The following is a 144179-nucleotide window of genomic DNA, read 5'->3' as shown; positions in this document are numbered from 1 at the left end:
GCATTTGTTCATGTCTTTTTTAAAGACTACAGTCCAGCCTTCCAACAGTCTGAGGGACCGTGAACCAGCCCTTGGCTTAATAAGTTTGAGGACCCCTGATCTACACTATAGAATGAATGCAGTTTGACACCACTTTAACTGCCATGGTTTAATGCTATGGAATAATTGGACTTGTGTTTTTCCAAGAACTTTAGCCTTCTCTGTCTTGACAAACTACAAATCCTAGGATTGCCTATGCTTGCCATATAAGTCTGTCAATTATTATTCCAAAATATAGCATATACAAGGCTTTAGTCCTCTTTGGTTTTGTTCATTTCTTCTGACTACTTTAATAAATTTTTATGTCTTCTGGTGTCTCCGTGGTATAAAAGTATGTACTACTAACCTCGTGGCACAGTAAGTTACCTAGTTTGGAATGGCCTCTGAATAGAGTATTAGTTTGGAAACCTAGCTTCCTCCCTCTGTCTTTCATCTCCAGGAGGGAAGAGAAGTTCTGTGGATTGAAAGTAATGATCTGTCCTCTAATTGCAAACTGTTACTGAAGAAGTCCTGCATTAGCTATGATTAAAAGTATTTGCAAATGCACAACTGCAGAATTCTAAAGCTTTGAATAACCAATTTCCCCACTAAATTATTTTCTATGAACCTGCAGTGCTTTAAAGGTGCACATTGAAAAAGGTTATCTTTTGTAATGGTTGACTGTGCAGTGCCAATCACAGACTAAACATCATAGATGCATATCAGTTGGGAACAACAACATCAGCATACTTGTTAGAAGGACATCAAGCAATACAATCACTTTTTAATAATTATTCTTGTCCTTTTCTCCAGCTCATGCTTTTGTCATCAACCAGCTATGGTTCTGAGGGTCTTTCAGGCACCCAGCATATGTCTTCACACCCTTAGCAATCCTTTCTAGTGTCAAGGAACCCATGAATTACTGATGTTCAAGCTACCAACCTAAGTGCCCCACAGATTAGAAATTTTGGCCCAGCAAAATGTTGACTGCATAGATTTGTAGTTCTTGGCCCAAATAGTTCCAATTTGAGGAAACCTGATTTGGTTCAACACAGCAGAAAATTCCATGCTGACCCAGGTTTAAAAAACCCAGGTCAGGGCGGACTGTAGTCCGCACACCAGTCCCAAAATCCTGTGCTTTCTATGTGTGGGGGGATGTCAAGATGCCCTCCTGCTACCTTCTAGGTGAACATCAAGACACCCAAACCACCACCCCCCAAAAGACTTTAAAAAAACAAATAATTTACCCAACCACCATTAAATTGTTGTCAGAGATATCCCAGTGCATAGAAATGTTACACCAGGAGAAAGGGAGGCAGGAGCAATTTTCCTTCTTATCCCCCTTCTCCTGGCATGCCATTTCTACATGACAGGAGAGGGCCAGCAGTAGTTCAATGGCGGATGGGTATGTTATTTTTAAAAGTATTTTCTTGTGGGGGGGAGGAGGCGTTAGAACCCTCTCAGATATTCTGGGCTCATGGAGTCTGGAATATGGGAGAGGGCTGCACCAACTGCCCCCTAGAAGTCCCAGGATTTCTGAACGGGTAGTCCAGACAACCTCCAAAGCTGGAAAGACCCGTGTCTTCTAAAAGACATGGGTCTTTCCAGCTGTCAAATTACTTTGGGACAAAGCAGGGTTTTCCTGCTTTGCCCCAAAGTAATTCATTTTTATGTGAGGCGTTGTTTGGACACCCCACATAAAAATATAGGAGGGCATGCATTTTGGGTGCTGTCTGGATGCACCCCTAGTAAATAAGTGCAGTTTACATAAAACTTTAACTCACATTTAAGTAGGTCTACCATACTTGGAACTACAAATAGGATTTAGATGCTTACAACATATGGCATCACCATAAAGAAACATCAACAGATATGGATTTTGAACTACAGCTGCAACTCTCTAATAACTACAATAAATGTTGCTGTATAAAGAAGTCCCTTGACAGATATTAATGTTAACAAACCCTGCATTAATGATTCACTAGCAAAAGAAAGTTTAATGCATCTGACTTCCTATGGTTCCAAATAAGATGAGCCATTATGGCATAGTGTGCGTCACATACTGAACTCCGACTTAATTCATTAAGTACTGCTACACTTGAAATGTGGACTAATTATCCCAAAAGCATTAATCAATTTGTTAAGAACTCTTGAGCAATAATGTAGATCTCTTTACTCCTGCCCTTGTAAGATTTGGGCAGCATGAATATCATCTGCTTACTGATACAAATACCTCCTCCCCTTTAGTTAATTTAGAGAAAACATTGTCAAAGTACCCTAGGATGAAAGGATTGATAAATAATTTTTAGACTCAATGTTGAAGTGGATTGATTAGGAGCAATTTTTATGTTTTGCACAATAAAATGATGAGTATCCAGCGTTCGCAGAGCCAATTTGCAGAGCAACCTCTTTTCTCTAATTGCTGCTAGACTAATGTAGAAGCACACTCCTAGGAAGTAGAGAAATCCATTTACCCAACCATGTCATTTAAGTAGAGCGCACAAGTAGTGGATTTTTCTATTTACCCTTCCTATTAGCCCTGCTACACTCCACCTGTGACCCTCGTTCTTTGAGGGCAGTGCTCTTTTATACAATTTTGTAAGTATAATAAAGGGCCACTTAAAAAATTTTCAGAGCAGAGCAAGAACATTTTTTAAGGAAAAAAAATAATTAGGGTCCTAGGCAATCTCACTAATTTCTGGTAATGCATTGTCAAGCCAAATTGTTTGATAAAAGGTCTAATAAATCAAGATCTTCAGAGCAGAAAATAGCATTTCCCCTATTAGAAGAGCACAGTGACCACCGACATGTGACTACAGTTTGACATTTGGGTTGTATCTCTCCTTGACCATTTACCTACAGGATGATAGTTGTGTAAGTGAAAGCAGCACAGGCGTGGGCGTTTGTAATTGAAGCCAGGTGCAGTCCTATATGTACTAATTAGAAATGACGTTGGTCCTATTCTGCGTACTGGGACCAGTTTAGAAGAAAACACATTTAGGATTATACTGTTATGATGAACAGTGTGGGTTTTTTTTTTAAAAAAAAAATACTTCCATACAGAAACAGGACACAAGGGCAAAGGCTGCTGTAAGTTTAAACAAACAAAACTAAACTGTGACAATCTCGATTAAATTCTTGAAAACCTGTAAAACAGTCCTACATAAACTAATGATTAACCATCAAGACCCCCTAATTTCTAGTTTAAAGGGGGAGAGAAAGAAGTATTGGGCAATTGCACCTGTGCCAACAATATTTAACACAGTGATTTATTTGGTTTGAAGTATAGAATCTGGTCTTCCAGTTTTACTCCACCATCAAAATGGTTTCTTTGACTTAACAGAGTTATGATTGTTGAATTTGATATAGATCTAATTTAGATGTATACTGTATCTAATTTATGTAACAAGTATATCTGATTTTGGATAGGCTCAAGTTGTAGGAGAACAAGTATGCCTGTGAATGATGGTTGCTACTGTAAAGGTAGATGAGCAGTGGATACGTTTTGTGCACTAGTTTTGTGCACTAGTTTTGATGACCTTATGCACTGAGTAAGGTTTTCTTTGTGATTTTGAAAGGATTTCCATGGTTATTTTAAATGGCGGTGTACAAAATTGTACTGTGCTGGTGCATTTAGATCAGTGGTACCCAACCTTTTTTTTGACCAGGGACCCCTTTGACCAGGGAACACTTGAACAGGAACCCCTTTGACCAAGGACGACTTGACCAGGGACTACTTTGACCAGGGAGCACTTGACCAGGGACCACTTTGACCAGGGATCCCTTTCACCAGGGAACACTTGAACAGGGACCCCTTTCACCAGGGACCACTTGACCAAGGACCACTTCGATCAGGGAATATTTGAACAGGGATCCCTTTCACCAGGGACCACTTGACCAGGGACTACTTGACCAGGAACCACTCTCCAACATTAGTAACAAAAGGGTTTTGGTCAACTTTAGATTCAGTTTGAAGTGCTGATTCAGAAAATTGCTTTGGATACACCACATTAGCTCTAGTTTCTGATACAGAACATATGCCATGATCAGCGACAGGAAAAGAGTGGCAGGCGGCACAAAAGGAGAGGAAATAAAATAAAATAAAGAGGAAGGTTGTTGAATCAAATTGTTTCATTGGAAGATTTGATGATGTGTGTAATCTAATGTAGGCCAGATCAATACTGCCCTATACCCCAGAATCTGATCCCAGATTAACTGCTTTGAACTGGATTATCTGATTCTACACTGTCATATAATCTAGTTCAAAGCAGATAATGTGGATTTTAGATGGCAGTGTAATGGGGTCATAGAGACAAATGAAGAAATCAAGACTGTTCCAAGGCAATGTCTGTACAGTGTGCAAAAAAGTATTCAGAAAAGAGGTAGTGGGAAGAGCATGCTGAATATGCATAGCTTCTAACAAATAATGCACTCTCTATGGAATATAGCATTTTATTCTGAGGGAGGGGGGAAATTACACATAACCACATTTCATTATAGTTTTAAAAATGTACTGTGTAAGAATTGATTTACAAATACAAAATTCCATAAATGTACAGTATCTCTTATTACAACTGTATCCAATACTTAATTTCACCTATTTCTAAATTATTAAAATTATCAATTTCTTATTACTGTCATCATCAAGCGATTATGATCATTTCTGGCATCCAAGGGCAGAACTACTTCTACTGATTAGATTGATACGTTCCTTTTTTTCCACATTGCATAAAATCTGAAATCATTGCTCAAAGTTACAGAAGTGTGCTATATAGTTTATTTTTGTTCCAATTTTCTTATAAAAGTTTATGACCTAAATAACTTGTAAAGCAAATACATCCAAAAGTTCTATTGTGGACCAAAGGGTTCACTCTAAATTTCTTTTTTTAACACCACAAGTTTTACATGTCTTCTTTCTTATTCTTTTCAGGATTTCCCTTAGGTCATGCTGTAGGTTTGCTACCTGAAGCAATGGCTCTTCCAATCTGGGGCTATTTCAGAATACATAGAACTATAATCCCATTTGAACTGCTATTTCCTATAGAAATTCCTAGTTTATTGTAGTTGGTTTGCTGAGGCACTGGAGCCCTCCCTCAACTACAACATATTGTTGGATATCCCTCTGAAGACTCAGGGCCCTTCTACACTGCCATCTATTCTATATTATCAAAGCAGATAACCCAGATCATCTGCTTTGAACTGGATTATATGGGTCTACACTGCCATATAATCGTTCAAAGCAGATATAGCTGGATTTTATATGGCAGTATAAAAAGGGACCTCAGCAAAGCATGATTCAATTCCCTATAAACACATCCACTAACCTAGAAAGCAAACTTTTACTCAGATCTCCACACTTAAAGGGGGCTCTTTTATCTCCACACTTAAAGGGGGCTCTTTTATTTAATAGGATATTTTTGTTCTTTTAAATAATTGGTCATAGTATCTTTTTTGGTTTAAAAATCTTCCTCCAATAGGTTCAAATATTTAGATTCCAACTGTATAATATATAGGGTAGCCAAAAATGGAGCTATGGTGATCATTCAGAAGCTAAGTAAATATATTTATATTGAAGAGTAAATGCTGTGATAATGATTTAGTCAGAGATACAATTCCATCCTAAATAGCAATTTTATGTAAGGTGTTTAAACCATCATCCCTACAGAGCAATGCAATGCTCATATTCTCAAAGCAGAATTGCAAACCTTAAAGTTTCTCTTGTAATTTTGTGACACTTGTCTACTATTGAATTTTTTAATCCTGTTAAGAGTACATACATTTTTAAAATTGCACATCCTCCCCCTATACACATATACATACTTCCATTAATTTTAATATATTAAGAATATATACATTTAGGGGATGCCCTATATACAGTCTTCTAATTCCTAATGTTTAACCTGCATGTTTAAAATCATGTTGCCTGGACTTCCAGGCAATATTTCAATAGTTTATGTTCCCTGAATCCTGTTGCTTTGCCAGCATCAGTCATCCCGCTTGCTCCAGCAATTTACGGTTCACAATTCACAGCTGCTCCAAAGGCCAGGGAACTTCCTTAGAAAGGGGTTGGTTTTGTTTTTAGGGGGGAACATAAAGTGGCAAAGAAAGAAAGTCTCCATTCTGCAGACAATGGTTGTGAAAGTACACCATTGGTTCTTGGCTAATGTGTACTAAAAGAACCATAGACCTCCCTGAAATAATCTGAACAGGTGAGTTTCAGTGCTTCAGCAGTCCTAAAAGAAAATTAATTTTCTCGTCCCATATCTAATGAATGATTGGCAAATAAAGTGTCTGGAAAAAGCCTGAGATGCTTAAGGAGGGAAGTTATAGCTACTATTGTAAATATTTACCAAACTGAGGCGAAGAAAATTAGCCAGAAATCTAAGACACAAGACCAGTAAGCTCTGAAGAAGAATGCTGTCATTTTATCAGTGTTAAAGTAGGAACAGGTTTGGCAGCTTTTGCTTTTGTTATGGGCCAGAAGCCACTTCACATCTGGTGTGAATCCAAAAAAAGCTGACTCTTTTACCAGAAAGGTGCAAGTCATTGGAAACACCTATAACAATTCTCTGAATTGTAACTAGTAATATTAAAATGCCAGCATTCACAATATTGTGTGAAAAGTGCCCCCTAGACTCATAGAAATTTTAACTAGGCCAATAGTAGTTTCCATATTATTAATTTGCTTGGGTTGCTAATTAGAAATATGAAATTTGGTGCACATTACACTTTAAAAAAAAAAAGCAGATTTGAAGTGTATGCATTAATATTATTATTAGTGTTTATTTCTAGAGCTTCACTAGTCACCGGGCATTGTATGTAAGTCATATAAGTACACTTTTCTGACATGAATTACAGAAACTTGCATTATTTCTGTTCCTGGCACTATCGTATCATTCTAATTGTGTGTATTATATTTATTTTGTTTACAGAACCTCTTCTCACACACCCAGGAGGCATTATTTTGTGTTGACCTTGGCATTTATACACGTTGGTAATGTATTCTGAGAACTCATTAAGACCCATGTTTGGCAAAATCTCATTTTAAGTGGTATAGTTATTAAACAACTTTACAATTTAATTAGAACTCTCTACTGCATTTCATTAGAAGGTTATTCAGTAATCACTCAGCAGGTCTTGGGTGTTTACAAATGGAGAAGTGACAATACATAATACTCTTAAATTATAACTGCACAGCAGGAGAAAATGCTTTAAAATGAGGACTGGACAAATGCATTGTTTAAAAAACAGAATGGGAAAATTCAGCATTGTTTGTAATTACTTTTCTCTAGCTGTAATTCCCCAATTTGTTCATTGAAATATTCAGACAGTTTTCCAGTCCTGCTTCAAATGTGTGTCTATGGTTTAGATTGGGTGTCATCACGCTTTTCAGCTCCTGTGCCATTGCAGTCGTATTTAGATCAGGGAACCAATATGAATCATCTATCTGATAATGCTAACTTCCCCAGTAACCCAGTTTCAGACAACTTCAGATAACTTGCTATAGTTATAACTTGCTTTGTCTATAGTCTTACCCTCTGGAACAACAGAGAACATGCTTATTCTATCCTCTGTGAGATAAAAAATCAAATATTTACAGGGAGATGTGTGTCTTCTCTAGACCAAATATACTCAGGTTGTTCAAATTTGTCCTGCCAGGACTTAGTTTTCAGGCCTCTCACCAACATACACCCACATTCCAGTTTTCGGTGCGTCAGAGCAATGAGGAAGGAGGGAGAGGAGGAACCGTCCCCTTCCCCAATCCCCTGTTGCTCTGGCCAATGAGTGACTGTTAGGACCCATGTCATGCCCACTGGCTATCATGATAAGAAGAACAGGAGGGAATGCTATCCTGTGTCCCCTGGCCACCCGAGCCTGATTAATATGGGGTGACTATGTAAACAGTTGCAGCCAGTTCCATCTTGAACCAGTCCAACTTTTTACATGGGCCCAAACTCATGGGCTGCTCCAGATTCTGAAGCAAAACTTGGAGCAACCTTTGATTGGTTAATACAATTCAAGGCCACATGGATCTATTCCATGCGGTGTTCAGCTATCCTTTGTGCTAAGTGGTCAGTGTAAATGTGTCCCTACTCTTCTCCTTCCTCTGAGTCTAACCCATCTTCCTGTATTTGTTCTGCATATACTTTAGATTAAAGTGATAGAATGCCCCATGTACTGTTCTGTGTTTGTGCATCTTCACATCCTTTGCACCTCATTTCATGTCTGGAACTGGTATCTAGGGGAACTTCCAGGCAGTGTCAAAATGTGGGTTTTAAAAGTGGGGCAAAAAATCCTCTTATCATCTTCTTCATCATCATCATCATCATCATCATCATCATCCTCATTTACACCCCTCCCCATCTCCCTAAGGGAGTTGGGCAGCTCACAACATGAATAAATACAACAAAATACATTAAAAGAAAACAAACAATTAATAATAATTAACTACACTTCCAACACGATAAGCTACAACACAAATAAATAAATTATAACATTATAAAACGTTTGATTAAATCAAAACATTCAATTAAAAGTTGTTATGCAGTAAATGCAGTTTCCATAATCATTCAGAAAATCAGTTTCCATTGGTTTATGCACCTCATTTGCCTTTGACCTCTGTAGACATCCCAAGATGTCTTTTATTTTCTTTCTGAGCCCCAAGATAGCACATGATATCTCTCACCCATTTCACCACTATTTTTCTCCTTCAGATTTCTAACGATTTAATCAGTCTTGCTGTTCTTCATAGCAGGTAATCAGAGTATTAATCATGGGTGTAAATTCATCTCATCTCTGAATCTGCTATACAGGTAGGAGTCATATTTTCCTATGGAAACCCTTCTCAACCAAGGCCCTGGCAGCCTGCTTGAGCCCATGTATGTTATTTTGTAGTTTGTGTACATAAATAACATCTTGGAGCTGTAAGATGACAATAGATATGATAGTTTTGTTGGGACCACTGCAGCTTGTTTGATTTTATCAGCTAATCTTTATTGTTCTACACTCAGTAATTTCACCCTTTTATAGTATTTTGCTAATAGTTATATATTTTTAACACTTTATTGGTAACTTTTAATTATGCAGAGCTATTGCTTAATAGCAGACTACTTGCTTTGCACTGTGTAAGAACCAGTAAACAACTGCTTGAAAGGAGCTTTGTTGCCCATCAATATTATACTAATGCTCTCCTTGTGAATTATGAACTCATCATACAAACAAAGAGCCTTGCTGCTGGGTGCAAGAGAAAGGTCTGTTTTACCCAGTCAAAATCATGACAAAAAGGAGGGAAAGCACCAACCGATCTACAAAGACAAGCGGTCAGCCCAGCTCTAAACAAAGAAAATTAAATAACTATTTCACGGCAGTCTCCCTCTGTGTTTAAAATTTCAATCACAAACAAATTTGCATCCTTAACAGAGGAGACCGAGCCTGAATCAGGAGATGTTAAGTGCTTTCCGCAAAGTCAGAGTCTCTGTTCCTGTGGAAAATCACATCTAATGCACCTTATACCGAATTATTATGAAAGCAGAGTTCGTTAACTCCCTGAACACAACAATATATTGGTTCTCAATTAGCAAAGGTGCTGAGCCCTTTAAAAAATTTAGTCTCTGGTAACACATATAATCATCTTTTGCTTTTCTTGAAACATTTGCTGTGCCTTTTGCCCATAACTACAAAAGTTTTTTTTTTTTTGTTTCTCTTCATCTCTCTAATGGTGTCTCACAGTAATGTTCTTCAAACTGTAAATCATTTTATTTAATGTGATCCCCTCTCCCACAACAAATGTATTAACAACTGGGATATAAATTCCTGGAAAACTATGGAAAATGTTTAATGTTACAACTCCACCTATTTTTCTCTTTACATACTTTAATTTTTGATACATATCCATTATTCAATAAAATGAGTTCTGATATTCTCATCTGCCTTAACCTTTCTTATTATCACCTGTTTAATTAATTTTACGAGCTGCCTTAATTAATTTTACGAGCTGCCTGCTCAACTCTGGGAGAAAGGGAACACATAAAATAAATAATATAATAATTAGATACAGTTTACAGCAGTGGTTTCCATCCTTTTTATGACCAGAGACCACTTGACTAGGGACTACTTGACCAGGGACCATTCTCCAACATTAGTACCAAAAGGGTTACAAATCAGTTGTCAACTTTAGATTTGAAAATTGCATTGGACAGACCACCTCAACTCTAGTTTCTGATACAGAACTTATGCCATGGTCAGCGACAGGGAAGGGGACATGAAAGGAGTGGAAATAAAATAAAATAAAGAGGAAGGAGGCTCACGGACCAGATTTTCATCCTCGCAGTCCGCGGCACACAGGTTAAGAACCACTGGTTTACAGGCTATCTTGAATCTGTAAGTTTATTGCAATGCAAGTCATGCATCCCTAGCTGTTTCAGTTCTTCTCAAACACATGGAAACTTGAGCACTTACTGTCTCTGTAATAAGCCCTAAAGACTTTGAAGTTCGTCATCATACTTTCTTTGGGCTTTCCTCCAGTACGTTTCTCCTTCCTGATTACATTCCACAGGCCTTATAATCTCAGCAGTCCCTTTGTTGTGGTCACTCATTCCTCCCAGCTCCATTATCTACTGGAACAAGTCCTGGCAGCTACATCTCTCCCCCCCCCCCCCCCCAAACAACAAAAATTGCCTTACAACACATGTCTTTGGGGACAGAACAGTCATGTTAGTCTGGAATATCAGTTTGCAAAGGGACCTTGTAGCACTTTTGAAACTGAAACACTTAATTTTGGAAGTATACAAGGAAGTAGATTTTAGGGACCTTATCACGTTAGGCTATAGAGAGCGTGTGGCGTTCGGATCCGAGCGAGCCAAACCGAACACGGTTTGTGTCCTTTTTAAGGTCATATGCCGCGGCAATAAGAGCCGCAAAGAAAACTTTCTTTGCGGCCACCATTGCGTCTGCAAAGAACCGTCCGGCTGAACTGTTCCGAGTTGTCAGAGGCCTTTTAAAACCCACCATTCAGGATGGGTGCCCTGATGACACGGCAGCTCGCTGTGAAGCTTTTGCTCGGTTCTTTACAGACAAAGTCGCTTTGATCCGCTCTGGACTGGACACCATATTAACGGCAGTCTCTGAGGATGTAACACGAGCATCTGCTTGTCCGATTTTGATGGATTCATTTCAATTGGTTCAAACCGAGGATGTGGACAAGGTGCTTGGAGGAATGAGAGCTACCACATGCATCCTAGACCCCTGCCCATCCTGGCTTCTAAAGGAGGCCAGAGGGGGATTGGCCGAGTGGGTTAAGGTGGTGGTTAATGCCTCCCTTCGGGAAGGCATTTTTCCAGCCAGCTTAAAGCAAGCTGTGATAAAACCGCTGTTGAAGAAACCATCACTGGACCCCACTCAATTGGTAAACTATCGGCCTGTTTCCAATCTTCCCTTTTTGGGCAAAGTCATGGAACGTGTGGTGGCCTCACAACTCCAGGCATTCTTGGTAGACACGGATTATCTAGACCCGGCACAGTCTGGCTTTAGGCCGGGACATGGTACCGAGACAGCCTTGGTCGCCTTAGTGGATGATCTCCGTCGGGAGCTCGACAGGGGGAGTGTGTCCCTGTTGGTGCTACTCGACCTCTCAGCGGCCTTCGATACCGTCGACCACGGTATCCTTCTGGGACGCCTCGCGGGAATGGGTCTCGGAGGTACTGCTCTGCAGTGGCTCCGGTCATTCCTCGAGGGTCGGTCTCAGAAGGTGTCACTGGGGGACTCCTGTTCTACCCCACAACCTTTGTTTTGTGGGGTTCCTCAGGGTTCAATACTGTCCCCCATGTTGTTTAACATCTACATGAAGCCGCTGGGCGAGATCATCCGGAGTTTCGGGGTGCGGTGTCATCTGTACGCAGATGATGTCCAGCTCTGTCACTCCTTCCCACCCGCTACTAAGGAGGCTGTCGAGGTCCTGAACCGGTGCTTGGCCGCTGTGACGGTCTGGATGGGGGCGAACAAATTGAAATTGAATCCAGACAAGACAGAGGTACTCCTGGTCAGTCGCAGGGCCGAACAGGGTATAGGGTTACAGCCTGTGTTAGACGGGGTCGCACTCCCCCTGAAGACACAGGTTCGCAGTTTGGGTGTGATCCTGGACTCATCGCTGAGCCTGGATCCCCAGGTTTCGGCGGTGACCAGGGGAGCATTCGCACAGTTAAGACTCGTGCGCCAACTGCGACCGTACCTTGGGAAGTCTGACTTGGCCACGGTAGTCCACGCTCTGGTTACATCCCGCCTTGACTACTGCAACGCTCTCTACGTGGGGTTGCCTTTGAAGACGGCCCGGAAGCTCCAATTAGTCCAACGGGCGGCAGCCATGGTATTAACAGGAGCAGGGCGCAGGGAGCATACAACTCCTCTGCTGTACCAGCTCCACTGGCTACCGATTAGCTACCGAGCCCAATTCAAAGTGCTGGCTTTGACCTTTAAAGCCCTAAACGTTTCTGGCCCTACATACCTATCCGAACGTATCTCGGCCTATCAGCCCACCAGGACCCTAAGATCTTCAGGAGAAGCCCTTCTCTCCATCCCGCCTGCTTCACAAGTGCGGCTTGCGGGAACGAGAGATAGGGCCTTTTCTGTGGTGGCCCCCCGGCTTTGGAATGCCCTCCCTACTGAAATAAGATCAGCCACCTCGCTAATGGCATTTCGGAAAAAACTGAAAACTTGGATGTTCGAGCAAGTTTTCAACTAATTCCGATGTGATGATGTTTTGATCATGGACTAGCAATCAAGGATAACGAATTGGATTACGACTTTAACTATGAGATGTTCCGGTCTGTATTGGTGGCCCAATACTATGTATGTATATGTATGTATTTTTATATTTTATTTTATATTTTTAAAGTGAATATTGTATTTTTAAATATGTTGTAAACCGCAATGAGTCGCCGCACAGGCTGAGATATTAGCGGTATACAAGTGTACTAAATAAATAAATAATAAATATACTCCATTTATCTCATTTTGCATTCCATCTTTTAAAGGATTAGATTCATAATGTATTCAGACAGGTTGTATAGTGACCCCCTGACACCCGATTTTTATTATATAAAAACACTGTGCTTTGACTCATCACACCATGGAAGGCTGGCTCCTTCCAATCTGCTCGAATGCCTCCCTACATTACTGTTTTTACCCCCCCCCCCCGCCCCGAATATTGCACAGTGATGTAGCCTGGAAATCTCAGACTACCTTTCTCATGAGATTCTAGCTGACAGTATACATACTGATTTTATGATTACACATAAAAGCAGTGCCTCGGGACCGTATTACATCAAAAAACATGACTAGAATCCTGTGTGTGCAATTATTGCATTTCTGCAACTGATGGAATGGGTCAAAAGGTATGTGACAGAACCCATTTGGAATCGGATTCAAAGTATCTCAGAAATGAGTATATCCCAGTGTGATAAGTTACGTAGCCTACAAAATCTTATGCTACCAAATCCATTCTCTGAGTAGTCTCAAAGGTGCTACAAAATCCCTTTGCATCCTTCTATCTACACTAATTTCCATTGTATACAATAAGAACAATGGTCCAAAATTTGGATAAAAAGTAATAAAAATGGAAGTAAGCTTAATCAATTTGAACAAATAATACAAAATGGAAGGGATAAAGAGGAACACAAAAATTTGAAAGGAGTAACTAGTAAAGTTTATAAGATAATAATTGAAATAAATGAAGGGAAAAAAGAATAACACCCTCAGTGAGATTTGGGAAGAGGTTTTAGGGATGAAAATAAATTAAACTGAGTCACCACAATTATGGGGATAAAGACATTTAAAAACCTATCAATACAGGTTAAAGAAAATTACCATAAGTTAATATGCAAATAGTATCTAACAACAATAAGAATAGCAAATATAAATAAAAGCTATTCAAAAATTGCTGGAAAGAATACCAAAATCAAGAACACATATACATATGTGGTGGCAGTATAAATATGTAAATAATTTTTGGGGGAAAGTATTTAGAGAGATAGAGGATATAATGAACATTAAAATAGAAAGAAGTCCTAGTATAGCTTTATTATCATTATATAACAATAAGCAGCTAAAAAAGAGGATAACAAACTTATTAACAACTGCAAGACTGCTTATAGTAAGGAATTGGAAAAGGGAAATACATATACAAATAGAGGAGTGGTATAAGGAAGTATGAAAATTGGCAATAAATGAAAAGCTGACATTGTAAATTAAAAGTTACAAGAGGAATATGGAAACAAAGTGATTTTGATGATGTTTGGAGAAAATTTATCGAAAAAGGATTCAGAAAGAAAGACAGAAAGTTACTTCCACAAGAGGACATGAAATCTGGACAGATGATATAAAAAAGGCTCGGGGAGAGGGGAACACTTTGGTGAGGGATAGAAAATACGTATAAGCGTAAAAATAACAATAGATGCTGAAAGTTAAAGTCTTGTAGATTGTATTGAATATTATGTGTCTGCTGTAAAACTAATGATGTATAACAAATGTATTGAATTATGATAAAATAAATAAAAATATATTTTCAAAAATACACTAACTTCTCTCTCATTGAACCCTGTTAGAGAGGATGGATCATAGGAGATGATTACTGGAAGGAAAAATCTGCTAGAGTTTTTATGCCATTCAATTAAGGTTTGCTTTTGGAATAAAAATATATTTTTTCAAGATGTGACTGGATGAATCCATGGACACCGAATCTATGGATACAGAGGCCTGATTGTACATCTTTAGGTATAAATAATCTATTTTTAAAAAAACAAATATGCGAGGGAGAAATATTGAAGCATGTCCTCCCTCATCAAAGAGAAAGAAAGAGGCATGCTACTCCAGGCCGTTTTTTCTTTTTTCTTTTACAAGAGGGCAGTCACTTAAGTAACTCTGACTGAACCAAATATTATCTACCCAAAACGTGTTGTTGTTGTTGTTGTTTTTATACTGGTGGCTAACAACAGAGGTAAAAACAAACAGGAAAGGAAGGCAAAAGATCATAATCCTTCTGTCCAAGACACCTCATTCCTAGTTGACAAGAATAGCAAGAACAAATGCAGAAAATGCTCCTTTGCAACTTCTAGAGAGCGGTTTCACCATGTTTCTCCTGACCTGAGCTTTTTTTAGAATGAGAAAATAAAGCTGAATTACCTTTGTAGTTAAAAAGAGGCCTCTCATGGGACTAAAGTAGCCTGTAGACCTTGGAAAGTTGCAGTTTTTTATATTGTTGGGAGTCTCAAAACATGGGCTTCACATGTAGCCTGAAGTTTCTCCTTCCTGGATAAGATCCAGATTTAGGGTGCATCTACACTGGAGAAATAATCCAGTTTGACACCACTTTTAACTACCATGGTTATCCTTTGCAATAATATGATTTAAATTGGTTGTGAATTACTGTCAGTGCCACTGATCTGAACACATGTTTTAGTATTATTCAAGTAGCTCATACAAATTGAAGAAGCCTGGCATTCCTAATATAGTTCACAACTGTGTCTTGTTTTGTCTGCATAAAGCTGCATGATGCAAATACATATGCTTTGTCCCCTGCCTCCCAGCCTTTGTTTTGTTTAGCACTCAGCCTCTTCTAATAATTCCCCTTATTTGGTTCAAATAGTTTTGTTCCACTTTTAATAAAAGGATATAATTGGGTATGTTCATCCACATTTCAGTGTACACCTTTAAGGCCAACTACTCCAACTAGACGTGTTAAAGCACTTCCCCAACTAATCAGCCACTCTAGCACATCATTAACTTGTCACTACAATGATTCATTATATGCATTCAAAATGCTTTCTTTTAATTGCTACAAAATATACTTGCTTTTCTTTTGGTTATATTGTATATATTCCCCCAGGAGTCTTTTAAACCCATTATCTAAGTTTAACCTGTTCAGTGATTGCAAATATGTGGCAATCATAATTTTCAATTAAGCATTTTTTTCAAAACAAAAATCTAAAATACTCCATTTTCAGAAAAATCAAAAATCAAGATACATACCCGCTTCATGTCAAAACTAACTGCAGATCAAGTAGAAACTATTACTTTGTCATACTATCTGTAAAACTTCCTTGCAATTTTTATTTCATACTCTATTATTAAATTAGTATTACAAATTAGCAAGCAATTCCACATTTCTCTCTTAATTTTAAAAGAACTGGTTGCTTAAAGTATATTATTCAACTCTTAATTAGGGACGTGGTATTTCTATCTGAAAGATTTCCACTCAGGATTTTCAGTGAGGGATTTAGGTCCCTGAATGGTGATAGCTGCTTGATTTGGATCCAGGTATCATCATCATCCCACAAAGTATGGAGGTTTGGAATCAGGACCTGCAACGTCTAGATTGAAGGAAGATGGATTCAAAGCCCAATTCTATTAGCTGATTTATGCTGAGGGAATTGCAGGCTCTGACTTTATTGTTGCATTTCAATCAATACAATCACATGAGATGTATATTCCTGAAATCAGAAGTCAAGTCTGCTGTTCCAACTTTATACATTTACACCAGCAGTTCTTCACCAGTGGGCCGCGAGGACGAAAATCTGGTCTGCGAGCCTCCTTCCTCTTTATTTATATTGTTTATTTTATTTCCACTCCTTTCGCACCGCCTGCTGCTCCTTCCCTGTCGTTGACTATGACATATGTTCTGTGTTAGAAACTAGAGCTGATATGGTCTATCCAATGCAATTTTCTGAATCAGAACTCCAAATCGAATCTAGTCAACCAAAAACCGATTCATAACTCTTTTGGTATGAATGTTGGAGAGTGGTTCCTGGTCAAAAAAAGTTTGGGAACCACTGATTTACACATATGGAATTTTAATGTTTTCTATGTGGAGATGAATTAATGTATCCTTACCCACTATATTTAATTTTATAAAGGAGAAAAGTCCTATTCATGCCAAGTCACGAAGCTCACTCCAAGTAAATGGTATAAGACTATAATCTCATCCTTTGGTCTAATTTCTCCATGTGCCCAATGAACTCCATAGGACTTACACATACTTTTAATGTGCATTATTAAATTGATTGCAAACCACAGAAAAATTAAAATGTGGTAAGATTCTGCAAGCATTCATTCTTAATGTGTTGTCAAAGGCTTTTTTTGGTCGGAATCCCTGGGTTGCTTTTTTTTTGTTTTGTTTTATTGGTTTTTCCCACTCCCACCCTCCCATCCTTGTACATGCAATTTATACATCAAACTACAGAAGTTACATTTGAAATATCAGTCTCAGTCTTAATTTTTCTACTCCACATCTTAACACATTCTCTAAATAATTCCTAACTGGTTCCCACATCCTCTTAGTTATTGTAACCTTTTCAATTTTATCTATATTATTCCATTTGCAATTTGTTATTTCCACATTTAACATATTAACTATATAGTTATACCAATTAATCAGTGTCCATTTTGTTTTGTCTTTCCAACCCCTCACTAAAACAATTTGTGCATATGCTATTAATTTGTCAACCAATTTTTCCTTTTGTATATTCTTCACTCCTGTTATCCATGCATGTAGTACATTTCTATTAATTATTACTATTTGTAAATATAACATTCTATTGATTTTCCCTTCAATCATTTTCCAGTATTCTTGCACTTGATCACATTCCCATATCATATGATTAAACACCCCTCTTTGTTCACAGCCAGGCCAACACCTGTCCTTTATCCCTGGCACAAAGCGTGAAAGTTGTGCAGGAGTTCTGTACCATTTTTGTAACATTTTCCTTCTTGCTTCCCTTAATACATTATACTTTTCTTTTGCTGTATTACTTATTTCCCTTTGGATGCCTTTCCTCTCAATTTCAATGTCTAATCTCCATGTTTGGAAAATTTCCTCTATTATTTCTTCTTTTACTGTTATGATTTGGTCATACAGATCTCCTGCCACTTTCTTCTCCCCTCTCAAACATTTCCTAATCACCTTCTCAAATGGACTATCCTGTTCTCTAATTTTTCCCCTCCGTCTAAAAATTTCCTGTCTTATAGTCCAGCTTTGAATCCAGTTCCCTGACCCTATCCAATTCTGAATTTCTTTTTGTTCTACAGGGTTTCCATCCTCTGTATATAGATCCTATACTAAAATTTTCCCTCTACTTTCAATTAATCTCAATGTTCTGCCTATAATTTCATCATTATTATAATTCATTTGCCATACAGTTGCCATCTTATTCTCACTGCGGAATCCCTGGGTTGCTGTTAGTTTTCTGAGCTGTATGGACATGTTTCCAACAAACCTCACAACCTCTGAGGATGTCTGCCATAGATGTGGGCGAAATGTCAGGAGAATGCTTCTGGAACACGGCCATACAGTCCGGAAAACTCAAAGAGACCTATTCATTCTTAAGCTGATTAATGCAAGTTGACATAATACTATCAGAAATTTATGAAAACATCAATCTCTCTGTGAATATTTTTGAAATTTGCCAGTCTGCTTGCTTGTTTTAAAAAAAGGCTTTGCGCGTATAAATACATAGAATAAACACAAATGTATATTATTGTTGTTTTAAACTGTTTATTTTATGATTTTTATACTTATCAATGTATTTGGATAGTTGTTTACATGATTTTAATATGTTGCAAGCCGCTTTGTGTTCCGTGAGGGAGAAAAGTGGGATATAAATAAAAATTTATTATTATTATTACATAAACAATTGAGTAGGTTTGAATAGCCTTTGCAATTCTGAGATAGAGATATCAGTCTACTATGTTTAAAAAAGTTTCATTTATTTTCATAATTTTCAAAATGTGCAATTGCAAATACCATGAGAAAAATACTTCAACTGCAGTATGAGAACATAATACATGTACACTACCTCTAACACGCCTGTTTTAACTGTTTAGGAATAATCTCATTTTCAGTCATTCAAAGTTGTAAAATAATCAGGAATGTAAAATTTCAAGTTATAAACCCATGGCATATGTTTCCCATTTATTTCTGAAACTTGCTTTGCTGATATTTTTAGGAAGTATTAAGAAACAGACACAAAAAAGCCATGTTAAATCATACATTAATCTTAAATACAGGAAAGTGGCAGAAATTATTAAAACATTGCACGAAGATAGCATAACCAAACATATATTTCAATGCAAACTTTTTTTAGGATTACAATCAAAAATATAATTTCAGTGTTACGTCTGTAAGCGCCTTTTTAGATTTTCCACATCATTTGCATTGATATCTTGCAAAATCACTACTCTTGCTTTTGCCTGGGAGGGACTGAATTCAATGGTCATCAGACAGCAAAGGTCTATCAGTTCTCTCTGGCAATTCTGCAAGCCCTCCTTAAGCTTTGAGGAATTGACAGGATCTTTCCGTAACTCTTTCATTTCGGGTACTGAAAACCCAATCAAGCTTGTTAAAATCTCATCAGCAAAAACAACGTCCAAATAAGCTGTGCCATCAGTTATTTTTGCTGCAACACTCCAGAAACCACCACTACTTGTCAGACTTCCAGAAAGAGTGACTATAAATGCTTTAATTTTCACAGCTGTAATATCCTTGGGCTTACTACTTAACAACACTGATAAATATGTAAAGGGAGGAGAATCCAAACCAATTGCAAGGTATTTGTTGTTTATTTTGCAAGTCTGTACACAGTCAGGAGATTGTTCAAATTTTGTATTACTGCTTGTTACTCTGATGTTAGAAATGCTGGATGACATTTCATTGCCTTTACTACTTGTCTCCTGAACAAGCTTGTTTTCAAAGCGATCATCCAAGTCCTGGGTGTGTTTTGCATTATGTTTTGCAGAAAAACCACCACCTGTGATTTCTTCAGATACATCTTCCATCCTTCCTTCTCCGTGTTTCTTTTCTCCTGGTGGCTGGCTCTCCATGCTAGTAGCTCTGTTCAGAACTTGTCTCTCTTCCTGCTGGATTTCCTCTAGTAAAAACAGATCGTCATCTAATGGAAAGTCATCGAAGTCTCCTTCCATGTTTTGTTCTTCAGGCCCTGTAATGTATGCCACAGGGCCTTGCTGCAAGGAGTTTGCCGTGTTAGTAGGGAGAGAATATGAGGTAGAATTTATACTTGTACCTCTGCTGCAATATCCGCTTTCAACAGGTGCCTCACTGAGCATTAATTCATCATTTTCCTCAAGACTTGCCAGAAGCTCTTCATCAGAAGGACCAAGACTTTGGCCAACTTCATCAAGTGGTTGCGGAACCACACATTCCCTAGTATTTGATGCAACAACATTAGGGACATTTTCATCTTCTTTCCCAAGAAGTCTAAGAAGAATTCTTTCTCTACCATTTTCTTCCATGAGACCTTCCACTTCACCTCCCAACAATTTCACATTTTCTGGTTTAAGCAGGAGGACACCTAAACGATACACAACCTTCCCTTGTATCATGATTTTTGTCCCTGGAGGGAGATCGCAATGGAGAACAGGGACAGGATGGTATTCCATAGCTTGAATGTGATGTACACCATCGGTCAGTTGCAACATCAGCATTCGAGAAGGCTTTGCCTCCCAGGGTCTCAAAGTTCCTTGTGTACTGTTAGTAATTTCCTCATTTGTAGTATTCTTCCCTCTCAACTTTTGCAATTGAGAATAAGCAGGCTGGCTGACGTCAACAAGTGAATCGATCTGTATGGAATAAAAGCCATTCAGTTCTCCTTTTGGATCATTTAAAATGCGATCAGGAAGAACAGGATGTTCGAGATCCCTGAGATCTGTTAGAAGCCATTGCTCAAAAACTTGTTTATTAAGAGAAGCCTGGGCCAAATGTAAACCACCATTTTCTTGTTGAATCCAATCAATGCAAGCTTCTATCCAACGTGCTGGGACCTTCACATGCCATGTAGATGATAGCCAGGTTTCCACTCTTATTGCAAGAGATGATGCAGTCATTTTCTTTGGTGGTAATGGGGAAATTTGTGAATACCCTGAAAATAAATAGAATGGTATCTGACTAAGTGTGCATATCTCAATACAGCTTTCTCCAGCAAAAGAAATGTAACACAGCACTATAGTGTTTTCTGATGTTAATGTCAGATATATGTGCTATTTTATTTACATCTATTTATATCCCATCGTTCGCACAAAAATATCCTAGGGTACAGAACAATATTAATATAATACACAGTTTAATAATTTTAAAAGAGTATACTACAACACATTCAATGAAGCCACTTATATTCACTGATCACTTGCATCTCCAGGGGTTACACTGGATCTACACAGCCATATGAGGCAGTTAAACTGCACTATATGGTAGTATAAATACAGCTCCTTTCTGTACCAAAAGGCCATTAAAGTTGGCATCAGGCATACCTCTTTAAGAAGGCACCACTATGGAGAAAGCTGTATCCCATGTCACTGTCTGATGTCTTATCACTTGACATCACAAGCTCCTGAAGATAGATGTTGTCTAATGGCAAGTTCTAACAGCTCTCATCAGTTTTCCTAATGGCAAAGAATGCTGGAATGTGCATTTCCCCAAAATATTGGCAGCAGCAAAATTGCCAGGCCAGTAACCAAGTATTGCATTTCTCTAGAATAGGAAAAGCAATGCAGTGATATGACAGTAATACAGGGATGCCTCATGTTCCTCTGGTACCAGAGGAAGAAATAACATGGGGTGCACCTGTATGTAGAATTCATGCAGCTTGACACTTCAGCTCTCATGGCTCAATGCTATGAGAGCTGTAGTTCAGCGAGGTGCCAGCACTTTGCCAGAGAAGACTAAAGGCCTTGGCAAAACGACAAGTCCCATAATTCCACAGCACTGAATCATCGCAGTTAAAGGGGAGCCAAACTGCATTAATTCTACAGTGTAGATACATCCAAAGATGCATACCCAAGGAGATGGTCATCCTGTAGATCTGAGGTACAAAAGGAAGCCTCATTATTTTTGTGAAATAGCTACATTTATTAATTAATTTGTCGCATTTGCTTGTTACAAGCTGGGGAAAATATATGTGATCCCCCCCCCCCCAGTCTAAATCTCAATTGATTTTGAAATCATTTTATTAATTGTAGTTTTAACAGGGTGTCCCAGGTTACATTTGCCCATGCCTGGACCTCTATTTTAGCATTTGTCTTTATTTTGTGGAACCTGAGGCCCTGTCTACACTAACCATTAAACCGCAGTCTGAAGCTGGCTTCCAGCTGCCACGACCTAAATCAAACTCCCACAAAAGGAAGCCCATAATACATATCAGTGCTCAAGGCCCCATCTACACTGCCATATAAGGCAGTTTCAGAGTGCAGATTAACTGCATTCCAAACAGGCCCTATATTCCAGGATCTGATCCCAAGTTTTCTGTGTATCCCAGATTATCTGGCAGTAGGGACTCATATAATCCAGTTTAAAGCAGAAAACCTGGGATCAGATCCCAGGATATAGGGCAGTGTGGAAGGACTCCAAGAAGCCTTTAAACCAAAGGCTTCTTGCAACATTGGTAGCTGTTAGAGTGCCGCCTTTACTTTCTGAAAGCTTAATATACCAGACATTTAAAATATTGTGTATCAAATTAATTTCAGGCTATGTGTATAAGTCTATATAAAGCATACATTAATTTTGGGTTTAAACGTAGATCATATTTCCAAGAAATCTTATTATGTAGGTATATACAGCCCTGGGTTATACAGAAGTGGGTTGTTGTGAGTTTTCCGAGCTATATGGCCATGTTCCAGAAGCATTCTCTCCTGACGTTTTGTCCACATCTATGGCAGGTATCCTCAGAGGTTGTGAGGTAGTGTTGACTCATATAATCCAGTTCAATTTGCATTAATGAGTCTACACCTGGGATGGACAAACTTCGGAACTTCAGGTGTTTTGGATCTGAACTCCCACAATTCCTAACAGTCTACCAGCTGGGTTATTGTAGGTTTTTTCAGGCTATGTGGCCATGTTCTAGAGCAGGGGTCCTCAAACTAAGTCCCGGGGGCCGGATGCAGCCCTCCAAGGTCATTTACCCGGCCCTCGCTCAGGGTCAACCTAAGTCTGAAACTACTTGAAAGCACACAACAACAACAACAACAACAAGAATCCTATCTCATCAGCCAAAAGCAGGCCCACTCTTCCCATTAAAATACTATTAAGGTTATATTTGTTAAAATTGTTCTTCATTTTAATTATTGTATTGTTTTAAAGTGTTTTTTTTGTACTACAAATAAGATATGTGCAGTATGCATTGGAATTCATTCATTCATTCTTTTCTTTTTTTTCAAATTATAATCCGGCTCTCCAACACTTTGAGAGACTATGACCTGGCCCTCTGTTTAAAAGGTTTGAGGACCCCTGTTCTAGAGGCATTCTCTCCTGACGTTTAGCCTGCATCTATGGCAAGCATCCTCAGAGGTAGTGAGGTCTACCAGCTGTGAGGAATTGTGGGAGTTGAAGTCCACCTGGAGGGCTGAAGTTTGCCCATGCCTGGTCTACACTGTCATTATAATGCAGTTCAAACTGCACTACATAACAGGTAGACAGGGCCTGTGGTTGGATCTACACTGCCATATAATCCAGATTATCTGCTTTGAACTGGATTATATGAGTCTACACTGTCATATAATCCGGTTCAGAGTAGATGTGGATTAAGAAACTGGATAATATGGCAGCGTAGGTGAGGCCTGAGTCATCCCCACCCAGGCCTCATATTGGTTCCTATGTAATCATCTGCACAGCAAGACCACTTTCTCCAATATCGGTTTGAGACTGCGTCCAGTGGTGAGTGTGGACGGGGCCTAGGCCTCTCCCTCGCCACTCCCTGCCTCCCCCCATTGTGAGGCCCAGCCCCAACATACTGTCCTGGAGGAGGCTCGCTTGGCGTCCCTCTGCTTCCTCTCTCTCTCTCTCTCGCCTCCCCTTTTGTTTTAGGCGCCAAAGTGAACTCAAGGCCCGAGCTCCGCCAAGCTCGCGAGAATTGGCTCGCCCCGAGAATTGGAATTTGCCCCGCCGCCATTTTCTCTCTCCCCTTTTCTCTCTCCTCACGCCGAGGCCCTGAGGTCAATTCCCTTCTCCTGCTTCTCAGGTCCCCCAATTGAGAGACTGGACAACCACTTCCATTTTTTGGAAAAACCATTGTTCATCATTATTATCACTATCACAAGTAAGTCTCGCGCGGCATGCGATTTCAATAATCGGGGCGGCGGCGGTTTGCGGAAACGAGGGAGTCGTCGTCTGCAGCGCTCTGTCTTCTCTGAGGGATGAGGCCTAGTCGAGTGGCTGGCGGCCTTCACGGTGGGCGGGATTTCGGGGGGGGGGAATCAAAAGGACAGGGCCAACAACCAATAGGAGCGCGGCGCGGAGGGAAGGGGGCCAATAAGAAGGCGGCCGTAGTTGCTGTGGGTGCGCGCGCGCGTCTTGCTGTAGGAATCCGTTTCGCATTTCCAGAGGCGGATTCAGCGGAGTAAGTAAGGAAGGAAGGAAGAAAAGAAAGCAGGCCTCAGTTGAGCGGGTGCGGGACAAGAATATGACTTTGTGTCTATGCAGATATGTATATAATGTGTCTATTTGGGGCGTGAAGGGGAGAAAGTATGGCGTCTTCAGGGGAAGGGGGTGGTCTTATTTCGTGTCTCGGCCTCCACTTCGGCAGCGCAAGGAAGCGCCGCTTGGTTTGAGGCGGTTGCTGCAGAAATCATGGCGGGTGAGGCCGTCGAGAGGCGTTTCCGCCTCTTCTCTCTTTCCTCTCGCCGCCGGAGCCTTTCTTTCCTCCGCCGCCTTCAGAGGAGAGAAGAGCGGCGGGTCTCTTTTGTGTCTCCTTAGACGGGGCTGGAGGGGGAGAGCGGCCGCCGCGTGGCGGGGCTCCTTCCGCTCGCCAGCGCCATTACAGAGCCAGAGCCGCCGCCGCCATTTTTGGTCCCGCTGCTCGCTCTCTCTCTCCTGAAAGCGGGACCAAGATTATGCAACGCCGAGGCGCCCACGGCTGTGCTCCTTTGGGGTTCAGGGCCCTCATTGGCCTCTGTGGCCCTTTCCACACAGCTATATAAACCATAATATCAAGACATAAAATTCCACAATATCTGCTTTGAACTGGAAGATATGGCAGGGTGCACTCAGCTAACCCAGTTGAAGGCAGATATTGTGGTGTTTCTTGCCTTGATATTCTGGGACATTTATTTGTTTCGTGTATTTCTACACCGCCTTTCTCAACCCCCGAGGGGAGACTCAGGGCGGCTTACAAAAAGGCACAATTCGATGCCTACACAATAATACTGATACAGGGCTACGAGGAAGGGTCCTCGGCACCCTTGCACACTGCTGAATGAAATCCCACATTTTTTGCTTTGAACTGGGATATATGGCAGTGTGGACTCAGATAACCCAGTTCACGCAGCTATATAAACCAGAATATCAAGGCATAAAATCCCACAATATCTACTTTGGACTGCAAGATATGGTAGTGTGCACTCAGCTAACCCAGTTCAAGGCAGATATTGTGGGATTTCTTGCCTTGATATTCTGAGATATAGGGTTACATGGAAGGGCCCTCACCACCCTTCCAAACAGCTGAATGAAATCCCACATTTTCCGCTTTGAACTGGGATATATGGCAGTGTGGACTCGGATAACCCAGTTCACACAGCTATATAAACCAGAATATGAAGGCATACAATCCCACAATATCTACTTTGAACTGGAATATATGACAGTGTACACTCAGTTAACCCAGTTCAAGGCAGATATTGTGGGATTTCTTGCCTTGATATTCTGGGATATAGGGTTACATGGAAGGGCCCTCAGCACCCTTCCACACAGCTGAATGAAATCCCACATTTTCCGCTTTGAACTGGGATATATGGCAGTGTGGACTCAGATAACCCAGTTCAAGGATTTCTGCCTTGATATTCTGGATTATATGGCTGTGTGGAAGGGTCCCGAGCGCCCATCAACGCACTAACCATTTCAAACCAGTGTTGAATGAAGTGCTTTTGCTGTGCAGATGATTACACAGGGAACCAGTTTGAGGCCCGCATGGTGGTTAGACAACCCCATGGTGCTTTCCCATGCTTTGGTGAGCGTTGGTTGTCTGGCCACAGTGCATTAAATGGTAAGAGTAGATGGAGCCTGAGGCTCTTTCTACACTGCCATATAGAATCCAGAAGTAGATTATATAGCAGTCTAGAATATATTCATAATCCAGTTCAAAGCAGATAATGAGGATTATCTGATTCAATAGGCCAGATTTGATAGACCCCTTCTACTGCCAGATTATATGGCAGTAGAAGGGGTCTGAGTTTTCCTGATTCGAACTGTTTGGGACCAGACGTGTGTCTGGTTTCGATTACAGGCAGTCCCCAAATTACAAATGTGGATAAGACAGGAGTGAGAGGAAATCTACCCCTAGGAAAGAAAATCCACTTTTTGCAGGGTATGGCATGGCAAAGAGTCCCACAGAAGGAATGAAGTCTGAGGGCACTTCCACACAGCCATATAACCCAGAATATCAAGGCAGAAAATCCCACAATATCTGCTTTGAGTTGGGTTATCTGAGTTCACACTGCTATATATTCCTGCTCAAAGCAGAAAATGAGATTTTCTTCAACTGTGTGGAAGGGCCTTGATGCACCAAAATCAGGGAAGGGAAGAAGAACAAAAAACTATGTTCTTCTATGGGGGCAAAAAAGTACAAGTAGTCCCCGAGTTACAAACACCAAACTTACAAATGACTCATAGTTAAAAAGGGATTGAGAGAAATATATTCCACAGAACAGGAGTTCACTCCTGCAAGTGTTATTATGGAGAAATTGTGTATCCACAGAAACTGCATCACCTATCCTTGTTTCCACAACAAGCCACGTTTTTGAAAATCCAATTCTTACGGGGATAGAAAGTGCGGGGAAATTTTCTGAACAGGGGTACAGACAGCAAAACAAACACTGTGCTATACAAAGAAAATATTTGGATGGAGTTACGCCTTAAAATGTACCTGTTTCAACCTACATGCAATTTCAACTTAAGAACAAACATGCGGACTGCCTGTATTTGTATATATGTAATGAGATCCCTTGGGACCCATCTTCGATGCAGTTTGAAGCTATTGTTATTTTATACTAGCTTTGTTTATATCCTGCATATTTTTCTCCATAAGGACTTGAGGTATCTAATAACCACACAATCTGATAACAATTTAAAACGAATACAGAGAATTTTTTAAAAAAGCAATTAAAATACTAGTGGGTGGGTATAAAATTAAAATACAATAACTATATTTAAGATTATATTTAAAACTCACAATCTCACCCCTTCCCACCCACAACCTCCCCAGCAGTGCATCCTGTATCTTCTCCCAAATGCCTGATGGCACAGAACTGTCCTTACCTACTTTAGGAAGGCAAGCAGGAATGGAACCATCTTAGTCTTTTTTGGGAAGGAGTCTGAGCAGCCATCAAAAAGGTTGTTCCCTCCAAACACGCTTGCTTACTACATAGGAACCAGTTTAAGGCCTGCATTGTGGTTAGACAAACCAGTGTGCCCACTGCAGTTTCAAACTGCATTAAATGATCAATATAGAAGGGGCATGGATTTTTCCGATTTGAAATGCCTGGGGCCAGAAGTGTGCCTGCTTTTGGATTATTTATGTATATATAATGAGATCCTTTGGACCCCATCTACAATACAGTTCAAAGCTAAAGAACAAACTCCCACAAAAGCTATTGAAGTAAATGTGCACCAGTGTTCTGTGGTTTAAGCCTCAAACTGGTTCAAGGATTTCCTATATAATCTGCACAGCAAAACCACTTTCTTTAATACCAGTTTGAACACTACATTAAATGATCTTTGTAAACGGGGTCTTGTTTTCATTTGCCTCCCCTTGACTTACCCTAATTTGAAATGTTTGGAACCAGAAATGTTTCAAGTTTTTAGATATTTGTGTATATATAATGAGAACTCTTGGAGACTCGAGTCTAAATAAAAATTCATTTATTTTATATACAGCCTGAAAGTGATTTTGTACACAATATTTTTTAAAATGTGCATGAAGTAAAATTTTGTGTACTTTGAAGTATCAGAAAGCAAAGGTGCTACTATCTCAGGCACCCCTGGGGACAGTTTTGGAGCATTACAGATTTTAATATAAGGGATCCTTAGACCAATACGTTTTTGCTGCAAAACCAGGTTAGCCATGAATCGTTGGACTCTTTCATTGGTTACGTTATAGTCCACTTTGCAACAGCTTAAGGGACAGAGGAGAGTTGGCTATCCTTTTTGTTGTAAGAGAGAAAATTGTATCTCATGGCGTCATGCCTGTGACAATACTCTTTCCCTATGATTGAAAAACTATAATTTTGCTTCAGCATTGTCTGTATGATACAGCTGTTGCCTTACTCCTTGCATTGCAAATTAGTAGGGTTCTTTATGATGGATCCTGAACTTGGTTTCAACATGCTGTGATTGGGAGCTTTGAGTAGGTTTGAAGAGGTTACACCAAGTACAAAAAATAGAATGGACATGTGTTTAGGTTAAGCTGGATCTACACTGCCATATCATGCACTTTGGAGCTGCACTATATGGCCAGTGTAGACCCATTTAACACAGTTTGACTGCATTGAACTGCATTATATGGGCCTACACTAACCATATAGTACAGATTCAAATCGCAGATTCCAGCCTCAGTTTTATTTCTAGCACTAGGGTGCATATTGAAAATGGAAATAATCTTCTTCTACCTCTCTCTTGTTGACCATTTACTTCCTTATTTATGATACCTGGCTTTAAAGATTTGTTGTATTCCCTCACTTAGCGGAATACTGTGAAATGCTTCATATTTTCTGAGGTTATTTTCTGTCTTAGTATTGAATTTAATGAATTCTTGTTCTGTTGTGTGATGCAAAAATAGGCATTTATTTTAATAATAGATACAGAAGTTGTTTTGTATGGGGACGGTTAAAATTCGAAGACCTTCAGTGTGAATGTTAAAATGGTTAAATCTACCCAGTGGCATTATTATATTTATAGCTCGCTTTAAGTAACATGTTCAGAATTAAACAGATCTATTTAATTAAGGAGTTAGCTAAAATGCTTTTAATGCTGGCCTTAAATAGTGTATGGCTTGGAATTGCTGGGCACAAAAAAGTTGGCCACTGGAGGGGGATAGCAACATGTATGTTAATAAAGGTTGGCTTGTCTGAACATAATATAATTTTGTAAAAGAACAAGTCCATTACTTAATGTGTGTTGCTTTTCATAGGCTGTCTGATCTTTGATCCCGCCCAGAACATTTAAGCCTTGCTTGGCGAAGCTATATAATATCGGTAAGTGCTGTAAGCAAAACATTCTCCTGCTTCTTGTCTACTGAAGGTGCTTGGGTAGACAAGCACCTTGGGTGCTTATTTAACAAGATGCTCAGAATGTTGTTAAAGCTCTTTCATTATATATTATTTGGCAGGTTTTACCTACAAGTCTTAGAATAATGGAGACTGAACAGCAAGAGGAGACTTTTACTAATACAGAAACTAATGGTAAGTTTTATTATATCAAGTACAAATTATAGTTGTAATGTAAATGGAATTTGTAGCAGGAGTATAACATTCAATAGACTTTAACATTGGATTAATATATACTTGGTTTATTAGCTGTGAATGCTATTATTGCACATTCTGGAATTGGGTATTACTTGGTAGATGTGTATATATTAAATCAAATTGTATTTATTGTGCAAGCAGGTATCCTCTCTTTGCCCTAAATACATTTCAGATGGACTTGCAATTATGTTGAACAGATTTGCAAGATATAGGAGGAGAGGGGAAATTGATTTTAGCAGTATGTTTTAGTAGTAGAAATCAGGAAATGCTTTTCATTTACTAACTTGACAGCAAACTGTCCTCATTTTAAAGTATTTTATTTTTTTTAAATAACATTTGAATCACTCAGGTGTGGAATTCAGAATGTTATTTATGTGTTGTGCTACATCTTGTGACCATAAACATTAAAATTAACAATACATGACATCTTTTGTTAATTACAAAAAAACTGCATAATAAAAGAGGTTTTTTGTGGTTTCTGTGAAATCACAGAAATAGGTTTTGACACCACAGGTTGGATAGCATTTGACATAAATGGCATAGTTGCTATTATACATTTAAAATAATTAGCTTCGCTCGTAAGTAGTGTTTCTGGTTTCCTGTCAAAGAATGGGGGCAATAAGATTTCTAAGATCTACTGAATGTTCATTGAATTTCTTTACTAAAAGTAATGTGTAAATTTTTCTTATGAGTCTTTGCTGTTAGTTTGGCTTAAAGTTCAAATATTAGATTTTCAGTCTTGTAGATAATAGTTGATTTATGTATATGATTTAGTGAAAGTACTGTCCTCTGCTGCTTGAAAAAGCAACACTTCTGTTTTCCTTATTTTGTTTATCCTATAATTCCAGGCAAACGGCCAGCTGAAGATACAGAAGAAGAACAGGCCTTCAAAAGGTCCAGGAACACTGATGAAATGGTAGAACTGCGCATTCTGCTTCAGAGCAAAGTATGTTTCGTGTTTAGTTAATATATTATTCAAATTGTGTATATAATATTTTGTTTAATTTGGCTGTTCGTGTTGAACTTCGGATTAACAATTGAAGAGTGTCCGTGGGTATTAGCCAACATGCAGTGATTTCTATTTGGGAGAAACAGTGGGTGTTTCTGTTAAGGAAACCGCTTCCGAGAATAACAAACACAGAGGTGTGGTATGTTTTTTGGAGGGGAAGAGAATAGAATCTTTTCTAGAAAGTATTTTGGTTACCTTAAATAGAATATGTTCTGATTTCGCCTATTGGTTTGCTTTGTGTCTACTCCACAATCTTCTAAAGTTTCAGCGCTCCATCAGAACTGTTGGGTCTGAATTCAGATCCCCTCATGATACGCAGCGCATTAGGTGATCTTGCCTTGGAAATCTTAACATTGGGAGATTGCCCTGCACCTTAATTGAAGAATCAATATATATACTCTATAGTATATATATTTTTTAACAAATGGGAATTTTTTTCCATAGAAAACAAGCACTGAAAAACCTCTAAAGTTGGGGAAATAACCTTCCCACAACAGTATACAAAATAGGCAAAATTCAGAGTGGTAGTATCTACATTGTTTTCTTCCCCTTAACCCCTTAAAACCCAAAGATCTAGTAATAGGAATCAGGTGAATTTTAAATTTAAGAATTGAGCATAAATTTCTCTTTTGATGCTTTTCCAAATATGGGAAAATATTGTTTACACAGCTGATTCCTGGAGTTAAAAATTGCTTTCTGAGCGATAACATTGAGGGCTATTGAGTGAAATGGCACTAATATAGGCATTATATATTTCTCAAATGTTAGAGAGAAGTCATATTTCTATAGATAGTTTTTGAGAAACTAATCTTAATTTTTTACTTCATTAGAACGCTGGAGCAGTGATAGGCAAAGGTGGCAAAAATATTAAGGCGCTTCGTACAGACGTAAGTATTTATGAGTTAAACACACTATTTTACAGAACACAACATTTAAAGCAGATTATATACACTTCTAGCAACCGTGAAGACTATTTGCAAACCATTGCTAAAATTTTAAGCTCAGTTGTCAGGATATTCCATTGATACGGTAATTTTTTTAAAAAAATGGAATAAGTCACGTGAAAAGATTCCCACTCCCCATTTTTTACAGAAACAAAGCATTGTGCTGCCTTAACTTGCACTACTGGATAATTTAGATTTAATCTTTAATTTATTTCCAAATTGCAGATGATGGTTCTTTACCCAGCTGTGGAATGATCTTGTTTAAAACAGCCTATCTCTTAAGGAGATAAATGTTCCAGCTGGCAAGATAGTTGTATATGGGAGTGGGACATGGTACATGAGTTCTAGCCTGGAAGGAATTCTCAGTGAACATGTGTTTACTTTTTATAGTGGGTTGACTCTTGTGAATAGACACGTTCAATATTAGCCGTGCCTCATAGTTCAGCACTATGCTTCGTAAAAACAATTCTTTTATTGTGTATTTTAAAGTCATAGTAATATTGGTATTTAATGCACTATTTGGCAATATATCATTTCACGTTGTGTTTGATATTTTCATTATATTGTAAAATAAACTCCTGCAGAATGTTGTAATTGTCAACTTTAGATCTGAGGTATAAACAAGAACCTGGGTAGCGATCACTTGTGAAATAACGGACCTTTCTGACGCTAGTGTACTTCAAAGACTCACCTACCTAAATACAGATTTCATACATATAATTCCTGGATTAGTGGCTTTCCCAGTTTTCCCAGGATTTCAGTAATCTGAATCTCTGCAGATCTTGTGTCTACCCTCATGAGCCAGCCTGCTACTAAACTTTTAATGTTAAAAGTAGTTTAGGCCAAGTAACACATTTTTACAGTCCATAACAGTTAAGCCACAGTCATTGTAGCATTCCGTATTGTGTTAGTCTTCAGAACAACTTAAGCTTGTTTCATTGAGAGTAATGAGTATAGTTTGTATTAAATTAAAATTTATTGCTTTTCCCCCTCTTCCCTCTCCTTGTTTTTTTGGCCATATATCTCTCCGTTGCCCATGTACTGGATCGACTTGCCCCTGCGTTGCCCACCATGACGTTGGCCCATCCGCCCCTGAACGCCCATGTGAAAACCCTGGTTGGCTATGCCCAAAAATGTGCTCGTTGCCAAACGGGTGCCTTACTTGACAACTTCTGATTGAATGCCCATGCCCAATGCCAACATCCACGAACGCCAATGACCAATGCAGTACAATGCCAGTGTTTCAGTCCCAGACAGCAGTGGCCCCGAGCGGTATGTCCCAACAGTTTATGCCTCACTGCCTGATTAGAAAGAGAGAAATGTATATTATTACCTGCCTTTATATAATTAAATAGTATCCCCGTAGACGGTGTATTGTTTTTTTTAAGTTTTCTGTCTTATTTTCCCCATTAAGTCTTTTTTGTCACTGAAGTTTTACGTGAGTTGCCCACCCAACAATCCACTAATTTTATTTCAATGGAAGGAGCACAGCTTCGATTGTTGTATATTTGCTGCATTGTAAATCGGATTGTTTCAAAATAGTTTTTTGCTCTGCTCTGTCTTTGTGGCCCACCTTGCTCCCCAAGCATTGCCTGTTCATAATTTTTTTCTGATGAAATGCTAACTCCTGGTTCACTCTCCTTCACTTCTCATTTGTATTGTCTTTTTTTCCGTCTTGCATTTGTATTTGTTTTCTTGCGGAGCCCATTAGTAATCTAATTTCTAACTGGTCTCATAACCCTATTCCAAATACAGTGTTCACTACTTGCATATTCCCATGTCTCCTAGGAGAGGGTGTGCCAGTTTTAATAATGTAATAGCAAGGGTCTCCTCAAATAATGGTGGTGGGGAATATGAATATTCACTCCTACTTGCAGTACTTCATCAGTTTCTTTTCCACTTAATCTGCCTCCTTCCAAGAACTTCGTTCTCTATCTCCAAAATCTTATTTTAAACCTTTACCAGCTATACGATTGGGCATACAAAAGAGGTGCATGCACTGTAACTTCAGTAAGCAGGCTTACTTAAATGGGGAATATTAACTAAGTTCTACTCAAGAGTTGACTTACAGTCGATTGAAGTATGAATACACAACTTATTTCCCCTTTTCCCCATCTTGTTCGTGACTTCGGATAATGTGACACGACAGCATACTGAGTATAAGTGCAGACATTGAAACAATTGGAGAAATTTTAAAGAAAATTATCCCTACTTTGGAGGAGGTAAGTGCGGAACATATTTGAAACTATGCATTGAAACTAAGACTTGTACGGCTAACTTTCAGCAATTTATTTTTCTTCTTTGTTTGTTAGGGGAGGTTTGAGATCCACAGGCGTTGGGAAGCAAATGTTGCTAGTTTTAAGGCAGATTTTGGAGATACTGATAGTTTAAGGATAAAAGATTGCCTCCAAATTAATTAATTTTACAATGTAGGGTTTTTGTGTGATCCTGTAGACTATACTTAACGGTTCTCATGAACCAGGTGCTGCACTTTGTCCACAGGGAGTGTGCTCATTCTTGTATGGCACCCAGACGCAGCACTTGATTCCAGCAACTGATGAAAGGCACTTATCCCATTCCGACTGCCATAGCTCTGGCCTCTTTAGAGAAAGAACAGCAGTAATAAACTGCTGGAATTAATCCTTCCCTTCTGCCATTTTCTTTTTCTTTTGTTTCCTGTTGTCTTGGATTGTAAGGCTGGGGGCACAGAATTATCAAATTAATTATTGGGAGACTTCTTGGATGAATAGCGGGGTAGAAATACTATAAATAAATGTTTTATGCACTGAATCAAACTCTGTATTCACTTTAAATTTAATGTAGGGGTGTAGGAAGCTTCTTGATAAATCGGAATCGTAGTTCTGGGTAGCATGGTATTGCATGGTGTAGCATCAGGATTTCACAAAGTGGGCTAAAGGTTTAGAGCAATGGTTCCCAACCTTTTTTTTTTTTTTTTTTTTTTTTTGGGTAGGGACCACTCTCCCACATTAGTACCAAAAAGTTACTAATGTTGGTTTTGATCAACTTTTCATCAACTTTAGATACAGTTTGGTTATTTGGAGTGATGAATTAAAAAATTGCATTGGATAGAGCACATCAGCTCTAGTTTCTGATACAGAACATATGCCGTCCAATAGTCGCCATCTGCTCGCCCACGGAAAACCATATTTAATAAGCCTGTAAGAGGGTTTCGCGAGACCAGTTGCAATGGTGAGGCCGCGGACCATATTTTAGTTCTTGGGGATTACTGGTTCTCCATGGACCACCAGTTGGGAACTACTGTTTTAGAATAATCTGAAATCGCCTTTTCAGTAAGCGACCTGAAGGCACTGGTGTATGTGTGGGGGACACTTCATAGGATTTTAACTTTAAACATCTGATCCTGCATCTTTCACAGCTATTTAAAACAATTTAGAAACAATTTATTATAAATAGAAAGCTCTTTGGGAAATCCATCCCTTGAATAACCTGCACAGGTTTTTGAATCATGGCATAATATATCTTAAAGGAACTGAGTCTAGGCTTAATGGATGATATTTGTTGATTAAAGATAAGAGCAAAGTTAACATCAGATACTAATACTGCTAATATGGATTAACGAAAGAAACAAATGTATTGCAGTACTAATTTAAATAAATTTTGGATCCATACTCCCTCCCGAAATTTTCCGTAGTACCAGCATTACAAGGGAAGTGACTTCGACTGTGAATTAAGACTGTTGATTCATCAGAGTTTGGCTGGAGGAATCATTGGTGTCAAGGGTGCTAAAATCAAAGAACTGAGAGAGGTAATATATTTTTGTGCTTTTAATATAACCCTAGGTAGATGAGAAAAATATTCTCATTGTCAATTTGATCTGTTACATTAAGATGTTGAAATGTTACTAGTACTTAATCATATATTGAATAATGAGAATAGGGATGAGTTGAGATGAAATACAATTGCAAGCTATTTGGTGCTTTACTTGGAAGTGTATATATTCTTTTCAGGGAAAGAAAAAAGGGAGAGGACTATTCAGTTTATTTCGAACTTTGATCTGTTTCTTTTAGTTCTGGTTACTAAAACAGGCAAGAGATTCAAATGATTTTATAGATGTAAAAGCTATATTTTCTTCCATAGTTGAAGCAGCAATACTTAAATGCACCTGTGGAGCCCAAAGATTAATCTAGGACAGTGAGGATGCCTATTACACAATTTAGTGCAGCTCATCTTTTGCAGATGAGCATTTGGTACTTTGGAAAGTCAGGAAAGTGAACATTGCTCAAGGGAAAGGTACAGAAGTTGTAACTGAAGATGTACTATACATCTTGTAATTCTTGTGGGACACTATATTCAGAACTATTAATAAAACCAGGTCTATTTTAAAATGCTATTTTCAAAAAACGAGTTCTTCTCTTCTCTAAGGAAATAGCCATTTTGAAGCAATAATAAAAATGTTCTGCCATTTGTTGTTGTCCAGAGATTAATTGTATTGAACTTTCCATTTTAGTATAATCTTTTGCTTTAAAATAGTTGTCTCTTCATTTGTCAGTCACTGTTAAAAGAATTTCAAAGAAATCTTGATCAAAAAAGCATTTGTCAGTATTTGTGGACATGTAATGAAATAATTTATTTTTAAAACATTTGCATTTTAAAACTTGGGTATGATTGTTACAGAACTGATTGGAAAAGTTGGCCATTAAAATAAAAAGACAGTGTTGATGGTAACTTTGATAGAGTGAAAAGGTTCTTTCAATTTAGATCACCTTCACAGAAAGGTAGAAAGCAATAATGTGCAAGTCCTTTTAACCTATACGGCAGAGGGATTCAAAACAAACTTGGATTTTGCCATGTTTAATGATACTTAAGTGGTAGACATCCTCTGTTATAGTCCTCTGCCATTTCACAGACACTCTAGCATTCAATTGAGTTCATCATTTCATATTCAGTATTTTATTATTTCATTGTAAATAATGAGACGTGAGCATCTATAGATTTTAGTATCCATTAGGGGCCCTGGAACCAAGGACCCAGTGTAATTCATAGTATTCTTGTCTAACTAGACAATTCATAGTATCATTTGGTAGTGCTGCTTTATAGTAATTCTCCCCACCTCACTGGAAATTCTTCCCCATGACAGCATATAGGGTCCTGTAATGGTCATAGCTCTTTCCCATGGCTTACTATCCATATGAATCTGTTGGGGAGAGGTAATTCAGAGTTTGAGAGAGGGATGCTTGTTGTTCTTTTGTCCTGGAGTTACTCTGCATGGAGTCCTTAAGAAACTAGATGTAGAAAGATAAAAGTAATTGCACATAAAATAGTTGCTCATTATGGGTGGCCCAAGAAGTAATGATAAAGCCTATTTGAGGGTGGGAGTGTGCTACTTCTAGATCAGATTTTCATATTGTATTGGCTTTGGTATTTAATCACTGCAGCTGTATGGTCAGTTGCCTTTTGTTATCACTGATTATATCACTTCCTGAGTTGGAATGAGTGGTTCCTGAAACTTATCACCAAAAGCTACTGGTGTGTGTGTGTATCTCCTTAACATAGCCTCTTGCTCAATATAAAAATATTTAAAAAGATAGTAATTTAAGTAGCTTTAAAATTATGTACTAGTTAATGCTCATTCTGAATCATCTTTTCATGTAACTTTACTTGGCAGAACACTCAAACCACCATTAAGCTCTTCCAAGAGTGCTGTCCTCATTCTTCTGACAGAGTGGTGCTGATTGGTGGAAAGCCTGATAGAGTTGTGGAATGCATCAAAATAATACTGGATCTTATATCAGAGGTAATTTAATCCAGAAAATAGTTAACTTTTTAACTTTTCCAGGTTACCCTTTTTGTGTGCAAACGGTCTTAGCAGCGTTTTCTGGAGTAATAACTCAATTTTTTGGAGATCTGCACTACTTTGAGAAATAAGTGGTGCACATTGCCTGTAGAATTGACACTGCAGAGATCAGCAAATGTGTGTATGTTGACCTGGTCAACACCGCTTAATTTTATTTTAATTGTAGGTTTCACTTAAAATTTTGTGTTTTATCTAATACTTGATATGTATTCACTGTTTTGAAGGAAATGTTGGAATATAAATTTAACAGAAGTTTTGCATGTCAGAGTGGCATGACAGTATTGAACATTCTAATTTTGCTTTCCTTTTTCTTACTAGTCACCAATCAAAGGACGTGCACAGCCCTATGATCCCAATTTTTATGATGAAACATATGACTATGGTGGATTTACAATGATGTTTGATGACAGAAGGGGGCGGCCTGTCGGGTTTCCAATGCGTGGCAGAGGGGGCTTTGATCGAATGCCTCCAGGCCGTGGTCGTCCCATGCCTCCGCGAAGGGATTATGATGACATGAGCCCACGTAGAGGACCTCCTCCCCCTCCTCCAGGCCGTGGTGGCAGAGGTGGCAGCCGGGCTCGCAATCTTCCTCTTCCACCCCCTCCTCCTCCTCGAGGCGGGTGAGTGAAATTTATTCGTATTTTCCTTACTAATATGTTGTTGGAGCAGTATCAAATTATATAGCTGTCAGAAGTGAGGTGTACTTCGCTAGAGGAGGGAGTGCAGAAGTTGTGAATTAGTAACATTCTGTCAAGTGGGATGGAAGTGTGGTGAATGGGATGAATTTTTAAAACATGCATTTCGTCATCAGGATATTTTTCCATTAATACAGATTACTGGTTAACTGTGTGATCCACATTAACAAATCAGTTCGCTTTTTATATCTCACAGTTTGGGGCTAGTTGCATTTACTTTGAAATGTGAATGGGATAACCAGAGTTTTGGGTGGAGTAAATAAAAAATTCAGTGCAATGTAAGTGCATACTCTGATTATATACTTTTCCTTCTTAAGGGACCTTATGTCTTATGATCGAAGGGGCAGACCTGGTGATCGCTATGATGGAATGGTAAGTTTTGTTGAGAAGTTTAATTATACTAAGACACTTCTTTCTCTTAAGGAGACAACCATCCCTCTTTAAATTTGTTAGAAGTACAATTCTTCATTGGATATGAATGCCCTTGTCCTAAATTTCTGGAGACAGTCCTACATATGTGAAAGAGTAGGTAGTGAAATATGCATTTCCTTTTTTAATCCTGTTTTTAGGAGATCGTGTAAAATTTTGCTCTCACGATAAATTCAACTACTTGTAATGGGTAAAATAAGTAAAGTTGTGAGTGGTTAGACCTAGATTAGTTCAAGTACTATGAAGACATGTAATCCCCTTCAAGAATATTAGCTTTCAGTGAAAATTATTCTGATGACTAATTACTAGCGTAATAATTCTGGTCATAGAAACTTCTGTAAACAGCAGCTGCTTTAAAACCTATTACGGGATTTTGGATGGGAGTATCCATGTGTAATACTACTGTCCATTAGAAACATAAGCATTAGCTTTAGTGTGAAATTCCGTGCCCAAACCTCATAATCTTCTTGAGTGTAGGGGATAGAACTTGATGAGATTATGAAAAGGTAGTAATACTTGACAGTGGTGTTCATTTTATATCACTTGGTTGATGAAAAAAATATGTGTTGGGTCAAGAGTTTTGTTCCTCTAATTTTCTAAGCATAGTTAGAATATACACTGATGGAATGGGGGAGGAGTTATTTCCTCCAGTTTTCTTCCATCTTTGACAAAATTGGTTATGTATAGAATGACACCAAATACAGGCTAAAGACACCAGAAAGCGAAGCAGGATCAACTCTGATTAGTGCTTGGATGGGAGGCTGCCAGTGAAAATGAGTTCTGTAGGCAAAATTTTAGAGGAACTGGCAAAACTACATCCACAAGAGTGTTCCTTGCCTAAGAAACCCCCATGAAATGCATGGTGCTGCCCATAAGTCAACAGGTAGCTTGAAGACACGCTACAAGTTTTCTTTGATGGAAAAAAAATTGAATTCAGTAATGACCTTCCATGACTTGGTAAATAATAGTTCAGTTAATTCATATTACTAAGCAAAGAATAATTGTCAGTCTTGGAAAGTAGAAATGTTGACTTACTTTTTGGCAAGAGAGTCAATTGCATGTAGTTTTCTCTCTCTAGTTGGTGAGGGGGTGCCTCGAGCAAATGTGCTTTTCACAGTTATCTGTCAAAAGTACATTGGTGTGAAGAAAGGTTGAAGATTAAATGACTCAATATTATGTACATTCTAAACAGAATTTGTGTAGGCAGTAAAGAGCATTGTTTACTTTGAGACTTTTGGAGATACCTTTACAGAACAGGGTGGAAATTGCTCAGCTCAGGGTGGAAATTTCTGCTCAGCTTAAGGGGCCCATTTGCTCCTGTAAGAAGTATCTGCTTCTTCCAAATTTCCTAAATTGCAATTCTGTCTCCAATTTGCAACTACTGCCTGTGATGTGTTGTGTTTCAGAATATTACTTGAAATAGAAAACTACAGACTTCAGTCTACTGCGCAAAGTCGCAGCTGTGCAAGTCACAGACTTTCAACATGTGCTTAGTTTATAGGAAATGTATCATTTAGACTTCAGAGCAGCAAAGCAGCAATTTGTTTAGCCCCTTCTGCTTACAGAACAGGCTACATTTTGGCTTATTGTGGAATGTGAATTTGATCTATGACGAATCTGCCATTTTTCTTTTATGTGGTTAAATTTGGGGTATGTGAGTGCATTTGTGTTTCTGAGTTATTTACGAATCTGCTACAATATACTGACTTGTTTCAAATGTTCCCCACTCCCTTCTCTTCTTTCTGATGTACCTTGTTTGGCAAGATGATGCAGTGTCACGTTAATGCTTGTGATGACATAGAAACACCAGAAATGGTGAGTACATTTCCCTTTATTGAAGTCATGTTTGAATTGTTAGTGCTTTGAAAAGAGTTTACATGTTATGTTTCTTTTTTAGTTTTGGATTGTTTCTTCTTAAGTTAAGTACATGGGTAACTGTTTTAGTAAAATACTGAATATAACCCATGGAAGACTTCAATCCAATATTTGTGGATTCAGTGATACTTGTATTTTTTCAGACAAAGGGAAAGAGCTCACTAAATACATAATTGCTAAACAAATGGAAGATTTGTGCAGAATCATTCCTTATGTTTTGCCCGTAGCAGAAATGCCAGTGCAATGTATTTTTATATGGTCAGGCTCTATGAAAGGAATTAAACGTGTAAATACAAAATGCACCCCTTGAATTCATTGTTGTAGTGTCTGTTGGATGTACATCCACATTGAGAAGAATAAAAACATTTATTTATCTATTTCCTGCTTTAAAATACGTTTTGCATAGGCTTGTTTCAGTGGTCAGCTTTGTTTATGCACAAATGTGTACACACGTGTTCATGTGTTCATAACTACTTTCTAGGAATTTGCCAGTATTTCTGCTCAGCTTAAGGGGCTGTTATAAGAGTTGTGTAAGAGTTGATAGTATACAATTAGCCCCTGCTGCTTTGGTGAGATAGTCAGAATATTAGAACAAGTTCCACAGTAGTAGCAGGTCAGCTGATATCGCGGGCCGTATAACTGGGTGATAATCATTGATGCTGGAGTTCTGACTTTTATTGTTATGAGTGGTAGCCTTGGCTTCACATGAGTGTATGAAGTGCACCTAGTTAATTCCTTATTTGCCATTTAACCCTGTTGAAAAGTTAAGATGCCTGTATAGTGGTGATTCTTTCAAGCCTCCAGAACTCACAAGAAATTCTACAGTGTTTGGGGGGTTTGTAAAAGATCTTATCCGTAATCTTCCCTGTCTCAGATTTGTCAGGCAGATAGAATCTGAAACATGCCCTCTATTTTGAGATCCTGAAGGTTATGCATACGTAATATAATTTAAAAGCAGAAGTATTTTCCAACTGTCTAGAATATATCTGAGTTAGATTTGTTCACAGTATTGACATAGAAGATAAGCCTCTTTCTTTTTTCTCTTTTTCATAGTTCGAGGGTGGATCAGGCTATGGTAAGTTTTCATATCTTTTTATTGTACAGAATTTATAGTTTACTCACCAAAAGAGCTAGATGCATCCCTTTTAAATCAAGACTATTCTTACGCAGGGGGCCGTGGCTCTTATGGTGATCTTGGTGGGCCCATCATCACGACACAAGTAACAATACCCAAAGATGTAAGTGTATGTATTATCTTTGTTCTTTCTTCATTCCATTTTATTAAAAATTTAGACAATAGTTTTTAGTATTCATGTGGGGTGGATTCTCCCTAGTCCCATATATATTAAGGGTGCATTCTGTTTATTATAAAAGTTAAAATGTGTTTATCCTCCCTTGCAGTCTCTTCATAAATAACTATGATTATTTGCCCCGAGGTAAAACGTTAGGGGATCAGAGCAATGAATTCACGAGCTGCGGCTAAAACCTACTGTTCTTTATAGCTGGCTGGTTCTATTATTGGAAAAGGAGGCCAGAGGATTAAACAGATACGCCATGAATCAGGAGCTTCAATCAAAATTGATGAGCCCTTAGAGGGTTCAGAAGATCGGATAATAACTATTACAGGCACACAGGACCAGATTCAAAATGCACAGTATTTACTGCAAAACAGGCAAGTTATCACCCTATTGTGTATGTTACCTAGATGCAGACTTAATGTTTCTTTGTGTAACCTGTCTCACTAATGAGAATTTTTTCTTTATACTAACTTCTGTACTTGGTAGCATGCTTTTCCCTTCTATTCTTCGTTCTTATTCAATGAAGGCACTCTCAAAACTAATCATGCTGGAAGTGGGCTTAACCAAGCACTCCTTCTTTCTCTGGTGAAAACTGCTGCAAAAAAATCTACTCGTAATCTATTACATAGAGCCTGTAGAAAATGTAGAAGATTTCACTGGATGTTGGCCTAGTTCTGTGTGGAAGACTAGTGATTTTGTTGTTTTTAGATAACTAAATCGACAACAAATCGCAGTCTACCGTATGGCACAGGCCATGACTTCTACAGGACAAGTTGAAAACTATTGTTGCTGTTAATGCAGCATTTCACACCTTACTCGCATTGCTTCCTCTTCTGCTATGTATATAACAGCTGTTAATTTTGACTTGCTTTTTCTTGTTTAACAAATACTGTCTATAAAGCATATTGCAATGTATAACTTTAATTCTGGTTTGTAGCTAGCTACTAATTACTAATTGTTGAATCTCACCAATAATATGTATTGTCTAATTCTTATTAAACTTGTAAATGCATTTTAAAAATTGATTGATTCAAGATGTTTTGTTCAACCATTCTAATATCTGCCTTTTTTTTCTTTTTCCTTATAGTGTGAAGCAGTATGCAGATGTTGAAGGATTCTAATGCAAGATATTTTTTCTTTTTTATAGTGTGAAGCAGTATTCTGGAAAGTTTTTCTAAGACTAGTGAAGAACTGAAGGAGTCCTGCATCTTTTTTTTTTCTTAAATCTGCTTCTGTTTAAAAAGCCAACATTCCTCTGCTTCATAGGTGTTCTGCATTTGAGGTGTAGTGAAATTTTTTGCTGTCACCAGATGTAATGTTTTAGTTCTTTACATTATAGGTGGGTGGGAATGGGGTGGCTTGCGAAACTAACATTGGTATTTTGAAACAGCAGCAGAAAAGGTGGATTTTATTTTTTGTTCTGCGTTGGTTGTAAACTGTAATGTTTTTCTGTCACTTGTGAGCCATCTGCTTTTATACCTTTTTCGTTGTTGTTTTGGAGAGGAGAGAAAGTACCGATAGGCCACTTGTCCCAGCATCCATTCAAAGCAATGTGCGGAATGTAATGCCCTTTTGTAAGATGTTTTATGATTTTAAAAATAAATGTAGTGAACCAATTACTGCAGTCATTTCTTTATGCACATTTCATTAGCTGTAAAATAACACCCTCTGCACAGTTTCCTGAGTTTGGCTTTTTTCCCCCTATACCAGAGAAGCAGAACACCCCATTTCAGTGTTTAGGCAAGTTTTAGGAGTATTGATAGTAACAGGCTGACTCCAAACTTTGATATCTCTGAAGAAAGTATACTGAATGGTTTCCCCCTCCCCTTTGTTTACTCCAAATGTATGCCCCTGATATTGTATTGCAATGTGTTGGTTTGAATAAAATCTTGCAAAAATTTGTTTGTCAATGAATAGCAAGTAACTGTAGAAAAATAACAGAAGTTTAGTCATTTCTATCCTTGGCAATTCTTCCCATATTCAACTGTAACCTGTTAAAAATATGTTTCCATTGTATAAAGACTTGAATGAAATCATTGTATCTCCTTCCTATTTTATTTGCATAGCAACTTGTGTGTGTGTAAAATCAAAAAAACCTTGATCTCATGTAAAATGTCAGATTTGTAACAGTAGTTTATAAGTTTTATTTCCCTTCTTGAATAAACACTGTAATGTCTGACTGGACAGAAGGGGTCCAGTTTTCAACATCGACTCATGTACTAGTACTCTGCAGTTTTTCAGAACTAGTATTCACAAGAAATGCATGAAAACACTTCCTAAGTGAAGCACGTTCCAATGAAGCCTCTCAGAAAACGGGTGCCTTCCAAGTAATTTCTGACCCGAAGAGGAACCTTTATTGGAAAGATTTGTTTAGAGGATTGCAATTGCCTTGATCTGAGGCTGGAAGAGAGTGGCTTCCCACAGTCATCCAGTGAGTTTTCCAGTTTGAACGATGGCCTCCCAGTGGCCTTGTTTAACACTCAGAACCACTGCAACATGGGTATTTCTCAGAAAATCTTATATTTGAATATTTTAATTATATCTATATATCAGAATCCTAAAGATGTGGATATGTAGAAGTTTGTACGTTTGAGTCTGGTTGCAACTCGAATAATGTTGAAGCCCTTTCGATGCATTTCATTTTACATTTCCTGCCATCTCTTTATTGTGAAAGCTAATTGAACATTTTTTAATCCCTTTGGTTGCTTGACCTAGGTATATACAGTGCAAAGAAGCACATTCAGTATGTTGTCTCCAGTGTGGAAACAGATTTTTAATAGTGAATCTGACGCTCAGCTTTTGCTCCTTTGTGCAGTTCAGAATTTTGACGACTGGGAAACTAGAAGAGGAGAAAACACCCTCATTTTATTTGATATGCCAAAACTGCAGAGTAATCAAATCAGCCAGGTTTTTCTTTCAGGGTTCCAGCATTTCTTTGCACCATTAAAACACCTTCAGGTGTGTCTATACTAGAAGTAATGCAGTTTGACGCCACTTTATATACTGCCTTTCTCGCCCTGGGGGACGCAAGGTGGTTTACAACAAAGGCTCAATGCTTTGGAACACTTTAGCAGACAAATGCCTTGCAATACCCCTAGGGCCTCCTCACACTAAAAAAATTAAGTTAAAATCCAGTTTCTGCCTCCTGTAGAATTCTGGGGTTTGTAGTTTAGGAGGGAGCCTTTAACAGCCTCACTAAAACTACAAATCCCAGAATTCTGCAGGAGGCCGTGGATTTTAAAAGTTATTTGAGATATAGTAGACCAGTCTTCCCATGCCCTTTACAAAAAATGATAAACGTTTTTCTCATTCTTCGTTAGCTTCTGACAACTTTAGCAGCGATTGGTCCTAGAAGAAAATAGTTTAGGGGAAATGGTAAAAGTGGAGGAACGTCCCTGGAAGGGAAGCATGCCTTCGCTTTCAATGCAATACCTGACTTGTAATTTTATTGGGAAACGAAAGCAACGAGGGAACCGCTCGCCCTGAAAGGCGCATCCTGGGACGAGTGACGCTCACTTCCCAGACACTGGCTTATGCAAATTAGACCGTTCTGATTGGGCGGCCGGTGGGACGGAAAGGGCGCGCGGCGGCGTGGGTGGCATCTATTGGTGACAACGAGAAGCCCCTTTGGAGACCTAGGCAAGTGAGAGGGGCAACCTGTCTGGACTGGAGGGGGATCCTTCGCCCAGGAGTCTGTTTCCCTCCAAGAGTGTGGGCCACATGGGCGGGGGAGAGAGGGCCTTACAACTACGCAAGCTTGGGCCCTCGAGGTGTTTTGGACTTCCAACTTCCTCAGCCGGGGGAAAAGGAAGGGGCCCGAGGCTATTAGGAATGGTGGGAGTTGAAGTCCAAAACACCTGGAGGCCCAAGTAGGCTTGTGCCTCATATACACCATGTACTCAAGCAATATTTTTTTAATAATGTTGTGCCAGAAGCAGAGTTTGTGTATCCGGAACCACCAGCAAGCCAAAGCATCAATACTATTTGAGACATCCATATGGACAATTTTGGAGGATTTTTGGATATTGGAAGCCCAGGTAAAGGATGCTCAACCTGTAATGAGCATAGAAAGGGACACTCCAGACAGGATTATGGCTTGGTGTATGCATTCTGCTTTGTCGAAAGGGCTCCTGAGCAAACATCCATTGCAAAGCAATGGTTTGTCAAAGGCTTTCGTGGCCAGAATCATAGGGTTGTTGTAGGTTTTTTCGGGCTACATGGCCATGGTCTAGAGCAGGGGTCCTCAAACTATGGCCCGGGGGCCGGATACGGCCCTCCAAGGTCATTTACCCGGCCCTTGCTCAGGGTGAACCTAAGTCTGAAATGACTTGAAAGCACACAACAACAACAAAAACAATCCTATCTCATCAGCCAAAAGCAGGCCCACACTTCCCATTGAAATACTAATAAGTTTATATTTGTTAAAATTGTTCTTCATTTTAATTATTGTATTGTTTTAAGTGTTTTTTGCACTACAAATGAGATATGTGCAGTGTGCATAGGAATTCATGGTTGTTTTTTTCAAATTATAATCTGGCCCTTTAACAGTTTGAGGGACTGTGACTCGGCCCTCTGTTTAAAAGGTTTGAGGACCCCTGGTCTAGAGGCATTCTCTCGTGACGTTTCACCTGCATCTATGGCAAGCATCCTCAGAGGTAGTGAGGTCTGTTGGAACTAGGAAAAAGGGTTTATATATCTGTGGAATGACCAGGGTGGGACAAAGGACTCGTGTCTGCTGGAGCTAGGTGTGAATGTTTCAACTGACCACCTTTATTAGCATATAATGGCCTGACAGTGCCTGGAGCAAACTTTTGTTGAGAGGTGATTAGATGTCCTTGTTTGTTTCCTCTCTGTTATGCTGTTGTTTGTTGGTGTTGTTGTGTTGTGTCGTCTGGCATGGTGGTTGTTAGAGTGGTCCAGCATTTCTGTGTTCTCAAATCATATGCTGTGTCCAGGTTGGTTCATCAGGTGCTCTGCTATGGCTGATTTCTCCAGTTGAAGTAGTCTGCAGTACCTTTCATGTCCCTTGATTCGTGTTTGGGCAATGCTGCGTTTGGTGGTCCCTATGTAGACTTGTCCACAGCTGCATGGTACACGGTAGACTCCTGCAGAAGTGAGAGGATCCCTCTTGTCCTTTGCTGAACGTAGCGTTTGTTGGATTTTCTTGGTGGGTCTGTAGATAGTTTGTATGTTGTGTTTCCTCATCAGCTTCCCTATTCAGCCAGTAGTTCCCTTGATGTATGGCAAGAACACTTTTCCTCTAGGTGGATCTTCGTCTTTACTCTCGTGGCTTGTTCTTGGTCTTGCAGCTCTTCTGATGTCTGAGGTGGAGTATCCATTGGCCTGGAGAGCCCAGTTGAGGTGGTTCAGTTCATCTTGAAGGAGGTGGGGTTCGCAGATTCTTTTTGCACGGTCTGCCAAGGCTTTAATGGTGCAAGACCGAAGAGTCAAACTAAGTCCGAAACAACTTGAAAGCACAACACAAGAACAACATTCCTATCTCATCAGTCAAAAGCAGGCCCACACTTCCCATTGAAATACTATCAAGTTTATAGTTATTAAAATTGTTCATCATTTTAATTATTGTATTGTTTTTAAGCGTTTGTTTTTTGTTTTGTTTTTTTGCACTACAAATAAGATATGTGCAATGTGCATAGGAATTGATTCATTTTTGTTTGTTTTTTTTTTCAAATTATAATCCGGACCTCCAACAGTTTGAGGGAGTGTGACCTGGCCCTCTGTTTAAAAAAATTGAGGACCCCTAGTTTAGATCATTAGTTCTCAACCTGTGGGTCCCCAGATGTTTTCGTCTTCAGCTCCCAGAAATCCTAACAGCTGGGAAACTGGCTGGGATTTCTGGGAGTTGTAGGCCAAAAGACCTGGGGACCCACAGGTTGAGAACCACTGATTTAGATGGATTAGGAAGCAGGATGGAGTTGGAAAATTGTGGCCCTCAAACAACACCTTTGGTGGCTACAATTATTTAAAAATAAAAATTGCTATGTTAGCCAACTTTTAAAGGAGTTTATTCTCTTCTTTTCAGCACTCTTCAGCTTTCACAACCATACATAGAAATCAAAATATGATGGCATGGATGATCTTGACTTTGGTGTCCAATTATATCTCTCTACAATTGAGGATCTTACATAGTCCCTTCAAAGTAAAGGCTTACAGTAGAAAAGTATGCATTCTACACAACCAATCAGAATGAGAGCAGAAACAGAGGAGAGGAGAAATAGATACATTCCCAACTGTCATACAGCAGACATAGGGGAAGGGAAACCCTTAGTCTATACTAAACTAACTGCTCCTCGTTGAGGACTTGAGACTTGGGAAGTGTGTGATTGTATTCTAACAGTCAGTGCTTATTGTAACTCCTCATTGGGAGTCTGAGATATGGCCTTTCGCTACTCAAGGAAGGAGGTGGCTCCCTTTTTTTCATAAGTGTTAATGTACAGTACTCACATTGACATGTGGATAAGTCAACCCAGGTTTTTACAGTCAGATTTTGGAGGCGCAGTAGTGAACTGGGGCTTACAGAAATGTATGAGGCACTGCAAAGACCACAGGTTTTGTAATCTCCAATTGTCATGGAGAGGACCAAGGATTGTGGAGATATATAATTGTCCAATGGTGTTTAGTGATATGTCTCTACAGTCAGGGATTTTACATAGCTCCTTAATGGCTGTCTTCTCATATTTTAGTTTTTTGAATACTTGACTACAGTCTCCATTTATAACTCAGCCATATTTTGGAAAATGTTTAGTTATACTGATGTTTTCATCATTTGTTTTTCAATTCTGTAAATCATTTGTAGGTTTTTTGTTTGTGTGTGTTTTTGTGATCAACTCCAACTGTGCTTTTGAAGTGTCTTCCTTGACTTTTCCCAGAAATTGATTCCCAGTAATTGCTAGTAGGCCCCTTGGTGATGCAGCAGGTTAAACCGCTGAACTGCTGAACTTGCTGACCAAAAGGTTGGTAGTTCGAATCTGAGCGGGATGAGCTCCTGCTGTTAGCCCCAGCTTCTGCCAACCTAGCAGTTTGAAAACTTGTGAGTAGATCAATAGGTACCGCTTCTGTGGAAGACAATGGCGTGCCATGCAGTCATGATGGCCACATGACCTTGGAGGTGTCTATGGATAACACTGGCTCTTTGGCTTAGAAATGGTGATGAGCACCATAGTCAGACATGACTAGACTTAATGTCAGGGAAACCTTTACTACTTAATTGCTAGTAGTATGGTATTAACTGCATATCTTAAATTGTGTTTATTTAGTTAGTATTCACATATAATTCCCCCACGTGTTCTGTGATTAAGGCAAATAGATAAGGTGATAAAATGCACTCTTGTCTGGCCCTGTTGCCAATGAGAAACCATTCTGTATCTCCATATTATTTCCTAACAATGGCCTCTTGTTTTGATTACAGGTTACCTATCAGGGCAATAAAATATTTGGCACACCCCTCAAACTGTTGGAGGGCCGGATTATAATTTGAAAAAAAAAACACAAATGAATTCCTATGCACACTCCACATATCTTTAGTGAAAAAAAAACTTTTAAGCAATACAATAATTAAAATGAAGAACAATTTTAACAGATATAAACTTAACAGATATAAACGTATTAGTATTTCAATGGGAAGTGTGAGATAGGATTGTTGTTATTGTGTGCTTTCAAGTCATTTCAGACTTAGGTTGACCCTGAGCAAGGGCCGGGTAAATGACCTTGGAGGGCCGCATCCGGGCCCCGGGCCTTAGTTTGAGGTCCCCTAGTTTAGAATGTTCAGTTTAAAGAGGATGACAGTTAGGGAATGTCAGTTGACGAATAACTGTTAGAGAAGCATGTGGTGCTTAGAATGAGCTTGCGTATATAAGTCTGTCGGAGTGCAGAAGTTCATGTTAGGAAGTTAGAAACTATTGAGGCTTATGTTTTATTTGAAAGTCAATTCTTATTAAAGAGAGCTGTATAAAGCAACATAGTTTATGAAGAAACTATGAAAGATTATAAGCTAAAGATACAAACTCTCTGAAACATTACTGAAGTTTTTAACCCTCACCAAGACATGTGCCTGTATCTTTAAACACATAAAGTTATCAGTAAACAAAACTCTCCTTGTTATCCTTAAAAAGAAGTCTGCTTGCATCACTGTTTGCTGAAAGCATCAAACAGAAATGAAATATCTACATGCCCAGTGATCATCTATTACTGAGTAAACTCTGCAACCCTGATTAAGTTGTGATCCAAACAGTTCATGATCTATACTAGGGGTCCTCAAACTAAGGCCCGAGGGCCGGATACAGCCCTCCAAGGTCATTTACCCAGCCCTCGCTCAGGGTCAACCTAAGTCTGAAATGACTTGAAAGCACACAACAAAAACAACAATCCTATCTCATCAGCCAAAAGCAGGCCCACACTTCCCATTGAAATACTATTAAGTTTATATTCATGTATTTATTATTTATTTATTTACGACATTTATATGCCGCCCTTCTCACCCCAAAGGGGACTCAGAGCGGCTTACAAGGTATATATACATACATTATATTATTAACATAGTACAATATCAGTTTTAAATATTGCTATGTTGCACTATATCAATTATACTGTAATATTATTAGTAATATTACATGTAATATAAATATATAATTATAATATATTATTAGTAGTAGTATTATATTGCATTACATTACAATATTATAAATATTATATGTATATACAATATATTATATATTATATTATAACATATTATTAGAATAGCACAGGAGACAAGGTGGAACTGTCCCCTGGCCCCCCTTTCTTCACTCCGGCCCAGTTAATTGTTGTATTGTTTTTAAGTGTTTTTTGCACTACAAATAAGATATGTGCAGTGTGCATAGGAATTCATTCATATTTTTTTTTCAAATTATAAGCCGTCCCTCCAGCAGTTTGAGGGACTGTGACCTGGCCCTCTGCTTAAAAAGTTTGAGGACCCCTAATCTATACCCTGATGGTCAGTGATCCTAACAGATCATGATCCATTATCGCCAATAAGTCAGAGCAGGTACATTTTGTAACTGTAAATTCAGTCAAATATATATAGGGGGGGGGGGGGGAGAAGAGTGAGAAAAGATAGAATAGGGAAGAGCTAATACCCCTGTGATGTTTGTTTTGCTGTCTGTGCCCCTTGCCTCACTTTCTGTCCCTGTGAAAAATTTGGTGTGTGGTGGAAACAAGAATTTTTTTTATTGATACATCAATTCAGTTAACAAACTTTTGCCATACAGTCTTAATATACATTATTTCAAATGCCACTTTGCCTGAATTGCTTTATATACTCGTTACCCATGCCCTCGTTGGAAACAAGGATTGGTGAGAACGCTTCAGTGGCAAAACCTTTTTCCATGATAACTTTTCCAAGAGTGAATGTCTATTCTGGGGGATAGATTTCTCTCATACCATTCTTAACTATGAATCATTTGTAAGTCTGGTGTTTGCAACTTAGAGACCACCTGTACCTGTGCTTGTCCCCATCCCTTATTGTGGCTGTATACATAGTTTTTTGCTCTCCTTCCCTTCTCTGATTTTGGTGCCTCAGACTTCATTCCTTCTGTGGGGCTCTGTGCCATGCCGTACCCTTCAACGTTGTCATGAAGATAAAGAAATCGGACACTATAATCTTCTTACATTTATTTCCAGCACTCAAAGTAATGCCCATAATGTACTGTTTATATTGATACATCAGTTGACATCATTTATAAGTTGAGGCAGGGTTTGGGGCCAACATTATGAATTTTGAAATGCCCTGTCCACAATTTTTCCCTTTCAGGCATTCAGAAAGGTACCATGGCAGAGAGGATAGAGGAGGTCAATGCTTATTTTAACTTCTCATTAGAACTCTGAAATCTGGCCTTTTGCTTTTTAGGGAAGGAGGTGGCTCCCTTTTTAAATGTACAGTACTCATATTGACCAGTGGATAAGTCGACCCTGGTTTTTATGGTCAGTTGTGGAGCTGCAGTCGTGAACTGGGGCTTAAAGAAATGTATGAAGCACTGCAAAGACCACAGGTTTTGTAATCTTCAACTGTCATGGAGAGGCCCAAGGAATTTTATTATTAGTGACTCTGTTTAGCACTGGAATAACAAATATTGCTCAAATTAAACCCACACATGTTCTCAAAAAAGTGGAATTTAAAAACCATTTAAATGAGAAAAATTAAAACCTTATAGCAGTTTCTTTTAAAATGCCTAGAAAAGCACAAGAATGTAAGAAATGGGACTCACGTGCAATAGAAAGTCTTGAATTGCCCAAGAAGAGATAACTATGGAAATAGCAGATGGCTGAATTAATAAGGACTTTGAAACTCTCATAAGTAATAATGACCACTGATTAAAAAAACAAATTATTCGTGCATAAAGAGTCCAATCATTTTTTAAAAAGATAATGCTAGAGACCGATATGGCCTCTAATATTAAAGTGATATGGAAGATCAAAGCTGACTGAGAAGTTCCTACTTTTAAGGCCAGCTGAAGAGAAGTAAAAGCCACTTGTAAGCTGCAGAATAGAGCAGGTAAAGATTGCCATGGGCTGAGTACTGAAGTCACGGAGTACAGAAGTCAAGAATTGTAGAGCAAAAAGGTATAAACGGATTGATCAATTTGAGAAAGTCAACAACATCAGGACCAGTGGGCACAGTCAGGGTCTTTATACTTTCATCAGCAGGACCCTACTCCACTTGGCCACTAGAATAGTGTACATTATAAGTATCAGGATATAAAGGATGGCACAATGTCTGCTTAATCTGTCAGAAATATTAAAAGTTTAACTGGGTATTTTTTATTACAAAAGTGTGAGTCAAGCACTGAAAGAGTTAGTAGGCTGAAGCCTGTTAGAGTTAGTGGGCCAGTGCTAGTTTGTCGCCCTGAGGAGTGTTGGGTTTGTAGTTTAGGAAGGAGCCTTTAACAGCTTCATTAAATTACAAACCCCAGAATTCTGCAGGAGGCGGAAACCGTGGATTTTTCTCTCTCGTGTGATGAAGTAGTAGGTAGTTAAAAGTCAAATATTTGAAGTAGAGTAGACAAGTCCTCTGGTTCCCATTACAAGAAATGATAGGTTTTTATTCCCTGTAGCTTCTGAGAACTTTAGTAGGAGTTGGCCCTAGAAGAAAATAGAAGTTCCGTTGGGGAAATAGTAAAAGTGGAGGAACGTCCCTGGAAGGGAAGCATGCCTTCGCTTTCAATGCATTACCTGACTTGTAATTTTATTGGGAAACGAAAACAACGAGGGAGCCGCCCGCCCTGAAAGGCGCTTCCTGGAACCAGTGACGCTCACTTCCCAGACACTGGCTTATGCAAATTAGACCGTTCTGATTGGGCGGCCGGTGGGACGGAAAGGACGCGCGGCGGCATGGGTGGCATCTATTGGTGACAACGCGAAGCCCCTTTGGAGACCTAGGCAGGTGAGAGGGGCAACCTGTCTGGACTGGAGGGGAATCCTTCGCCCAGGAGTCTGTTTCCCTCCGGCTCCAGAGAGAGCCGGAAGCAGGCCCAAGAGTGGGCCACATGGGCGGGGGAGAGAGGGCCTTACATCTACGCAAGCTTGGGCCCTCGAGGTGTTTTGGACTTCAACTCCCGCCATTCCTAACAGTCTCAGGCCTTTTCCTTTTTCCCCTCAGCCGCTTAAGCTAAAAGGAAAGGGCCTGAGGCTATTAGGAATATGAAAAATATACAAAATACTTCTTATCTCAGCATATTGAATAAGGTATAACCTGAATCTATAATATAATTTATTAATATAATGTATATACATGTAATATTTTTAATATTATAATGTAATGCAATATAATACTAATAATATTATATTATAATTATATATTCATATTACATGTAATATTACTAAAAATATTACAATATAATGGTATAGTAAAATATAGTAATATTTAATACTGATATTGTACTATATTAATAATATAATGTATTGTATGTATATATACCTTGTAAGCCGCTCTGAGTCCCCTTCGGGGTGAGAAGGGCGGCATATAAATGTCACAAATAAATAAATAAATAAGTCGAAAACACCTCAAGTTGACCCATGCCTCATATACACCATGTACTCCTGCAATGTTTTTAATAATGTGCCTGAAGCAGAGTTTGTGTACCCCGAACCACCAGCAAGCCAAAGTATCACTAATATTTGAGACACCCACAAGGACAATTTTGGAGTATTTTGGATTTGGGAAGCCCAGGTAAAAGATGCTCAACATGTAATGAGCATTGAAAGGGACACTCCAGACAGGATTATGGCTTGCTGCATGCATTCTGCTTTGCCAAAAGGGCTTCAGAGGAAACATCCATTGCAAAGCAGCAGTTTCTTCTAGCAGTAAACAGGGATTTCTGTGCTTCGGTGGGATTATCTTACTTCGAAGCAGCCAGTCAGCCCAGTTATCTGGGAGACCACAGCTATTTGCTTATCTTCTCTCCAAGCATCTGTTTAGATCAGGGGTCCTCAGACTAAGACCCGGGGGCTGGATACGGCTCTCCAAGGTCATCTAACTGACCCTCGCTCAGGGTCAAACTAAGTCTGAAACAACTTAAAAGCACACAACAACAACAATAACATTCCTATCTCATCAGCCAAAAGCAGGTTCACACTTCCCATTAAAATACTATTAAGTTTATAGTTGTTAAAATTGTTCTTTATTTTAATTATTGTATTGTTTTTAAGCGGGGGGTTTTTTGCACTACAATTCAAATTATAAGTCGGGCCTCCAACAGTTTGAGGGACTGTGACCTGGCCCTCTGTTTTAAAAGTTTGAGGAGCCCTGGTATAGATCATTGTTCTCAACCTGTGGGTCCCCAGATGTTTTGGCCTTCAACTCCCAGAAATCCTAACAGCTGGTAAATTGGCTGTGATTTCAGGGAGTTGGAAGCCAAAACACCTGGGGACTCACAGGTTGAGAACCACTGGTTTAGATGGATTGGGAAGCAGGATGGAGTAGGAAAATTGTAGCCCTCAAACAACACCTTTGATGGCTACAAACAAGTATTGCTATGTTAGCCATAATACCCATGCAACACTTAAATGAGTTGATTCTCTTCTTGTCAGCTCTCATACATAGAAATCAAAATATTATGGCATTGATGATCCTGAATTTGGTGTACAATGATATAGGTCTGCAATTGAGGATCTTCATGGATGTCACCCCAAGTTTTAGTCTTTTGATTCCTTGACTACAATCTCCATTTATAACTCAGCAGTAATCTTGGAAAGTTTACTATTTTTCAATTCTGTAAATCATATGTTGTTATTATTTTGGTGTTTTCATGCTCAACTGCAGCCTTGCTTTTGAAGTGTCTTCCTTGACTTTTCCCAATAATTGCTAGCAGTATGGTATCATCTGCATACCTTAAATTGTTTGTGTTCATTTCAGTATTTTTCACAAACTCTTCCCCCAAGTGTTCTGTGATTAATCAGACAGATCAGGAAGATAGACACTGTTGAGGTTTGTGTTTTATTTGAAAGTAAACTTATTAAAGAGAGCTGTATAATGCAACATAGTTTATTTATTTCCTTCGTTTCTACCCTGCCTTTCTCCCACATTCAGGGGGATAGATTTCTCTCAGCCCCATTCTTAACTATGAGTCATTTGTAAGTCAGGTGTTTGCAACTCAGAGATGTCTGTACCTACTTATCCCCATCTCTTATTGTAGCTATGTATGTACATAGTTTTTTGTTCTCCTTCCTTTCCCTCATTGTGGTGCCTCAGACTTCATTCCTTCTGTGGGGCTCTGTGCCATGTCCAACCCTGCAAAGTTGTCATGAAGATAAAGAAATCTAGACACTAAAATAATCTTAAAACATTTATTTCCAGCACTCAAAGTAATGCCCATAATGTACTGTATATACGCATATATCAGCCAACATTATTTTTAAGTTGAGGCAGAGTTTGGGGCCAAAATTATGAATTTTGATATGCCAAAGGTCATTCCACATGAAGGGTAAAGCACTAATGCTGCCTCAGGAGGTCAGCTCTGTCCACCATTTTTTCCCTTTCAGGCATTCGGAAAGGCAACTAGCAATACCATGGCAAAGAGAATAGAGGAGGTCAATGCTTATTTTAACTTCTCATTGGAAGTCTGAGATCTGGCCTTTAAATGTACAGTCCTCATATTGGCCAGTGGATAAGTCGACCCTGGTTTTTATGGTCAGTTGTGGAGCTGCAGTAGTGAACTGGGGCTTAAAGAAATGTATGAAGCACTGCAAAGACCACAGGTTTTGTAATCCCCAACTGTCCTGGAGAGGCCCAAGGAATTTTATTATTACTGACTCTGTTTGGCACTGGAATAACAAATATTGCTCAAATTAAACCCACACGTGTTCTCAAAAAAGTGGATTTTTTTTTAAAAAAAACCATTTAAATGAGAAAAATTAAAACCTTATAGCAGTTTCTTTTAAAATGCTTAGAAAAACACAAGAATGGAAGAAATGTGTCTCACGTGCAATAGAAAGTCATGAATTGCCCAAGAAGAGATAAGTGTGGAAATAGCAGGTGGATGGATTAATAAGGACTTTGAAACTTCAATAAGTAATAGAGACCGCTGATAAAGAAAAAACAAATTATTCATCCATCATCATAAAAAAAGAGTCCAATATTTTTTTAAAAAAGATAATGGCCTTTTATATTAAAGTGATATGGAAGATCAAAGTCCCTACTTTTATGGCCAGCTGAAGAGAAATAAAAGCCACTTGTAAGTTGCAGATAGAACAGGTAAAGATTGACATGGGCTGAGTACTGAAGTCACTGAGTACAGAAGTCAAGAATTATAGAGCAAAAAGGTAAGTCAACAACATCAGTAGCCAAACACAAACAGAGGACCGGTGGGTCTTTATACCCTACTCCATTTGGCTACTAGAATAGTGTACATGTTAAGTATCGGGATATAAATTATGGAAAGATGTCTGCTTAATCTGTCAGCAATATTAAAAATTACTTCAATATTTTTGATTACAAAAGTGTGAGTCAAGCACTGAAAGAGTTAGTAGGCTAAAGCCTGTTAGAGTCAGTGGGCCAAAGCTAGTGTCGTCCTGAAGAGAGCAAAGAGCATGAGGTAAACCTTTGTGTGAGAGAAGCCTTGTGTGAGAAAGCTCCAGCATGAAGGCTGCTGCATGTAAAGTGACTAATCTACTATTATTAAAGAAATATTAAAGAGCATGACTGGTGTCAGAAATATTTTATGTTTTCCTGGCCATAAAAATCTTGTAGGCCTAGAGCTGATCATCTGATTTAGGAGTAAGTCAACAGTTTGTCCTTCACGGCTGACATCTCTCCACTAAAGGGAATCCTTGCTTTTAGATAACTGTAAATGCTGAGAATTAGTTTGACTTTTCAAAAGCTTTTTACTATGTTTCTGTGCCCCAGTGTAAACAACCCTATTTCCCCATTGTGAACGGAGAGCTGGATAATCTGGAAGACTAAACTTTGTCTCTTGTGGCTTAAGCAATTGCTTCTTTGATTGTAAGAATAGCAATTTCAATTACAAACTTCCTTTCACACTCATTTGTTTACGTAAGTATATCACATAGTGGTTTACCACCCACAAATCATCAGCACTGAAAAGCAGTGTCAGAAATTGTTTCTTTTGTAGGATAGGATCAGCATTGCCTGTTTAACTATTAAGAGAATCCCATAGTGCGGCAAAACTGCCATTTGCGTGAAGTCCAAAGGAGTGGATCAGCGACAAATTGGATAGGAGAGGATAGTCCTGCAGTCATTGGATAGTCCATGCCTGTATTGCTTATGTCCACTGTAGGTATCATTCACATGCAATATTTTACAAGAGCATCCATTGCTTGCAGTCTTATTCATTATATTCTTATGTTTAAACATCACTGTATTTCTATATTTGAATAACATGCATAAGGGTTGGGCTGTAAAATAATAATCAAAGCAGCTTACAACAAAATAAAACACAGCGGCAAACATTCAATACTGAGGGTAACATATAACAAATCAAAAACAAGCTCAATAAAATTATAAAAACCAATTTAAATAAGACGTAATACAATCCACACAGCTTGTAAGCTTTAGAATGAACAGGAAAGTGAACCTGATTGCTAGCAGAGTAAATTACTATATGCTTTATCCTGTGACAAACATATTCTGTTTTTTTATGGTGTGTCAAATTATGATGAAATATATTCATAGACTAACAAGACTATAAAACCTTTATCAATGTCATTTTTTTAGGTCTGGATTTTAAATAGTTTATTAGTTAAAATGTAATTTCTAGTTTTGTGATGTCTAATTTGTTGCAATGTTTTATTATTGCTCGATGTCGATGTTTAATGTGTTATTTGTGTTATCTTAAATTATTTCTTTGTTGTTTACATTTTACGGCAATGAATGTTTGCCGCAATATGTTGTTTACCGCCCTGAGTCCCCATTGAGGAGATAGAGTGGGGTAGAAATATAGATGATGATGACGATGATGATGATGATGATGATTGACAGCAATTATCGTTATTCAGATATATAACAACATGGAAGCATTCTTGAGCCCAAAAGAATCTGCCAAGTTCATTGCCGAAAATAGCAAAGATGTGTACATTGAAGATGATGGCGTGCAGAAAGTGGCTGAGATGTTATTTGATAAAGTCATGGAGAAGGACTTTAGCGTGGCTGGATGGAAGTCTTCTCATGAGCTGAATCCTCAAGCAACAAATGAAGATGCAGTCAATTGGGTATTCCTTTCTGATGCCCTCAATTTTTCCTTTTGGTCTGAACATGAGGATCATAAATGCCTGGTGAAGTACAAAGGCAAAGCATACAGTGGTTTCTGGTCTCTTTGCGCTGCCATCAACAGAGCACTTGATGACGGTTAGTTCCTACTTACTTTCCAAATTAAATGAGAACTTTTGGATTAGTGAAACTGGTTTAAGACAGTGAAGGGCACATTTATGAATCTCCAGATGTTATTGTTATTTCATATTCTATCATATTCCCTGCATGAGGACTCGAGACATCTCCAGGTGCTGTTGAAATGCAAGTTGCATGTTCCCCACCATTGGCTATGCTGGCTTGCAGCTCAACATCTGACCGGTTACACAGTTGTAATATTCAAAACTCAGTTCAAGGCAGAATTTTGATGGGTTGCTCAATTATGTAGTTTGAATTTAGATTCAGATTCTATGGTGTTATTTCTGAACAGGATTGGCTTGTTATTCATAATATAGGATGGTGAATCATAAGGTCCAAGGATCAAGCTGTAATATGATTATGTAATATGAAATTACTCAAAAGTAACCATAGAAGCCAACCTCAGAATACAACTGCAACATATATTCTAGGTACAGGTAATTTTTCCCCTATCTAGCTGAGACCTCCTCACCAAAATTCCTCATGTGACTATAGTATTAATTAATTTAGCCCTTCTAATGGTAATAATGCAAGTTTTTTTTGTTTTGATTTTTTAATTACTATAGCTGACACTTGTGTGTGGGGGGGGGGTATGGAGGAATTCTGGTTGTAGCTAAGGAGAAAAGGATTAAGATAAAGGTAAAGGTTTCCCCTGACATTAAGTCTAGTTGAGTCTAACTCTGGGGAATGGTGTTCATCTCCATTTTTAAGCCGAAGAGCCGGCATTGTCCGTAGAAACCTCCAAGGTCATGTGGCTGGCATGAGTGAATGGAGTGTTGGTACCTTCCCGCTGGAGCGGTACCTATTGATCTACTCACATTTGCATGTTTTTGAACTGCTCGGTTGGCAGAAGCTGAGGCTAACAGCGGGGCTAACATCCCACTCCTTGGATTCAAACCACCGACCTTTTGGTCAGCAAGTTCAGCAGTGTAACCCGCTGCACCACCGGGGGATTAGGAGAAGGATTAAATCTTGATAACATTGTTTTATTATCCTCTATTTTTAATTTTATTTGCTAAGAAGTTTATCTTGAACACAGAAACAATAAACAAGAAATAATATAATTGAACCAAATAGAAATAAAATCAGTTTGCTTTATTATGAGGTAAGCTGACAAAGTAGACTTTCGCTCTAGTAATTGTGACTGTAAACTGAATTACTTGGTAGTCAAGATATAAATAAATAACACTCCATTGTTGCATGTTTGTTATTTTACTTTTTTAAAGGGTTGCCCATTACAAGTGCTTCCTATTATGCAACTATAACACTGGAGCAGGTGAAGCATATATTTCGCTCGGATACAGATGTCCCCATGCCATTACTTGAAGAAAGGCATCGAGTATTGAATGAGACCGGGACTGTTCTCCTGGAGAAATTTGGAGGCTCTTTCCTCACTTGTGTTAAGAAAAGTGAAAAAAGTGCCCAGAAATTGTTGCAACTAGTAGTAGAAAATTTCCCATGCTTTAGAGATGAATCTACATTTCAGGTAAGATTCCTGTGCTTGGAAATATTCTTTGCTGCCTCCTATAATATGTACATCATTACATGTCACAATGCCACCTGGCCATGGTTGTAGCCATTACCTATTTGAGATGAAATATCCATATTCACACTGATTTTCAGTGTAGCACATTTTTATTATCTTTTAATTTCTGCCGAATTTCAGCCCCAGCCAGCATTGCTGCTGGTAAAGAATTCTGGTATTTGCAATTCAGCAATATCTTTTAAAACTGCACATTTTCTTCTCCTTATTTAGTCTGATCCTTGAACTGAGCTAGTTTATCTGTACCATTTGTAATGAAAGTAAAGTAATATTTTATTATAAAAGCATTGCAATATAGGCACCGTGTTCTGCATCCTTTATTTTGTTTACCATGTCTAATGTGATCTTTAGCATATTCTTTTTTGTGTGCCTCCAACTTAAAACAGCACAGTCACAACACTTTCTTAACAATATTTGTTCAGAGGGCCTTTTGCAAATGTTAACATTTGCACTTGCATGTAATTTGCATCTATTATTATAGTTGCAAAATAAGAGGTTTAGAGTTGTAACAAAAGCATGGTGGCTGCATCTGTTCCCAGTAACGAGAGTGTGTTCATATCGACAACGTAGATTACCACATGCTTGGCTATAACTGTTTCAGATTGCTTCTTTCTGTGAGCTGTTTCATAGATCAGCCTGACTTGTATCATTGATTTCCATCATATTCCACTTAGGTAGGCAAGGACTGATAGCACAGAGAGGGAGGCTAAAACAGTTATTTGGAGCCAATATCAGAATTTGTTAGGACACTTTTTTATTTATAGTGTCAGAAGCGAATTGAGAATACAGTTATAATGTATAGAAAAACCACTAAGTTAAAAACTTGGCATTATACTAAATTTCCTTTGACCAGAAGTTGGCCACTTCAAGTGACTCTGGTGTCGCTGTAAGAAGGTCCTCCATTGTATATGTGGTAGGACTCAGACTGCATTGTAGTAGGTGATCCGTGGTTTTCTCTTCACACTCGCATATCGTGGACTTCACTTTGTAGCCCAATTTCTTAAGGTTAGCTTTGCATCTCGTGGTACCACAGCGCAGTCTGTTCAGTGCTTTCCAAGTCACTGAGTATTCTGTATTCCCATGGGAGAGCTTCTCATTTGATATCAACCACGGATTGAGGTTCTGGGTTTTAGCCTGCCACTTTTGGACTCTTGCTTGCTGAGGTATTCTTGTGAGTATCTCTGTAGACTTGGGACACTGAAAACTCTCTATAGCAGAGATTCCCAAACTAAGACCCACAGGCCAGATGTGACCCTCCAAGGTCATTTACCCACCCCCCTACTCTAAACTTTAGACTTAGGGTCTCCCTAAGTCTGAAACAACTCAAAGGCACACAAGAACAATCCTAATTAACTTGACAATTTCAGCCCAAAGCAGTTTATTTGTTCAGTTGCTTCCGTCTCTTCGAGACCTCATGAACCAGCCCACACAAGAGCTCCCTGTTGGCGGTTGCAGCTCACAGCTCCTATAAGGTCGAGTCAGTCACTTCAAGGATAACATCCATCCATCTTGCCCTTTGTCGGCTCTCTTCCTTTTTCCTTTCATTTTCCCCAGCATCATTATCTTCTCCAAGCTTTACTGTCTTCTCATTATGTGGCCAAAGTACTTCAACTTTGCCTCTAATATCCTTCCCTCCAGTGAGCAGTCAGGCATTATTTCCTGGAGGATGGACTGGTTGGATCTTCTCACAGTCCAAGGCACTCTCAGAATTTTCCTCCAACACCACAGTTCAGAAGCGTCCATCTTCCTTCGCTCAGCCTTCCCTATGGTCCAGCTCTCGCATCCATAGGTTACAACAGGGAATACCATTGCTTTAATTATGTGGATCTTCGTTGCTAGTATGATGTCTCTACACTTCACTATTTTGTCGAAATTGGTCATTGCTCTCCACCCAAGAAGTAAACATCTTCTGATTTCCCAGCTGCATTCTGCGTCTGCAGTAATCTTTGCGCCTAGAATTACAAAGTCTGTCACTTCCTCCACATTTTTCTCTCTAATTGCCAATTATCAATCAGTCTGGTTGCCATAATCTTGGGTTTTTTATGTTTAACTGCAACCCAGTCTTTGCACTTTCTTCTTTCACCTTGGTTAGAAGGCCCCTCAGCTCCTCCTCGCTTTCAGCTTTCAAAGTGTCATCATCTGCATATCTAAGGTTGTTAATGTTTATTCCAATAATTTTTATTTTAAGATAGATAGATATAGATATGTATAAAAACCCAGAGAGCAAACTGAGGGGTATTTATTTAAAAAACAGCAGCTGTCTAATGTTACTTGAAACAACATGTTGCATTCTATAATGTGAGCTGATCAGTCAATTACTTAATAGAGCAGCCTAGAATTGGGGAAGGGTAGTGATCCCACCACTGTTGTTTTGGACTGGTTACATATCAGCCTCCCCAATTAGAGGGACTTCCAAAGCCATGGCTTGTCCATTATGTCAGATCTAAAGGGTTTCTACTTTTGTTTCACGATGGAAACATCTAGGTGGTCTCCTTAGCTGCCACCCCATAGAAATACAAAACCCACCAAAACATTTGTTAATGCTTAATGAATAGAAAACTAGCCTAGTTTGCAGGGCTTTAAAATGCATTGGCATAGCTCGCTTTTTTATAAGAAGTACAGAGTGTTTTCCAAGTCCAGGCTTTTCTGAAAGCCGCAGTAATCAATAGCAAAGTGCAGGATAGGAATAAAGCTATGCCCTTTTATGCAATTGGACTGTAATTTTAAGAGAGGGCACTTGACTACTTTCTAGTACCAAGTGGTGTATTCCAAAGGCAGACCAAATTTTCACCATCATTCTAACATAATGGATGCTAGTATTGGTCTGCATTGTCAACCCAGTTTCCCTAGCAACAGATTGAGATCTTACAGATCTTACAAGGTAGAGCTTTGCTCTATGAAAAGAAATAAGAGATGGGATTAAAGTGCTGCAAATTAATTTAATATAACCATTTCAATAATAATGCATCTGTAAAAAATAATTTCATGCATAATAATATAATGTCGTGATCTTAACTATACTGTGTAGAAATCAGCCATGTTGGTTTCAGTGCGATTTCCACATAACTGTTTGAAATGCAACCTTAGGATTTTCTTTGCATTTTACAAGGTATAATACAGGTATTTGAGATTCTGCTCAATCCGTTTCAGTTGTGGGTTTTGTCACCGAAGCACAAGCAGGAAAAGCTAATATTCATATGAGTACTAAGTATTGTATCGAATTTGCATGTCTTGGTTGTAGGTAATGAGCAAGAACTTGGACCTAGATTCTTTCTTACAAAGAGAAATGCTGTTTTCATCTGCAGCGGTGGTTTGTTGGTTGAACAGAGGAGAATATGAGTTCTCATTCCCTTCTCCCTCTTTTGTTTTCCCAAACCTGCATCAGAGGCTGTGGCATTCTTCAGAACAGAGGGCTTGAAATTCTTTCCTCCCTCCCTCCCTCCCTCCCTCCCTCCCTCTCTCTATTACCTTTATACACCATCTCCCTTTTTATTTAATTATTTCTTCCCTTGTTTTCCCCCATACACCTTCCCCCTCTTCATTCTTTCCTTTCTCTGCTTTTCTTCTCTTTTTTTTTCTTTTTCCTCCCCTTTTCTTTCCCTTCCTTTCTTTCTCATTTTTCCTTCCCTCCTTTCATATCTTTTCTACTTTCCTTTTTTCTCTGTTCCTTCTTTCCCTCCTTTTTCTTTCTTCCCTGCTCCATCTTTTCTTTCTCCCTTTCTATTCCTTCCTTCCTCTCACAAACATCACCTTTCTTTCTCAATGACATCCCAGATGGCCACTTCCACCAGGAACAGTCTATCCAGTAACATCTCAGGGTGAATCTACACTGCCCTGTATCTCAGGAACGGATCCCAGATTATCTGCTTTGAACTGGATTATATAAATCTACACTCCCAGATATTTTGGGATAAACAGATAATCTGGGATCAGATCTTCGGATATAGAGCAGTGTGGAAGGGGCCACAGAGGGCTGCTCCACCTAGCATCTTTTTTGTGGTACAAACAGTTAGACAAACATACATACTTTGACTTTTATATATGTAAAGGTAAAAGTTTCCCCTGACATTAAGTTTAGCTGTGTCCAGCTCTGGGGGTGGTGCTCATCTCAATTTCTAAACTGAAGAGCTGGCATTGTCCATAGACACCTCCAAGGTCATGTGGCCAGCATGACTGCATGGAGTGCCATTAATATATGTAGATTACAAAAAAATACAGCTGCTGTTTTTTTTAAAAAAATGTATTTGCAATCAGTTCACTTCATCTATATAAATTGTGCATATAGGCTGTGATCTATACCTATAGACAGAACTTTTGTGGTTTCTTGACAATATCTACTTTGGAGGGAAAGTCCTGGTGTCTCATTACTAAAACATGCCCAGCATTATGATGTTGGTTTGTATTTTTTTCTCTCTCAGGGAAGAAAGGTGGCTTTTTACAAACGGGCCCAAATCCTTGTAGCCGACACATGGAGTGTGTTGGAAGGGAAAGGAGATGGCTGCTTCAGTGACATTTCCAGTGTGACCATCTTTGCCGACTATAGGTTACCACAAGTGCTGGTTCATTTGGGAGCAATGAAGTACTCTGATGAACTGATGAAAAAACTCAAAGAAGGTACGGCACTATTCAGGATCATGATAGCTTCTTATGCTGTACAAGTGTGCATAAATATCCCTTGTGAAGATAACAGAAAAATCTTGACTTTTCAGGATTGATAGTCCTGTGACAGGCAACGTTTTTGAGCCCATGGAAGTTTACAGTTCTATGCAATAGGGTTGGACAGCCACACGTTGTCTGCAGGCTGTATCTACCCCATTTCCCATCCTAGCTAGACACATCCATACAGTTAAAATTAACTGGGTGCTCATTTCACATTTTGAAAAAGGCTGGAGTCAGTGAAAGTATGCCACTTTCCGCCAGATCATATGAGATGGAGAATCACATTCCCTCAAGGGTTCTGTGAGTGCAGTTCTCTATTTGAGGGCTTGATTTTCTTTCTTTTTTTTATGGTGGTGGGAAGATTGGGCCATGCTGAAGTTCTAAAGGGCCACATGCCATCTCCATAGGTCACAGAATTCTTCTAATATACAACATTATTGTTAGTCTCCAATTTTCATCATCTGTAGCTAGACCATACCCAATACTGAGGGGTGATCATTCAACATCTAGAAAGCAACAGATTCCCCATGCCTGCTATATCCCTTGAGAGTACACTCAGTAGGGTATATAATACTGTGGTTGTCTTCTGAGTTGCTAAACTGAATCTAATAGAAGAAGCAACTCCTTCCATGTTATTCTCTTGATGAAAATTAAAGAAAAAGCATATGACTCTAGAAGCGATTCTCCAGAATCTTTTATAGTTTCTAGAATGTACTTGTCCAGTAATGTGGAAAACAGATTCCATACTACTGAATTCCATTCATTTTTTTTTAAAATGGATCAGCAAACCACAAGCATGAAGAATTTGCCTTGTGCCAGGACTAAACATGTATCTTTCCAATGCTCCTTTCAGCACCTAATTTCTAGTTTGAACGGGGTGAGATGTTTGTTCGTTTTTTCTTCAACAACCATAGCAGAGAGGAGGGAAGTATTTCAGTAACAAGATGCTTTGAACAGTGACTTTCTTTTGGGTTGAAAATGTGACCGTAAGGAGCTTGCCATACTGTATTGCCCCTCTACAGTTCCAAAGGATGAGAACATTTTTGAAAATAGAGATAAGCTGCAGATGTAAATGTTCAGTGTTTCCATGCAGTTGGTTTCTCTTCAGATCCAGATTTCAGTATAACAATTTATCCCTGATTTTGGAAACCAAGCAAAGTAAGGCTTGATTGGTATTTGGAAGGGAGAGTGTCAAGGAATACCAGAAGCTGTGGAGGCAATAGCAAAGATGCCTTGCATATTCCTTATTTAAGAAAATCCTATGAGAGTCATGAAGTCACCATAAATTAGTAGGCAGCTTGAAGGCACTGTTATCTAATTAATAAATCCTGAAGCCAAGTTGAAGTTTAGTTTCTTGCCAATCTCTTTTTTCACTGATGCCTTTCTTACATCTTATAGGGCAAATGCTCCAGTCTGGAGAGAAGCTGGAGGTGGAAATCCGAGGCTGCTCTATTTGGTGCTGTGAACTCATTTGCAAGCATTTGCTGAACCTTTATAAAAAGAAAGGTGAGGACATCAGTGACAAAATCAACCCTGTTCTCCTGGATTATTATCTGTGGGACTACGCTCGGGATCATCGGGAAGACATGAGAGGAATTCCTTTCCATCGCGTACGGTGCATATACTATTGATACCATTTTTATGAATGATACAACAGTATCAAAATATCTAATTTTTCTATCTACACATTTGAAATTTGCAAACAATATAAGAGGGAATCTGTATTCTATCTTTGTAATAAGCTGGACAAAAACTTCTGTGCATATTATTACAACAAAGGCATTTTTCTGTCACGCTTACAGTTTTATATATTGCTTCTTATTCTGATTACTTTGTATCAAGCTTGACTGTTTTTTTTATTAACATACTGAAATTGTGGTATGATTTCCAGCAAGACATTTTTTATTCAATAAAAATGGGTAATATAATAAGGTATCTGGAGTCCTATATCATATAATGCAGTGGTTCCCAACCTTTTTTTCTTTTGACCAGGGACCACTCTCCAACATTAGTACCAAAAGAGTTATGAATCCGTTTTTGGTCAACTTTAGATTTGGTTTGGTTATTTTGGGTGCTGATTCAGAAAATTGCATTAGATAGACCACATCAGCTTTAGTTTCTGATACAGAACGTATGCCATCCAGTAGTCGCCATCGGCCCACCCACAGAAAACCATATTTAATAAGCCTCGGCCTATAAGAGGGTTTTGTGAGACCAGTCGCTCTAGTTGCAACTGTGTGGTAACGGTGAGGCCACAGACCATATTTTGGTTCTTGCAGACCACTGGTGGTCCATGGACCGCATGTTAGGAACCATTGATACAATGAAAACATGGAATGTGTATATTTATAATACATTTCCCCAAAATTCTGCAGAATGTTGTCACATCAGCTGAGGTAGAATAATTTTGTTATAAAATGGCAATACAAGATACTGAGATGTAGATATATCATTGAATAACATAGCTACAACCATCCATTTCATAATATTTCCTATTTCTATGAATGATTGTGGAAGCTGTACTTCAAAAATTATATAAACAACTCTTTTGAATCCATGACCCTTCAGGGAGATGGTGTGAGGGTATAAATAAAGTTTTATTAAAGTTTTAATATGTCCCCATCAAATCTCCCGTTCATATATATGAACAAACAAGTTAGAGAACAAAACTTAAATAAAAATAATTATGCCATGTAGTGATGGATGAAATGTTTACACATGCTGGAAGTGAATCAAAACACAAATGAATTGATTGGCTTAAAAGTTTCCAAAGCCTATAACGAAGCCAAGATGGCCAACCTGAGACTGTAGCACTAAAGTGATTTCATGAGAATACATGCTTTACTAAAAAACATAATAAAGGCACTGTAGACTACTTCAGGCAGAGAAGTCAGCCGTAGCAGAACACCTGATGAACCAACCTGGACACAGCATAACATTTGGGAACACAAAAATGCAGAACCACTCTAACAGCCACCATGTCAGACTACAGAGAAGCCATTGAAATCCATAAGCACGTGGACAATTTCAACAGAAAGGAGAAAAACATAAAAATGAACAAAATCTGGCTACCAGTATTTTAAAAAAAAACCCTCTAAAATCAGGATAGTAAATAACACTAAAAAACAGGGGAATTTCTGACATGAAACAATCAGGGCCAGCTAACACCTCCCAACAAAGGATTCCCCCAGGCAAGAAGCAGCCAGGCTTTGAAGCGGCAAGGCCATTCAGTACTAATCAAGGTGGCCAATTGCAACATTCACACTTGCCTCAAGCAGACACAAGTTCTTTCTTTCACCCTGGACATTTCAGAGATATATAAACCTCAGTTGCCTAGTTTCCAACAGACCTCACAACCTCTGAGGATGCCTGCCACAGATGTGGGTGAAATGTCAGGAGAGAATGCTTCTGGAACATGGCCTTATGCCCAGAAAACTCACAGCAACCCAGTGATTCCAGCCATAATACCTTTTGACAACACAAAACTGCTTGTTAAGGTGGAATGCAGCAGGAAAAGAGGAAGCTTTTAAGACCATTCACACATCAGAATTATAGCACTTTGATGCCACTTTAATTTTCATGGCTGTCCTCTGGAATCTTGGAATTTCTCACTTATTGTGGCCTCAGAGCTTTCTTACAGAGAAAGATTAATATCTCACAAAACAACGTAGCACTAAGCCAGGTAAACCCCTTCTACACTGCCATTCAAAGTCCAGATTATCTGTTTTGATAATATGGCCGTGCAGACTCATATATACTGAGAGAGATCATCCAGAGTTTTGGAGTTTGGTGCCATCTATGTGCGGAGGACACCAAAATCTACTACTCCTTTCCATCTAAAGCCAAGGAAGCTGTGCTGATGCTAAACCAGTGTGTGTCATCAGTAATGGACTGGATGAGGACAAACAAATAGAAACTTAGTCCAGACAAAACAGGGGTACTCTTGATCAGATGGGAATAGGGATCCAGCCTGTGCTGGATGGGGTCACACACCTCCCACCTTTTTTTGTGTCAGGAGTGACTTGAGAAACTGCAAGTCGCTTCTGGTGTGAGAGAATTGGCTGTCTGCAAGTATGTTGCCCAGGGGACATCCGGATGTCTTGATGTTTTACCATCCTTGTGGGAGGCTTCTCTTATGTCTCCACATGGGAGCTGGAGCTGACAAAGGGAGCTCATCTGCACTTTTCTCAGATTCGAACCACTAACCTGTCGGTCCTCAGACCTGCTGGCACAAGGGTTTAACCCATCACACCTTGGGGGCTCCCCCTGAAGACACAGGTCTGCAGTTTGGAGGTGATCTTGGACTCGGCGCTGGACCTGGAGGCCTGGGTGTTGGTGGTGGTCAGGAGGGCCTTTGCACAATTAAAACTTGTGCGCTAAGTGTGCCTGTTCCTCGACAAGCCAAATCTGGCCATGGTGGTCCATGCCTTAGTTACATCCTGTTTGGATTATTTCACGTGCTCTACGTGGGGCTGCTTCTGAAGAGTGCTTGAAAACTTCAGCTGGTCCAAAGAGCTGCAGCCAGGTTACTCACTGGGACTGGCTACAGGGAGTGGACAACCTCCCTCTTGCAGCAGCTCCACTGGCTGCCAGTCTGTTTCTGAGCACAATTCATAGAGTTGGTTATGACCTTTAAAGCCCTAGACATTTTAGGTTCAGGCTATTTGGATAACCGTATCTCCTTGTATGAACTTGTCTGGGCACTGAGATCTTCAGGAGAGGCCCTTCTCTTGATCCCAAGCTGGGTTGGTGGGAACGAGAGAGCGGGCCTTCCTTCCTGCTCGGTGGCTGCCCCTCAACTCTGGAACTCCCTTCTTCCCAGGGAAGCCAGTATGGCCCCCTCCCTGATGTCCTTCTGGAAGCAGGCTAGAACCTTTTTATTGAGGGCCTTTCCACACAGCCATATAACCTACAATATCAAGGCAGATAATCCACAATATTGGCTTTGAACTGGGTTATCTGAGTCCACACTGCCATATAATCCTATTCAATGAGGATTTTATACAGCTGTGTGGATGAGGCCTCAGATCGGCTCTCAGCCATCCTGAGTCCCCCTTCGGGGGTAGAGAAAGACAGGATGGAAATGCAGGAAATAATAAATAAAATAAACAAAGAAGGTGGCTTTTAAGATCAATTCAGGGGTGGTGTGGTTTTTTAAAAATGTTTTTATGGATTTAATCTGAATTATTAATACTAATAATGTTTAATACTGTTTTAATATTTGTATATTTTAAACTGTAATGCTTTTAATGGTAGCCGCTTAGAGTCTCCTCATGGAACGAAAAAGTGGGGTGCAAATAAACATAAATAATAATATAATCCAGTTCAAAGCAGACACTGGATTTTCTGCTTTGATAATCTGGATTACATGGCCATGTAGAAGGGGCCAAAGCTGATAGTCAGCATGACCCCAGTTCACAATAGAATAGTGTAATAGGTGGCGCACTGGGTTAAAGCGCTGAGCTGCTAAACTTGTTGACTGAGAGGTTGCAGGTTTGAATCTGGGGAGCGAGGTGAGCTTCCACTTTCAGCCCCAGCTTCTACCAACCTAGCAGTTTGAAAACATGCAAATGTGAGTAGATCAATAGGTACCGCTCCAGTGGGAAGGTAACAACACTCCATGTACTCATGCCGACCACATGACCTTGGAGCTGTCTAAGGACAACGCCGGCTCTTTGGCTTGGAAATGGAGATGAGCACCACCAACCTCCAGAGTCTGACACGACCGGACTTAATGTCAGGGGAAAACCTTTACCCTTTGCCTAATAGTTTTGTTTTTTTTAAGCAAAAGAATATGTATGTATTCTAATAGCTTATTAAGCACATTACTATTTATAACATGAAATGTTGTCAACATACATTATACATTCATCTACCAAATCACTAGCATTTATCTATTCCCATGTTTTAAATGTCCATTTTAAACTGGGTCGATCCCTTCTAGGAAGCCAAATAAAACTCCTAAATGCATTTAAATACAGGGCTTGAAAAATAAACAAGACTGAAAAAGAATTTTTGTGGGGAAAACATTAATGAATGGTCTGATAATCCACATCTGATTTGAACTGGGTTATCTGCAGCCCCTTCCACACAACTGAATAAAATCCCACGTATTTTGCTTTGAACTGGAATATATGGCAGTGTGGACTCTAGAGAACCCAGTTCAGAGCAGATGTGGGATTTTCTGCCTTGATATTCTGTGTGGGAGGGCGCATAGTCTACTGCCATCAGGGCCGTAGCCAGAAAAAAATTTCGGGGAAGGTTGACAATTTCGGGAAGGGGTTTGAAAATTTCGGGGGGGGGGGGGGTTGAAAATTTTGGGGAGGGTTGAAAATTTGGGGGGGGGGGTGGTTGAAACCTGCCTCCTAGCTCACGCTGAAGCAAAGAGCACAGCAGGGGGCAGAGCAACCTTCAATAGCCTGCAGCTCCACCCCTGTCAACCACCTCCACCAAGTCTGGCCTTCTTAATGAGAGCATTCAACACACACACACCCAACTTGGTTGCTTCCAGGGCCGTAGCCAGAAAAAAATTTCGGGAGGGGTTGAATTTTGGGGGGGGGGTTGAAAATTTCGCGGGGGTGTGTGGTTAAAACCTGCCTCCTAGCTCACACTGAAGCAAAGAGCACAGCAGGGGGCAGAGCAACCTTCCACAGCCTGCAGTTCCGCCCCTGTCAACCACCTCCACCAAGTCTGGCCTCCTTAATGAGAGCATTCAACACACACACACACACAACTTGGTTGCTTCACTACATCGGCTATTGTTGCAAGTAATGACAGTGTGAATAAATTGTCAATATTTGCTTGAGATAGTGCTTACAGTTCTGGAGGGACTCTTAATTTTTTGCATCTCATAGACTTAGCATGGGGATTTGGTTAACCAGTTAAAATTCATGAGTAAACCAGGTTTTTAAAAAAAATCTGAAATATTTCGGGGGGGGGGTTGAACCCCTAAAACCACCCCGTCGCTACAGGCCTGACTGCCATATAAACAATTCCAAAGCAAATAATGTGGATTGTGTATGGCAATGTAGAAGGGGCCTCAATCTACCTCTCCCCCCCCCCCCCCCCCCGAATATAACGCAAACTTTTTCCCCGGAAGCCTCATTCGAGTGAAAGAAGTTTGATGGGAGAGCAAGGGCGCGCGCATTGGCCGCCGGCCTGCAGGGGGCGCTGTGGCGCGAGGGATGCGGCGGCGGCGCTCTTGTGAGCCGCTCTAATTGGGTGCCCGAGGCTGCAGCGGGGAGTACTTGGTTGCCTGGAAACCGGCTGTAAACAAGCGCCGGGAAGCGAGGGCGGCTTTGGGGTCTAGGCCGCATCGGGCGAGTTGCAAGACCGGCGGCCTCTACGTCGTTGCCGTAGTCCCCAGGCCCTGACGAGGGGGACGCCAATAGCGTAGGCTACGCAGAGGCCCTCCGGAGAGGGCTGAAGGTGAGCTGCCCCAAAAGGGGTGTGTGTGTGGGCAAAGTGCCCCAAAGTGGTATATGTTCTTAACGCAGGCATGGTCAACTTGAGCCCATGCCTGCTGTATATGCAAAGCATCCAGTCGTAGAGAAGAATCAAGACATTACAAAACTTTTTTAGTCAGTTTTCCAACTCCTTCCATAAAATCGGAATTTAAAATGGTGGTTGTTAGAGTGGTCCAGCATTTCTGTGTTCAAATAATAATATTTGAGAACACAGAAGTGCTGGACCACTCTCACAACCACCATGTCAGACTACACAGGGAAGCCATTGAAATCCACACGCATGTGGACAATTTCAACAGAAAGGAAGAAACCATGAAAATGAACAAAATCTGGCTACCAGTATTTAAAAACTCTAAAATTACAACAGCAAAACAACAGACAGGAAACAATCTGGGACACCTAATCACCTCTCAACAAAAGATTGCCCCAGGCACTGCCAGCCATAAAATACTAATCAAGGTGGTCAATTGAAACATCCACACCTAGCTCCAGCAGACAAGAGTCCTTTGTCCCACCCTGGTCATTCCACAGATATTTAAACCCTCTTTCCTAGTTCCAACAGACCTCACTACCTCTGAGGATGCTTGCCATAGATGCAGGCTAAACGTCAGGAGAAAATGCCTCTAGAACAGGGGTCCTCAAACTTTTTAAACAGAGGGCCAGGTCACAGTCCCTCAAAATGTTGGAGGGCTGGATTATAATTTGGAAAAAAAACAAAACACCATGAATGAATTCCTATGCACACTGCACATATCTTATTGGTAGTGCAAAAACACTTTAAAACACTACAATAATTAAAAGTAAGAACAATTTTAAAAATATAAAACATCTAGAACATGGCCACATAGCCCGAAAAAACCTACAACAACCCAGTGATTCCGGCCATGAAAGTCTTTGTCTGTTTAAAGCAAATTTGATTAGTATTGAGTAGCATTGCAGCTGGAAAGTCAATCACTGAGGGTATTTGCATAGACATAGCCTGGCTGTTGTTGCTCAGGGGCATCTTTTGTTTGGGACGTGTTAAGTGGCACTTGATTGTTTATTGTCTGGAATTCCCCTGTTTCTGAGTGGTGTTCTTTATTTACTGTCTTGATTCTGGTGTTTGTAATATTGGTAACCAGATTTCTTTTTCATTTTCTCGGTTTCATGCTTTCTGTTGAAATTGTCCACATGCTTGTGGAGTTCAATGGCTTCTCTATGTAGTCTGACATGATGGTTGTCAGAGTGGTCCAACATTTCGATGTTCTCAGATAATATTCTGTGTCCAGGTTGGTTCATCAAGTGCTCTGCTATAGCTGACTTCTCTGGTTGAATTAGTCTGCAGTGCCTTTCATGTTCTTTAATTCGTGTCTGGGCACTGTGTTTGTTGGTCCCTATGTAGACTTGTCCACAGCTGAATGGTATACGGTAGACTCCTGCAGAGGTTAGAGCAGTGGTTCCCAACCTTTGGGCCTCCAAGTGTTTTTGACTTCAGCTCCCAGAAATCCCAGCCAGCTTACTAGCTGTTAGTAACTGTGGGAGCTGAAGTCCAAAACACCTGGAGGCCCAAAAGTTGGGAACCACTGGGTTAGAGGATCCCTCCTATCCTTTGGTGAATGTAACATCTGCTAAGTTTTCGTGGTGGGTCTGTAGATTGTTTGTAGGTTGTGTTTCTTCATCAGTTTCCCTTTGTGGTCAGTGGTTCCCTTGATGTATGGTAAGAACACTTTCCCTCTAAGTGAATCTTTGTCTTTACTCTTGTGGCTTGTTCTTGGTCCTGCAGCTCTTCTGATGTCTATTGTAGAATACTCATTGGCCTGTAGAACACAGTTTATATGGTTCAGTTGACCTTGGTGGAGTGGGCTTCGCAGATCTTGTTTGCATGGTCTACCAGGGCTTTCATTGTGCTTCTTTTTTGACCTTAATGATGGTTGGAGTTTTTATGTGGGTATCTATCAGTGTGCGTAGGTCAGTGGCTCCCAACCTTTTTTTGACCAGGGACCACTCCCCAACACTAGTACCAAAAGGGTGGTTGTTGTTTATTCATTCACCCCACACCAGAGCTCCCTGTCAGCCGTCACCACCCCCAGCTCCTTCAGAGCCAAGCCAGTCACTTCAAGGATACCATCCATCCATCTTGCCCCTGGTCAGCCCCTCTTTTTCCTTCTATTTTCCCCAGCATCATTGGTCAACTTTAGATTCAGTTTGGGGCGCTGATTTAGACAATTGCATTGGATAGACCACATCAGCTCTAGTTTCTGATATACGGCATATACCGTGGTCAGCTACAGGTAAGGAGTGGCAGACGGCGCAAAAGAAGTGGAAATAAAATAAAATAAATAAAGAGGAAGGAGGCTCGGAGACCAGATTTTCGTCCTCGCGGCCCACTGGTGGTCCACGGCCCACAGGTTGAGAACCACTGGCGTAGGTGTTCTGTAAACTGTGTGGCCCAATTGTTGATTTTGTTTGCGGATGAGTAGGACTAGAAATTGTAGTTTTCTTTCATTTTCTTTTTCTGTGGTAAATTGGATGTTTGGGTAGATGTTGTTTATGTGGTCCAGGAACGCATTTAGTTCTTCACGTGGCTCCAAATTGGGAAGGTGACATCCACATATCTGAACCACATTGTGGGCTTTTTGTTGCTGTTTCCAGGGCTTGTTTCTTATAGTGTTCCGTGTAGAAATTTGCTATGATCCGTCTAAGAGCTACTCCATGTTGAATTGGTTGAAACAGATATTCATAGCAAAACTATAGCAAAATGTACTGCAGGATGTCTTGCCAAAACAAGGTTTTTGCAGTTTAATAATATTTTTCCATTTTTTATGATAGACCTAATTAGGAAACGACATTTGTAACCCAGGAACAAAAAATGTATTGCATAGTGTTATATTAAAGCAAACCTTGATTTTGCCATTTTATATAAAGGATACCATTTTACTATGCCAATATATATTAACAGAATGTGTATATCTGGATTTTGGGGTTCTGGAGCCCAACCCAAGGAGATACCAAGAGTCCATGGTACTGTCTGCCTCACTGAATCCATCTGCACCTAAATGTAGTCCTTGCTCAGAACAAGATGCATCAATTAACTGTTGTATCAACAGCCAGAGTGGTCCCCTTTTCAAAGCATCCCTGCCTGGAGGCAAAGTAGGAGTCCTAATTGATGAGTGCAGGGCCAGGTGTGCTGTGTTGCCATTAATTAGCACAGCCAGCTGCAAATGCTGTGAGGTTTCTCTTCTTCTGTCTGACTGAAAGCAGTAGGATTTGTTTTTATACAGGCTTAGATTATAAACTGATGTCTGGATATGCAGCTCAGTGTTTAGACAATTAGTACTATAACTGATGATTTTCATTAGTCCATTTGACTGCTCCAACCAACTGTTATTTTATTAATATCCGATCCTTTTCCGCTAAGATGTTCAAGATGATACTCATGGTTTTCCCATCTTCCAGTTTATTACTACAACAATCAATCCTATGTAGTTTAGATGGTACCAAGCCGATATGACTGAATAATCCCAGTAATAATTTCAGATTGGGTCTCCTGTGTCATGTTAGTGCACTATAAAATATAGCATTATTGTCCTGTCATCCCCTGCCGATTGAAGGCAAATGACAGGTAGGGACTCAATAAATGTGGTTTATATCAGAACTGAACAGTGAAAAATGTGAAGCTAATCCTATTCCCATGTGATGGATTTAGAAGAATAGAATTATCTTAATATGAGAGGTGGGTGTATTGTCCTCATCCCCCCCCCCCCATTGATATGTGTTTAGCCTTATGAGGGTGTGGGGCATACAACTTCCAAATGATTTTTTAATTAGAAGTTCATTAAAATGGATTAGTTAATACAAAAGAAGAAGGAACAACAACAGTAACTGAATGAGTTTTTCAGGATTGTTCTTTGCAGCAGTCAGGCATATTGCACTTACAGGTAATTAAATATCCAGTAAGTTTACAAAAAGGCACTGGGACAAAATTACATCATCTGATACTAGTGACGTTGCAACGCTTAGCAGATGTCCCTGGCTCCTGTACAATCCCTGTCACACAATACAGTACTGCTATTGTGAGTACTTTCTATAGCATCTATACTGCACATAATTACTTGATGAAAACATGCCTTGGGAGTGCTTTCAGGAATGAAACAATGTTTTGAGATTTGCCCCTTCATTTATTGTTGCAGTGTGTGTGTGGCAAAAAGTAGTGTAAGATGAAAAGGGAGTTGAATCCCTTTTTAGTTGGAGAAAAATACTCTCCTGAATAGAAATTCTCAAATCACTTGTGCGAGAGAATTAAAAGTATTGCATGTAGACTTGGATTGGAATTAAGGCTGAGAAATTCTTCAAAATAAAATGAGAGAATATGCCAAACCAACATATTGTAATTTTAAAAAGTAACCTTCATTCAGCAATGCTCTGTAGTTAAATGAAAAATTATTTCTGAAATAATTTTGCTTACTATAGATCAGTCCTGAAGACAGAGAATATTATCAAGAAAGAAATGCAAGGACATCTCTCTATGGGAAGTGGAACACATTAAACAACAAATCACACACAAACTGTCATGGAAGAAGTTCCGGTTAAAGTAGCAGTGAGAATAAGACCGTTGCTTTCTAAAGAAGCACTTCACAACCATCAAGTGTGTGTGAGATTAATCCCAAACACTCAGCAAATAGTCATTGGAAAGGACCGTGTTTTCACTTTTGATTTTGTTTTTGACAAACATTCCACCCAAGATGAAGTTTATACAACGTGTATCAAACCATTAGTGGCATCTCTGATAGAAGGATACAATGCCACTGTTTTTGCCTATGGACAGACAGGCTCTGGGAAGACTTACACCATTGGAGGAGGTCATGTTGGTATGTTCTAAAATGCTTATTATGCATTATTGTTATACTAGTTTATTTTTAAAAAATAAAATCATTATCGTATCTTATAAGCAATGCATTACAATCAGGATCATGCTACTTGATAAAAACACGAGAAATATAATCTTTTCATAAGCTTTATTAATGTAACTGTGGTTCCAGACTTCTATTCCCCTTAAAATAGAATAGGACAAAAGTTTTCCAACCAAAAGTTGTATTGTTTCCATCTTTTAAAAATGTCAGGTTTATGCAGTGCAAAGATTGCAATCTGGCAAACAACATTTCTATATTAATTTTTATCACACTGAAAGATTATTTATGTAATTTTTTTCAAGTAATAAAATAAAAAAAGTTTTAAATGTTAAGTTTGACTGACAGTAGGACTGGGTAGCTTTATACATTGTTAGAATGTAGTTCCTGTCAGTCTTAGCACCTGATGAAATGCGATAGGAGTTATAGGTGAATAATTTTGGAGGCTATCCATTCCGTTAATGCATAACCTCAAATGTTAATGTAATCATTGTTTTCTCCTAAATTATGGGTTAGGAAAGTTATCCAGAGCAAAAAGCTATGGTTATTCACAAAATAGTGAGAGGGAAAAACATTTAAGATGTGTTACTTTCTTAATGAGGTATTAATTTTGACACAATGCAAGAGACTGAAATAAAACTATTTTCTTAATTCTCTGAATTAAATTTGGATTCACAAGAATATCAATTCCTCTATTGATGGCCATGTCCACTGGTGGACATCATAATACTTCTGGTGAATCTGTGATAGACATACTGTTTTCTCGCTTTTTATATTAGGGTTTTTATGCCAACATTTACAGATCACAAACTGCTGTGGTAGCTGTACCAGCATCTGCAAAGTGTCAAAATTGAAAGCTGCTGTTTGGTCGACCTGGAGCATGGTATTATCACCAACATGGATACGAACTAGGTTATAAAATGCCATAATCTATTTGCTAAAGAGACAAAGAAACAAAAAGAAATACTCATTCTTGTCAGATTAAATACTACCATATAAAGCCATGAATTTACCTCGGTTTCCTGCTCTTTAATGCAGACAACATGTTTAGTCCCTACATGAATTATTCTTCATCTTTTTTGCTTCTTCTCAGTCTTAGCCTTCCTAATGGACTCCATATCATCGCCCTATTGCATTGCTTTAACAGGAGACTATATTAGTTTGAGTGTATTTGTGTCATTATTCTAAAATTGTAATCCTGCTATTTAGATATTAATGATGTGTTTTGATTGTTTTGGTAGATAGTAAATGGGATTCCTTCATGTGTCCAGTGACCTGGGTATTAAAATTAATTATGTTATCTCTTTCACTAATGAAGTCACCGAGTACTGAATTTATTCTCTTAAATTGTGTTCCCAGCCATTCTAACAAAGAAGTGTGCTTTTAATGTTGAGTCTTGTGGTCAGGAAATAAATTATTTATTTTAAAATGCACTACATTTTCAAGAGAATTGGACATTGGGCTTTTTAAATATACTTAAAATTATTAAATGATTTTGTTTAGACTAAAAACTGTATGCAAGATTTAAGGTTAGAAGGTGCTTCAAAAATTATAAATTCTGGAGCCGTCCAGAATTTATTCGATCTCAACTCCCAGTATTTCTCATGATGGGTTATACTGGCTAAAACTGCTAGGAGTTGCAGTTCAGCATTTGGAGGGCAACCCTATTCCTGCACTAAAGCAACATTTTTCTTTTGTTCTAAATATTGTTTTCTCTGTCCAGAAGTTATAGGCTGCCAATCTGAAACTACTTAATTTGATGTAGTAACTGGGTAATAATAATAGTAATGCTGTAATACTAATCTGCTGGAGGACTTCTTTGGACTATTTAGTTTTAGGAGTGCGAATTGGTGATTTGATTGATTAATTTGGCATTTTGCAAAAATAAACTATTTACTCCCATTGAGTAGCAATGATACTGATACTAATATCTATCTTCTGTCAAAGGAGGAGTTTGAAGATGTTCTCTTGTATATCTGTTTCACACTTGTTGCATATAGTGCATGCATGAAATCAGATGAAGAATTAGCTAGAAAATGGTACTCAAAGGCACCTACGTAATACAATATATGTCTTGTTATGTCACCTACTCATTGTCTGTAACATCCACTGGCACAATGTTAGAACTAAGTTTGCAGAAAGAAAACACAAGAATATATATTATTAAAACTTAAACGAAACTCAAAGGAACTATCACTGCGAATCCGACCAAAAAAATGACACAAATGAGCATAACAACAGGATTCCACAACCTGGGGAGTCCTGGGAGTTCTTTTCTACCTCCCTATCTCTCCCCCCTCCCCGCTTTTCCTGTTTTTGTTTCTTTTCTTTTTTTCTTTCTTTTCTTATTCGACCTTCTCATGTTTGCCAGGTTATTTGTTCAAATATCCTAATTTACTAAAACACATTGTTCCCACTCTTTTTAAGTAACAATACAAAATACATACGATTATTCTAAGTCTACAGGAGGCTCCTTTCTTTAGGGAGCAATTTTTTACTTGCAATAAAAACATTTTTTAAAAAAAAAGTTTGTAGAAACAATCCCAGTAACTTCCTAAAAACTTGACTTGAGGATTTATGGATCCTTTGGAACAGGAGCTTAAGAAAAATCAAAGGATAAAAATAAAACAGGCAAGGGCAATTTCTGCCCTTTTTTGCAGAATGTGTGATCTCCATATTGCTACTTGCCCCCATGTAGTAGTCCTCCGACCTTTATGAAAGGCCTTTGGAGAAGCTCTTAGCATTGTTAGTGAAAGAAAGGGGAAGTACAGTAATCAGTTTCTGGAGAATTCTTCTGCCTGCATGAAGTTGGAAACTCCCTGTGTCATGTTTAATTGTTCAGTATCAAGTGTTATTCCCAGATGTAAACAAACTCTTTGTTTTTCTGGTAATGTATTTGACTTCTGTAACCTTCTTAAAAACATCTACTTCTGCTTCATTGACTATTCTAAAGCCTTTGACTGTGTGGATCATAATAAATTGTGGCAAGTTCTTAGTGGGATGGGCATCCCAAGCCACCTTGTCTCTCTCCTGAGGAATCTGTACAAGGACCAAGTAGCAACAGTCAGAACTGACCACGGAACAACAGACTGGTTCAAGATTGGGAAAGGCGTACGGCAAGGCTGCATACTCTCACCCAACCTTTTTAACTTGTATGCAGAACACATCATGCGATGTGCGGGGCTGGATGAATGCAAAGCTGGGGTGAAAATTGCTGGAAGAAACATTAACAACCTCAGATATGCAGATGACACCACTCTGATGGCCGAAAGCGAGGAGGAGCTGAGGAGCCTTCTAATCAAGGTGAAAGAAGAAAGCGCAAAAGCCGGGTTGCAGCTAAACGTCAAAAAAACCAAGATTATGGCAACAAGAATGATTGACAACTGGAAAATAGAGGGAGAAACCGTGGAGGCTGTGACAGACTTTGTATTTCTAGGTGCAAAGATTACTGCAGATGCAGACTGTAGCCTGGAAATCAGAAGACGCTTACTTCTTGGGAGGAGAGCAATGTCCAGTTTCGATAAAATAGTGAAGAGTAGAGACATCACACTGGCAACAAAGATCCGCCTAGTCAAAGCCATGGTATTCCCTGTAGTAACCTATGGATGTGAGAGCTGGACCTTAGGGAAGGCTGAGCGAAGGAAGATCGATGCTTTTGAGCTGTGGTGTTGGAGGAAAGTGCTGAGAGTGCCTTGGACTGCGAGAAGATCCAACCAGTCCATCCTCCAGGAAATAAAGCCCGACTGCTCACTGGAGGGAAAGATACTAGAGACAAAGTTGAAGTACTTTGGCCACATCATGAGGAGACAGCAAAGCCTAGAGAAGACAATCATGCTGGGGAAAGAGGAAGGCAAAAGGAAGAGGGGCCGACCAAGGGCAAGATGGATGGATGGCATCCTTGAAGTGACTGGACTGACCTTGAGGGAGCTGGGGGTGGTAACGGCCGACAGGGAGCTCTGGCGTGGGCTGGTCCATGAGGTCACGAAGAGTCGGAGACGACTGAACGAATGAACAACAACAACCTTCTTAACCCACAATTTCATTCCCCTAATCTCTTATACTAAGGGCCATCATACTCCTTCGTAACATTTTGGTATCTCCAAGTGCATTTGAATCTGCAGATTTGACCTGTGTGCTTGGTTCATATTCATGCTTATGTTTTAGTTTCCATTGCAGAGGAAGAAAGAGGTATCATTCCACGTGCAATCCAGGAAATATTTCAACTTATTTCTGAAAACCATAATGTTGACTTCACTGTGAAGGTTTCTTACATAGAGGTCTACAAAGAAGAAGTCAGAGATCTGCTGGAACTAGAGACCTCTATGAAAGATCTACACATAAGAGAAGATGAGAAAGGCAATACAGGTACAAAATATGGGTTTATTACTTGCCAATAAGCAATTTTAAAAATTCGTATTGAAAATGTTTTTTATTTTTTAAAAACTCAATGCATATTCTTTATTCTCTTAATGATTTACTGTCATATAATTATGCGTTAATGTTACATTATTGCTTAGGAAATATTACACAAGAAATTGTTAATTTAATTTCTAGTCTAGCTCAGAAAAAAAAATACCATATGTGTAATCATTGAGCGTGTTGTGTATCATTGTCCTAACTGTTTGGCAGTTAGTAATTTTACCTTGTTCTGATTTAAACAAATGTTTAAATTGGGAAACTCTTTAAAATGAATGTTTCTTTTAAAATCAGTATTTTTTTCATAATTTGCATATTAGCTTTAAAGTACCTATAATCCTGTATTTGCAGTTGTAGTAATATTTTTCAACGTAGATACTTTTTCAACCCGTTATAGTATTTCATAGAGACATAGTGGATTATTTTAAGATCCTTGAAACTGCTGGGCTAAATGTAATAAATTAAGAATTGTCATCTTCTCATTGTGTTGGTTTTAGCACAGATGTTTATCCCTAAAAAGAATAACAACATTCAAAATAGGATGCCATCTTTTCCTAACTCATACCACTGGTCTATCCAGCTCAGCATTATTATTTATACTGGTTGGCAGCTGAGGTACTTGAGTTTCAGACTAGAGTATTTCCCAAACCTCCCTCAAGATGCCAGAGATTGAACTTGGAACCTCTCAATTCAAACCATATTATTATTCATTGACCTACTTTATGTATGTACATGTATTACCTTGCTAATATAATCTCCAAAGACATTTGGAGTAGTATAGTTTTTAATTAAATAACTGTATACTTTGTAATGTACTATTTCATTTTCTGAATCTGGTCATGCCTGAGTAATAACAGTATTTTAAAATAGTCAACTGCATTTCGTTGACAACTTTATGTTTGCCATTTTCTTCTGGCTTGGTTTTTGCCCCTTAAGTAATTGTCGGTACCAAGGATTGCCAGGTTGAAAGTGTGGATGAAGTGATGAGCCTGTTGGAAACTGGGAATGCTGCTCGACATACAGGCACAACACAAATGAATGAGCACTCCAGCCGATCTCATGCTGTTTTTACTATCAGCATTTGTCAACAACGGCAATCAGCTCAGAAAAACACAAACTCTGGACAGGATTCATCTCAAAGTTCAGGCCAGCTGATTGTGTCCAAGTTCCACTTTGTGGACCTTGCTGGATCAGAAAGAGTAACAAAAACTGGAAACACTGGTGAAAGATTCAAGGAATCAATTCAGATAAACAGTGGCTTATTGGCTCTGGGAAATGTGATAAGTGCTCTTGGAGATCCTAGGAGAAAAAGTATACATATTCCATACAGGGATGCTAAAATTACACGCATTCTGAAGGATTCCTTAGGAGGCAATGCCAAGACAGTCATGATAACTTGCATTAGTCCATCATCTTCTGAATTTGATGAGTCACTCAATTCCATTAAATATGCCAACAGAGCCAAAAATATTAGAAACAAACCTATTGTCAACTACAACCCAGATCGGGACCGCATCGATGAAATGGAGTTTACAATCAAATTGCTTCGAGAAGCTTTGCAAAATCAGCAGGTTAGTGAACAAAACTCTGGCAGCCGAGTGTCACAAGACTTGTCTCAGGAGAGAAGCAAAATCCATTCTCTTGAGGAGCAGCTTGCCCGGCTTCAGGTAGAAAGTTTCAGCTACAGAAATTGCATAGAAGAAGCCTATACATTCCTTGCCGACCTAAAAAATATTGCTAGTCTGTCAAAAAGTCAACATGACAAACTGCAAGATTGGCTCTCTGTGGCTCAGGAACTCAGGAGGGAGACCCCAGCTATTCCTCAAATAAATGGTGGAAGTGGAGGTAACCAAGAAGAACCATACCATATCACGATTCTTCAATTGAAGAGAGAGCTGAAAAAGTATCAGGTATTTATACTAAATGAAATAAAAGTGATGAGAGTACAAAAAGTATCAAAAAGATAATGAGAGATTTTATTAATCCTTAATCCTATCATGAATCCGCCATAGGTTACATGTCCATGCTGCTTGTTTCATCAGAATAACAAATGAAATATACTGATGACAAAAGCAAGCTACTAAATTGTGCTGTAGGTTAGTGAAAGCTGAGTTGTAGAAGTGCATTATTAGTTTCTTTTGATCTATACCTGGATGATTGGTGCTTATATTAAGCAGATTTAATAATTATTCAAGATGCAGTGGAGAAATATTTTGGAATTGTGCAAAGTTTATGATTTTTTTCACACACACATATGTCGCTGTATAGCTTTATGAGACATTCCAAATGGTTGGTAAACCTTCCCTTGATCTTTTGGAGAGGAAGCAAGAGGGAAAACCCATTGTGCAGGCATTCACTTTGCCCTCACATAATTGGATTTCTACTTATCTTGTACAAACTTCTGCTTGTGGGCCAATGTAGTATTTATTTTTATAAAATAAAAATACTTTTTTGTACCATCCAATAGCATTTGCTTCAAAATATTAAATCTTTTGCTGAAAACATGCCGCTGCTTTACTTAGCAATACCAGTTTAGTGCTTGCTTAATTGCACAAAATGTCAGATTAGCCAAAAGGACTGATATTTATTGATACGTAATCAAATTACAGTTTCTGATCTCTGTAGGATTTTTTTTTAAGTTTCCTGTTTTATTTGTTACTTCAAGGGAAGTTTACAATTCAGTGTTATATGTTGTAATGACTGAAGAGAGCAATTATCTTTTTCTATACTCCTTCTCAGGGTCCCCTGTTGGCGCAGCGGCTTAAGCTGCTGAACTTGCTGACTAAAAAATCAGTGGCTCACATTCAGGGAGCAGGGTGAGCTCCCTCTGTTAGGCCCAGCTTCTGCCAACCTAGCAGTCTGAAAACATTCAAATGTGAGGTGCCCCTTCTGCAGGAAGGTAACGGCACTCCATGCAGTCATCCAGGCCACCTGACCTTGGAGGTGTCTATGGATAACGCCGGCTCTTCGGCTTAGAAATGAAGATGGGCACATCCCCCAAAGTCAGACACGACTAGACTTAATGTGAGGGGAAGCCTTTACCTTTATAGTCCTTCTGCTGAGAAATAAAAAAAGCACAAAGGAAAGTGACAAGGAATTCTCATATTTATAGGTTGCAATCAGCTGTTTCTGTTAAGTAACACGTCAGTCTTCACTTCCTAATATCATTCGACACACATCCTATAAAGATAAAATCTTTTTTCCCATTCAAGCCTGGCTTTCTATTATCACTGCAGTTTTCCCATCCAAAATCATATGTGAAACTTATAGCCCTTTTTGAAGCAGTTTTGATTATTTTGCAGGATAGTTTTCTTTTACAAGAGCAACATTGATTGCACACTTCCCATATAATAATATTATAATAATAAACTTTATTATTTTCATCTCCCCATCATCTCCCCGATGGGGACTCGGAGCGGCTTACATGAGGCCAAGTCCAAACAACAAATTACAATATAGTAAAACCAAAAACGCAAACCGAAAAAGCAAACAATAAACAACAACATCATAATTACATAAAACATGTGAATACATAACAATATAAAATTACAATAAGCACAATCACAGTGACAATGGGCGGGTTACATGTAATGATTAAAAGAAAAGCTAATTATGATATATGATACAACCATAGTAATAGCAAAAGCTTAGGAGTGTTCCTCTTTGAGCTAGCTGCCTTGTCCTTGATTTTAATGAACTAAAAAGTAGTTTATTTGTCTCTGTTGAAATCGTATAAGAGAATGCATGTAGTTACAGAGATATGTAATTCAAATACTGTCAAGTTCTAGTATGGAGAGATTTACCCTCTGCCCTACTTTATCCTCCTCCCCCCCCCCTCCCCCCCGGCCACCCCTGCTTTGACTCCCTACACTGCACTTTATTATCTAGCAGGCTCTTGCTGCAGATGAAGAAGTTTTTAGTGAGAAAGAACTTGAGATAAAAGTACTGCAAGATCAAATAGAGAAGTTGATAAAGGAGAATCAGGAATGCCTGCAGTCACTACAGGAGGCACAGGATACAAATAAGCTACAGGTAACCACTTTGTGCAGGTTACTTCATGAATCTATTTAAAATGACGTTTAAGAAGTTGGTCTTATATTTTAAACATAGAATCCAATGTATCATTCTTTGAAATGAAGTCCCATTGACATTTACTCCCTTTGTAAATGCATGTAGAATTATAAATTAAGTTTTAATTAAGTTGTGCCAGATTTGTATTCTAGTGATCCATTTCATTTTTAGTGCTAAATTATTGTCACAGAAATCACTTATTATACAATATTAAAGACTACATGTTTATCACTCAATAAGAAGCATATGAACCTCCATAAATTTTTACTGTGGGATGATTGAAAAGGTTTATTAGAAGTTCTTACAGCAACTTTTTAAAACATTAACAAGGATACAGACCTATTTTTTTCTTACAAGCAAAGCTTAACTAAAATTTGTAACATAGTTCTTTTCTCTTCCTATTCACTGTGGCTAAAGAGGCTTGTTAAATTGATTCCAGAGATTTCCATTGAATTGAAATGAGTACAAGGAAAAAAGTGCAGAGCTAATGAGGGCAGCTGCTATTCAGTGTGGTAATTTTCCAGCAGTTAATAACTACAGATTCTTTTCTTTCCTTTTTTCGAGAATGAGAAAATGGTGGAACAACAGCTTATAATTGACCAGCTAAATGGCAGATTAGAGAACATGATAAAAATGTCTGCTTCTAGTGGTGCTTGTGGGGATGGACCAACTGCTATAGTATCTGCCAGGAGGCCATTCAGTGTTCCTCTGACTAAACGTTTGGTGCAGTCCATTAATCCACCGGTGGAGCTGAATTCTCGAAAGGTAGATGTGAACATTAATTCTTTTTTCCTTATTTATGGTAAGTACTGTACAAAAACGATCCTCTTCTGCCATAGCAAAATAAGTCATTAATAATAATAATAATACTTTATTTCTAGACCGCCGTCTCTCCCCAGAGGGACTCAGGGTGGTTTACACTTAAAAAGGCAAACATTCAGTGCCTCAAAATAGGTGGAAACACATCAAATAATACAAAATAATGAAGAATAACAACATAAAATTTACAATAAGGAATTAAGCATTAAAATAAAATAAAAACTAAAACAATCCATTAAGACATAAAAACTAAAACAAACATTACAACATACATCCCAAAAACAAATTATGAGACATTATATTAAAAATGGCTGACAATGGTGTTACATTTAAAACGTATCATAACAGTCATCTAATACACGTAGATTAGCCAGGGGGTGGGACTGAGAGGGGGTGGGATTGAGAGTAGGGCCTCCTCTGTAGACCACAGTGCATGTGATGGTCTAGACAGGGAGATGGGATTAGACAAATAGTCATCTCACTTATTGAATGTGACTGCACCTGGTTTGTAGTAGGATGGAAATTTGCACCTTCATCTTCAGTTTAGAAAAGCTTTCTAGAATAGATGACTTTGCATTGCATTCAGGAGGCAGAGGAAGGATATCCTATTTTCTGTCTTATCTGGTAACTAAGTGGGTTGATCCTTCTCTAGTTCTAGTATCATCATTTCCATTTGTGTTGAGTTCTTTGGATTCTGGTACTAAAGATTAGTTTTCTTTGTTTCCCCTTTCTCCTCAAAGGAACTAATTGGGACAATGACACTTTGATATACTTGGAACATGACACAATGGTAGTCTAGTCAAGGATTAAGGAGCTGCAGTAAACAGTTTGCTCTGAACTCTAAAGGCTTTCCACAACTTATTGCATACAGGGAGACTCCATCTCTTGACAGATAGATTCCTCTCTCTATAGGAGAACCAGGAACCAGTTCAAGAACTCAGCTGCCTCCCAAGTCCATTGCAAGCACAAAAACTTTGTGGATGAATGATCTGGTGTCTGGCCTTCTGTGAGCATCTCACTGGGCATTTTGGAATGCTAATGGAATATGTAATATGTAGACCTCAAAACTGCAGCAGCCAGTTTGGTTGTAATCAAGATGGGGGCAAGCAGTGCTCCTTGATTTTCCTCTCACTAGATAATATTGAGGACCTACCCCTATGGTATATAGAGTATGCATGTGAATGAGATGTAGTGGTTAAAGAAACCAAGATTCATCTCATGAAGGTTACTGGGTGGCTGAAGCAATCATACTCTTTTAATATTATTTTAGTATTATATGTATCTAACACTCAAGGTGATTGTAAAAGTAAAACACATAATCAAAGTGAACTCTATACCTGGGTCTGAACTCCTCTGAGATGGAATATAAAGGTAATAAAATGTAATAAAAATTGTGTATAAATGTAATGTACCTTCCAGATAATATTTCTTTTTAATTTCTTTAAAGGTACACACAAGTCCTCCGACATACTCCTTAAGCAGAGTCATGGCTGGATTTCATACCCGCAGCCAAATAATGTTAGATCACATAGAAGAACAGGATGAGGTTCTTCATTGCTGCTTCTCTGACCACAGCGATGAAGATGAAAAGCATGCGAAGAATAAAAAGAGACCCCAATTTAGGTACATCTTTGGTCATATTTATGTCCTTAAAATATACTTGAAGTCTCAAAACCACAATGTATTTGTTGTGGTTAAAAACACCAGTGTATATTGTTGGATTTTTTCTAGACATTCTCTAAATCGTACATGGACACGAAAGCAGGCTCCTCAGTTTTCTGTGCTTGAACAAACAGAACTGCAACATGATTCCCATTTACAAAGCAGAAGTATCTCACAAATGGAATCTGCTCCTGGTAAGGAAAATCAATTCTTGCTACAATATAAAATATGTCTGCTTTGCAAGATCATCTGATTACAGAGCAGCTTTGATCTAAATAGTCCAGGACTTCTATTGTGGAATCTTGCACTGGAATCTAAAGAACTGTTGATTTGTTTATTTTGTGTATATCCCTCCTTTTATTCAACATGACCAAACTTGTTCAATTAGCTGTTTAATTAAATGCTAAATTACCCTAATTGATAAGTATGACATTTATAGTAGTACACAAACTTCTTTTAGTCCTCACAAAACACACACTTCACAATATTTTTGGTGTTACATTGCTATCCTGCTTTTTCTACTTCATAACAAATGAGCAAAATAATATTGAATATTATTACAATAAACTCATAAAAATCACTTACCACCATTGTACAAAGATTATTGATGTTGAATTGTCAGATGTCTTGCAATGTTTGAAACTGCAAAGGCATTTTGCCAATTTCTAGTGCAACAGAACTGCACATACATGCTGACCATGCTAATCTAAATTTATGTATATCAGCCTGTTCCATCCTGGTGCCTTGCCGATATCTTAGACTGCAGTTCCCCTAATGCCACAACCAGGTTCATGTTGAAATACAGGTAGATTGCACTTTGGACTTAGAAGAAGCGTCTTCTTCTACTCTTAGTCTTCAAAAAAAAGTAATAAGAATTCTGCTACTAGTTTTGATGGATATGTAGAATTATTTGCAACTGATTTATTAATATTTAGTGTACCTTTAACAGAGCTTTAATCAAAACTGCATGACTAAATGCTCATGAAAACTGAAAGTCATACAATTTTACATGAATTCACAGATGATATGACACATGGATAGTTTAAGCTGGGGATTGTATACATGACCCAGCCAATAAGGAAAAATAACTGTCAATTCTAGACAATGTGAAATTGGGCATCTCCTTTCTGAGCCTGATATTTTTCATAGTTCTTTGCCAATTTTGCACCTTGCTTTGATAACACATATAGTCCTCAAGTTGAGCATATGAACATTCTTTGGACACTGACTGATCAATCTGATTGGCATGATCAACACTGTGAAATCTTGCTTGCTTACTATATTAATCAGGCTATATATGAACTTTTTGTATATATTGAATTTTTCATTGTTGTACCTTGTCTTTTTTAGTTTAGGATGGTTCTGCATATTCTTAAAAATATTCCACTTTTCTTCAAGGTGCTGCTGATATCGAATGCATCAAGAAAAGTCAGATATTAAATATGCAGAAGTTAAAAAATACAGAGCTGAAACTTATTGCCGCTAAGCAAAAGATGAGTGAACTTACACTTAATATCAGAATGAAGGAAGAACTTATTAAAGAACTGGTGAAAACAGGTAACTAGATTTTGTGAATTCATGCTGTCTACAATTATATCATAGAACAGGATCCAAAACCAATTAAGTTACTTTTAGTCCACTTCTATACTACTCATGAAGACATTGGAGTGACAGCCTAAAGCCAAAGCTACTACAGCACATTCGCATTCAATCATGAAACTTTACTGGGTGAAGTGCTCTTTGTTATCTTTGTATCTGAATTACCGTATATACTTGAGTATAAGCCGAGTTTGTCAGCCCTTTTTTAGGCTGAAAAAGCCCCCTTTGGCTCATACTCGAGTCAAAGTTACTTATTATTTTACTGGGTTATGATTATTACTACTACATTTATTATTTTAGTCTCTTTATTATTATTGGAAGGATACGTGAGCACATTTACATCAAAAAAGGATAGAAGAATGGTATAATCAGTCTTATCTTAAATTTCAGTTTTATGTAAATATTCAAAAATATTTAACCTACTGATGCCTCAATTAATGTAACATTATTGGTATCTATTTTTTATTTTGAAATGTACCAGTAGCTTCTCCATTTCCTACCCTCAGCTTATACTGAAGTTAATACAGTTTCCCAGTTTTTGTGGTAAAATTAGGTAACTCGGCTTATATTCAGGTTGGCTTATACTCGAATATATACGGTACTTCACAGGATGTGAGAATAAGATAGGGAATGAGGAGAACCATCTGGAGCACCTTAGAAAAAAGTATTTGTGCATGCTTTGAATACAAATCAAAACAATTAGTAGTGCATTGTCCTTAGTAATTATAGGTAGTTTTAAAAAGCTGATACAGTGTCTAAAGGCACAAATAATAAGTCTCTTTTTAAAAATATTTTTTCCTCAAGGTAACGATGCTCAATCTGTAAGCAAGCAGTACTCTCTGAAAATAGCAGAACTGGAACATGAAGCAGACCAGGCCAAAACTGATTTAGCTGAAACGCAAAAGCAATTGCAAGAGCTAGAGAACAAAGAACTAAGAGACATTGCTGAAAATGCTAGGTTACAGAAAGAATTTAGGAAAAAGATGGATGCAGCAAAGATAAAAGTGCAGGTACTTGTATCTGGAAAAAATCTGTATTGTTGTAGGAAGCTAGATTAAAATAAGTGCATTTCACCTGTTGTGATGATGATAGTGTCCTCTTACAATGAAACATTGAGGCTTTTAAGAATAATATTTTTATTTACTTGTGTGTGTCTGATGGCGGGAGGAACAGTTTTGACAAACGGCTGGTGGTGGGATCTGAAAGATCCTTTACTTCAGCATGGGTGTCCTGTATTCTAATGGAATCTACACAGTAATATCTTTTTGTCAGAATACTTCTTTGGTTTTTTACGTGTTGTCTGCATGTTTATAGCAACATAAATAGGTGAAAAACTGTATGCACAATGTAGCTCACAAATGTAGTGTATCCATAAACAAAAACCACAATGAAACAAAAATATAATGGCAAGGTTATCCAATGCACACAATAAAATAATAGCACAACAAAATGGGCTAACTGTTTTGTTTAACTATATAGGCCTTACAGAAAAAACAGCAGGACACTAAGAAACTGGCATCGTTGTCCACACAGAATGAAAGGCGTGTTTTTGAAGTAGAACAAAATGTCAGTCATATGAAAAATCAACAAGCCCAGATACAAAAAAGATTGCAAGAGGAGACTGAAAAAAAGAAAAGCTTGGAGGCAGAAATTCAGAAGGGACAACTACAGATCAAGGTAAGAGATTTCCTTTCTGCTTGTCTTCTCAATGAGGATTGTAAGAGCACTTAATTATGTATCTATTACTGGCAGTATTGCATAGTCATGAGGGCTATCCTTCCGTGCATATTATATCATATTGAAAACCTGGAATAGTGATGCTGTCCTACTGCCAAAGAACATCAGTGAAATCATGAGGTCCCTGCTTTACATTTCATTTCAGAGAATTGCCCGCCATGTTGCAGAGGTTCATTGAGGGATCCTGCCATCCAAACTTGCAACTATTTCATGACACCAACATTTAGTTTTCACTCTTAAAAAGTTAAATCTTAGAGCATATATGATCTTTCTAATAATGTATATCAAAATGTTTTTATACTTACAGGAGCTTCAACAAAAGACTGAAGAACAAGCAAAGATTTTAAAACTAAAAGATCAAGAAATTGCAGCAATTAAAAGGAAAAAGTCAGCTGAAACCCCACAGCAACTAGAGGTAGCTTATATTTTATAAGCCCGGTGACAGAACCTGGCTATACGGTTTGCTCAAGATTGGCATCTTTTTACATTGAAAACCTACAAATTCTAAAAATGTTTTATATAAGGGACATCATTTCATTTGCCATTGTATACAAAAGGACTTGTGCATCCATGAATTTTGGTATCCACAGGGTGTCCTGAAACCAATCCGCGGAGGACACCAAGGATCCACTGTAATTCATTTTGTCCTTGTGCATAAAGTGCTGGACTATTCCACTCAGTGTTCTGGCCCTGTTTCAGTCCCTTTTTTGCTTTTGCTTCTCATGTGCCCTTAACTACTGTATTAGTCATCTGTCAGTCACTGAGGCTTCCTTTTCATCTTTTTGTTTGTTTGTTTTGTTTTGTTTTTTGTTTGTTTGTTTGTTTGTTTTGCATTCTTTCCTGACAGTGTTCCTGTCTTTATTTCAGAGTTCTTCTAGCTTACAGTCAATTAGTTTTAATAGTGCAAATCTATTTATTATGCAATTTTAAAATTCTATGGGGATATTCTTCAGGTTGTATTTTGGTGCAATGGCTAGTTTATTAATGTTCTGTAGCATTATTCTGATTTTTGATGTGGGCAGTTTATGGTCTGTGCCACAATCTGCTCCAGACCTTGTTGTTTTCACAGATAATTTAGCTCCTCCATTTTAGTTAAGTAGTCTATTAGATTTCTGTATTGAACATCAGCTGATAGCCATATATACAAGTGCCTCTTTGATTGCTTGGAGAATGTGTGATGAACAAACTGTTGGCCTCACATAATTCAGTCAGTTGCTCTCCTGCTTTATTTTTTCATCCTAGACCAAATTTCTCTACAATCTTTGAATCCTGTTTGTTTCCTACCTTTGTATTCTAATTACCATCTTGTCTCCTGGATTTGCCATCCATTGGGGACCCCTCCCTCCAGCACCAACTGCCACTCTGGGCCAGAGCGAAGAGAGGGGAGGCCAGGGGACAGCACCATCTTGTCTCCTGCATTTGCCATCCATTGGGGACCCCTCCTCCCAGCACCAACTGCCACTCTGGGCCAGAGCGAAGAAAGAGGGGCCAGGGGACAGTTCCACCTTGTCTCCTGTGCTATTCTAATAATATGTTATAATATAATATATTGTATATACATATAATATGTATAATATTGTAATGTAATGCAATATAATAATAGTAATTGTTTTTAAATGCATAATGATTTTGTATTCTGTATATCTAAACTGTTGTAAACTGCTCTGAGTCGCCTAAGGGCTGAGAAGAGCGGTATACAAATAAAGTAAGTAAATAAATAAATAATACCTATGATCAATGTCCTCCTGGATTTCAACATGGAATCATTCAGTTTCTCCTTCTAATTCTGTAGATGGAGCATACTGATGAGTTTCCTCCAAAGTCTTATTGATATTATCCCATCAGACTTTAGGATGCCTTTGCTACATATCTCCTTCCTATTAATGCCACTCCAAAACACACTGTAATTATCTGATTGAAAATGTCCCATTCCTCTCCACTTTAGTTCATTCATTCTAAGTACTGCAATATTTTCACATTCCATTTCTTGGTTCACCACAAGTAACTTCCCCTGATTCATGCTTCTCACATTGAATGTTTGCATTATATTCATTGTGCAGCTTTGAACTTTCCTTTCACCTCTGAGCATATCAACAGCAGAACATCCTTTTGGTTTGAGTCCAGTTGCATCATTAGCCACAGGGCTACTTGTAATTGTCCTCCTCTCTTCCCCAGTACCTCATTGAGTGCCCTCCGACCCAGAAGTCATTTTTGGCACTATCTCTGGTTTCATTTTTGATTGTCTCGTCATAGAGTTCTCATGACATTAAAAAGGGGGTTTACCATGTTTTTTTCTGCTCCATACTAATAGGTATTAGTTATTATGTAACTTGTGTTATTTCTAAGAGATCCTCAATCAGGGTCTCCCTCTCCCACTATTGTTGCTGCCCAGTTGCTGTTTGGCTCATTTCGCCTGGATTCTCTGCAAAGACCTGTCTGACACAGGAGGTCCTACCAGCAATAGTGCTTCCACCTACATAGCCTTCACAGCCTCTTGCTTCAGAGAAGCACCCAATCCCACCACCATGAAAAAAAGGAAATGCACTGTGGAAGCTGTGGATGGAGTTGTGAAATTATCCTCATCATATATATCTTTTTGTTCTTGGCACAGAAATTAGAAGAGAAAAAGAAATGGCTAGATGAAGAGCTAGAGAAGGTTTTACATCAACGTCAGGAGTTAGCTCATCTGGAAGAAGATTTAAAAAGAAGAGAAGCTATCATTTCCAAGAAGGAAACTTTGATGCAAGAGAAGAGCCATTTAGAAATTAAAAAACTGAGATCCAGCCAGGTGCTTTTGTTATTCCTATATTCCAGGCTACCGGCTAACAGCTGATGTTAGCAGTTTAGAAAGTAATTGCCAATCTGCTACTATGGCCAAGAGCTTGAGGCTCTGCCTGCTTGCCTTCTATAACATTTCGTTCATGGCTTTCAGTATTCAGTATTAGTAAAATGCTTATAGAGTGAACACAAAATTTGAAAAATGAGGTTTTCTGAAAATAATTAGATGCTTCTATGGTTGAATCCCCTGTATGAGTACTTTATATGTGATCTTATTCACAGCTATAAAACAGATAATGGATGTCCTACAATGTTTCTTGTATGTGGTTGGATGACATTAAGCTTAGTTGTCCTTAAGTCCCAAAATTTGCTGAGGATTGGATTTATATATAACTGATCTTGGACTTATTTCAGTGGTACAATCGTATGACTAATTTTGTTCAGAACAATCCTTGGTGTATTTTAGTAATGTTTACAAATGTCTGTGTGTATGTTGAGATGCAAAGCAATAGCATTTTTCTGAAAGAGGTTGTTTTTTCACTTGTGGCTATGTAGGCTCTCAGTAAAGATATTTTGAAATTATCAAGTCGCTTGAACGTGCTGGATCAGGAATTATGTGACAAAAATATGCAGCTTCAGAGCAGCACCACTATTGAGCATGAGAAGATTTTTGAAGAAGTTCAGGCTCTGGAGAAGGAGCGAGATCAGCTCCTGAAAAGAAGGAGCAGTGTGGATGAGAAATTGCAGAATGGCAGAATATTGTCTCCAGAAGTAAGTAATTACACACTATATGCACAACTGGAATATTTGGTAACTGATATTGAGAGTTGTTAAAATAGAAATTAAAAAGCATATTATTTTAGAGAGTATCAATTCATGCAAGTTGGATTAGAAATAATTTAAGTTACAGTTATAACTTGTTTAGGATCAGTTATCACTGTAACATGGGAAGCAGCTGGAAGTTGCTGTAGTGAAGTGGATCCTGTTTACTATGGGAAGTGAATAACATGCTTTATTGCCAGCTGAGAACACATGCTTTTCTTTCTTTATTTGGAGACAGTAGCATCTGCAGTCTTATTCAAGCCATCTCATTACAGCTATAAGGTTCTGATTGCAATTATTTGTTAGTAATTATCTGCTAGTAATTAGGTATTTCTTCTTTTTAAACTTTATATTATTATGCTCTGTAATCTTGTGGTACTTGAATCTGCTTCCCCATAGTACAACTGAAGGGAAACCAGTAGGGTTCGGATCTGCATTCCCCTTTCTGTTTTTTTGCACTGCCACAAAAAAAGATGCCCGACATCCAGAGTGCCATTCCAGTATGAGGCAAAACATATACTAAGACACTGACAGTGAGCACTTACAGATTTTGACTGCCCCGACCCATTTCTTACAATTAGTGATACACGGGAAACATGAAAAAAGGATCCCAAAGAGACATCCCTGCATTCCTTGTAGCCTCTCAATCACATCCAGGTTAGAGAAGAATGAGGACACATCTAACTTTGTTGCATTTGATTCCATGTCTGACCAAAGTGTCTTTCTTTGAAGTATTTGGTCCTGATATTGGCAAACTGAGTGAGTTTTCTTGTTTTCTTCATATTGCTGTAAGATGGGAATCTCTGGAGTTCCATAAGGATTATGGATTAATGGTACCATGCATTTTATATATTTTTAATCTGTTATTATTCTATGTGTTTTATTTGCTTGACTGTTTTAATTGTTTTAATTGACAATATATGTTTTATGGTAATGTTTTAAACGGCATTGAATCTTGCTGCAATGGTAAGCTGTCTCGAGTTCCCCCATGAAGATGAGAAAGGTGGGGTATAAATGAAGCAAATAAATAAATAAATAAGGAGATAATGTTATTAATCTTTATATTTAGAGTTCAGTTAGAACAGTGGCTTTAAAGCTTTTTTTACTTATGGGTAAATCATTCCACCTTGACTATGTTTTCATATCACACAAGACAGTGTGCTAGACAAAGTGGCAATGTGATGTAGAGACTTAAGCATTGGATTACAACTCTAGATACCAAGGTTTGAACCCTTGCTTGCTGATGAGAACCTACTGAGTGGCTTTGAGTTTTCACATTTTCCTAACCTGAAAGGAAGGCAAAAGCAACCCCCCTCTGAACAAATCTTGCCCCCTCTTCCCACAAAACCCCATGGTGGGTTCACTTTAGGGTTGGCAGAAGTCAGAAACATTGTGAAGGTACTCAACAACAGTGAAATGTTCCAGGCTACACAGTCAACCCAGGCAGTCAGTGTGTCAATTGTTTGTATAATGACGTATTACAGAATATGCTCAGTATTTCCTTGCAAGATGATGGTAGTCAGGTTATCTTGCATGAAATCTTATGCACTTAGTCTGACCTTTTCAAAGGATGCTTGATTTTGAATGAATCCAGTTCCTTGAAACAGAATCTGAAAATTCCTGGGAGATTATAGTAGCATTCTATTGCTGATATACTAGCTTCTGTTGACAGAATAAGGAGGAGGGCCACGACTTTGCAACTCCCATTATATACATTTGCTGTAGAAGGTTCTGTTGACCAGATTTAAGGAGATATGGCAGGCTGCAGAAGAAGGGAGGGAAGGAAAATGGCCTCTTGTGATAGTTGAAGTTTATGTTGTGTACTGCACTCAGTTAAACTGACTTCCATGGATACTTTCTTGATTGTATGGGTTTGTTCAGCTTAATAAGACTTCAAAGTAAACCTAATTTGCTTAATTAAAACTGTGCTTTTAGAATGAATTTGGTCACTGAATAGGGCTTTTAGAGCAGTGGTTCCCAACCTTTTTTGACCAGGGAGCACTTGACCAGGGACCACTCTAACATTAGTACCAAAAGGGCTACAAATCAGTTTTTGGTCAACTTTAGATTTGGTTTGGTTATTTGGGGTGTTAATTCAGAAAATTGCATTAGATAGACCACATCAACTCTAGTTTCTGATACAGAACATATACCATCCAGTAGTCGCCATCTGCTCGCCCACAGAAAACCATATTTAACATTCTAGAGCTGATGTGGTAGTAGTAATCTTTAGTAGGTAGTCAGCTTCTCCCCTCCTGACATCCTTGTTGCTTTGGCACTATAAGAGGGTTTTGCAAGACCGGTTACTCTTGTTGCTGCGTGGTTTCTAGGCAATGGTGTAGTAATGGTGAGGCCATGGACCATATTTTCATTCTTGCAGACCACGGGCTGGGAACCACTGCTTTAGAGGAATGGTTGCCCATACTGCCTACATTACAGCCTAATTTAAACATTATTAATATGAGAACATCACACATTACACTGTTTATTATATTGTGGTATATATTGATATATTTTAATAATACAGTGATGTTGACACATTCTGAAAAAGCAGTGACAATTTGTGATGCATCATCTTTGGTAGCTTTCTTATGAACTATTGATTTCTTTATCATTTCTCTTTTCAGGAGGAACATTTTCTCTTCCAGCTTGAAGAAGGAATTGAAACTTTGGAAGCTGCCATTGCTTATAAGAATGAAAGTATCCAAAATCATCAAAATTCAGTCAGAGCTTCATCGCAAATCCTTTTGCACAGTGAGGCCAATGTGATGGAAAAGTTGGTTTCCTTGACTTCTAATGAATTGCGAGCAATTCTTATAAAGTATTTTAATAAGGTATGTTGCAGAGTCATGCTCAGCTGAGCAAAAACTACCAGTTCTTTTTTGTTGTTTTTGTCAGTAGCACAAAACAGCTGCCAAATGCGTTTTCTTATAGTAAGGATACCAGCATTGTTTTAATAATGCTTTTAGGAGTTTTAAAGATACTATTTCAATGTATTTTTAAAATGCTGTAATCTTTTAAAGATGGTGTTTAAAATCTAGTCAGAGGGTGCTGTGGTTTTTGTCGTTGAATGTTTTTGATGGCTTTTAACTGATTTTTTTTAGTGCTGTTTGTGTTTAATTCTGTTTTAACTTATGTATATTTGTATATTTTAAATTATATACTAATGCTTTTATGCCAAGCCGCTTTGATTCCCCTTTGGGGGAATAAAGTGGTATATTAATAAATATATCAATAATTGTAACAATTATTATTATATTTAAATTGTGAGGGTTTTTTTTATTGTTGAGTGCCCTAGGAGACCTTGTAGCCTGGGGAGATGATAAAAAATAAGATCAATAAAAATGCATAGAAATGTAGTTCTGAAAATGGAGTTTGTTTTTATAAAGGCACAAATAGAAATACATTATCTTCAGTATTTATATTATAAAGGATTACTCCCCAGTATGATAATGACATAAGGCGTAGTTAAAGTCAAACATTTTTCATTTCTAGTGATATATATGTTTCTGTATCATTCCAATTTTAGTATATGTGCTGCCGAAGCGAGCACGTGATATATGTGTTTCTTATTGTATTTGGAATTGATTAAATAATTCCTCAGACATACAGAGTGACACAGGATGTCTTGCCAATGAGGTTTTTTTTTAATAAACGTAAGAATGTATTGAATTGTCTTTCTATGCCAATAGCACAATAAAACGTAGTTTCATATTTTAATAGTTTTGACATGTCATACGTGTAGTGTTTTCTTAGGAATGCTTTGATTTTCCCAAAAGAAAATACTATTGCTTCTTTAGGTTGTTAGTCTTCGTGAGAGTGAACGTAAATTGCAACTTCAGGCTGAAGAACTTGGAATGAAAGTAACAGAGCAAGAAAACATAGCAAGAGAATTAGAACGGGCACATGAACATCTTGTGCTGCAATGTGACAGGCGTCTCATTCTCCAACAAAAAGAACATGAGCAAAAGATGCAATTAATACTACTTCATTGCAAAGGTATTTGACTTTGGTCACATTTGATTAGCCACTGTAAAAAACAGGATATTGTTCTGATCCAAAAAGACCTTTTAATATTCTTAGTTTTGAAAGAATATATTCCAAAATATTACTCCTATCTGAAATATTAATTTAACACCTAAGTATAAATACAGTGTAGACAAAAGGTTCCTTTCCATTACTGCTCAGACTCACATGTGCAAATAAATGCCAACCATATGTTTGTTTGTATTTTAAGATGTGAAGCAGAGTTGTAATGGTCAAAAAGATGGGAATAAATGCATGTTGATTACTATGATTACTTTCATTGGATTAGATTGGGTTTGAATCCAGTATCTGTGCATCCCCATGGCACACTCTGTGGAAGTACAGGACACAGATTTTTCCTCTCTCGTACAAGAAACCCCCTTTACCTACATGCCCTGACATATCAGGCCGATCTACTCTGCCACGTAATGCAGATTGAACTGAATTATATGGCAGTGTAGACTCTTGTAATACAGTTTAATCTGCATTATAATTGCAGTGTAGATGAGGTCTAGGCCTTCTGGAAGATAATTTAGGGAGAACATGTCAATGATAACCCTCCTTTTCCCCCCAGCAGCAACTGTTACTGGCTCCTTCTGCATTTTGTGGAACAAACATTAATTCCATCAAGTGTAATCTGTGAGACTGTACTTTTTCAGCTATTACTTGATATTTTCCTCCTTAAGGCATGCAGGATTCATTTTTAAAATTTGGTGACTTGATTATAGAATCATAGAGTTGAAAGAGACCTCGTGGGCCAGCCAGTCCAACCCCCTGCCAAGAAGCAGGAAAATCACATTCAAAGCACCCGACAGATGGCCATCCAGCCTCTGTTTAAAAGCCTCCAAAGAAGGAGCCTCCACCACACTCTGCGGCAGAGAGTTCCACTGCTGAACAGCTCTCACAGTTAGGAAGTTCTTCCTAATTTTCAGGTGGAATCTCCTTTCCACCTGAACATTATCTTCTCTTTGTTTTCAACTATTATGAAGTGCATGGTGCACGACAATTTCCTGGTATTGTACTAATTACATTTCACACATTCTCGCAAATTTAATAGACTCACCCAGCCTTATGGTTCCGGTTTTAAATCTTTCCTTGAATTTAGGTCATGGGCCTCCAAATGACTGATGTGAACACATGTATCATATAATTTGTTCTTATTATGTAGCGGTTCCCAACCTTTGCTTCTCCAGTTGTTTTGGACTTAAACTCCCAGAAATCCCAGCCATCTTACCAACTGTTCGGAATTGTGGGAGCTGAAGTCCAAAGCACTTGGAGGACCAAAGATTGAGAACCAGTGGCATAAATGTACGCATGATACTCTATGGTCCAGACGTCACGAAGCCTGTCAGAGGTCAGGTTGAACAGAGTAACATCTTTATTTTCATAAGATATTGAATGGTTGTTGCTTTAGCAGGTTCCAGTGCTTGGGTCCAACTGTATAATATTCAAAGTGAGCTATGTCAGACCTTTTCATTGAATCAATTCAGTCACCCAGTATACATTCTTTCCCCTCTGACACTCTTACGTATTTACCCTCAGCTGTCACTAATGAACTCCCTTTTTTTTCAAAACAATAAAAAAATCTTCTCTCCTCTCAGAGTTCTCTGTGCTGGCAATGACTGCCGTTTATTCATTTGTACTTCACTTCCCTAAGTTCAGAGTTATTTAGTAACAGTTTTACCCATTCTCTTACTTTTTGCTTTTCCTGTTACGGTTTCATGTCCACTACAAGTCGTAGTACATGAATCACAAAGGTAAATGTTTTTTTTTCCAACTTATATAATACAATATTAAACGTATAATCAACTTATATGATGCACCATTGAGCAATATACAATGAACAAAAAACTGTTGTTTATACAGTGATTTTAATCAGTAACAAAAGTAGAGTCTTTCTTGCTGTAAAGCAGACTTCTCTTAAGGGCATAAGATCCCTTACTTTAGAGAAAGATACTCTTGAGTGGCGTTTCCAGTCCCTTGTAAGAGGATATCCACGTAGAGGATTTCCAGACCGGTTTCGACTAACATCTTCCTCAGGTGGATAAATGTGAAGAGTACAATGAAGTGGACATCAAGTTCTCCAGAATAATAATTCTTCCTCGGGTGGATAAGGATACAATGAAACAGTGGATCTAAAGGGAATATACACAGGTGGCTAGAACATGTCCCAAAAGGGATAAATATTTCCATATGTTGCTAACATGTAAGGCGTACAAAACAAAATAGGCATAGGTACTTACATCAAGATCTCCTAAACCGGTTTCACATCCTGTCACTACATAGATTTACCTCTGTTTAATCTGTAAGGGTAAATTTACCTTTATTTTTACCTGTATGAATGGTGTCCATTTTTCTGGAAAATTTCCACCAAAGTGTCATCATTAAATGTGAACATTTGAAGATATCACTTAACTCTCAGAATTTCAGAGAAACCAAAACTGAAATGAAGCCTACGGTACTATTGTTTTTCTGCTATAAAATGAAACTGAAACAAATGCAATGATGAACCTGAAATTAGATTTCTCTTTCTAGAGCAAGACAGTGAAAATATTTCAGAAGCTCTTAAAACTCACGAGGCAAAAGTCCAACAATTGGAAAAAGACTTGTTCTTCTACAAGAAAACTAGCAGAGAATTAAAGAAGAAATTAAAGGAACTGGTTGGAGAATCGATACACCCTCCTCCTCAGACACATAGTAAATGTATGAATATTACATTTATAAGCTATACCTAGCAGAAAGTGTAATGAAATTGATTGTTTTGATATTTGAAAAATATGGTCAATACAGAAGGTTTATTAGCCATCCTTTAAAAAAATCATGATGATGATCTGTGTTGTTGTGTGGCTTTAGGTTGTTTCTGACTGGCAACCCTAAAGCAAAGCTGTCACAGGGTTTTCTTGGCAGAATTTGTTCAGAGGTGGTTTGCCTTTATCTTCCTCTGAGACTGAGAGATGGTCACATGTCTGAGATGACTAGGTGGGATTCCATGGCTGAGTGGGAGTCCAATGCTCAAATCACTACACTATGCTGTGTTTTCTTAAATAAGATCTAATCAATCACTTTAACTTTCAGACGTTCAAAGCAACATTTTCAGGTTTCTTTTTCCGTAGAGTCTTTAGCTTAAATCTAAAATTCCCACCAAAGGAAATAAGGTGTGGATTTTTTTTTACTCCCTGGTCCTTCCAGTTTGGGTACCTTTCAGAGCATCATGGGAGATGACATTGGAAATTGGTCAAAATAATCTCCATATCAACTGCTCCACCCATCTGCAGAGCATCTGCTATCATGGAGCCCTTCGCATATGCCTGAGAGTAAACATATAACTCAGGATACAGACCATTACATTATATTGCTCCCTTTTCATTTATCAGTTTCTGCCAATATATTTTGGTTGTTTTAAAATTTATTTTAAAAATTGAAATAATAAACCAAACAATGTATAACCAAGAAAAACACCCTATAACAGGCATGGGCAAACTTCGGTCCTCCAGGTATTTTGGACTTCAACTCCCACAATACCTTACAGCCTGCCATATCATCATTATCCCAAAGCATCTAACCAGCTGTTTGACTCTTTATTTTCAGGTTTTTCTTCTACTGATGGTACACCGAACAGAGAAGAAGCAATTACTTTGTCAGAAGAATCTGGAGGGACAAACAAATCAGTAGGAAGATTCAAAGAAGCAAACCACCTGACAGATAATTTAGAAGTAGAGCAAAAGTCTCAAACATTTCAAGAGAATGTTGTAGAATTTGTAGCCAGGACATCTCATAGTCAGGAAGAGCAAGCAGGAAAAGTGCAATATCTTGCAAAATCTCATCCACAAGGAGTCTTTCATTCTCATACAAAAGACACTATGACCCAGCTTCAAGGATCAACCCCAGTAAAACTTTCTCGCAAAGAATTGCGTTGCATCCCTGCATCTGAGCTTTCCTCAAGGCGCTCAGGACTTGCAGTTGGTATGAATTATGGTCACGCAGATTCCACTGAAATGCTTCAAAAGCCTAATGAACTTAATACATAATTAACACTAACCTTTTGAAAGAAGTCACTAATTTTGATACTTCCTAGTGCATTTTTGGCAGCTATGATAACAACTTCTTACTCCTGTACCTGATAATGCAGAGTGCATGGAATGCTCACGTATAAACGTATGATGCTCCTGGCACAGTGATGTTAAAGGACAGAAACAAAATGGATGTTTGCCTTTTACAAAATTACTTTTTGAATTGTATTAATTTTAAAAACAATTGGCATAGATTTGTATTCTTAAATTTATAAAGTATTTCCTCATCTTACCTCCCATACTGCAAAGAATATAGTGGCTGGATGTGGTAATACTTTTTTTGTCTGCATGAGCAATCTATACTATAACAGTAGTCATATTTATTAGAACAATACTGAGGATTGTTAAAATAAGGAGTAAGCACCAGATAACAGAATCTTACACCAGATGAGTCGTTTTCTCATATTGTGGCTAAATATGAAAATATAAGTGGAGCAGTACAGAGCACCATCATCAACAGAGAGCAACTTTGGCAGGCATAGGAACAATTTTGCCTTGTCCTCCAAATTTTGGCAAATACAAATCACTGTGGTTGATTTGGATCTCTGACGTTCTCTGGAAATTTGAGGAGTTGAAGGTATTAGATTCAACTCAGGAGTGGCAATCCCATGTTTTCAGTCGTATTTTCAAATCCATGTTTTCAAAAAAAAAAAAAGGGGGGGGGAGGGAAAATGACACAAGGTTATGGAACTATGAAAAGCCTCTGCTGCCACTTTCCCCATTCCTTGTTCAGCCCAAAATACTTTATGAAGTGGTGAATGACATCACCATCGATAATTGTTTTTAACAACTCCTTTTCAATGTATGCATAGTTAGGAGGCAAAGCTTTTTTTTTTTTACTTTAGTCCTGATGAAGTGCTTCAGGTATAAATCTCCATCAAAAGTGTAAACAAGAAGAGGAGTTCAAGAAGAAAAATGCTTCTTTCTAAGGTTCATACTGAATACAAGTTTCAGTTACACAAACATGTATTCAAAACTTTGTGGCCTGCACTATAGTGTGAATTTGTGCCTGAGATGTCAGTGTGTCTGGCTTTTCCTGGAAAGCAGTTTCTAGATTTATTCCAAGATAATTGTCAGAACAGGCAGACCTATTTTTCTTAGAAATCATTTCCTGAGAGAGCAAAATAAATTGCATGACGTAGGTGATTAGTCCACCTGCCCTCAATTTGGACAACAGTAACTTAATTCTGATATGTAAGAGAATGTCTATATACCAAAAATGAGCCACATAAAATCAGAACACAATGTTGTAAGGCAATTCTGGTATAAAATAAATATTAACTGCTATGTCAGGAACAGCCTTGCATGATCATGTATTCTCTCTCACACTCACTCAGACCTACACATACTTAGTTCGGTCATTCCTCCCATATTGGTTTGGTTTACCCAAAGTTATGATTAAATAATTTTAGTTAGAATGAGCTGAAAAACTTCTAAACTTGTTCATAGTGCTTTGATCAATTTTTGCCCTTTGGTTCACAGAAGCAGACACAATCTAATCAAAGTGCCTATTCGCAGAGCGAGATAATGATTATTCGTTGCTCACTTTCTCCTGTTGCTATTCCTGCCATTGCTCCTGTCAATCTGGAAGATTCCACTACCATCCAAAGCAGATTTTTTGGAAATGCTAAGGAAATGTGTGAGAAATCCTCTCTTCTTTGACCTAGTAGATGTATCATCTGAGTAGTTCCCCTGCTGGGAACCAGTGAATCTTTTAATTAATTTTAAGAACGTAAGTGGATACATTATGCTCCAGACATGCAGTAGTACTTTTTTGCAATATAATTCTACAAGCATACTACTATAAAACTGTTTATATGTTTATATTGCAAGGTTCAAAGCAATAGTGGCTGAGTCTAATTGTTTTTTTAATTACATTTTCTTGACTGATGCTGTGTTGAATTGAGCTGTGGATTTTGCAAATGCTACTTGTTGGATGTTTACATATTTTACTTTTGTTACATTTTGTATTTACACAATTTGGTAAAACCAAATACAGTATCTTACAACATCAAACTGAAGTATAGTAAACTATCATTTTTCTTCCTGGCTATTACAAATGTGTGGTTTGAAAATAACTGCAAGTACAAAATATTTATAAGGAGCTTTATTGTTTTTATTCACTCTCTTACAGCACACAATCAGCTGCTGCTAACAGCTTTCCCATTACCAGGAACATAACATCTCATTGAAATAGCCTTGTACTGTATCGTGTTTTAGATACTGTTTAAAGCAATATTGTTTGTTTATTAGAGCTTTCATACACCTCTCTTCAGCCACAAGTGCTGTTAATTTGACCATTCCCTGCTCCCAGTCTTATAATCTAAATAGGACAGGACACACAATGGAAAGACAGCAGGGGGAAATTAAGTTGGTCAGGCACTGCATCTTTTTCTCTTCTTGACACCACAATCTCTTAAAAGATGCAGCTTTAGAGACACACCCAGCAAAGTAACCAAGTACTTTTGCTCTCAGAAACAAAGTTTTATTCTGAAAAACTCAGAAAAGATAAACAAAATACAGAGAACTAGAGCTCCAATGCTGCCACCAAAATGGAGGAACCCTGAGCAGTGCTAATGCAAATGAGACAGGAGAGGTTCTGGCAAGCCTCCAGCTTATCAAGGGCATCTGTGTCCAGCAGGGCAAGTTGCATCCATGGCCTGGGCAGTGGCAGCTGGGCCTTTCCTCTGCTTCTGGGCCTAAGCATGATGGAAGTGTGTCTGCCTTTTTCCCATCCTTCTGTGGCCAGGGTACTGGCAATAAAGCTGAAAATCCTGACACACAGACAGATACCATTGTCTTGCTCTTACCTGTTTACCTTACATGGTTGCAGATACACACTTGCAAGTGGATTCTATGCTTGTTTACTAAGAAAGCATACTGAATTTGAGTCCCTATGTCAGAAGAAAGATGGGATAAAAATAAGGCAAACTAATGCGTACAATAAATTTATGGCGACCCAGGAATGCTTGCATGAAGTTGTTACTGTAATCGGAAATATTTAATATATGAAATTTAGAACTAATAAACTGCTTTGTAACCCATAAGTCCTTTGTTCAAGCAAATAGTGAGCGAGTCAACATTGTATGCAACAATGCCATGGGCATCTATTAATTTATACCCTTTTTGACCACAATGTTCTCTTGAGTTTTCCCCTCCAACAATACAAATGAAAGCCACATACCAGCTAAATCAAATGTTAGTTCAGTTATCCATCTCACTCTTTGGCACAAGGCATAAGAAAGATTTGCTACATTAAGTTACAACTATCATGGTCCCATAAACCAGCATGCTTTAAATCAGCCTGCTTTAAGTGTTCAATTCTTGGCTTTTTTTAAAAGACCCATTCATAGGAAATTTTAAAAATTAAGGAATTGTATTGTCGAAGGCTTCCATGGCTGGAATCACTGGGTTGTTGTAGGTTTTTTGGGCTATGTGGCCATGTTCTAGAAGCATTATCTCCTGATGTTTTTTGGGCTATATGGCCATGTTCTAGAAGCATTCTCTCCTGACGTTTCACCTGCACCTATGGCAGGCATCCTCAGAGGTTGTGAGGTTAAACCCCTGTGCCAGTAGGACTGAAGACCAACAGGTTTGAATCCGGGGAGAGGCGGATGAGCTCCCTCTATCAGCTCCAGCTCCTCATACGAGGACGAGAGAAGCCTCCCACAAGGATGATAAAAATATCAAATCATCCCGGCGTCCCCTGGGCAACAATACATGGTACTAAAAATATCAAATCATTTTAATGATTGTTCTACTGTTTATGGAAGTATTTTAATTTGGTTTATGCCTAACTGTAATTGTATAATGGTAATTGTTTGTGCTGGCATTGAATTTTGCCATTACCTATGTGGAAACCGCTTTGAGTCCCCTTCGGGGTGAGAAAAGCGGTATACAAATACTGTAAGTAAATAAATAAATAATACTATATAAGTTGTAGTAGATATAATATATATTATATTAGAACATTATTATTATATATATTAGTATTATTACATTAGAATGCTATTTCTATATATTATTATACTGTATGTATACAATATCTATATATCTTCCCCCTCTTTTTCTTCTTTCCCCTCTTGCTTTATTTCATTTTATTAATTTCATGTAATTGATCCTGGAGACTTCCTCTGCGCCTCGCCCATCTTCTCCTTTCGCCTAATGGCGGCCCCTCTGACCCCACCAGCCACAGCGGACGACGTCACAAGGCATCCCCGCGCATGCGCCGTCGCCAAGTACCCTCCCTCTTCTCTTTCCCGTACGGCGCGGCGACCTCAGACATAAACAAACTCGGCGGGAGGGGTGGCCGTGCCAGCTTGTGTTTGCTCGCGGTCGCTCTCTCGCGCGCCGCTGTCCCGTCTTTTTCGCACCCCTCCCTCCGTGCTCCCCCTCCCGCTACCTACTGCGCCTGCGCGCTGCAGCCTCCGCGAGCTTCTCTACGGTAGCAGCGCCTGGACCCCGCGGGTCGCCAGCTCCAGAGGGCCCAACCGTCGCCTCGCTCGAGGAAGGCTTTGGGGTTTCCTGAATCAGGATTGCTGTTTATGGTGAGCGAGAGGGGCAGGTGTATTCCCCCCAGAGATTCTTGGAGTGGCATTAAATGTAGGGTTGATAGGAGTTGTAGCCCAACAGCAACAGGAGAGCGACTCTTGCCTCTTCTAAGAGCTCTTTCCCAGTGGGATCTCGGAGCTCTAGGCTGCTGCGTTGCCTTTTGAGGCCTTCAGGGACCCCAGCAACCATGGCCAAGGGTCAGGGATTCTGGGAGTTGAAATACCCAAACCTGGAGGACCAGAGGTTGGAGCCACTGCTCTCCACAATCCTTCAGTGCTCCAGAAATGAAGCTTGAAGGGACCTGAAGCTCTAGTGCAGGCATGGGCAAACTTGGGTCCTCCAGGTGTGTTGGACTTCAACTCCCACAATTTCTAACACCCTCAGGCCCTTTTCTTTAGCGACTGAGGGGGGAAAGGAAAGGGCTTGAGGCTGTTTGGAATTGTAGGAGTCCAAAACACCTGGAGGGCCCAAATTTACCCATGCCTGCTCTAGAATCATAGAGTTGGAAGAGACCTCATGGGCCATCTAGTCCAACCCCCTGCCAAGAAGTAGGAAAATTGCATTCAAAGCACCCCCAACAGATGGCCATCCAGCCTTTGTTTAAAAGCTTCCAAAGAAGGAGCCTCCACCACACTCCGGGGCAGAGAGTTCCACTGCTGAACGGCTCTCACAGTCAGGAAGTTCTTCCTCATGTTCAGATGGAATCTCCTTTCTTGTAGTTTAGTGATTCCTAAACATTTTTTGGATTTCAACTCTCACAACTCCCAGTCAGATTGTCCAATGTTCAGGGATTCTGGGAGAAGTTCAAAACACCTGGACAACCAAAGGTTGGGAACCATTGCTCTAAGGTAGTAGTTCTCAACCTGTGGGTCCCTGGGTGTTTTGGCCTACAACTCCCAGAAATCCCAGCCAGTTTACCAGCTGTTAGGATTTCTGGGAGTTGAAAGCCAAAACATTTGGGGACCCACAGGATGAGAACCAGTACTCTAAGGGATCTTTTAAAGCGACCCTCATTCAGACACTTTTAATTTCTTCCTGTATCCCTTCCCAAGTCATTCTAGAGCAGTGACCCTCAGCCTTTGGTGTTTTGGTCTTTAACTCCCAATCACACCCAGCCAGTTTGCCCAAATGGTTGAAGATTTTGGGAGCTGAAGTCCGGAACACTTGGAGGAGGGCATAGGTTGCGAAGCACTGCTCTAGACCATTGATTCCCAACCTTGGTTCTCACCTTCTGGTCTGAGACTATAATAAATACATTCATTCATTCAACCTTGGTTCTCTTGTTCTTTTTGTTTTGTGTTGTTTTTTAGATTTCCACTCCCAGCCCGTTTGTCTAAAAGTCATGGATTCTGGGAGCTAAAGTTCAAAATACTTGAAGACCCAAAGGTTGGGAACAGCTGCTCTAGACTGGTAATTTCCAAACCTTGGACTTTCAAGTTTGTTTTTTTTTTTTTTTTTAGTCTTCAACTCCCATAACCCTGACTCAGCTTGACCAAGAGTCAGGAATTCTGGAATTGGAAGCCGAAACCCAAAATACCTAAAGATTTGCGAACCACTGTCCTGGAGCATTGCCTTTGCCTATTAGGCCTCTTCTACATTGCCATAGAATCCAGATTATCAAAGTTATTTGCATTGAGATGATAATATGAGTCTGCGCTACCATGTAATCCAGTTCAAAACAGATATTTTGGATTTTATATGGTAGTGAAAAAGCAATGTTTTCAAATTGTAGGAAAGAAGATTCCACCTGAAGATTAGGAAAAATTTCCTAATTGTGAGAGCTGTTCAGCAGTGGAACTCTCTGCCCTGGAGTGTGGTGGAGGCTCATTTATTTATTTGGGTTGTTGTGGGTTTTATCGGGCTATATGGCCATGTTCTAGAGGCATTCTCTAGAGATGGCTATATGGCCATGTTCTAGAGAATGCTTCTAGAACATGGCCATATAGCCCGAAAAAACCTACAACAACCCAGTGATTCCGGCCATGAAAGCCTTCGACAATTTATTTATTTATTTAGAACATTTATACCCCATCCTTCTCAACCTCTGAAGAGGGACCCAGGACGGCTTCCAACAGGCCACGATTCAGTGCCAACGCAATAAAACATAGCATAAAATACAGTTAAATACATTTTCACCTCTTCTTTGGAGGCTTTTAAGAAGAGGCTGGGTGATGATCTGTCGGGGATACTTTGAATGCGATTTTTCTGCTTCTTGACTGGAGGTTGGACTGGATGGCCCATGAGGTCTCTTTCAACTCTGTGATTCTGAGAAGGGGCCTTAGATCCTGCAATTGCCTCTTGTCTCATACAGGTTGTGTTTCCCTTATCCAAAATGCTTGGGTTACCAGACGTGTTTTGAAATATTTTATTGCTAACTTATGCCTTCAAGTCATTTCTGCCTTTTGGTGGCCTTAAGGCTAACTTATCACAGGGTTTTGTTCAAGATTTGTTCAGCAAGAGCTTTGTTACTGCCTTCTGAATCTGAGAGAGTGTGATCCTCAGAAGTTCTTACACTTCCACTGAATATGTAATTGGAGTTGTAGTTGAGCAGCACCAGGAGAGCAACTCTTTTCTACTTTCATAAATGCCTCTTTCAGGAAACACACATATGATCTTTGTGCTGTAAACTTGTTCATTGTATACTTTTAAATGTAACAACATTTGAGTCTTTTTGTATCTACACGGAGAGATACTTTCCTCTTGTAAAGAGAGGAAATATGTCATCCCTGTCATACCACTTACCAGTGTTAGGAAAATATCCATGAGGGCTGAAATGATTCAGGACAGCTCAGGATAAAAATATTTCAATATTTATTCCCTGCACCTCTTGTAGAATGTGATAGCTTTACTCAGTCTTCTGATCAAATTATTTAACATCTCTGTATGGAGTTAAACCAGGCATAATTTGAATGCACCAGTGTTGTTACAGCAAAACAGTTTTCATCTTCCCAACTTCTTCCTTTGCTTTATTTTTTAGGAAACACCTTGATTCAGAGATTTGTGTCATTACATCTCTGTTAGGAAAATGGCCTCTGCAGTAATTAGTTCAGTGCCTACTACGGCATCTAGGTTTGCTCTTTTACAAGTTGATAGTGGCAGTGGATCTGATTCTGAATCTGGGAAAGGAAGAAGTGTTCGGAGTGGTGGAAAGTCCCAAGCATCAGGCAGCAAGTCAACCACAAATGAGAAGAAAAAAGAAAAGAGGAGGAAAAAGAAGGAACAGCAGCAGAGTGAAGCAAATGAGGTAATAATGTAATTTAACAATAAATTGTGACAGGTGTTTAGGCACATAAAAAAGGAAATGCCAAACAATGATCAGGCAAGACATATACATACAAGATATAATGAAGATTCTTACAGTGTTTGGAAAGAACTTTAGATGTTTTTAGCATCTAACTATCAAACTGCTTGACAGTAAGATGCTAATTTTGAATTGCCTCAAAAATTCTGGTGGCATACATGGTATCTGAATGAAGATGAGACACAGTTCCACCTTCAAGTTCACTTCCTACAAAGAGAAGGAACATAGAAATTGCCAGAACAATTTTTTAATTGTTAAAAGTGACTTAAGATACTGCAGGTCGTTTCTGGTGTGAGAAAAATGGCTGTCTGCAGAGACATTGCCCAGGGGATGCCCAGATGTGTTACCATCCCGTGGGAGGCTTCTATCATATCCCTGCATGGGAAGCTGGAGTTGACAGATGGGAGCTCACCCTGTCTCATGGATTCAAACCACTGACCTTCAGGTCAGGAGTTCAGCCAGCACAAGGGTTTAACCAATTGAGCTACCGCAGTTCCTTATTGGTCCAACCAATAAACTAACCTAATAAAGTAAACTAATACTTCTGCTGTTGTTTATAGTTTGAGCCTCCCTTGCTAGTACTTTTACTTGCATAGAAGTGATGCAGATATCTTGTGATCCCCCCATTTTTTTGGCCTGTGGTGGATACCAGAATGTTGTCCATCTTGCTTCAGCAATCAGCAGTCTAAAGTTTGCTGAGCTAAATACAGTTTGCAATTGTTATTGTTGTTAGTGTTTTTCCCCAGTGGTGTTTAGTGATATTTTTGGCTTAACACTGATTTTTGACCATGAATACTGGAAATCACCATAGTAGGAATAGATCCTAAAAGGTGTCCTATCAAAAATTTAAATAAATAATTTCCTACCTGTTATTGTTTCTTCACTGAAGCCACCAGAATACAGAAGTGACACCATCATTCAAGTATGTATAGTAAGCATATCACAGATTGTAAATTGTATATTTGTTGTTGTTTTGTAGCTCAGAAATCTTGCATTTAAAAAAATTCCTCAGAAAGCTTCCCATGGAGCTGGTTTGTCTCAGCCTGAGCAAGCATTAGCCAATTCATCACGGAAAGACTCTCAGGAAGAAAACTGGCAAGAGTGGAGACAGAGAGATGAACAGGTAGTATTTTTGGTTGAGTTCAAGAACTTACATCACTGTAGTTTTATGTATTTTATAGAATAGATAGCTTAACAATGCAATCCTACATATTAGAGACGAACAGATCTTATTTGGGAAATGGAGTGACAACAATGGAACTGAGCGCAAAAGTCTCCAAGATGCCAAAGAAGGGAAAAGCCAACATATACCTCTATGTACATTTGTCTGTCTTGTTTGTGTATAAAATGACATTGAATGTTTGCCGCATATTTATGTTCTGTGATCCACCCTGAGTCCCCTTCAGGGTGAGAAGGGCGGAATATAAATACTGCAAATAAATAAACAAATAAATCAATCTTATTTGGCTTTGGATGTACAAATATGGATGCATGATTTTAACCTGAAGTGATAGATCTTTGTGCCTTTGGCTGAAAATAAACCCAATAAAACATATTTGGAGTAACTTCTACACAAATATACAAAATGGATTAGGCTATAACCGGTATGAGTCCTGAACATATTTACTTTGAAAGGGATTATGCTTATGTAAAGAACGTATCAATGCCACCAATAAAAAGTAAAGTCGTGCGTTAATCCCACCAAATGGGACCACCAAAAAATGTAAGAAAGTTCCTAGACTGCTATTAAATTAAACTGCCACCAATATGTTTAGAGACGCTGGTCTTAAAGTCTCTGTTTATCCCTATTTGCGTTGTGAGGTAACTTTGGTAGAGTGGAATGCACCGAACGTAAAATCAATGGAGGAGGCAGGTTTAAAATACAAAGAGAGCAAGTTTATTGTTAAACAAAGCGTAATTGTTGCAATATTGAGATGATGAGCTTGGCATATGCTTGTTGGTTACAATATGGCTTGGTTGAGATACATTCAGGCTTCTGATGTTACAATCTTATAAACTCCTTCTTCAGTGAAGTGCTTTATTATTTCAGTGTTCCCTGTTGTGAATATTCACACCGTTTGTCCTATACCGGATCAAACCACTGATCTCCAGTCTTCCACTACTGGCGATCCTAAAACCCCCTCTGTTAGATTCTTTTTAACTCAAGCAATCTAACGAGGTTTCACCTTCAGCTCCCTTGCTGAAGAAATATTCACAAATACTAAGAACTAACTGAATTTACACTGCTTCACACCACAGAGCCCTAACTGACTCTGCCCTCTTCTCAGGGTCTCTTCCTCCTGACTGAACTACTTTTCCAGAGTCCTATCTGACTCTGCTCCTCCTCTCAGGGTCTCATCCTCCTGACTGAGTTACTTTCTCAGAGTCCTTTCTTGACTCTGCTACTCTCCCAGAGTCCTATCTGACTCTGCTCCTCTTCTCAGGGTCTCTTCCTCCTGACTGAAACTTAACTGTCACTTTCAAACCCTTTTCTCCTTAAGCTCCGCCCACCTCCTCTTCTACCTTGTCACCATGGCAACCTATCTCTCACAGCTAGGACATGGCAACCAATGTAAAACATAAATACAGTTTAAACACAGTATAATAAACACTTTATAATAAACATTTCTCTACAGCTTAGTTCAGTAAAACATGCTTCCTTAGGATTACAGATGTTAGTATAGAAAGAAACAAACTCAACAAATGCAGGTCTTGTTCCTGTACCTAAAATTATGTTTATGTATTAAAATTATTCCTGTTACTGCTTCTGAATGTTACACAAGGCACATTATGTAGCAGTGTGTTTTATTTTTATAAAGTAACTAGCCGTCCCCTGCCACGCATTGCTGTGGCCCACATGGGGGTACTGTGTGGGAGGTTTGACCCAATTCTATCGTTGGTGGGGTTCAGAATGCTCTGTGATTGTAGGTGAACTGTAAATCCCAGTAACTACAACTCCCAAATGTCAAGATTCTATTTTCCCCAAACTCCACCAGGCTTCACATTTGGGCATATTGAGTATTCGTGTAGAGTTTGGTCCAGATCCATCATTGTTTGAGTCCACAGTGATCGCTGGATGTAGGTGAACTGCAACTCCCAAACCAAAGGATGCTGCCCACCAAACCCTTCCAGTATTTTCTGCTGGTCATGGGAGAACTGTGTGCCAAGTTTGGTTCAATTCTATCGTTGGTGGGGTTCAGAATGCTCTTTTATTGTAGGTGAACTATAAATCCCAGCAACTACAACTCCCAAATGACAAAATCAATTTTTTGAGTAAAGGACATATATTGGGGTGTTAGGTGTCTTGTGTTCAAATTTGGTGTCAATTCATCCAGTGGTTTTTGAGTTCTGATAATCCCACAAATGAACATTACATTTTTATTTATATAAAGATAATTTAAACAGTGCATTATTTGATAACTATGTCAAAATATTACTTATAAAGCCAAAGAATAGCAAGTGAAAATTATAGTGAAAATAGGTAAACATTCCCACATACTGTAGATCAGGTCTGCACAACCTGTGGCCCTCCAGCTGTTTGCGACTTCAACTCCCAGTCGCCCTAGCCAGCTTTCCAGTGGTCAGAAATTGTGGTAGCTGAAATTCAAAACATGTACAGAGTCACAGGTTGTGCAGGCCTGCTCTAGATATGTCTGAAAGCAGCTGTTACAATGCTTAGCTAAGTGTCTTTTATTATTCTATACATAGAAATACTGAACTAAAAAGCAGGTATGAAGTCTTAAGGTCAAGTAGTAGGCACATGTTATGATCTCCTGAATCCCTCAGAGGAGATTGCAATTTGAGCTGGGGAAGGCTTTCCAATAAAGCTCTCCTTTTAAAATATCATCTCCTCCCAAACTAGGACAAAGAGCAAACACTCGTCTCCCAAAAAGAGGACTTTATAATCTTAATTCTACCAAGGTTGATCTTTGAAAGCAGACTTTAGGTAGGACACTTGGATTTATAGATAAGAAAAGGATACATAATTTCTGAATACGAAAGTGGCTTGAAATTTTTTCCCAGTTCTACAAGGTAGCTTTTTTGTAGATTTGAATAACATCTGAGTTGAGAGCTTTCAAATGTCTAGTACTAAAGCAAAATCTGTCTGTTGCTAGTCTCTGTGCAGGCAGGCTGTTGGATTGTAGCAGGAAAGGTTTTTACATGCCAGATATATACTATGTGCACAAGGTGACTGCTGTCTTCACAGGAGCCTAGGGCCTTTCCACACAGCCATATAACCCAAAATATCAAGGCAGAAAATCTCACAAAATCTGCTTTGAACTGGGTTATCTGAGTCCACACTGCCATATATTCCAGAACATGTAGGATTTTATTCAGTTGTCTGGAAGGGGCTTAGGTAATCTTAATCCTTATCTCCCTAACAGTTGGTACAGTTTCAATTTCTTTTATTCTGTAGATTTACAAAATCTACAGAATAAAAAAGGTAGAAAACCACCCAATTAAAGTACAGCTGAAAAATAAACTTCTGATGTTATATTAGGGATATTTCTATAAAATCTGTATTAAGGCATAACCCTTCTGTTTCTTTAGCTGACTTCTGAAATGTTTGAAGCTGATCTTGAGAAAGCTTTACTTCTAAGCAAACTAGAATACGAAGAACATAAAAAGGTACTTCCTGCTTTTATTATGATGAAAATGCAGTGAATGTTTTTATCAGACTCTGAATCAGCTAGAAAATCAGATGTTGTATTAATCTACAGGTAATGTTTTGAACTTGTATATTTTCTTTTCGGTGTTTCTCAGTGTTAAGCAGAGAATGGCAGCCCTGGATTGGGAGGGGAGCAATGATTTCCATTTGTGTTTTTTGTTGGAAATATTACTTATGTTCTTGTTTTGTTTTTCTTCACCAACATTTGGGTGAAGAAAAAATCCAAGGTTCACATGTGTACTGATGTCAGGGATGATTTGTTGGCCACTGTCTGTATAGAATCCTAGACCAGCTAGTGTGAACTAGCATGACACACCTTACATTGTTAAACATTTTGCTTTCAGTTGATTAACTGATGTGTTTGTACACTACCAGTTTCAAAAATATTTAAAGACAGATAAATGAGTGTGTATCCTTTTGCAGGATTATGAACATGTTGAAAATGCTTCTCCTCCATCAAAGACTATGCATAAGAAAGAAAAAAGAAAAAATCAACAGGGAAAAGACAAACCTCTGACAGTGTCTTTAAAAGATTTTCAATCGGATAGCAGCGTAGGTATGGGATTTTGATGTTATTCTGCATTAAATGTTTATATGAAACATTGAATTCAGCTCAAAGGAGTCACAGGACATAAATATGTGTCATTTGGAATAAATGGCCCATCTACATGGTCACCTAAATCTGGGGCCAGTCTAGAGCATTGGTGCTTCATTTTTATGCAAAACTAAATTAACAAAATAATTAACAAAATGTAATCAGTAACTCCATTTTTGTTTCAGATCACCTTCCCAAAAAGCAGGAGGTAAGTACTTGATTAATGATCAAAAGGAACATGAACAATTATTTAGATTACACGGATACTCATTATCCAAAATGATTACTCTATCTGCCTCTGAGCAAATACATATTTTGACACCTGTATAATAAGTATTGCTGTGTATTCTGTTTTGGGGACTAACACAAAGCTATATTGTAGAATACTCAAATTAATAACCATGTTAGATATTATTTTTTTGTGCTATTTAATTAAAATAAAAGTAGCACTTGTTTTTTTTCTCCTAAAAATGAATAATCCCTGTGATACAGCAGCAAACATTGCACTAGAGAGAAAAATGTGTCCCTGAGGGGTGTAAAATGTCTCTCCTCCGTCCATAACAATGTTCTTTGTTTGATCTTGTACCGATTCATTCCTAATTTTGGTGACCTTTTTTTCTTTGTTGTGCAACTTAGTTTTGAATGATTTTGTGCTCACTGCCAGTCAGGACATACAACAAGGAATGTTACCAGATGCTATAATCTTAATCTGAGTATGGGAAAAGCATACTTCCTTCTGCTGTTGTGAGATAGGTGCTCTTCTCTGATTGTGTGTGTGTGTGAGAGAGAGAGAGAAGCACCTTGAGAAACTGCAAGTTGCTTCTGGTGAGAATTGGCCGTCTGGAAGGACTTTGCCCAGGGGACACCCGGATGTTTTACCATCCTGTGGGAGGCTTCTCTCATGCCATCGCTTGGGAAGCTGGAACTGACAGATGGGAGCTCACCCTGCTCTCCAGATTCAAACCTCTGACCTTTCAGTCAGCAGTTAAGCCGGCACAAGGGTTTAACCTATTGCGCCACCAGGGGTTGGATCACAGGGTATCATTGTTGAAACTGATGGTTTTGTAGATCTACATAAACAATCAGACTGGCTGCATGGTGACACCCTAAGAAAAAAATTAAGTATCCTTAATCCCAGTGGTTCTAAATACAGTACCAACACAACTGGCTAGCTGGCTTTCTTTCTTTCCTGTGCTTAATTGTCATGAGAGAGTGGTGGTGCAATCATTTCAGCCTCTGAAGCCTTTGGACCATGAAACCATTAATTGTATCTAATTCTTCTAATGAGCCTAGCTTCCCTTTTCACTTAAGTATTCCAATCACTTTCTTCTGCTGCAGCTGTTCAGAAACATTTGCCTCTGTTTTACATAGTTTTCTTGAGTGAGTTGTCCAAACATACGGTTTGTTTCAGCCAAGACAACTTAATTCAATTGTTATAAAGCTGTCTTCTTTTAAAAAGAAAGTAACCAAAGCCTATAGATCATTCTAACAACAATTTTGTAATAGGACACAAGTTGAATCAGGGGGGCAATGAATGTTTTTCCAATATCTGTTGACCAAATTACACCTCTTGCTATGAGCCCATTCCAGGTTGAGTGATATAATGGGTGAAGTTATGGGCCATGGGGCACCGTGCTGGTAAAACTATCTGAAAATAAATTCTTGTTCAGTTGTACTGAAAATTAAGAACAGGTTTCTTGACAGGAACTGAGTTCACATACCATCTTGCACGATGGTGAATTCTTCAACAGACTAGAAGATGATGTGCATAAAATACTTGTTAGAGAAAAAAGAAGAGAACACACCACAGATAATGGAATGGATAACAACGCATCTCGTGAGCACACACAGGTATGTTAAGCAGAAATTCTTAAATTAATACTTATACAATTATCTTGAAAAATGCAGTAGAAATAGACAAAATTGGCTGGCTGAGGGGAAAGAAAGTAAATGTATAAAATACAAAAAGTCCCCAATATATTCCTTACTCAGCAAAGTCTCTTGTAAAAAAAAATGATGCTGCCTGGACTTGCTTTTCTTCTGTTCCCATTCAGTTTTCTTTTGTATCACATCTGCTTTTCTTAACATTACGTAAGCTATTCTAGGATACTTTTAGCTCAGGGGGCAAGGGCAGGTTACTTTAAATTTGTACTAAAACAAAGTACAGGTTGAATCCAGAAATTTGAAATACCCAAAAATCTGATTATTTTTAATTGGTAGCTTCCAAATTCTGCCTTTGGGGAAAGGGGGCTACATCACATGTCCAGTGCCCAACAGGTCACAAGGGCAAGTGCCAAGCTACCTGATTAGTCACAATCTTTATTCAGTTCAGAGAGAATAAAAAAAGACTAATGGGGCAGATGGGGTGATTTTCCCTCTTCCTTTCCAGCTACATTGCTCAAAGGGCAGAAAATGTGCTGACAGCTAGGGAACTCAGCTTATCATTTTAATATATCACAGCAAGCAGAGGTTTCATTAAATAGTTCAAGATACCAATGGTTTCAGAGGTTATTTTGTATATTTTTATGTTTGAAAGTATTTTGAAGTGGTTTACATTTCTTTCAACTCTGTTAACCTTATATACATGCTCTTTCTTTTGAAGGATTTTTTCTTGAAAGATGGAAGAATAGAAAGACTGAAACTGGAACTTGAAAAGAAAGATGCAGAAATCCACCAATTAAAGAGTGTAATCACCCAGTGGGAGGTATGTATCCATTTCACAGGTAACTTACTAATTTTAACCAAAATAAAACCTGCTTTATGATGTCCTTTTTAATGGACAGCAACTCAAATTGTTATTGTACTTATTGTATATATTGCCTATATTATGGAGCCGCGGTGGCACAATGAGTTAAACCCTTGTGCTGGCTAAATTATTGACCTGAAGGTTGGGTTGCTGACCTGAAGGTTGCCGATTCGAATCCGCGAGACCGAGTGAGCTCCCATCTGTCAGCTCTAGCTTGCGGAGACATGAGAAAAGCCTCCCAGTTAACATCCCAGCATATCCTGGGCAAGGTCTCTTTAGATGGCCAATTCTCTGACACCAGAAGCAACTTGCAGTATGTTCTCAAGGCACTTCTTACACAATAAAAAATATTGCCTATATTTGTAAAATGATGGTGCCTAAAAATAAGTTGAATAAAATAATTGTGAATATTTGTACATGCTTACATACAGATTCCATACAAATTAAATGTGTTTTTTAAAAAATATTTCTTGTCATCAAACCATTTACCTTCAGTTTGCAAAAATCAAAAGAACATACTTGCCTTGCTTTCTTGGCAATATCTTTTTTTAAAAACAGGGATTTAAAATATTTAATTGGCATTGAATTCCATTTTGTATCTAACTGATATTGCAAAATAACTGACAGTGTTAGATTCTAATTAATAAATTGAAGCATAAACGTAACCTAACAGTTATTTGAGTTGCATGGGCAAGTTTTGACAATGTTTGCATTTTTGTATATTCTACTAACTTGCCTAGGAAAGTCCTATTTCTGGCATGTGGGAAGGCGAGGTGAAGCCATGTATTATCTGTGTTAGTTTGTGTGTGTGTCAGGAGTGATTGAAAAACTGCAATTCGCTTCTGGTGTGAGAGAATTGGTTGCCTGCAAGGATGTTACCCAGAGGATGCCCAGATGTTTTACCACTCCGTGGGAGGCTTCTCTCATGTCTCATGAGAAGGTGGAGCTGACAGACAGGAGCTCACCCTGCTCCCCAGATTTGAACCACTGATCTTTCAGTCATCAGTCCTGCTGGCACAATGGTTTAAACCATTGCGCCACCGGAGTAATATTTGTGTGATCTGAAAATATTTTTTTCTGTTTATAATCATTGTTGAGATGAATTCTGTATTGAACTCCTTGTTTGTTGCATTGTGAGCTAGAGGTACACTTGAACGGAGTATGTCTTTCTCTTTTTATTTTGCCATGCCCACCCACAATTTAAAAAGCCCTTCACATTCACCCCCACCAAAAATGGGAGTTTGGTATCATTTCTGGCAGTGTATCTCACTGTTGTTACACAGTAATTTGCTCTATTAAGTTAACATAAAACTTTGCACCTACATTCTTACATAATTTTACTGGGGAGTAAGCTCCATTGATCACATTGGGATTGACTGCACAGAAAGTAGGCATAGCTTTTTGCTGTACAAAAAGATGGGTTGAAATTAGATGGGTTAAATACATCACTTCCATTTGATCTCTTAAAATCTTTAGGCAAAATATAAAGAAGTAAAAGCACGAAATGCACAGCTGTTGAAAATGCTACAAGAAGGTGAAAGTGAGTACTATTTTGTCCTTTTAAATATGTTGGATTATTTTCAAACAACTATTACATTAAATCTGTTTAAGTGATGTGGGAAATATGAAAACAAGTGTGTTTGTTGAGATTGTATCTGGTAGGCCCGTGGAACCTATAAATCATCTAGTCAATATGTTACAGATATCGCCCCATACCAATTGAGTCAGCATACCTGGTATATATATATGTAGGATGGTGTACTTTTGATCTGTTTTTTTCTGGTCAGGATGAAGGTGGTATATGTGTAGGGGTTTTTGCAAGTTCTTTGTCATGAACATAGTACTAAATAACAGCGTTTACGTTTGCTGGGAATCATAACCGCTGCAGGGTCCACTTAAATATCAAAGGTATATTCCAACTACTTGTGCTTAAGGCAATGAAACACCTGGTGGATGACTACAGAAGAAGTGGGGAGACTTGGGATAATTCCACTAAAACACTTGTTATGGTCCATTTTGGAATCTAGTCTACACTCATTAGGCTCTTGTATTAGCACACATTCATCCAATTTGGTTTTCAGTGGCCACTATATCTTGTAACTTGGAAAATTAGAATATCAACCAAAACCCATTGTGATGAATTTGGAGAAAAAACAATTGCTCAGATGCACTCCAACTTTGTATGTATATTCTGCCTACACTGTAGAATCAATGCAGTTTGACACCCCTTTAATTGCCATGGTTCAGTGCTATGGAATCATGGGAATTGTGGTTAATTGAGACACCAGCAGTCTTTGGCAGAGAAGGCTAAAGACATCAAACTACATCTTCTATTATTCCGTAACAGTGAACCATAGCAGTTAAAATGGTGTCAAACTGCATTAATTCTACAGTGTAGATACACCCCTGGACTCTACATTGATAATAAATTTGAGGCATAGACTTGTCCACCTTCAGTGGATGAGTGTTAGTTTCTTTAGTCAGAGGATGTGAACAAGTTCCTTGGAGATATGCTGAACCATTTGTTAGGCCCATGCCTCTATTGTCTGCTTGCATCTGCCAGGGAAGAGTTCTTAATTGGATAGTGAACACTGAAAATGCATTTTTGAAACCTTATATTCTAGCCTTTCTAAAAGAGGTAGTTATAAACCCTGTTCTGTGCTCCAGTATCCTTGGAGGTGAGGTTGCACATTGGTTGCGGCAGCTTGGTTATGGAAGTCATTCTTGTTCCATCTTTTGTTCAGTGGGCAGTCAGGATTGTACTGTTTTGTAAGCCTCTCTAAAAGCAGGGGTTTTGGGACTGTTTTAATTCTGTGTATGTTCTAAAACTTTGTTTTTAGTTTTGATTGTTTATTTAAAATATTTTATTTGTTTCATGTTGCCTTGTAGCAGGCTGAGCGGCAAAAGGCAAATATTTAAATACAGTGTGATTCCCGGTATCCATAGTTTCATTTATCCATATCTGATGAAATATGTCCTCTCTAGACATTCTCTAGATCCTTCAGCAGAACTTTGTGGTATTCTTGGGACAGAATTCCTATTATATCCAGTTTTGCATATCCATGCAAAGTCTAGACACTTGTTCCTGACTGATTCAGGTTCTACTATAAATTAGGCTGAATGCAGCAAACTATGTCTCTGTCTCTCTCCCCCCCCCCCCCCCCCCCGTCTCTCTCTCTCTGTGTATATATATATAGAGAGAGAGAGAGAGAGAGAGAGAGTTAGTTGTCTGCTGGCAACTATCTCATTTTTGAAGATACTGAAAGTAGTTTAATCTTTTTTTAACATTTCAGTGAAAGATAAAGCCGAAATATTACTTCAAGTTGATGAATCTCAGAGTATTAAGAATGAGCTGACTTTGCAGGTAAAGATTTTTATTATTTTTATTATTTTTAAATACCTCTTCAGATTAAAAAAGACATATAAGTTCGAAGATAAGAAAGAAGAATTCTATTTCTATTTCTGGAACAGGACTTTTCTCTTTCTACCACTGACATCTACAAGCTGTTCCTGAGGACCAATAAATTCACAAAAGGAGACATATGGAAGATTACAATAGGAATGGGAAAATCTATAGAAATTGGCAATATGCAGTTTCTGTTCGAGCAGAATGATTGTGGGCTTATAGCAGTCATTATTTAGAATATAGCATATTATATACTATATTTCATCACATAATAGTCACACGCACCCCCCCCCCCCCCAATTTCTGGGAGAGGGAAAGAGTGTGTGACTATTATGTGGCGAAAAAGGCCGCAGGGGCTTCTTTCAGTGCATATTCATAGTTCCTGTCAGGGTGCAGCTGTAGGAGTTGGTGAAGCTTCGCCTACCTGAGTGGCTGTCCCTTGCCAGAAGGGAAAGAGGGCAGGTAAGGGGGGTGAATTCAGTGTCAAAATGGTAGTTGCACCATTATCTCACTTGTCTGGGCAAGTGAACTAAGGATGCAGTTATCATATGGAGAATGGTAAAATTCTGTTTTTGCCTTCCCCCAAAGAGGGTGCAATTATTATGCAATGGCAACTGCAATGAAATACAGTATATAACGAAGCTCCTTTATGCCATTTTGTAATTCATGTGAACTTTCAAGGCAGCTAATATCAATCAGAAAAACCAGATTACTCAGATTTACAGTTAATATTCCAATCAGAAAAAAATGAAGAAAAGATATAGCAAAGCCAGAAACAAATTCTACTTTCATACAGATGTTAAGTATCATCTAGTATCATACATATCTTAAAGAATACTATAGATCTTTGGACACTCAAGTGGTTTAAGGGGAAGGATTTGAGTGAAGATCTTAGTATCAACCTTTAGGTTCTCCCTGCAAGAAAGAACTATAGTTATTTTAGAAAATGTCTTTTAAATGCTAATGGAACAAGAATTACACCACTGGCCAGTTGATTTTGACACAGACCTTTATAATTGTGAATGAGCTGATTGAATAGAGACGCAAAACTGGTGGGTATGGTAATGAGGTGACAAGTTGAATTTTAATGATGGTTATTGGGGACAAAAGCAGGAGGATAGATATTGCCTAAATCCAAGATGAGTAGATAAGATTTCTTTGCATATTGATCCAGACCAACATGAATATGTCTTTGAATCCCCTCTACCTGATTTACAGTGAATTCTAGGAAAGCTATTGCCAGTTGCTGTTTTGAAAAAGGCTTAAAATTAGATTGAATCCACATATTAGTGTAATGTAGAAACCTTTTTCTAATATATTTTACTGCCTTCTTCCATATACATTTGGATAATGGCTTTTTATAAATATTTTATTATTTTTAGCAGTGTTCCTGTCCCTGCCCTCTTTCTGCTACATTCTGCCATATTTTATAAAACTGGAATGTTGCAAAGGATATAGAAAAGCAGTGGTGTATATTTAAACAAATTGATAGGCTGTAGTGCAGCTTTCAGAGTGAACTCGGAATGATCTACCTCATAAAGCCATGTATGAGTACATCGTCTTTCTATTCATAGATCCTGATTAACCTTAAAGGCATTGATTTCTTAGTAATCAAAGTCTTAACAGCAATGCACCCTTACAAAACAAATGGTTGCAACAGTATTTTATTAGCTTCATATAGTTTTAAAGTTTTCCATGTAGTTTGGTCTACTTAGAAATTACATCTTTTCCCTTGCACACAGCAAATCAGCACCTTTCATATTCTTCAGCTAGAGGCATATTGAGGTTAATTTTTATTTGAAAGGAAGGTCGTTGACCAGACATATGGTAAAATAATTGTGTGTGTGCTTCTGATTTCCTAATCTCAAGTGCAAAAATGTATATTGTTGTTGATCTCTCTTTTTTTTAATGAATTTCCACCTGGCTGCTGTTCTCGGTTGTGTCAGGGGTACCAGATGCGGTACCAGAAGTCTAAGCATTACACACATTCCTCCCTCAGAACTTCTTTCATACACAAACATTTTTTTTAAAAAAGGGAAAAGGTTCCCCTATGCTCTCTGGAGTTATAGGGGAATCATTTTATCATGCCTCTCCTTAGGCATTTTAAGCCTTTGGTGGGGGGAGGGGGGTCCAAAACCAGAAATGACCCAAACTCATTTCTCTAAAGCTCATTTCTAGTTTTTTTTAAAGCTCTAAGAAGGTAAAATTCCCAGAAATGTTGAATGAATCTGTTGGATGTACGTAGGGCAGTAATATATTATACTGATAGGACTAAGGAAGCTTTTTCAGAATAATTACAAATCGTTTTAATTTTTAAAATTTACTTGTTCTTACAAGTGGAATTGCTACACAAGGTCCCAAACTATATGGAACATTTTTGGTTTTTCCAGTTAATGAGCACAAGTAAAATTCCCAATTAAAAAAAAAATCAGGAAACCAACATGAGCACAATATTGGGGGGGGGGGGGTCCCACTACTTCTCCATAGGGAAAAACACACATTATATACTCATTCACATAAATAAAACAGAGAAAAGAAAAATATGACTAGAGATCGATAGAATCATAAAGTTGGAAGAGACCACCAGGGCCATCCAGTCTAACCCCTTGCCATGCAGAAACATACAATCAGAGCACCACCAAAAGGTGACCATGCAGCCTCTGCTTAAAATGTTCAGTGAAGTAGACTCCATCACAGCATATTACACAACTGTGAGAGAAATAAAGGTGGACACTGTGAAAGCCATCCACTGCATAGCTATCAGCCTCCTCCCAGTAGACACAAATCAAGGAAAAGTTTCATTAGAATCAGCACTCCTTTTAATGTTTCCCCAGCAACAGCAAGAGTAGAATAGACTCAGATGTGCAGTTGGCAGATCAAAAAACAACCTGGCCAAATGGCACTACCTAGAAGAATCCTCCACCTTGTGTGACTGTAGAGCAGACCAAACAACTCAGTATCTGCTTGACCACAATGCCCTGCCTCATACAAAGAGGAAGAATTACTTAAAGCTACAGACAATTCAATAGCTGTTGCCCGTTTTTGGTCTAAAATTATTTAGTCGCTAGGCTTCCCTCTATTTAATCAGTTTTATACTAATTTATTTCTGCAATGCTTTTGACACGAAATAAATAAACACTGTTGAACAGCTCTTACCACCAAAAAGTTCTTCCTAATCTTTAGGTGGAATCTCTCCCCCCCCCCCCCCCCGGCAATTTGAATCCATTGCTCCCTGTCCTAGTCTCCAGGGCATCAGACAACAAACTTGCCCCCTCCTCAATTATAATTGTTATATTGATCTGATACTGAACATAGCCTTACATAGAATTCTTCTTCTTTAACAGTTTTTAGAAATATTCATGATTCTAAAAGAAAGGATTATTGTTTTAATTGAGTTTTTAATTCATTGAATCCAAGGATTCCCCCTCCCCCCCAAACACACACACATGTTTCTGGGGGGGAAAGACCAAGAATGAGATCTTAATTTTCTTGTTTTTCCTGGATGTTCACATCTGTATCCCACTCATGTACAACTGGAAAAGATGGAATGAGGTGAAAACAGTGAACTCATCTGTCATGCTTCCTAAAGGGGCAAAAGCACCCTTAATACGTTTTTAAAAAGTGGATGTTTGGCAGCCGTTTTCCCAGCTTTGATTTAAGCAGATGTTTAATTTCATCCAGCAATATAGTCTTCATGGCTATATCAGGCATTCCCTGAAAAATTATTTGAGACTGTTGTTATTCATAAGTGTAAAATTAGAGTAAAATCTGTATCTAAAATTAATTCAAAATACATAAAATGGGGAAATATATCTTGCCACATATGTTCAGCGTTTTATTTGGGAGTTTACTTTTTTGTAAGACTATTTATTCCAGTACTTTTTTGTCAGTTTGCAGAGACTGCTGCAATTTTCTAACATTTGTCATGAACAGAAGCCCAATCCTTTAGGAGAAAAGACAGCTGACGTCTTTATTTTTCTCTTTAGAGGAGTTATTTCATATGACTTTCAATCACTGTCAAAATATTGTGATACCCTGTACTATGTATGACAAGTGTATTACTTCACTTTTATGAGCAATTACCTCATCAAACTCAGATTTTGAGACAAAAATATAATATTCAAAGTGACATTGGGTTTTTTCCATTAATGATTAATAGGACATGTTACTTCATTCTCTTTAAAATATCACTTCTATGAATGTTCTGAAACCTTTGTCAGACCAAGGCAACTGTTGACCACTTTCTTTTTAAGGTTACCACTCTTCATGCTGCTTTGGAGCAAGAAAGATCTAAAGTCAAATTACTTCAAGCAGAGTTAACAAAATATCAGGTAACTGAAAAGATAATTCATATATTCGTTCTTAAGATGAGAGGATAAGGTAAAGGGAGGCGGGGGGGGGGGGAATCATTGGCCATTTCACTTCTCTATAGCCACCTATATATCTGAGAGATCCTCCTTGGTTTGGACTGTGGGAATTTCTGGGATGAAAGAAAATTGCCCCCAAATTGAGTTAGAGATGATAAAAGTTTTCTTCAGTGAACATCCTTAGGATCCAGGTCTTTGTTGTTTTGAAAGTATTAAAGTGTGCTTTAAAAGCATGTTTTCAAAATATGGAAAATATTCAAAAAGTGTCTTGCATATTTTCCATATTTTGAAAGTATGCTTTTAAAGCACACTTTCAGTTTCCTCTTACGTTAAGTGTACTGAATGCAAGTTGTTGCATCATGGGTAGTTTTTATCTCAGAACTGTATAGATTTTTCTGAGACAGGTTCCATAGATATCTAACTGGGTTCCTTAGCATTTGATGTCATCAGTCTGCTCCTGGTGATGGGAACATGTTGTTGTTCATTCGTTCAGTCGTCTCCGACTCTTCGTGACCTCATGGACCAGCCTACGCCAGAGCTCCCTGTCGGCCGTTACCACCCCCAGCTCCCTCAAGGTCAGTCCAGTCACTTCAAGGATGCCATCCATCCATCTTGCCCTTGGTCGGCCCCTCTTCCTTTTGCCTTCCACTTTCCCCAGCATAATTGTCTTCTCTAGGCTTTCCTGTCTCCTCATGATGTGGCCAAAGTACTTCAGCTTTGTCTCTAGTATCTTTCCCTCCAGTGAGCAGTCAGGCTTTATTTCCTGGAGGATGGACTGGTTGGATCTTCTCGCAGTCCAAGGCACTCTCAGCACTTTCCTCCAACACCACAGCTCAAAAGCATCGATCTTCCTTCGCTCAGCCTTCCCTAAGGTCCAGCTCTCACATCCGTAGGTTACTACAGGGAATACCATGGCTTTGACTAGGCGGATCTTTGTTGCCAGTCTGATGTCTCTACTCTTCACTATTTTATCGAGACTGGACATTGCTCTCCTCCCAAGAAGTAAGCGTCTTCTGATTTCCTGGCTACAGTCTGCATCTGCAGTAATCTTTGCACCTAGAAATACAAAGTCTGTCACGGCCTCCACGGTTTCTCCCTCTATTTTCCAGTTGTCAATCATTCTTGTTGCCATAATCTTGGTTTTTTTGACGTTTAGCTGCAATCCGGCTTTTGCGCTTTCTTCTTTCACCTTGATTAGAAGGCTCCTCAGCTCCTCCTCGCTTTCGGCCATCAGAGTGGTGTCATCTGCATATCTGAGGTTGTTAATGTTTCTTCCAGCAATTTTCACCCCAGCTTTGCATTCATCCAGCCCCGCACATCGCATGATGTGTTCTGCATACAAGTTAAAAAGGTTGGGTGAGAGTATGCAGCCTTGCCGTACGCCTTTCCCAATCTTGAACCAGTCTGTTGTTCCGTGGTCAGTTCTGACTGTTGCTACTTGGTCCTTGTACAGATTCCTCAGGAGAGACACAAGGTGGTTTGGGATGCCCATCCCACCAAGAACTTGCCACAATTTATTATGATCCACACAGTCAAAGGCTTTAGAATAGTCAATGAAGCAGAAGTAGATGTTTTTCTGAAACTCCCTGCCTTTCTCCATTATCCAGCGGATATTGGCAATCTGGTCTCTGGTTCCTGTGCCTTTTCTAAACCCAGCTTGAACATCTGGCAACTCTCGCTCCATGTATTGCTGGAGTCTTCCTTGCAGGATCTTGAGCATTACCTTACTGGCATGAGAAATAAGGGCCACTGTACGGAAGTTGGAGCAGTCTTTCGCATTTCCCTTTTTTGGTATGGGGATATAAGTTGATTTTTTCCAGTCTGATGGCCATTCTTGTGTTTTCCATATTTGCTGGCAAATGGCATGCATCACCTTGACAGCATCATCTTTTAAGATTTTAAACAGTTCAGCTGGGATCCCATCATCTCCTGCTGCCTTGTTGTTAGCAATGCTTCTTAAGGCCCATTCAACCTCACTCCTCAGGATGTCTGGTTCTAATTCATTCACCACACCGTCAAAGCTATCCTCGATATTGTTATCCTTCCTATACAGATCTTCTGTATAGTCTCGCCACCTTCTCTTGATCTCTTCAGCTTCTGTTAGGTCCCTGCCATCTTTGTTTCTTATCATACCAATTTTTGCCTGAAATTTACCTCCAATGTTTCTAATTTTCTGGAAGAGGTCTCTTGTCCTTCCTATTCTGTTGTCTTCTTCCACTTCCATGCATTGCTTATTTAAAAATAGTTCCTTATCTCTTCTGGCTAACCTCTGGAATTGCGCATTTAACTGGGCATATCTCCCCTTATTATCCCTGTTTCCTTTTGCTTTCCTCCTTTCTTGGGCTACTTCCAGTGTCTCAGCAGACAACCATTTTGCCTTCTTGGTTTTCTTTTTCTTTGGAACGTACTTTGTTGCTGCCTCCTGAACAATGTCGCGGACTTCTGTCCATAGTTCTTCTGGGACTCTGTTTACTAAATCTAGTCCTTCAAATCTGTTCTTCACTTCCACTGTATATTCGCTAGGAATGTTAGTGAGATCATATCTAACTGGTCTGTGTATTTTCCCTGATTTCTTTAGTTTTATTCTAAAGTGGGCAATAAGAAGTTCGTGATCTGAGCTACAGTCAGCCCCAGGTCTTGTTTTCACTGACTGGATGGATGTCCGCCACCTTTGGCTGCAAAGGATGTAGTCAATCTGATTTCGGTGTTGACCATCTGGTGAAGTCCATGTGTAAAGCCGTCTTTTAGGTTGTTGGAAGAGAGTGTTTGTTATACATAGCGAGTTTTCCTGGCAAAATTCTATCAGCCTGCGTCCCGCTTCATTTTGTTCTCCCAGACCATGCTTGCCTGTGATCCCTGTTGTCATTTGACTTCCCACCTTGGCATTCCAGTCTCCTGTAATGAAAATAATGTCTCTTTTTGGTGTATTATCCAGTAGGTCCTGCAGATCCTCATAGAACTGATCTACTTCTGCTTCTTCAGCAGCTGTGGTTGGGGCGTATATTTGGATCACTGTGATGTTGAAAGGCTTTCCTTGCACTCGAATTGAGATCATTCTGTCATTTTTTGGGTTGTATCCAAGCACCGCTTTAGCGAATTTCTTATTAATTATGAAGGCTACTCCATTTCTTCGATGTTCCTCTTGTCCACAGTAGTAGATCTGGTGGTCATCTGATGTGAAGTGGCCCATTCCAGTCCATTTCAGTTCGCTGACCCCCAGAATGTCTATCTTTAGTCTTGACATCTCACCAATAACAACATCCAATTTGCCCTGGCTCATAGATCTTACATTCCAGGTTCCTACGGTGTGTTGATCTTTAGAGCATCGGATTCGTCGTTCACTTACAGTACCGTCGGCCGCTAGCCTTCCTTTCGGCTTTGAGCTAGCTGCGTCATCACATCTGGGGCTAGTTGAACTTATCCTCTGCTCCTCCCCAGTAGCATTTTGGCCATCTTCCGACCTGGGAGTCCCATCTTCCAATGGCATACCGACATATCTCTGGTTGTACTGGTCCATTTAGTTTTCTTGGCAAGGATACTGGGGTGGTTTGCCGTTGCCTTCCCCAGGGATCACGCTTGGTCTGACCTCTCTGCCACGACCGTCCCGTCTTGGGTGGCCCTTCACGGTTTCGCTCATGACATCATTGAGGTGCTCAAGCTCCAGCGCCCCGACAAGGGAACATAGCCAGATGTTTGTCTGATTGTGACTGTCAGGCTGTCACTGCAACAAGATAGTAAGTCTTGATGGCATCATTTCAGAGGAAGAAGAGAATACTAACCATCACCTCAACCTAAAAAATACATGTACAAATGTATCTTACATTGGCATAGGTGAGTAACAGAATGCTGCCCTGAATGTATTGGGATTTCTAAAAAAATAGTTTTAGAACGGTAACTCTTCCAAACAGCTGGAATAAATGAAGAGCCTGCTTATTGCCATCAGTGTCAAAGAAAACATAATAGATTCTGCATTTCCCTTGCTTCATTTTAAGCAAGGATAACTCCTTTGTCAAGCTATTAGTTTTCAAATTGAAAAACAAATAGTATGAATGTCCTATTTGTGTATTGCATTACAAGAAAATCAAGCCATGTTTACTTCCTCAGCCAAAAAAAAAAACTGTATAGATTTTTCTCTCTCGAATGATCTTAGTCTACTTCCACTCAGTCTTGTGTCTGTGTCTACATTAATCTACAATAAAAGGTGGTTGGAGTTTATTTTGCTGATGGAGGGCACCCATAGTCCAAATGAGGAGAGTGACAGTTCCCTCTTCTGACTGCAGTTTCTCTCAACACACAATGGGTGCTTTTACATTGTAGAATTTAGTTACTTTGATATCACTTTAGCTCCCATGAACCAATGCTGTTGAACCATGGAGTTTTATAAGACCTTTATAAAAGCTAAATACTTGGATATTCCGATGTGCTTTTGATTAATCAGTTCATTAGATAATTTTGGACCACCCAGCTATAATTTAGTATCTGGCTCCTGCACTTTACCATCATCCCTGCACTTTACCATCGTCCCTGCCCTTTATTTGTGCTTCACAAATTGACTTGGCCTGTTTAGCCCATACTTACTACCCGGCTTCTGCACTTTTCTATCAGCCCTGTCCTTGCAACTGTTTTGCACAAACCTCTGCCTCTCCCCTCAGCTCAGTATATGAGCTCTAGGTTAGGCTGTTGGTTGCTTTGATGGTTGATTGTTGATGGTTATGTTTTATGATGTTTTGTATTTGAATCTTACTGTGCTCTATTTTAATTTCTGTCTGGGCTTGGTCCCCATGTAAGCCGCCCCGAGTTGCTTTGTGGCGGGCTCCAAAAATAAAGTTATTGTATTATTATTTAGCCTTCTCTACCACAGAGTGCTGGTGCTTCACCAAAGTACAAATCCCAGGATTTCTTAGCATTGCGCAATGGCAATGGTGTCAAACCGTAGAGTGTAGACATACCCAGTTAGAGGAACCCTCTAATTATCCAGTTCCAATTTGAGAGAAGATGTATTGGGAACGGGGAATTAGTGCAAACCACCCCTTCCTCATTCTGCTGATGAATAGACAGTTCTTGAATTACTACCCAAGTATTTGAGGATAATATAAACCCTGCTAAAGCTTCCATGCATTCACTCATCTACCTGCCAATACTGAGTACTCCTCTCTGATTTGGTGAATGTTCCTTTGCTTTCTGATGAAAAGATGAACCCTTCCAGTGTAAATCTGAGGAGAGTATGGGTGATTCCTTTCTTCTTCCACTCCTTAAAAGACCCCTCTTCTGCTTCTATAATGCATCTTCTGCTTTCTAGACAAAACTGTGGAGAGAATACACTCATTTTTTGAAAGAGCAGCTTCCTTCCTCATCAGCTTTGTGATAAGCAGCAGCAATAAAGATAAAATGCCGGCACTTCTTTACAAGCATCCTATTCATGTGCAGAATGCTTTATATTCTATTGGTACTTAATTTTTTATAACATTTGTGTTTACCCCCCCCCCCCCTTTTTTTTTTTACAGGGTGGAAGAAAAGGAAAGAGAAATTCAGAGTCTGACCAGTGCAGGTGATCACACTTGCAGTGTGAAGGAAAAAAAAAAGAGAGAGAGAGAGAGGTCTTCAGGGTTTTGCAGAAATGTATATTTGTAATTACTGCTTAACTATGCAGTTTTGGGAGGGGATTGGGAGTAAAGTTTAATTGACTAATCTGAATATTCAGTTTATTGTACTTCTAGTGTAAAGAAGAGAAGCTGGAAACTAATATTACAGTGCTGCTCAAAACCTAGTTTGTTCTAATGCTACATCTAGTTTTTCATCAGTCAATAAAATGTTTTGCCATTTTTCTGGTCCTAGTGTGTATACATCTGTAGTTGGTAATGAGATTTTGATCTTCAAATCAGATTGGTCTTAATAACGGGATGCCCCCCTCATTCACAACTATTTGATTCTTTGGTTTTTTCACACATCACAAACTGATAAAGGTACTTGTATTGCCTATGGAAATTGTAAGAAACACAAAGCCAACAAAGCCTCATAGCATGAGATCAGGAACAAGAACTGACACTGAGTTTGGAAGACTATTATGTAATGATGTAACTGTTTTCAACATCATCTTTCAGTCCCTAGGTACAATATGACTGTCTAAGGTTATATACAAAACAAATGGAAACTCCCTTGGCATTTTGAAACATAAAGTGTGAAAAAGTATTTGATAATGTTCCGTTCTAGAAATTGAGGAAATTTTAATCAAAAGCAACTATTGAAATGGTTTCATTACCTTTTTTTTCGTGTCAGGAGTGACTTGAGAAACTGCAAGTTGCTTCTAGTGTGAGAAAATTGGCTGTCTGCAAGGATGTTGCCCGGGGGCCGCCCAGATGTTTTTGTTTTTTTTTTGATGTTTTGCCATCGGTATGGGAGACTTTTCTCATGTCCCCACATGGGGAGCTGGAGCTTACAGAGGGAGCTTATCCGTGCTCTCCCCAGATTCGAACTTCCAACCTGTCAGTCTTCAGTCCTATCAGCACAAGGGTTTAACCCATTGTGCCACTGGGGACTCCTGTTTCATTAGCTTAGTTATCAGTTTTAGTCACTGTTTAAAATATTAATTTGGAGGCACATCATTGGATTTATAGAGTATGGCATGGTAGTTTTCATTGTTGAATATAGGGGCATATTTTGTTGTCTCATTTTGAACATTAGAACTTTTTCAGCTGTTTTACAAAGCCCATAATGATTGTTTCCAGGGAATGGCAAATCCTAAAGCATTTACAGCTTTACAAGATCACTTACGTGCATTTCCTCTCTTTCCTAACATATATTTTATACTATCTCTTAAAATGCCTTGTTTCTTAAAGGTTATAAAGGAATTATGTATTTTATTTAGAAGAGAATGAGCCATTGTTAGAATGGCAATACAGTGTTCCCTCACCTATCGTGGGGATTCAGTTCCAGGAACCCCTGTGATAAGTGAAAAACAGCTATGTAGGGACGCTATACTGTATATGTACAGTATAGCTCCGCCCACTCCTCTCTCCCCCTCCTCCCTCTCTCTCTTCCTCTCCTCCCCCCCCCCCCCCCCTTCGTCCCTAACCTTGCTGGAGCCACTCTTCTCCCTCCCTCCCTGCTTCCCCACTGGCATGGGGCTCTCACCTGGTGCTCCCTGGCTACTTGTATTTTAAATTAATTTTTTTGAAAAGCCGCAAAACAGCAAGTCCGCGGTTAGCGAACATGGATAGTTAAAACAACAAGTGAGTGAATGAAGCATTTGGAAATTTCTTAGAAAAAAATGTTTTGAGATCCTCTAAGCATATGCAGAACATTTTGCAACTGTATCACTGCTGCTTCCATGATCACAATGAAGACAGCACATGTTTTGCATGCAGGAAGCATGAATCCCAAATTAAATCTATAGCGTCTTCAACTTAAATTATGTTAGTTAACAAGGCCACTGTTGTCTGCTCCTATCTTGCCTTAAGTAGATGAAACAGAGTGGGTAAAAAGTAGGTTAGGAGGAGTCGGGAAAAAGAAAATAGCCAAGAGAGAAGGAAAGTGGGAAGGAATGAGGAAAACTTTCCATTTAATTACCAAATTGCATACCACTATGAGAAGCAATACAATTATGAGTCACTGTAGCTCGGTCCAAATAATATTATACTAATTTGTATATTATACAACAATACACACCAGAAACAAGTCCAGAATATCATCAGCAGAGACTCACAATGCACCTGTGCCCCTAAGAAAGACTAGTTTTCATACAAACCCAATGTAGAAGGAAACCCCGGGAGGGTGGGGGTGGGGGCAAAGGACCTGATACCTGATTCTGAAAGAGATCTAGTTGATTAAAAGCCTCTTTATTTCATTCTTAAGTGTCACTCTCCCCTTTGTTTCTACTCCTTGTGCCTTCTTTTGCTCTGTTTCTGCCCTCAAAATTACCTACAAGCCTAACAGCACAGCTATGTGATCCATTTCCTCGACTCTTAGTACAGTACTACTACTGAAGCACCAGAAAGGGAGAGGCATCCAGTAAAATTAATAATAACCTAGTTCAGCTATAGATACAGATATGTATGAGAGAGAATGATTATTGCTTGGGAGGCATTAATAGTGTATTAGGAAAAACAATTAAAAGGTTTGTCACCATTGATTATCTGGTTATTTTACAGCTCTGCTTTGAAATTGTGTAATACTTTTCTCTGTGTGGTTCTTTTCTAGCCTTCACTTTTTTGGTAAAGCCCCCAGAGTCTAGTCATATTAACCTGGACATTCCACTTCCTCTGTTGAGCCTATTTTCAAATATATATTGCAGAGAATTACAGCTAACTGAGGCCAGATTGACTCTAACCAATACTCCAGGGCCAGTCCAGTGTGCCTGTAGTCTCTATTGAGAAAGGAGAGAAACTCCGCAGCCCAGTGGCACCAAACTTGGTTCAGTGCTGCTGTGCAGCCCCTCTTCCTGAACCCCCTGCCCTCTGTTGTGGTGAGTCCCTCTCCGGAGGTGAGAAGGATGGGGTATAAATTCCCAAAATAAATATCGGGCCACAACGCAGGTCCTACCCACCCATTGTTGCATGCAGTGACATTGGATGGGGAAGAGAACGAGTCTTCCTCTCTCTTCTCAGAACACCCTGTCATGCTGGCCGCCATCACTGCCAGCAACAACAAACAAGTTGGTTCCATGTTGCGGCCAGAGACAGCCATGAAGTGGAATGTGGGGGAGGAAGGGGACTGTCATCCTGTGTCCTTGAGCCCCAGAAACATGGGATGGCAGTGGGACAGCTGATTCCATTTCGGAATCCACAGGTTCAAAGTTGGGCCAAATGCTGAACACGTGAATAGTTTTATATAGTGTGGTTTGATTACTTCATGTGTTTAACTGTAATAACTGCTTTTATTTGTTTTAACTATAATTTTATTATGTATAACTGTAACTGTATAGGCATCATATGGTGCCTTGTTATGTAAGCCGCCCTGAGTCCCCCTCGGGGGTTGAGAAGGGCGGGGTAAAAGTAACGGAAATAAATAAAGTCTTGACTTTGGGTAATGCAGAGCAACACGTTAAGGAGGTCTTGTCCCACATTACCCCAAATCAGCTTTAATACAGCTTTCTGTGGCGTTGAACTGGTTCTACATCAACCCAAGATGGTTGTCATTGGCACCTAAATAATTGAAATTGTGACGGGGCTCCTATGACCCCTCCTTCTGAGCCAAGTTAAAAGCACAATTATAGTAGCAGGCAGAAAGCTAGTATGTCATACTGGCAATTACGGAGCCTATAGATAAAGAGGGCTTTAAATCATGTTGAAATGCTTTATCCAGAGCTCTCATCAATATTATCCAGAGATTATGGGAACTGTAGCAAAATTCACCACTCATGCTTAACATGGATGTAAAACTGTAGGAGCATGGTGAGTCACAAGTGCTCAAGGATGAAAGTAAAACCATGCATTTATTTCCTTTCCTGTAATGGCTTCCTGAGAGGAGACAAAGGGAAATGGAAGATGCTGCTGCTGCTTTTCTATATGTACTGATTTCAAGGGTGAGCCACCCACGCAGTAATTTTATTGGCATCACGCAAGTAATTGAAAGTTGAGATGTAATGCAGGCAAAGAGAGTATATTCCTGACCCATGGTCCATTTTTGGTATTTTTTTTCTTTTATTAACATTGCTTAATACATTTTCATTGCATTGTTTACATTTATTTCAGTTGCGTGCAAATATTCATAAATCTTTTATACAAACGTGTAAATCCTATTATGAGTATTACACTTATTTCATTTGGTGCTAGTACATCTAGGACATTTTGTATCCAGTACTCCTAGCTATTATTAATTCTTTTGTTTATATCTTAATCTTTTACATAGCCTTTATCTTATTGATATTTACATCTAGATTTTAAGCAAATAATAATAATAAATAAAATAAAACTCCTGTGTTGTCCCTCCCATCATCCAACTCCCCAACCACATTTCCATTATATTGTTAATCAACCAATGGTTCTTAATCTTTTTTATTTACTTTATCTATAGGCTCCGTAATTTTTATTTATAATATAATACATGTATAACAATAGAGTATAAAATTATGCTTTAAAAAGAATATTAAAGAATATTTTAAAAGAACAGAATAAAAATAGACATTGATCTCTAGCTCTCCTAACAGTGATTATACAAAATTACATAGGATTTCTTGTATTGCTCAAAATCTGGGAATATTACTAGTAATTATCAAAACCTACAATTGACATATTTTACTCTCTTTTCTGTAAAAAAAAAAAAATCTCAGTTCTTCAGAAACGACAATTATTTTTCTCTAATTAAAATTGTCAAGTTGTCCATTTCTGCTAAATCCAAAAGTTTCAGAAGCCACTTTCCATGTTGGTATAGTTATATTCTTCCACTTCTGCACATACGATAAGTTTACTGCCATGGTCATGTACAGTAGTACTTTTCTAATATTTTTGCTCCATTGATCTTCTAACAATCCCAAAAAATTATTATTATTATTATTATTATTATTAAAAACTTTTATATCTCAATCTTCTCAACCTCCGTAGAGGGACTCAGACCGGCTTACAGCAAGGATTCAATGCTAATAGTACAATCTAAAAACATCATATAATAATGAATTAAAATACATATCGATTAAAATTACAAATAAGCCAAATTGCCAAGGTAAAATCATGTCCAACTCAGTCCGTATGTGTAGTCGATAACTTTTGTAGCCGGTTTCAACCATTACTCTGGGAATGCTTCTTTTCCCTACGTGTCTGTGCTGTGAATGCGCACTAATGGTACTCTCTCTGCGCATGCGCAGTCTCATCCGGAATCTTCAGTTGAAATTTAAAAGAAAAAGCGGTTGGCCCCGCGCACACTCCCCAAGATAGCATAAATAGCCCGCGGCAGGCCAACCGCCTCCAGATCTCTTCATCCGCGCCTTACAGCAGCAAGCCGGATCTTCCTGCCGTTCAGAACGGCTATATTTCACATATTATTATTATTATTATGTCCCTTACAAAGGGTTTCAAACGTTGCTCTGCCTGCCAGAGTAATTATCCCGATAATGATGCACATTCCCTGTGCATCGCTTGCTTGGGTGAAGGACATTTATCTCAGGCCTGCTCCATTTGTAAGTCCTTCACCCCACAAACAAGGAAGAACAGAGAAATTCGTTTAAAAGCTGCCCTGTATGAACGGGCACTTCTTCCTGTGATAAAATCCATTGAGCCAAGAGATAAAAGCTTACCTGGGCTGACGTCCAAAACGAAGCCGGCGAAGAAAGCTAAAAAAATGAAGAATGTCGAGGGCAAATCCACCTCGGCAAGGCTCCCTACGCAAGCGGCAGGATCCATGGCCGCAGCCCCTCAGCTGGCCCCTTTAGCTGAGAGGGGAGAAGAGACTCCTCCACGTGGCTTTACCATTGCAGAGGAGCCGGCAGGAGCCTCCGCTCGCCTCGTGCGAGCACAGGAGGATATAGAAAGTGAAAGAGAGCCGAGATCGGCTGCAGCACGCCCCGCGCGTGCGCGGGAGGAGACCGGCGTCACGCCGCCGATGCCGACGCTCTCGGCGCCGGCTCCTCCCACTGCCCAAGGGACTGCCTCAGAGGAGGAGCCAAGGCAAGCAGCCTATGAAGGGCTCCTCCTTTCAGCTGGCGCGAGTGCTGGGGATTTGAATCGGCACCGCGCGAGCTCCGCACAGCCTTCCACATCGGGGATGCCAGGCGCTGGGGCCCCGAGTCGGCGCCGTGCTCGCGCTCCATCCCGTAGGAGCAAGGGCAAGAGAAGGCGTCGGGATCGATCCAGTTCCAGTGACTCCTCCTCCTCCTCCTCTTCATCATCCAGTACCTGCTCTGATTCATCCTGCTCTGCTAGGATGCGCAGGCAAGCACGTGCAAAGAAAGTGAAGAAAGCCTCCTCTTCAAGGCTTTCCCGTCGGGATGGTAGAGAGCTCCCCCTCCCTCACCCAGGATTTTATGAAATCACACCTCAAGGGAGATTCATCTATTGTGGACCACCACCACCTATGCCTCCTACTCAAGGGAACTTACGTCCTCCTAGGTGTCGTAATGAGGACTATAGACTTGACAGACAATTAACAGAACGAGAGACAATCCCTGGGTGCATGAGAGATGAGCGTCAGGGATGTTATTATTCCCAAAGGGGCACACCGTTGCCATCTGTCTGTGAGGATCACCATCCAGATGACATTATTGACTCAGATGCTTCTGTGGAGATGATGGAGGCCCCTGATATAGGCAATGATAAGGAGCCTAATGGGGACCGTATGGATGACTTTAATAAATTTGTGCAAATGATTGGGAGAATGATAACTGCATTAAGCATTCCTGCTCCCAAACCTGTTTCTACAGTAGAAGACCATATGTTTACTCCTGAGGAACAAGATACTTCCTCTCCTACACTACTCCCAACATTGCCATATTTGCTTAAGTTGACAAAGGTCCCTGACATTTCCCCGTCAATTGCCCCAGCAATTCCTAAGCGGGTTGACCTTTTCTACAAAGTAGACCTTTCATCAGCAAATTGGATTGCCCGCCCCACTGCTCCTAATACGGTAGTGGCGGAAGCAGCTAGGTCTAGAAGGCCTAAAAAATTTTCTGTGTCACCACCAGACAAGGAAGGCAAAAAGATTGATTCCCTCGGGAAGAAAGTGCATATAGCTGCGGGGTTATTCGCTAGGATGGCTCATTACGCCACCTTTATGAGCGGATACCAGAGTTTTCTCTGGAACAAAGTCCTACCTTTTATTCATCTCCTGCCTGCTGAAGACCACCGTCTTCCTAAGGCTTATCAAGAAGAAGCCCTTATTCTTTCTAAATTTCAAAAAACTTTTGCCAAACATATGGCTGAGACATCTGGAAAACTCTTCGCCACGGCCACAGCCATACGTCGTCATGCGTGGTTGCGTGCTTCTTCGTTATCAGAGGAGAGTAGGTTGTTGGCAGAAGACCTTCCAATGCATGAGGAAGGTCTTTTTGATCCAGCAACGGATGAAAAAATTAAGCATTCACGTGAGGTTATGCAGGCAGCCAAATATCCCTATCCATATTCTTACTCTTGGCAGCCAGGTAGCCAGCAGAAGCCTCGTTGGCAGCAATCAGCCCCCTTTTATCGTAAGTCCAATTATAGTGGATACAGTGCAACCCAGAACAATCGGAATGCTTCAACAAAGTTTCAATATAACCGTAGGCAGAGCTTTGGTGCAAAGCCTAGGTACCAACCATATAACCAGAATAAGGTTAAGACTGCGGGAAATCCCAGGCGTCGTCTTTGACGATCCATCTGTTTCTGTCCCGCAACAGTTAGGCTCTTTTCAGCCTGAGCCTTCAGAACTAGTTGAGTGTTTTCTATTTAAGGATAGGCTTAGGCCGTTTGCACGGTCTTGGGCCGCAATAACGACCGATAGTTGGGTCCTCCAAATTGTTGAGTATGGTTATTCAATAGAATTTAAATCTCGGCCCCCGTTGGGACAGTTAAAAGTTACTCCCGAATCCCCAGCACTGCTGGAAGAGATTGAGAAGTTATTGAGTAAGGGCGCGATTTCGCGCGTTCACTCTTCAATGTTCAACAGGTGTTATTTTTCTCGTTATTTTTTAGTAACCAAGAAAGGTGGAGGTTTGCGTCCAATACTAGATTTAAGGGGAGTGAACATGTATATTGATTCGAGAAAGTTTCGTATGATTTCTCTCCCTATGATCCTCCCCTTTTTAAATAAAGATGATTGGTTCGCATCAATTGATTTAAAGGACGCATATTTTCACATTTCCATAGCTGAACACCACAGGAAATATCTTGCTTTCATGGTTGGAGAAAGGGCCTTTAATTTTAACGTCTTGCCATTCGGCCTTACTACGGCTCCTAGAGTCTTCACAAAATGCATGGCGGTGGTCGCTGCCCACCTCAGGACTAGGGGCATTACGGTGTATCCGTATATAGATGACTGGCTGTTAGTAGCGAGCTCATGTGACCGCCTACGTGTGCATGTTGACACAGTTCTCTCTCTTCTCCAGTCTATAGGTCTTGTGGTGAACAGGGAAAAGTCCCATCTAGTACCTGCCCGCAGAATTCAGTTTATTGGAGCCGTCTTGGATTCAACTTACCAGAAGGCATTTCTACCGGAGGAGCGTTTCGAGTCACTCAAGTCCCTGGTTGTGCAAGTCCTATGTTCAGGGGAAGTGTCAGCAAAGACAATTCAAGTACTACTGGGGCATATGGCCTCCACAACAGCGGTCACGCCATATGCCCGCTTGCGTTTCAGAACCACCCAGAACTGGTTCCTGTCAGTGTTCCGTCCTGGCATAGACGACCCCCATGTGCGGTTTCGCGTGCCAGAGGAAGTGCGGACCTCCCTATTGTGGTGGACAGAACCTACCAATGTTACTGTAGGCCTGCCTTTTCAACCTCCCGAACCGTCAAAAGTTGTCACGACGGATTCGTCTTTAAGAGGGTGGGGAGCGCATTTCAATGGTCTCACTGCCCGAGGTCTTTGGACTCCAGAGGAGGCCAAGTTCCATATAAACGTACTGGAACTGCTCGCAGTGGAAAAGGCACTAAAATCTTTCGAGATGGAATTGTTGGGCGAGGTAGTGCAGGTGATAACGGACAACACAACGACAATGTTCTATATAAACAAGCAAGGGGGAACACGGTCCCAGACTCTGTCAAGACTGACAATGCGTATCTGGGACTGGTGCATAGCGAGAGAGATCCATCTGATGGCCGTTCACCTCCCAGGGGAGGAGAATGTTTTGGCGGACACGCTAAGCAGGACACCCATTTCGAGCCACGAGTGGTCTCTCAGTCAAGGGGAACTCAATATGATCTTCGGGATCTGGGGGGTCCCGAAAATAGACCTTTTTGCATCGAGGGAGAACGCGAAATGTTCCCTCTTCTGTGCACGCAGAAGAGCCAATCTAGCGCAGGGATGTCTGGGGGATGCATTCCTTCTCAAGTGGTCAGGAGATTTCCTTTACGCGTTTCCTCCGTTTCCCCTGTTGGCGAAGGTCCTTTCGAAATTAAGGAGGGACAGAGGGAACTGTATTCTGGTGACACCATGGTGGCCTCGTCAACCATGGTTCTCAGTTCTTCTCGGGATGTCCAACGGGAGGTACAGACGTCTGTCGAGCAGGACAGACCTCCTGACCTTACAGGACGGAAGGGTTTGCTACCCGGACGTTCACGTGCTGAGGCTCACTGCCTGGAGGATTGCCCCAGATCATTAGATCTTACCTTAGGTTTGTCTAGTCCAGTTAGGGCTATTTTAGATGCGGCACAAAAACCGTCTACTAAGCGTTCTTATGTTTATAAGTGGGCTCGTTACACAAAGTATATGTTGAGTAGGGGCTGCGACCCTGTTAGAGCTCCAGTTTCAGTAGTGTTAGACTTTTTGATTTCATTATCTGACTTAGGTTTGTCTATCTCATCATTAAAGTGTTACCTCGCAGCCATCTCATGGTACAGAAGGAAAGAAGGACTGCCCTCCCTTTTTGGGGAATATTTAGTTAAACTTTTCCTCAAAGGCTACGGGAATGTCAAACCAGCAGTTGCCCCTGTTATTCCCTCATGGAATTTGGAGATCGTGCTATCATCTCTTCAAAGTGCGCCTTACGAGCCTATGGCCACGTGTGATATCTCTCATCTTTCCTGGAAAACTTCCTTTCTGGTGGCAATAACGTCGGCTCGGCGCGTTAGCGAACTTTGCGCACTTAGATCAGATGAACCATATCTCCGGTTCCACAGGGATAAGGTAGTGCTCCGTACAGACATTGCCTTTCTTCCCAAGGTAACATCACATTTTCATATGTCACAGGAGATTATTTTGCCATCCTTCTTCCAGAACCCGGACTCCCCTTTGGAGCGTAGTCTCCATTTGCTTGATGTCCGCAGGGCTTTGGCGTTCTACCTTAGTAGAACTAAAGACATAAGAAAAACTCCTAAGTTATTTGTGAAGTATAGGAAAGATTCTTGCGGTTCTCCTGTGTCATCGCAGCGTCTATCCTCATGGATAGTTTCTGCAATCAAGTTGGCTTACCAGAAATCTGGACGTGAGATCCCATCTGCCGTGAAAGGACATTCCACAAGAGCAGTATCTACTACGGCAGCATTTTGGAAGGGTGTGCCCTTGGACGCCATTTGTCGAGCTGCCACATGGTCGACGCCGCTGACTTTTGTTTCACATTATAAGCTTGATTTGATGGCGAAGAAGGATGCGGCGTTCGGTCGAGCAGTGCTTTTTTCTGCGGTGGCATGACTCCCGCCATCCAAGGTGGGTAGCTCGCTAGTCTAATACCATTAGTGCGCATTCACAGCACAGACACGTAGGGAAAATGAGAGGTTGCTTACCTGTAACCGTAGTTTCCCTAGTGTTGTGCTGTGAATTCGCACGGCCCCGCCCATCCTCCCCGCAGTTTGTCATGCCTCCTCCTTCTGGCTGCTTTGGCGGCGGAAGAGATCTGGAGGCGGTTGGCCTGCCGCGGGCTATTTATGCTATCTTGGGGAGTGTGCGCGGGGCCAACCGCTTTTTCTTTTAAATTTCAACTGAAGATTCCGGATGAGACTGCGCATGCGCAGAGAGAGTACCATTAGTGCGAATTCACAGCACAACACTAGGGAAACTACGGTTACAGGTAAGCAACCTCTCATTTCCATAGCCAGGATTTCACCAGCCTCCTGAAGGACAGGAGGGAGGGGGCAGATCTGATCTCAATCAGGAAAGTTCCATAGCCAAGGGGCCACCACAGAAAAGGCCCTGTCTCTTGTTCCTGCCAGACACGATTGCGAAAGTGGCAGGACCGAGAGCAGCCCCCCACCAGAAGATCTTATTTGTCTTGATGGTTCATAAGGGGGAATACATTCAGACAGGTAAACCGGGCCGGAACCGTATAGGGTTTTGTAGGTTAAAACCAGCATTTTGAATTGTGCTCGGAAGCTAATTGGCAGTCAGTGGAGCTGGTATAACAAAGGAATTGTGCGCTCTCTGTACCCTGCTCCGGTTAGTAATCTGGCTGCCGAACGTTGGACTAATTTCAGCTTCTGGGCAGTCTTCAGAGGCAACCCCACGTATAGAGCGTTGCAGCAGTCAATATGGGATGTAACCAGAGCGTGGACCACCGTGGCCAAGTCAGACTTCCCAAGGTACGGGCGCAGCTGGCGCACAAGCTTTAATTGTGCAAAAGCTTAATTATACAGTTCAGGTTTCAATGAAAATTAAATTTCAAGATTTTTAAATATCACGTTATGTCTTTGGCAACAGAACTTTTGACTGCTCTGCAAGTCCACCACACATGGTAAAAAGATCCCATATGTTGTTTATTCTTCAAACATTAATTAATTTATTATTTATTTATTTGCTTTATTTCTATACCGCGTTTCTCAACCAAATTAGGTGACTCAATGCGGTTTACACAATATTAATTAACACAGCAATAACAATTAAAACTCAGCATACACAATAGCAAACATACAACACTCATACATAGTGCCTCGATCA

The 144179-nt window shown here is 39.3% G+C and overlaps 5 protein-coding genes across 19 annotated transcripts; 4 read left to right on the top strand and 1 right to left on the bottom strand.

Annotated features, from left to right (window-relative positions):
* Positions 1-18752: 18752 nt before the first annotated feature.
* RMI1 (RecQ mediated genome instability 1) lies at positions 18753-23883 on the bottom strand. Its single transcript, XM_060762119.2, has 2 exons — positions 23803-23883; positions 18753-20939 (listed from the first exon to the last, which is right to left on the bottom strand). Exon 2 carries the CDS (start codon positions 20902-20904, stop codon positions 19177-19179), a length of 1728 nt encoding a protein of 575 aa, XP_060618102.2. The 5' UTR covers positions 20905-20939; positions 23803-23883; the 3' UTR covers positions 18753-19176.
* A 92-nt stretch (positions 23884-23975) lies between these two features.
* On the top strand, positions 23976-43519 carry HNRNPK (heterogeneous nuclear ribonucleoprotein K). 11 transcript variants are annotated; one of them, XM_060762120.2, is made up of 16 exons: positions 23976-24107; positions 29190-29253; positions 29388-29460; positions 30372-30469; positions 31363-31419; positions 32705-32748; positions 33626-33698; positions 35150-35263; positions 37124-37252; positions 37631-37932; positions 38325-38379; positions 40201-40251; positions 41365-41386; positions 41467-41555; positions 41814-41983; positions 42697-43519. In XM_060762120.2, exons 3-16 carry the CDS (start codon positions 29412-29414, stop codon positions 42728-42730), a joined length of 1287 nt encoding a protein of 428 aa, XP_060618103.1. In that variant the 5' UTR covers positions 23976-24107; positions 29190-29253; positions 29388-29411; the 3' UTR covers positions 42731-43519. The 11 variants fall into 11 exon arrangements, with proteins under 11 accessions (XP_060618103.1, XP_060618108.1, XP_060618105.1 ...); XM_060762122.2 differs by lacking the exon at positions 23976-24107 and adding an exon at positions 24306-24407; XM_060762124.2 differs by lacking the exon at positions 23976-24107 and adding an exon at positions 24334-24411.
* Positions 43520-52938: 9419 nt separating this feature from the next.
* QNG1 (Q-nucleotide N-glycosylase 1) lies at positions 52939-66648 on the top strand. Of its 2 annotated transcripts, none has more exons than XM_060762134.2 (5): positions 52939-53046; positions 58116-58464; positions 59730-59989; positions 64465-64660; positions 66104-66647. In XM_060762134.2, exons 2-5 carry the CDS (start codon positions 58128-58130, stop codon positions 66334-66336), a joined length of 1026 nt encoding a protein of 341 aa, XP_060618117.2. In that variant the 5' UTR covers positions 52939-53046; positions 58116-58127; the 3' UTR covers positions 66337-66647. The 2 variants fall into 2 exon arrangements, with proteins under 2 accessions (XP_060618117.2, XP_067320541.1); XM_067464440.1 differs by having other exon boundaries at positions 52952-53042; positions 66104-66648.
* Positions 66649-71937: 5289 nt separating this feature from the next.
* KIF27 (kinesin family member 27) lies at positions 71938-105073 on the top strand. Of its 3 annotated transcripts, none has more exons than XM_060762137.2 (18): positions 71938-72133; positions 76621-77018; positions 81222-81422; positions 82410-83383; positions 85365-85505; positions 86109-86309; positions 87811-87986; positions 88095-88219; positions 89424-89582; positions 90429-90634; positions 91104-91301; positions 91669-91776; positions 93973-94149; positions 94695-94910; positions 97589-97795; positions 98762-98960; positions 101523-101690; positions 102576-105073. In XM_060762137.2, exons 2-18 carry the CDS (start codon positions 76721-76723, stop codon positions 103013-103015), a joined length of 4194 nt encoding a protein of 1397 aa, XP_060618120.2. In that variant the 5' UTR covers positions 71938-72133; positions 76621-76720; the 3' UTR covers positions 103016-105073. The 3 variants fall into 3 exon arrangements, with proteins under 3 accessions (XP_060618120.2, XP_060618119.2, XP_060618121.2); XM_060762136.2 differs by having other exon boundaries at positions 85362-85505; XM_060762138.2 differs by lacking the exon at positions 85365-85505.
* A 2217-nt stretch (positions 105074-107290) lies between these two features.
* Positions 107291-132516, top strand: GKAP1 (G kinase anchoring protein 1). 2 transcript variants are annotated; one of them, XM_060762140.2, is made up of 13 exons: positions 107291-107604; positions 108919-109018; positions 110586-110852; positions 111889-112032; positions 115461-115538; positions 116002-116134; positions 116359-116381; positions 117878-118024; positions 118776-118877; positions 120396-120459; positions 122213-122283; positions 126579-126656; positions 132197-132516. In XM_060762140.2, the coding sequence occupies exons 3-13, from the start codon at positions 110634-110636 to the stop codon at positions 132242-132244; spliced, it is 1107 nt and encodes a 368-aa protein (XP_060618123.1). In that variant the 5' UTR covers positions 107291-107604; positions 108919-109018; positions 110586-110633; the 3' UTR covers positions 132245-132516. The 2 variants fall into 2 exon arrangements, with proteins under 2 accessions (XP_060618123.1, XP_060618122.1); XM_060762139.2 differs by lacking the exon at positions 108919-109018.
* The last annotated feature ends 11663 nt before the right edge of the window (positions 132517-144179 follow it).

This window comes from Anolis sagrei, chromosome 2 (genome assembly GCF_037176765.1).
Source record: "Anolis sagrei isolate rAnoSag1 chromosome 2, rAnoSag1.mat, whole genome shotgun sequence".
Classification (NCBI taxonomy): Eukaryota; Metazoa; Chordata; class Lepidosauria; order Squamata; family Dactyloidae; genus Anolis; species Anolis sagrei.
This window is presented reverse-complemented; position numbering and strand designations above follow the sequence as displayed.

What these genes read in the sequence shown, in the direction of transcription:
- QNG1 (XM_067464440.1), top strand. Translation starts at nt 58,128, where the DNA reads ATGGAAGCATTCTTGAGCCCAAAAGAATCTGCCAAGTTCATTGCCGAA. An exon ending in GAGATGAATCTACATTTCAG is followed by an intron (nt 59,990 to 64,464) that starts GTAAGATTCCTG and finishes TTTCTCTCTCAG; the next exon opens with GGAAGAAAGGTGGCTTTTTA. An exon ending in GATGAAAAAACTCAAAGAAG is followed by an intron (nt 64,661 to 66,103) that starts GTACGGCACTAT and finishes TACATCTTATAG; the next exon opens with GGCAAATGCTCCAGTCTGGA.
- RMI1 (XM_060762119.2), bottom strand. Translation starts at nt 20,904, where the DNA reads ATGACTGCATCATCTCTTGCAATAAGAGTGGAAACCTGGCTATCATCT.
- KIF27 (XM_060762136.2), top strand. Translation starts at nt 76,721, where the DNA reads ATGGAAGAAGTTCCGGTTAAAGTAGCAGTGAGAATAAGACCGTTGCTT. An exon ending in AAAAAGAGACCCCAATTTAG is followed by an intron (nt 87,987 to 88,094) that starts GTACATCTTTGG and finishes GATTTTTTCTAG; the next exon opens with ACATTCTCTAAATCGTACAT. An exon ending in TCCTCAGACACATAGTAAAT is followed by an intron (nt 101,691 to 102,575) that starts GTATGAATATTA and finishes CTTTATTTTCAG; the next exon opens with GTTTTTCTTCTACTGATGGT.
- HNRNPK (XM_060762125.2), top strand. Translation starts at nt 29,412, where the DNA reads ATGGAGACTGAACAGCAAGAGGAGACTTTTACTAATACAGAAACTAAT. An exon ending in GCATTCTGCTTCAGAGCAAA is followed by an intron (nt 30,470 to 31,362) that starts GTATGTTTCGTG and finishes TTACTTCATTAG; the next exon opens with AACGCTGGAGCAGTGATAGG. An exon ending in CAGTATTTACTGCAAAACAG is followed by an intron (nt 41,984 to 42,696) that starts GCAAGTTATCAC and finishes TTTTCCTTATAG; the next exon opens with TGTGAAGCAGTATGCAGATG.
- GKAP1 (XM_060762139.2), top strand. Translation starts at nt 110,634, where the DNA reads ATGGCCTCTGCAGTAATTAGTTCAGTGCCTACTACGGCATCTAGGTTT. An exon ending in CATCTCGTGAGCACACACAG is followed by an intron (nt 118,025 to 118,775) that starts GTATGTTAAGCA and finishes TTTCTTTTGAAG; the next exon opens with GATTTTTTCTTGAAAGATGG. An exon ending in CAGAGTTAACAAAATATCAG is followed by an intron (nt 126,657 to 132,196) that starts GTAACTGAAAAG and finishes TTTTTTTTACAG; the next exon opens with GGTGGAAGAAAAGGAAAGAG.